At 37.4% G+C, this 144179-nt stretch overlaps 1 protein-coding gene across 1 annotated transcript; it reads left to right on the top strand.

The window, feature by feature from the left end:
• The first annotated feature begins 11208 nt into the window (after positions 1–11208).
• LOC147608373 (histone H2A.1-like) lies at positions 11209–67581 on the top strand. The gene is made up of 2 exons (XM_086789432.1): positions 11209–11218; positions 67226–67581. The coding sequence occupies exons 1-2, from the start codon at positions 11209–11211 to the stop codon at positions 67579–67581; spliced, it is 366 nt and encodes a 121-aa protein (XP_086645558.1).
• Positions 67582–144179: the final 76598 nt, after the last annotated feature.

Raw genomic sequence — 144179 nt, forward strand, 5'->3', positions numbered from 1 at the left:
CAAAATGGTTAAGTGAATATGATGATTTATTCCTAGCAGAGTTAACAGAGATGCCTCCGATTTGGGAAGTAGATCATGTGATTGAATTGACCCCGGAGCTCAACCAGTAGCCCAGTGCACGTATAGAATGCTAGTCCCTGAAGCCACTGAACTCAAGGAATAGCTTAGGCAGCTATTAGAACAAGGGTTTGTAAGACCCAATGTTTCACCTTGGGGAGCGTGAGTTTCACCTTGGGGAGCGCGAGTTCTCTTTCAAAAAAAGAAGGGTTTGTAAGACCCAATGTTTCACCTTGGGGAGCGCAAGTTCTCGTTCAAAAAAAGAAAGATGGAATGCTAAGACTCTGTGTGGACTACAGAGGTCTCAATCAGCTAATAGGTTAAGAATAAGTATCCTATCCCCAGAATTGATGAGCTTCTGGAAAGGCTAAATGGAGCCCAGATCTTCACAAAGATATATCTCAAATCAGGGTATTATCAAATCAGGATTAATGAGCAAGATATCCCAAAGACAGCCATCAATGCTCGGTATGGGCACTATAAATTTATAGTCATGCCATTTGGTTTGACGAATGGCCCAGCTACATTCAATCGCCTAATGCAGGACATTCTCAGAGAATACTTGGATAATTTTGTTCTTGTTTTCTTTGATGATATTTTGATTTACTCAAAGAATGTAGCTGACCATGAAGCTCACGTCCGAAAAGTTCTTGAGATTCTAAGGAAGCACCAAGTCTTTGCAAAAAAGAGCAAATGTACTTTCTCTGCCGACCATGTTGAATACTTGGGCTTCCTAGTATCCAAAGATGGGATTTTTCCAGATTTTTCTAAAGTCCAGGCAGTCATAGATTGGCCTGAACCTAAGACAGTGAAAGAAGTCAGAGGATTCTTGGGACTAACTGGTTGGTATAGAATTTTTATACCTAAGTATGCTCTCATAGCTTCCCCCCACTGACTAATCTTCTCAAGAAGAATATATCTTTTCAATGGTTTGCTAGGTGTGTCATAGTGCTTTTGATAAGCTCAAGACCGCCTTGGTAATAACCAATCCAAATGTAGGGAGGAGATAAATTCAAGAAATAAAGAACAACCCCCCAAAAATGAGTAAATACTCACCTAAGATGAAGAGTGGACTAAAGACCAAAGGAAATACTAAAAAAATAAAATTTTGACACCTCAGAGTGGGGATTTCTCCTCATGAAGGAGGTGCCTATTTCACATGTGTGGTGGACTTTTAAACTCTCAAATAATGAGATATTTCATCTCTCCTCTCTCCTAATTCAAGTCTAGTTCGAAAAAGTAAGCTGAACTGACCTAAAAATGGTCAAAAATTAACCAAACTAATCTGGAAAATTCTAGAATCAGTTTGCTTGGTTAGAGGCTCACTTTTTCCTTTAAATAGAAGCCTTCCCCTTTGTAAAAGCTTAATAGTGTTTATGCACTGTTACTCTACTCCTCCCCAGAAAAGCCAAAAACATTGAATTCATTTGATAATTTACTTGTTTTTTTACTAATTCCTCTACAAAGAATTGGTGGCCACTGTTGATCCAAACAAGAGTAGAACCCTCAATCCCTCAAGCCAAAGGAAAGCTCACAAAACTCCATGTAAGTTAGAAATTCTACTTTTTTTTTATTTCTAATCTATGGTTTTTTTGAATTCTTGCTTTTTAATGTGATTTTGGATGTTAGGCTTTAATGAAAAGGCTTCCCCCTTCTCTTCATTAAGAATTTTAGCCTTTCTTTATCCTAAAATGAGTAACAAATAAATTAACTTAATCTTTCTTATTATTTACTCACTTGAAAGTGAGAATTGAGTAGATTAAAGTGTTTTATTTCAACTTGGATTTGAATTAAAGTGATATTTATAATGTAAAAATTGAGAAATGGTCAGCCATACAAAGAAGGTTATGGTAAAATTTTCTTAAATTTTGTGGAAATAAGTTTTATCTTTATGTTATTCAAAAAGTATAATCCCCACCGTTTGTGCATTCTAAAAGGAATTCTTTTAAAGTTAAAAGTGTTATTCCTATTAAATTGAATCTTTTGCATAAATAGATGTATAAAAGGATTTTCTTTTATATAAAAGTGTTATTTTCATTAGATTCAACTTCTATGCATAGAAAGATGCATATTGGATTTTTTTTAAATAAAAGTGTTATTTTCATTAGATTCAATTTCTATGCATAGAAAGATACATATTGGATATTTTTTTTTAATTATAAAAGTGTTATTTTCATTAGATTCAATTTCTATGCATAGAAAGATGCATATTGGATATTTTTTTATTATAAAAATGTTATTTTCATTAGATTCAATTTCTATGCATAGAAAGATGCATATTGGATATTTTTTTATTATAAAAGTGTTATTTTCATTAGATTTAAATTCTATGCATAGAAAGATGCATATTGGATTTTTTTAAGTGTTATTTTCATTAGATTCAATTTCTATGCATAGAAAGATACATATTGGATATTTTTTTATTATAAAAGTGTTTTTTTCATTAGATTCAATTTCTATGCATAGAAAGATGCATATTGGATATTTTGTTATTATTAAAGTGTTTTTTATATTAGATTCAATTTCTATGCATAGAAAGATGCATATTGGATATTTTTAATTATTAAAGTGTTATTTTTATTAGATTCAATTTATATGCATAGAAAGATGCATATTTGTTGAAAATACAAGTGAATAGGGTGTGTGCGGGAACAAGCCCTTGGTTAGAGGTTGTAAAAGAGAATGTGTAAATGTGAAAGAACCTGTGAAAAGGTAAGAAGAATCTACTGGGAGAGAATAAAGGGTAGCATGAGAAGATTTAGGAAGTGTGGAGATATTCTAGGAAGTGTGGAGATATTCTGGGAAAAGTGAAGAGGTGGAGAGAATCAGGGAAAAGAGGTGGAGTGAATCATGGAGAAATCAGTGGGATTAGATGCTTGATGTAAACTCTATAAATTGAGGCATAACCCTAATGATAATTTGTTGCTGGTTTTTGAGTATCCATGCCTACATTAATCTATTTACTAATTACCCACTAATTACATCTTAATTATTTGCTAATCACTTTGTTAATGATGTTGATTCTAGTGTACGATCCACCATAGCTCATCACAATGCTCAAATTTCAACAATATTGAATATTTTTATTATTATAAAAGTGTTATTTTCATTAGATTCAATTTCTATGCATTGAAAGATGCATATTGGATATTTTTTATTATAAAAGTGTTATTAGTATTAAATTGATTTTATGCATAAATAGATGCATAAAAGGATTTTCTTTTATGTAAAAGTGTTATTTTCATTGAAGTTGGATTTTATGCATAAAGAAATATTTATATCAAAATTAGAGTTCTCTTTGATTCTATGTTTAATTTCCATGAATAATCGATAAATGAATAAGTAAATACACTGTGAGAGATGGTAATGAGAATGTATCGTTTCATATTCACTCGGATGGTAATGAGAAAATTGTATCGTTTCATATTCACTCGGATGGTAATGAGAAAATTTAAAAAATCTATCGAAGTCAGAAATTTAGATAAATTGATTAATTTATTCCTCATAGGAATTCGTGATTAGTTTAGAAAATCAGTTAAGTTAATATTTAATAAATGAAATTCAATAAAATAGTAATTGAAATATCACCCCCCTTTTCGAGAAAGGTAGTTCAAGAAAAACCTTACTAGACTTGAACCCAAAATCAGACTTTGACCAAGACCAAACTCTTCGTCAGTTTCAAGGAAAGACGATGTGACCAATTTAGGAAAATACACTCAAATCACCCACCAAATCTGAAACTAAGTTGAGATCCTTTAAATTTATCTAAGGATCAAGGGTACAAAATTTGAGTATTTTTGTTTGGAGTTCAGACCTACGATCAAGAAGTCTTGGGATAACGATTTAAGATATACTCATTATATTCAAAGAAAATCAAAACTGAAAACTTGCTTAGAAACCCTATTTTCTTATAGGACTGTCTTATACCAAAATGCTGGAGGGAGCATTTGGTATATGTGTTTTTCTAAGGAAAGTTCGATTGCAACAGTTGGCGAGGAGTGTTCAAAGGACAGCTCACGTGGCAAAGCCTGCCCAGGTCTTTGACCAGCCTCGGTATGGTTAAAATGGTGTGCTTCTGGTACGATGGACGAGGGCTGACGAAGCGGTCCCTAAGTGAAAGTGCCAGGACACATAAGGAGGATTCTGGGGGGTTGACCAAGCGATGCACAGGCTCGTGATGCCGAGGACACCCATGCGTATGTCGTGGAAGATATTGTATGATGGACCAATGTTTATTGTAATCTATTACTAGATCTCTTACTGACTAGCTGGTCTCAACGGAGAGTCGAGAGTGATACTGTTTTGGTTAAGAAATAAAGACTGGAAGGAAATTTTGAGTTATGACATCTGTAACCAGTTATTTGTCAATGGATTGTTTTATAAGTTAAAGTTTTAAAGAGGAGTGTGTGCATATCTATATTCTAAAGTGACTTAATCTTTCTTATTGTTTACTCACTTGAAAGTGAGAATTGAGTAGTTAAAGTGTTTTACTTCAACTTGGATTTGAAATAAAGTGATATTTATAATGTAAAAGTGAGAAATGGTCAACCATACAAAGGAGGTTATGGTAAAATTTTCTTAAATTTGGTGAAAATAAGTTTTATCTTTATGTTATTCAAAAAGAATAATCCCCACCGTTTGTGCATTCTAAAAGGAATTCTTTTTAATTTAAAAGTGTTATTCCTATTAAATTGATTTTTTTGCATAAAAGGATTTTCTTTTATATAAAAGTGTTATTTTTATTAGATTCAACTTCTATGCATAGAAAGATGCATATTGGATATTGTTTTTATTATAAAAGTGTTATTTTCATTAGATTCAATTTCTATGCATAGAAAGATGCATATTGGATATTTTTTTAATTATAAAAGTGTTATTTTCATTAGATTCAATTTTTATGCATAAAAAGATGCCTATTGGATAGTTTTTTTTATTATAAAGTGTTATTTTTATTAGATTTAAATTCTATGCATAGAAAGATGCATATTGGATTTTTTCCTTATATAAAAGTGTTATTTTCATTAGATTCAATTTCTATGCATAGAAAGATGCATATTGGATATTTTTTATTATAAAATTAATATTTTCATTAGATTCAATTTCTCTGCATAGAAAGATGCATATTGGATATTTTGTTATTATAAAAGTGTTATTTTCATTAGATTCAATTTCTATGCATAAAAAGATGCATATTGGATTTTTTTAAATTATAAAAGTGTTATTTTCATTAGATTCAATTTCTATGCATAGAAAGATGTATATTGGATATTTTTTATTATAAAAGTGTTACTTTCATTAGATTCAATTTCTATGCATAGAAAGATGCATATTGGATATTTTTTATTATAAAAGTCTTATTTTAATTAGATTTAAATTCTATGCATAGAAAGATGCATATTGGATTTTTTTTAAGTGTTATATTCATTATATTCAATTTCTATGTGTCATGAACCATAGAGCTTGATTTCCACATGTACATAGGGTCCCATGGGCAAAAGGAGAAAGTGACTATAAATAGGGCTTGGGGTACATTGGTAGGATCTTTTGACATCTTTTAACACTTTTACTAATTTTGGTCATCTTGTACCTTCGGGCTCCATCAATGGAGGTTTGGCCTTCCATGGTCAAGTTCATGGCTAGCTTGAAAGCCTTACTCTTGGTGAGAGGTCAAACACACTTAGGCTATTTGTGCATCTTCTCTTGCTACATGCACTTATAGATTTCCTCTCTCTTGTGTATTCATGTGATGAGCCATTTGATAACTAATCTCATGATTAATGGATGCTAGATTCATGTGATGAGCCATTTGTTAACTAATCTCATGATTAATGGATGCTAGATTCTTGCTTTGATGTGTTTGATTCAATATTTTACTCTAGATCCATTTAATTTGGTATCAGAGCCTTGATTTGATCCATTATCAAGGTTTTGGGCATGAGAATAGTCATTTTCTTGATAATTTTTTGAATTTTCTCTTGATTTCTTGGAGTTTTGGCTTAATCTTGCTTAATTTCTACTTAATCTTTGGAGATTAGTGGAGGGGAGGCATCATTTCATGTGATTTCATGTGATTTCATGGGGATTTAGCTCAATTGGATCTAATTTGGGTACCTTGGATCAATTATTTGGGGCGGGGTATAAAAATTAAAAAAAAAATAAATTAATCACCTGTTAATCTCTCTGTTAATCACGTTTATCTTTTGTGCTTCTTTTCCAAGCTTTCCATAGCCATTACTTCTCATTTTTTCCCCGTTTTGCTCCCATTTGCTAGGGCTTTTGTTGATCTTGAGGAGAGGAACACATAGAGTACCAATTTACATGCATTTTTCTGAAAATTTCTTTCCCTTTGCTCCAGACCCTAGTATCTCTCACAGCTCTCACCATTGTCCATCTCCACTCACTCTAAATGGCTACAGGTGTATTCTATGGCTAATGAGGGCTAGACTTGGAGTTGATTTTGCTTTCGTTTGACCATGAAGCTAGGCGTGGAGCGCCATTTTTCCCAAGCCGCCTCACGGCCATAATCACAAGAAGGAGATTCCATTTCATCTCATTTCTTCCATTTGGTTGTTAGCCATGATGTTTGGTATCTTTTTGGTGGATTTCGGGGAGTTTTTCATTGCTATTGGAGAGGGAGAAGAGGAGGTTTGAGCAGCCCTCAAAAATTACAAAAATCTTCAAGATTTGGTTCCATTGGAGGCTCTATCAAGCAACAATCCAACCATTGAAGCTTTCGGAATACCATTGGTGAGTTGCTATGGCCATTTTCTCAAGCATTGGTGATTAATCCTCATGCTATGGACAAATTGCAGTTATTCATGAATGAAAACCCTAATTTATAGAATTTTACCATTCTTACATAACTCATGATCCATTGGAAAGTGATTACATGCTCTTATTGCTCACATCTTTCTTTAATCACACCCATTTGGATGTCATGTGGCCATTTGGGAGACAAATGCAAGATTCTTTGATGAATCCATGCATAAATGGATGAAGGAATGCATATGCTTGGATGCATTGATTGAGCCACATGTTGGGTAATAATGAGAAGGTTTTTGCTATGGACATGATGCTTTTATGCATTGGAATGATGCTATTGAGCATTGGAAGAGCTTGATGTGTGATTGGAATCAATTGATAATGCTACATTCAAATGCAAGTTGATGCCCTTGAATGCCATTTGATGCCAATTACTCATAAGCAATGCTTTTGGGAGTGATGCCAATTGGATATTGATGTCATTGGTATATGGCATTACCTCATTTGTGCTTATTGATTGATGTTGGATCTTTGGATAAATGGTGGACATTTGGAGCTATGTGGATAAGCATGAGTTCATGCATAATGGTTTATGAGTATATTGTAATGGGCATGAGTCATGCCACATCCTTGTAAGTGATCAGCCTCATTTTCATATTCAAGCTATATGCACCTCACAATTGTTTGCACTCACTTCAATTTCTAGAAACTAGATATGTTGGTGAGGGTACCTCAGGTGTTGGCGAAGAGGCCCAGGGGAGGAGCATGGCTTGAATCCACCATGTCGTGAGTGTCGTGGTAAAGCGATACGATGGAGGATTAGGTGTGGAGGTGAAGACTTGGCCTCAACCCGTACCTTGCTTCGGACTACGGGGGTGAGAACACGCTACACCGACGATCTTCTTCGCACAATCATCCGAGAATCATCCTCTTGGTTTATGTACATGTCAGTGGCGCCTTAATATAGACATCTCATGGGAATTGATCTTGCATTATGCCATGGGAAACGTATGGTGAATGCTTGGAATTGCAAGGAATTTGTATACCTTTTGGTGATGCAAGTTGAGGCACATACTATGTAATGGATGGGAATTGATAAGAGGATTATGGATTTTTGCATTGTTACTTGAGAAAATTTGAGATTTAGCTCCTAAAACAAAGAAGTCTGTCAAAATTTTCTCAAATTTTTGGTCATACATGGACAATTGAAGCTTGTGGAGCATAATTTGCAGACCTTGGGATGCCAATGAGATGTGGAAGGTGTTGACATTGGTTTGGGAGCAAACAAAGATCAATTAGGCACAAAAAGGGTCATTTTGGCAAGAATCTGTAGATTCACAAAAACCCTAATTCAATCCCAACCCTTTTGGACTGAATTAAAAGGGACTATATGAGCTCTTAGTGCTTTCTTAGAGCTACCCAACGAGCCCTTAACCTCCGCATTTTAATATCTCTTTAGGGTAGAATTCAGGGTTTTGCAAAAAAAGTAAACCCTAATTCAGTCAGGGGTTTGAAGGTCTTCTAGATCCAATTGCATAGGCTTGTAGTACTCATTGAAGGCTTCCATTTGAGCTAAAAAGTTTTGCATTTGGGTATTTCTAGCTCAAGTTGTACCCAAAATACCGTTTCAGCCTAGAGAATAGTAGCACACCACATCTCTTATTATGGGTCTTTGCATAGTGGTCTAGTACACTTCATTAGCTTTCCAACAAGCTTTAGATCACTTCAATCGGACATCCCTACCTCAATTTACAGCCAAATTTCTGAAACCGAAGGTTTCCATGGGGCCGAAGCCAAAAGGGCGACCGAGGCGCAACACTTTGGCTTCCGACGAGGTAGAGGGTGAAGAGGCAATGATGGAACAAGGAATTTTGGATGCTCCGAAGGATATTCTTGGGCACACTTCAAGAGAAGGGGATACTTTTGGGCATACTTCAAGAGAAGGGAATGAGGAGTTGAATGTCAGAAGAGCCCATAAGCACACCCCACAATCTTCGCATACCATCCCCATCGATTCGATCATGCAAATGCTGATGGAAATGAATGCTAAGATGAACACGATGGCTACAAGGGTGGAAGTCAATGGTAGGCTTGACACTATGGCTACAAGGATGGAAGTTTTGGAAGAGAGGGTCGCTCGGCCAATGAGCCAACCTTCCTATGATAGTGGTCATAGTGCTTTACATAAAGGCAAGCAATTTGGGACAGCTTTTGAAGGCCATAGGGAAGGCAAGGTACCCATGGTACAAGAGGTTTCTCCCAAGGTAACACATGAGCATTCCACCAAGAATGTCACTTTCGGATTCATGGCGGATGCTAGAAAGCCTTCTATGCAGGAGATGAAGCCTACTACATTCCAAGCGGGTTCTTCTCGATTGGATGGAAAGCAACATGCACCTACATTCAGACATGAGGAGTCAAATCTTGGGGATCCGAAGAGAGTACCTTTGCATCCCAAAGCAAATCAGTTCTCCATGCTTGAAGAGGAGGTGTATGATATGGATGATGTGGTTGAGCTTGATTGGGAACATATGTCATTCATTGAGAGACAAAGAGAAGCTCATGATAGGTGGATGGAAATGCCAAATTTCCTCAAGAGGGAGTACAAGGATTTTGCACAATTCCTTGGATCTTTTGTGCAAATGCAAAAGCACAAGCCCTCGCACCATCATAAGAATGCATCGTCAACCATGTCAAAGGATGTAAAGGACAAGATTTCACTCTCTAAGTTCAAGGGTGATGGTGCAGCCCCACATGAGTTGGAAGAATGGATGAATAAGTTGGATACATACTTTTAGCTCTATCCAAAGAATGAAAGGGACAAAGTGCATTTTGCATCCTTGCATTTGGAAGACTATGCACATCAATGGTGGAGACATATGCTCAAGGAAGGAGTTATGCCACATACTTGGGAAGAACTCAATGTCATGAACCATAGAGCTTGATTTCCACATGTACATAGGGGCCCATGGGCAAAAGGAGATAGTGACTATAAATAGGGCTTGGGATACTTTGGTATGACCTTTTGACACTTTTACTAATTTTGGTCATCTTGTACCTTTGGGCTCCATCTATGGAGATATGGCCTTCCATGGTCATCCTCTTGGTGAGAGGTTAAACACACTTAGGCTATTTGTGCATCTTCTCTTGCTACATGCACTTATAGATTTTCTCTCTCTTTTGCATATTCATGTGATGAGCCATTTGATCACTAATCTCATGATTAATGGATGCTAGATTCTTGCTTTGATGTGTTTGATTCCATATTTTACTCTAGATCCATTTCATTTGGTATCAGAGCCTTGATTTTGATCTATTATCAAGGTTTTGGTTGGGCATGAGATTAGTCATTTTCTTGATAATTTTCTAAATTTTCTCTTGATTTCTTGGAGTTTTGGCTTAATCTTACTTAATTTTTGCTAATCTTTGGAGATTAGTGGAGGGGAGATATCATTTCATGTGATTTTATGGAGATTTAGCTCATTTAGACCTAATTTGGACACTCGACCAAATTTTTGGGACGGGGTACAAAAATTGGGAAAATTTTAAATTAATCATCTTTTAATCTCTCTGTTAATCACGTTTATCTTTTGTGCTTCTTTTCCAAGCTTTCCATAGCCATTACTTCTCCTCTTTGCCCCGTTTTGCTTACATTTGCTAGGGCTTTTGTTGAGCTTGAGGAGAGGAACACATAGAGTACCAATTTACATGCATATTTTTGAAAATTTCTGCACATTTCTTTTCTTCTTCCTCATTTTCATGAAAACCCTAGGCAGGCCAACCATTAGACCTTTCTTGAAGCATTCTTGAAGCATTCTTCTTCTCTAGTCTGTGATTCTCCATGATTGCTTCCTGTCTCTCCTTGGTCGTTTTTACTAGGGTTTGGTTTGGGGAAAGAGACATGGCTATGGCAGCGATTCGAATCAATAGTCCAAACACGTCTAGCAGCGATTCAGATCAGCTATGGCAGCGATTTGAATCGACAGGCCAAGCACATCTAGCAGCGATTCAGATCGGCTATGGCAGCGATTCGAATCGACAGCCCAAGCACGCCTAGCAGCGATCCGAATCGACCATTTTGCAAGCTCGTAGGGTATAGGTTGTCGTTTCTGAAGAGATTTGTGTGCCGTTCAACACGACTACAACGACAACGTTTCGTGAATCGATGACCTTGGCCATGTAGACGAGGGACTCCCACTCTTTCTCGATAGTCATGGCGATGGCGGTGTGAGCTTCGCTGCTGCTGCTGATAGGAAAAATTTTAGTACAATGCTCAACGCAGCGCCTTGGTCAGCATATAAAGGATTCTCAAGATGACGTCGTCTGCACAGCACTAGTATAAGCTATGGTGGCTGGTAGCAGGTATAGCTATAATGCAATAATGCTATAATGGCGGATGGTCTGCAGTTATAGCTATAATCCAAGCATCATTTGTAGATGCATAATGTGTGGCGAAAGACTACATTGAGTAGCGCTGATGGCAGACATATGCGTACAAGGAATTGTGGCGGAAGCTGAGCTTGAGTAGCAACAAAAGAGACTGAGTAGGACTGCTAGCTAGCGATGGAGCAGAGACTATGTGGCTAGTGACGAAAGAGACTGCAGCTGGTGGCTAGCGACAGAAGAGTAGGGCTGCTGGCTATAGCGATGGCATTTTTGGTAGCATAGTCCATTATGCGCAGAATACACGGCCCTTGAGAGGCTTTGAAGACGGCCATTGATCTTCCTTTTGCTACCATTTGAAGCTATTGCTTCAAAGCCATAGAATTTGGTATTATTTTGGTGATTTCTCGGATCTTTTTAGTGATGAGGGATTCTAATTGGAGATTTTGGATGGCTTGGATTCTATCTACATCAAGCTTCATGTCAAGGGAATGCTTCATCAACTAGCTTTATGTGCATCAAGTGGTAAGAGGCCTTCCAAGTTTTCAAGCAATTTCATTGAAGAATCAAGGATTGTCATCCCTTTTAAAACCCTAATAATCATGCACATGATGGTGAGCTTCTTGCATAGGGAAGCTTATCCATTATTCATTGTAATTCCATGGTTGAAATGATGACATCTTTATGAACTATTGAAGGGATATTGAAGCATTTAGACACATTACATCCCATTGATGATGTCTATGCTTCTATTGGCATATCCTATGGTGTTGGTCTTATTCATGCTATGGGACATGCATATGAGATGGTGTAGAGATTGATTCACATACTCTTGATGGTTATGATGGATGTGATTCTATGCATGGGAAGAGCTTGATGTGTGATTGGAATCAATTGGTAATGCTACATTCAAATGCAAGTTGATGCCCTTGAATGCCATTTGATGCCAATTACTCATAAGCAATGCTTATGGAAGTGATACAAATTGGATGTTGATATCATTGGTATATGGTATTACCTCACTTGTTGATTGATGTTGGATCTTTGGACGAATGGTGGACATTTGGAGCTATGTGGATAAGCATGAGTTCATGCATAATGGTTTATGAGTATATTGTAATGGGCATGAGTCATGCCACATCCTTGTAAGTGATCCACCTCATTTTTAGATTCAAGCTATATGCACCTCACAATTGTTTCCACTCACTTCAATTTCTAGAAACTAGTATGTTGTGAGGTACCTCGGGCATTGGAGAAGAGGCCCGGGGAAGATCATGGCTTGAATCCACCGTGTCGTGAGTGCCTTGGTAAAGCGGTACAGTGGAGGATTAGGTTTGGAGGTGAAGACTTGGCCTCAACCCGTGCCTTGGTTCGAACTAGGTACGGGGGTGAGAAGAGCTTGGCCGGGAGATCGGCAAGCTTCAATGCGCTACACCGACGATCCTCTTGGTTTATGTACATGGCAATGGCACCTTAACATGGACATCTCATGGAAATTGATAAGAGGATCATGGATTTTTGCATTGTTATTTGAGAAAATTTGAGATTTAGCTCCTAAAACAAAGGAGACTATGTCAAAATTTTCTCAAATTTTGCTTGTGGAGCATAATTTGCAGACCTTGGGATGCCAATGAGGTGCGGAAGGTGTTGACATTGGTTTGGGAGCAAACAAGGATCAATTGGGCACAAAAAGGGGTCACTTTGGCAAGAATCTGCAGGTTCCCAAAAACCCTAATTCAGTCCTAACCCTTTTGGACTTACTTAAAAGGACCATATGAGCTCTTAGTGCTTCCTTAGAGCTACCCAACGAGCCCTTAACCTCCGCATTTCGATATCTCTTTAGGGTAGAATTTAGGATTTTTGCAGAAAGAGTAAACCCTAATTCAGTCAAAGGGGTTTAAAAATATTCTATATCCAATTACATAGGCTTGTAGTACTCATTAAGGGCTTTGATTTGAGCTAGAAAGTTTTGCATTTGGATATCTCTAGCTCAAGTTATACCCAAAATACTGTTTCAGTCTATAACCCTATAAACCCTAAAACAAAGAATAGTAGCAGACCTCATCTCTTATAAGTCTTTGCATAGTGGTCTAGTACACTTCATTAGCTCTCCAACAAGCTTTAGATCACTTCAATCGGACATTCCTACCTCAATTTAGAGCCAAATTTTTGAAACTGAAGGTTTCCATGGGGCCGAAGCCAAAAGGGCGACCGAGGCGCAACACTTTGGCTTCCGAAGAGGTAGAAGATGAAGAGGCAATGATGGAACAAGGAATTTTGGATGCTCCGGAGGATACTCTTGGGCACACTTCAAGAGAAGGGGATACTTCTGGGCATACTTCAAGAGAAGGGAATGAGGAGTTGAATGTCGGAAGTGCCCATAAGCACACCCCACAATCTTCGCATGCTATCCCTATCGATTCGATCATGCAAATGCTGATGGAAATGAATGCTAAGATGGACACGATGGCTACAAGGGTGGAATCGATCATGCAAATGCTGATGGAAATGAATGCTAAGATGGACACGATGGCTACAAGGGTGGAAGTCAATGGTAGGCTTGACACTATGGCTACAAGGATGGAAGGTTTGGAAGAAAGGGTCGCTCGGCCAATGAGCCAACCTTCCTATGATAGTGGTCATGGTGCTTTACATAAAGGCAAGCAATTTGGGACAGCTTTTGAAGGCCATAGGGAAGGCAAGCTACCCATGGTACAAGAGGTTTCTCCCAAGGTAACACATGAACATTCAACCAAGAATGTCACTTGTGGATTCATGGCGGATGCTAGGAAGCCTTCTATGCGGGAGATGAAGCCTACTACATTCCAAGCGAGTTCTTCTCGATGATTGGATGGAAAGCAACATGCACCTACATTGAGACATGAGGAGTCAAATTTTGGGGATCCGAGAAGAGTACCTTTGCATCCCAAAGCAAATCAGTCCTCCATGCTTGAAGAGGAGGTGTATGATATGGATGATGTGGTTGAGCTTGATTGGGAACATATGTCATTCATTGAGAGACAAAGAGAAGCTCATGATAGGTGGATGGAAATGCCAAATTTCCTCAAGAGGGGATACAAGGACTTTGCACAATTCCTTGGATCTTTTGTGCAAATACAAAAGCACAAGCCCTCGCACCATCATGAGAATGCATCGTCAACCATGTCAAAGGATGTAAAGGATGATGGTTCAGCCCCACATGAGTTGGAAGAATGGATGAATAAGTTGGATACATACTTTCAACTCTATCCGAAGACTGAAAGAGACAAAGTGCATTTTGCATCCTTGCATTTGGAAGACTATGCACATCAATGGTGGAGACATATGCTCAAGGAAGGAGTTATGCCACATACTTGGGAAAAACTCAAGCATAAAATGAATATGACATTTGTGTCGCCTTTGGTTCTTGACCGATACCATGAAGAATGGTATGAACTCACACAAAAGGGTATGTCGGTTAGAGAGTACATCAAGAGGTTCATGAAGCTCTCTATGTTCGTGGATGGACTCAATGAAGGCATGCGATTGAAGAAGTTTGTGCATGGTCTAGATTCATACATCAAAGCGGATGTCTCAGCACCACAAAGACCAAGCACTATCAAAGAGGCTATGAGGTTGGTGGAGCTATATGAGCCAAAGTATAAGAGGGTTCAGCCCAATGTACCTTTTCATAAGCCATTTCACACTTCTTAAAATGTGGGAAAAAGTCTACCTTCTTCTACATCCACTTACACTTCCGAATTCCATACATCTTTTGGAAGTGGACAATCCACAAGTGGAGCTCATAAATGATGCTAAGAAGAGCAATGGGTTTGTGAAGGAGCCTCCTCAACCATTCAAGAAGACTCAATGGATGGATGATCCTAAGATTGAGGAATTGAGGAGCAAAGGCCTATATTTTAAATGCAAAGAGAAGTGGTCACCCGGGCACATTTGCAAATCAAAGAAAGTGGTGGCTCCTATGATCATTATGGATAAGGATGATGATTCCAAGTCATCTCATGATGTGGAAGAGTTTGAAGATTGCAGCGAGGAGACACATGAAGAAGACTTGGAGGGTCATTCTTTTGTCAAAGAAGAGGATGAGTTTCCTTTCAACCCCGGTGGAAGGGATCATGCATGCATTTTGAGGGACAATATGCTAAAATAGAGTGCTGCCCATATTTACAAAAAATTACAGCAAGGAAATGGTGAAGAATTTTCTCATTATAAGCTTCGGAATGGTCTACTATGGCACAAGGATAAGGTGTATTTGGTTCCAACCTCATCCTACATATTCCAAGTTGGCACATAGATACTATGGACCATATTTGGTAGTCGAGAAAGTGGGTGACTTGGCTTATAAGCTTGACCTACCTCCTTCTACAAGGATTCATAATATGTTTCATGTATCCAATCTTAAGAGGTTTGTGGGATCTCTTCCTCAAGAGATTGAAGAGTTACCACCGAGATGGATGAAGAGGGAGAGATTATCTATGAGCCGGAGAGGATTGTGGACAAGAGGACAAGGGTTTTGAGGAACCGGAACATTGACGAATTCCTTGTGAAATGGAAGCGCTTGCCCATAGATGAGGCTACTTGGCAATCAATGGAGTATGTTCAACAACATGGTTTACTTGATGGAAGTATTCCTTGATCAAGTGGCATGATTATTATATGAAGAATGGGCACATCATGAGGTTTCATATGTGCTACTGTAATTTCTGGACAGCTTTGGTTGGATCTATTGTTGGGGTTACCAATCTACTCCAACACACTTGGAAGATCATTTGATTCGATGATAAATATGTGGGACCCTTTTGGGTATGGCTACGCATCAATTGCAGCTCATTTTTATGGAGGTTTCATGAAGAATTTCAAGGGAAGCTTCATCGACAACATGACTGCCATAACAGTCCTACATGCTATTTTTGGAGGAGTTTGCCGGCTTCACTACATTTGGTTTCCCTATTCCAAATGTATTCGAGGGACATTTTTGAAGACCTCTCTACTTCAAAGTGGTGTCTCCCCACTAGTTAGAAATAAATAAACATGTTCCTTAATTAAGGCCCTTTTCACAAGGTTCGTTAAAACAGCCTTTTTCCATAGTACAATAATGCCAAGGACTTGCAAGATTTATAAAAAAAAGTTTATACATGAATCAATTCCATACAAGCTAAACTGGCTCTCTTATTCTTTTCCTTTATACTACCGATAGTCTAGAATTTGGCCTTCCAGTATTTACATGCTGGGCAAAACTCTATGGGACCATACACCTCATCGTCGGCTGCGCTGGCAAGGACTCAAGCCCGCCTGTCGCCCTCTCAGGCTCCGTCACACTCAATCCTCCTGCCACTCAGAGGGATGTCTACACACTACAGTGGGCTTATTCATCCATCTTTGGAGCTAATCAGAGAAGTTTTAGCAAGATTTTGGTGGTATTCTTCCAAGGTCTTCCCTTCTTGGGTTAGCTCCAAAAATTCATTCATCTTATACTCTCAAAATCCTGGAGGACAAAACCTTTCACGAAGGTGTACTTTCATGGCATCCCATAAGGTTTGAGTGGTTAGATTGACAATAGTGCTTCCAACTAATTTGGCATTTCTTATGATTTTGACATGCAACCATCAACTTTCTTCTTTCATTGTATCCATGAAAAGTTCAAAACTATCATACTTATCATAGCACCACATCTGAGGGCACTCTGGATTAATACGTCGGAGATCTTCATTTTTTTAAAAGAATTACACATCTAATGCCTTGGGATTGACACATCCAAAGATTATCAGGATTACCACATCTGAGATGATTAGTATTTTAAAAATGACACATCTAGTATCTTGGGATTAACACGTCTAATAGCATGATCCTCTGGGAATTACACATCCCAAGTTAGACCCGTGTTTGTCTAAGATGGGCTCAAGATCTTGGACGATCGTCCTAGTGTAAAGCATCCAACGGATGGCAATCATACGTCAACTATCCAAACCTTAATGGAGTTATAATCTTAATAATTTATAATATGCGAGTTAATGAGATATATCCTCACAATTTCTCTAAACAAAGTTTTGGTCTATCCTTCTAGTTATTCAGTCTCCACTAGTTTCTTAATTTGATCACCCTATGTTTTTTATCCGTAAAAGGTTTCCTCCCCAATCCTATTATTCAAATTTATTGTACAAATATCTTGCCTGTGCACGCCCAAGATACAAGCACAATTTCATAGGATGATTGTCTCAACATGTGAGGATATTCAAACCATTTCTATGGCCAGTAGAGATGATTGATTCATCCTCATATGACAAACAATCACTTGTTTTAATCCCTTGATAGTCAGCCTTTGCTCTGTTACTAATTGTAAGGTTCTCCCCTTCCAAAATAGGGCAAACACTTAAGATAGTCTACTAAGTCTTAGCTTGGAGAAAATTTCCTACTCGTCGCACCTTGAGCATGTAAAGATTCAAGAATACGATTTGTAGGTAAGACCTAGTCCTATCCCGCAAGGGGAGCGTAGTCTTCTAAAAGTCAAATTGCACATAGGGTAATTGATCATAATTTGGGCAACTACTAATCTTGATTTCTAGAGACAACGCTTTCTTCCTCATCCATGCAAGGCACAGCCGTCTGCTAGTCTCCTAGAATAGTGTTGCCCACCCAAATCCTATTTATCTAACATAGGGCTTTCACTTAATCTGTTGGAAAGCTACCTGACTAATCGGCTCCACCCGTTCAGATGGTGCCATCTTGAGGTTTTCCATCCTCCCACTTTCCACCCTACTCATGTGTCAATTTATTTTCTAATTATTCCTACCAATAAACTGTTTGACATAAATAAATATAATCCTTAATTAAGACCCTTTTGACAAGGTTTGTTTAAAACAGCCTTTTTTCACAGTACAATAATGCCAAAGACAAGCTTTATAAAAAAACTTTATACATGAATCAATTCCATACAAGCCAAACCGGCTCTCTTATTCTTTTCCTTTATACTACCGATGATCTAGAATCCGGCCTTCTAGCCTCTACATTTTGGGCAAAACCCTACGGGACATACACCTCATCGTCAGGGCCACGCTCGCTACCCACCACGAGGATGCAAGCTGGCCTATTGCCCTCTCAGGCTCCGTCGCTTGATCCTCCTACCCCCTCAAAGGGATGTCTACACACTAGGGTGGGCTTATTCACTGCACTAGCCTGGGCCCTCAAAACTAGATAGCATCACAATCACTCGCCTCAATCGGAGAACCTCATTCTCCCAATGGTATGAGGGATACCATGGGCCGACTCCGGGCCTTACTAACGTCTCTGCCATCTGGCTACACAAGCACAAGAACTATTCTTGTCTTCCTATTTCTTTTAGAATTTTTGGAGCTACTATTTTTACTCTATCACTTTCCTAATGTTTCTAGCCTTATTGCCTCACTCTTCTCTAAGTGCACTCTCTTTCCTTCTTGAAATCTATATTAAAAGAGACACATACATGACTCGGGAGGGACCTTACAGTCTCCCCCACTTAAAAGATTCGAAATGTCCTCATCTCGCAAGCTGGGATAGTATCTAAGTAAATCCTCCTCTCTCTTCCAAAGTGGTGTCCCCCCATTAGGTAAATAGCGGAAACACTTAAGATAGTGTACGAAGTCTTATCTTGGAGAAAATTTCCTACTCGTCACACCTTGACCATGTAAAGATTCAAGGATACGATTTGTAGGTAAGACCTAGTCTTATCCCACAGGGAGAGCGTGGTTCTTTAAAAGTCAAATTACCCATAGCGTAATTGATCATGATTTGGGCAACTACTAATCTTGATTCCTGGAGACATCGCTTTTTTCCTCATCCATGCAAGGCACAGCTGCCCATTGCCCTAGTCTCCTAGAACAATGTTGCCCCACGAACCTATTTATCTAGCGTAGGGTTTTCACTTAATCTGTTGGAAAGCTACCCGACTAATCGGGTCCACCCCTCCTCCGTAGGATGGTGCCGTCGGGGCATTCCATCCTCCCACTTTCCACGTTACTCAACACGACAATTTGTTTTCTAATTAATCCTACCACACTATTTGACATAAATAAACGTGTTCCTTAATTAAGACCCTTTTCACAAGGTTCGTTAAAACAGCCTTTTTCCATAGTACAATAATGCCAAGGACTTGATTAAAAAAAATTTATACATGAATCAATTCCATACAAGCTAAACCGGCTCTCTTATTCTTTTCCTTTATACTGTCGATGACCTTAAATTCGGCCTTCCAGCCTCTACATGCTGGGCAAAACCTATGGGACCATGCAGCTCATCCTCCGCCATGCGTGCCTGTTTCCCTTTAAGGCTCCGTCGCTCAATCCTCCTATCCCTCAGAGGGATGTCTTATTCATCCATCTGATTATGGTTCGAGTGGTTAGATTGACAATAGTGCCTACAACTAATTCGGCATTTCTCATGATTTTGACGTGCAACAGTCAACTTTCTTCTTTCATTGTATCCATGAAAGGTTCAAAACTATCAAATACTTATCATAGCACACATCTGAGGGCACTCAAGATTAATACATCTGAGATCTTCATTTTTTTAAAAGAATTACACATCTAGTGCCTTGGGATTGACACATCCAAAGATTATCAAGATTAACACATCTAAGATGATTAGTCTAGTAGGAATTACACTTTTAGAATAAATGAATTTCTCTTATGCAACTAATTTATGCATAAACTCCATTTATGATGAAAATTACACTTTTAATATAAAAAAATATTTTATGCATATAAATGATTTATGATGAAAATCACTCTTTTAATATAAAAGAATTTCTTTTATGCATCCATTTATGCATAAAAATCATTTATGATGAAAATCACACTTTTAAAATAAAAATATCTTTTATGCATATTGTTAGGCATACAAATCATTTATGATGAAAATCACTCTTTTAATATAAAAATTTTCTTTTATGCATCCATTTATGCATAAAAATCATTTATGATGAAAATCATACTTTTAATATTAAAAATATCTTTTATGCATATGTTTTTGCATACAAATCATTTATGATAAAAATCACTCTTTTAAAATAAAAGAATCTCTTTTATGCATCCATTTATGCATAAAAATCATTTATGATAAAAATAACACTTTTAATATAAAAAATATCTTTTATGCATATAAATCATTTATGATGCAAATCACTCTTTTAATATAAAAGAATTTCTTTTATGCATCCATTTATGCATAAAAATCATTTATGATAAAAATAACACTTTTAATATAAAAAATATCTTTTATGCATATGTTTATGCATACAAATCATTTAGATGAAAATCACTCTTTTAATATAAAAGAATTTCTTTTATGCATCCATTTATGCATAAAAATCATTTATGATGAAAATCACACTTTTAAAATAAAAATATATTTTATGCATATGTTTATGCATACAAATCATTTATGATGAAAATCATGCTTTCAATATAAAAGAATTTCTTTTATGCATCCATTTATGCTCTTGAACCCATCTAAACAAAGATGGGACTAACTTGGGATGTGTAATTCCCAGAGGATCATGCTATTAGATGTGTAATTCCCAGAGGATCATGCTCTTAGATGTGTTAATCCCAAGATACTAGATGTGTAATTTTTAAAAAACTAATCATCTCAGATGTGTTAATCCTGATAATCTTTGGATGTGTCAATCCCAAGGCACTAGATGTGTAATTCTTTTAAAAAAAATGAAGATCTCAGATGTATTAATCCAAAGTGCCTTCAAATGTGGTGCTATGATAAGTATTGATAGTTTTGAACTTTTCATGGATAGAATGAAAGAAGAAAGTTGACTGTTTCATGTCAAAATCATAAGAAATGATGAATTAGTTGGAAGCATTGTTGTCAATCTAACCACTTGAACCAGAATCAGTTATGGGATGCCATGAAAGTACACCTTCATGAAAGGTTTTGTCCTCCAGGATTTCAAGAAGATAAAATGAATGAATTTTTGGAGCTAACCCAAGAAGGGAAGACCCTGGAAGAATACCACCAAAATCTTGCTAAAACTTCTCCGATTAGCTCTAGAGATGGATGAATAAGCCCACCGTAGTGTGTAGACGTCCCTCTCTGAGGGGCAGGAGGATTGAGCGATAAACCCTGAGATGGATGAATAAGCCCACCGTAGTGTGTAGACGTCCCTCTCTGAGGGACAGGCTGGCTTGAGTCCTCTTTGCCAGTGCGGCCGATGATGAGGTGTATGGTCCCATAGGGTTTTGACTAGCATGTAGAGGTTGCTGGAAGGCCGAATTCTAGAGCATCGGTAATATAAAGAAAGAGAATAAGAGAGCCGGTTTGGCTTGTATGAAAATGATTCATGTATATTATTTTTTTTATAAATCTTGCAAGTCTTTGGCATTATTGTACTGTGAAAAAAGGTTGTTTTAACGAACCTTGTGAAAAGGGCCTTAATTAAGGAACATGTTTATTTATGTCAATGATCAATTACCCTATGGGTAATTTGACTTTTAGAAGACCACGCTCCCCCTGACGGGATACAAATCGTATCCTTGAACCTTTACATGGTCAAGGTGCGACGAGTAGGAAAATTTCTCCAAGCTAAGACTTAGTAGACTATCTTAAGTGTTTCTGCTATTTTGGAAGGGGAGGAGCATTACAATTTGTATCAGAGCAGCAAAGGCTAACTAAAGGGATTTAAACAAGTGATTGTTTGTCATATGAGGATGAATCAATCATCTCTATTGGCCATAGAAATGGTTTGAACATCCTCACATGTCGTCTAAAAATCATAAGAAATGCAAAATTAGTTGGAAGCATTGTTGTCAATCTAACCACTCGAACATCAAGCTTTATTAAGATTAAAACAAGTGATTGTTTGTCATATGAGGATGAATCAATCATCTCTACTAGCCATAGAAATGGTTTGAATATCCTCACATGTTGAGACAATCATCCTATGAAATTGTGCTTGTATCTTCGGGGTGCACGGGCAAGATATTTGTAAAATAAATTTAAAAATTAAGATTGGGGAGGAAACCTTTAGAGGATTAAAAACATAGGGTGATCAAATTAAGAAACTGGTGGAGGCTGAATGACTAGAAGGATAGACTGAAACTTTGTTTAGAGAAATTTTTAGGATATATCTCATTAATTTGCATATTATAAATTATTAAGATTATAACTCCATTAAGGTTTGAATAGTTGACGTATGAATGCCATCCACCATTGGATGCTTTACACTAGGATGATCGTCCAAGATCCTTAACCCATCTAGACAAAGATGGATCTAACTTGGGATGTGTGATTCCCAGAGGATCATGCTATTAGATGTGCTAATCCCAAGATACTATATGTGTAATTTTTAAAAAACTAATCATCTCAGATGTGTTAATCCTGATAATCTTTGGATGTGTCAATCCCAAGGCACTAGATGTGTAATTCTTTTAAAAAAAATGAAGATCTCAGATGTATTAATCCAAAGTCCCTTCAAATGTGGTGCTATGATAAGTATTGATAGTTTTGAACTTTTCATAGATAGAATGAAAGAAGAAAGTTGACTGTTGCACGTCAAAATCATAAGAAATGATGAATTAGTTGGAAGCATTGTTGTCAATCTAACCACTTGAACCAGAATCAGTTATGGGATGCCATGAAAGTACACCTTCATGAAAGGTTTTGTCCTCCAGGATTTCAAGAAGATAAAATGAATGAATTTTTGGAGCTAACCCAAGAAGGGAAGACCCTGGAAGAATACCACCAAAATCTTGCTAAAACTTCTCCGATTAGCTCTAGAGATGGATGAATAAGCCCACCGTAGTGTGTAGACGTCCCTCTCTGAGGGGCAGGAGGATTGAGCGATAAACCCTGAGATGGATGAATAAGCCCACCGTAGTGTGTAGACGTCCCTCTCTGAGGGACAGGCTGGCTTGAGTCCTCTTTGCCAGTGCGGCCGACGATGAGGTGTATGGTCCCATAGGGTTTTGACTAGTATGTAGAGGTTGCTGGAAGGCCGAATTCTAGAGCATCGGTAATATAAAGAAAGAGAATAAGAGAGCCGGTTTGGCTTGTATGAAAATGATTCATGTATATTATTTTTTTTATAAATCTTGCAAGTCTTTGGCATTATTGTACTGTGAAAAAAGGTTGTTTTAACGAACCTTGTGAAAAGGGCCTTAATTAAGGAACATGTTTATTTATGTCAATGATCAATTACCCTATGGGTAATTTGACTTTTAGAAGACCACGCTCCCCCTGACGGGATACAAATCGTATCCTTGAACCTTTACATGGTCAAGGTGCGACGAGTAGGAAAATTTCTCCAAGCTAAGACTTAGTAGACTATCTTAAGTGTTTCTGCTATTTTGGAAGGGGAGGAGCATTACAATTTGTATCAGAGCAGCAAAGGCTAACTAAAGGGATTTAAACAAGTGATTGTTTGTCATATGAGGATGAATCAATCATCTCTATTGGCCATAGAAATGGTTTGAACATCCTCACATGTCGTCTAAAAATCATAAGAAATGCAAAATTAGTTGGAAGCATTGTTGTCAATCTAACCACTCGAACATCAAGCTTTATTAAGATTAAAACAAGTGATTGTTTGTCATATGAGGATGAATCAATCATCTCTACTAGCCATAGAAATGGTTTGAATATCCTCACATGTTGAGACAATCATCCTATGAAATTGTGCTTGTATCTTCGGGGTGCACGGGCAAGATATTTGTAAAATAAATTTAAAAATTAAGATTGGGGAGGAAACCTTTAGAGGATTAAAAACATAGGGTGATCAAATTAAGAAACTGGTGGAGGCTGAATGACTAGAAGGATAGACTGAAACTTTGTTTAGAGAAATTTTTAGGATATATCTCATTAATTTGCATATTATAAATTATTAAGATTATAACTCCATTAAGGTTTGAATAGTTGACGTATGAATGCCATCCACCATTGGATGCTTTACACTAGGATGATCGTCCAAGATCCTTAACCCATCTAGACAAAGATGGATCTAACTTGGGATGTGTGATTCCCAGAGGATCATGCTATTAGATGTGCTAATCCCAAGATACTATATGTGTAATTTTTAAAAAACTAATTATCTCAGATGTGTTAATCCTGATAATCTTTGGATGTGTCAATCCCAAGGCACTAGATGTGTAATTCTTTTAAAAAAAATGATCTCAGATGTATATAATCCAGAGTGCCTTCAGATGTGGTGCTATGATAAGTATTTGATAGTTTTGAACTTTTCATGGTGGATACAATGAAAGAAGAAAGTTGATTGTTGCACGTCAAAATCATATAAGAAATGTCAAATTAGTTGGAAGCACTTTTGTCAATCTAACCACTCGAACCAGAATCAGTTATGGGATGCCATGAAAGTAAAGGTTTTGTCCTCCAAGATTTTGAGAGGATAAAATGAATGAAATTTTGGAGCTAACCCAAGAAGGGAAGACTCTGGAAGAATACCACAAAAATCTTGCTAAAACTTCTCTGATTAGCTCCAGAGATGGACGAATAAGCCCACCGGAGTGTATAGACATCCCTCTGAGGGGCAGAAGGATTGAGCGACGGAGCCTGAGAGGGCGACAGGCCGGCTTGAGTCCTCTTTTGCCAGTGCGACCGACAATGAGGTGTATGGTCCCATAGGGTTTTGACCAGCATGTAGAGGCTAGAAGGTCAAATTCTAGATCATCGGCAATACATAAAGAAAAAGAATAAGAGAGCCGGTTTGGATTGGATGGAAATGATTCATGTATAACATTTTCTTTATAAATCTTGCAAGTCTTTGGCATTATTGTTCTGTGAAAAATAACTGTTTTAACGAACCTTGTGAAAAGGGCCTTAATTAAGGAACATGTTTATTTATGTCAAACAGTGTGGTAGGATTACTTCGAAAAACAAATTGACGCATGAGTAGACTATCTTAAGTGTTTTTGCTATTTTGGAAGGGGGGAGCCTTACAATTGGTATCAGAGCAAAGGCTAACTATCAAGGGATTAGAATAAGTGATTGTTTGTCATATGAGGATGAATCAATCATCTCTGCTGGCCATAGAAATGGTTTGAATATCCTCACATGTTGTCGTTTGAAATTTATAAGAAATGCAAAATTGGTTGGAAGCATTGCTGCTGTCAATCTAACCACTCGAACCAGAATGAGTTATGGGATGCCATGAAAGTACACCTTCGTGAAAGGTTTTTTCCTCCACGATTTCAAGAGGATAAAATGAATGAATTTTTGGAGATAACCCAAGAAGGGAAGACCCTGGAAGAATACCACCAAAATCTTGCTAAAACTTCTCCTATTAGCTCCAGAGATGGATGAGGTAACTCTTCTCCACCAACGATTCATTTGGAAGCTTAATCTACCTTTGAATAACCTCGTCAAGAATGCAAAACCATCCTCTATTTCAAAAGCCATAATTATAGCCAAAGACTATGATAAAGTCTCTTTATGTAGAGGGTGTCGAGAAGGACATGAGTTCTTCCATGTTAATCAAGAAGAGGTCCCCTAATTTTCAAGAGGAACGTCAAGCCTACCCTTGGCTACTACAAGGAATCATGAGCTAGAGTAAAATTAGGTCAAGAAATAGGGGTAACGAGGTTAAAGATAATCGAATTCAACAAGTATTTCTATGAGTAAATAGAAGAGGATTGGTGCAAGATTCATGTGAAGTAATGTACATGATGAATAGAGGTATTCTAGAAGAGGATACTAAGATTATGCAATTGCTATCGTAGGTTAGATTTTGTAAAGGATTATTCTCTCACGTTTTTCCATGACAAATTATTAAGTACCATATTACATGGGGATATAGAATAAGGAATTCGTAAAGAAGGATTATGATTTTTTTAATAAAAAGGTTCATATTGTATGAAAGGTATAATGGATGCATGAACTTAGGATAATAAGGCCAATTAACTTTAGACTAATAAAGACCGTTTGGGGCAAAAAGAGCCAAACACATGAAATAAGGAACTTTTTAGGAACAATTTTTAGATAAAAGAAGATTTCTAACTAGTGGGGGGACACCACTTTGGAAGAGAGAGGAGGATTTACTTAAATACTATCCCAGCTCGCGAGATGAGGACATCTCGAATCTTTTAAGTGGGGGAGATTGTAGGTCCCTCCCAAGTCATGTATGTATCTCTTTTAATATAAATTTCAAGAAGGAAAGAGAGTGCACTTAGAGAAGAGTGAGGCAATAAGGCTAGAAACATTAGGAAAGTAATAGAGTAAAAATAATAGCTCCAAAAATCCTAAAAGAAATAAGAAGACAAGAATAGTTCTTGTGCTTGTGTAGCCGGACGGCAGACGCTAGTAAGGCCTGGAGTCGGCCCATGGTATCTGTCATACCATTGGGAGAATGAGGGTCTCCGATTGAGGCGAGTGATTGTGATGCTGTCTAGTTTTGAGGGCCCAGGCTAGTGCAGTGGAATAAGCCCACCCTAGTGTGTAGAGACATCCCTCTGAGGGGCGGGAGGATCGAGTGACGGAGCCTGAGAGGGTGACATGCCGGCTTGCATTCTCGTGGGTGGCGAGCACGGCCCCGACGATGAGGTGTATGTCCCGTAAGGTTTTGCCTAGAATGTAGAGACTGGAAGGCCGGATTCTAGATCATCAGCAGTATAAAGGAAAAGAATCAGAGAGCCGGTTTGGCTTGTATGAAATTGATTCATGTATAAACTCAAGATGGCACCATCCTATGGATGGGTGGACCCGATTAGTCACGTAGCTTTCCAACAGATTAAGAGAAAGCCCTATGTTAGATAAATAATCTTGATTCCTAGAGACAACGCTTTCTTCCTCATCCATGCAAGCCACAGTCCTCCCGCTGGCCTAGTCTTGATTCCTATAAATAATCTTGATTCCTAGAGACAACGCTTTCTTCCTCATCCATGCAAGCCACAGTCCTCCGCTGGCCTAGTCTCCTAAAATAGTGTACATGAGTTCTTCCATGTTAATCAAGAAGAGGTCCCCTAATTTTCAAGAGGAACGTCAAGCCCACCCTTGGCTACTACAAGGAATCATGAGCTAGAGTAAAATTAGGTCAAGAAATAGGGATAACGAGGTTAAAGATAATCGAATTCAACAAGTATTTCTATGAGTAAATAGAAAAGGATTGGTGCAAGATTCATGTGAAGTAATGTACATGATGAATAGAGGTATTCTAGAAGACGATACTAAGATTATGCAATTGCTATCGTAGGTTAGATTTCGTAAAGGATTATTCCCTCACGTTTTTCCATGACAAATTATTAAGTACCATATTACATGGGGATATAGAATAAGGAATTCGTAAGGAAGGATTATGATTTTTTTAATAAAAAGGTTCATATTGTATGACATGTATAATGGATGCATGAACTCAGGATAATAAGGCCAATTAACTTTAGACTAATAAAGACCGTTTGAGGGCACAACAAAACGAGTCAAACACATGAAATAAGGGACTTTTTAGGAACAATTTTTAGATAAAAGAAGATTTCTAACTAGTGGGGGGACACCACTTTGGAAGAGAGAGGAGGATTTACTTAGATACTGTCCCAGCTCGCGAGATGAGGACATCTCGAATAGGGAGATTGTAAGGTCCCTCTGGAGTCATGTATGTGTCTCTTTTAATATAGATTTCAAGAAGGAAAGAGAGTGCACTTAGAGAACAGTGAGGCAATAAGGCTAGAAACATTAGGAAAGTAATAGAGTAAAAATAGTAGCTCCAAAAATCCTAAAAGAAATAAGAAGACAAGAATAGTTCTTGTGCTTGTGTAGCCGGACGGCAGAGACGTTAGTAAGACCCGGAGTCGGCCCATGGTATGTATCCCTCATACCATTGGGAGAATGAGGTTCTCCGATTGAGGCGAGTGATTGTGATGCTATCTAGTTTTGTGGGCCCCGGCTAGTGCGGTGAATAAGCCCACCCTAGTGTGTAGACATCCCTCTAAGGGGCGGGAGGATCGAGCGACGGAGCCTCGCGAGGCGACAGGCCGGCTTACGTCCTCGTGGTGGCAAGCGCGGCCTCGACGATGAGGTGCATGTCCCGTAGTAGGGAGGCAGAGGCTTGAAGGTTGGATTCTAAATCATTGGCAGTATAAAGGAAAAGAATAAGAGAGCCGATTTGGCTTGTATGGAATTGATTCATGTATAAACTTTTTTTAAAAAGCTTGTACAACTTTGGCATTATTGTACTATGAAAAAAGGCTGTTTTAATGAACCTTGTGAAAAGGGAGAAATTAGATGAAGCCTCTATGCAACCGAATCTCAGAGATCCGAAGAAAATTGGACATAAGTTTACACAAGAAACCCTAAAAGAGCTGAAGATTGGTGAAAAGGATTTTCTGTTGCCAGTTGAAAGGGAATGTTTTGAGGAGATGCTTGTAAAATATGGGAAGGCCTTTGCTTTTCAGCCAAATGAGATAGGCTGTGTTGATCCAAGCATAATAGCACCAATGGTGATCTTCACTGTTCCACATGTGCCCTGGAACCTGCGGCCAATTCCAGTACCAAAGGCTCTCTTGCCAAAGCTGATAGAATTACTAAAAGAAAAGATCAGGATAGGAATTTTGGAGCCATCATGCGCTCCATACTCCAACAGATGGTTTACCGTGCCAAAGAAAAATGGAACATTGTGCTTCATTTAAGACATGCAACCTGTAAACAAGGTCACAATCAGGAATGTGGGAGCAGGTCCAATTGTGGACGAGTTTGCAGAAGCATTTGCAAGGAAAGCTATATACTCTATGGGTGATCTGTATTCGGGATATGATTAGTTTCAGCTGGATATACAAAGCAGGGACTTGACCACAATGAAAAGTCCTTTGGGATTGGTAAGAATGTGTATCTTACCATAGGAAGCCACCAACTCAGTGGCACATATGATGAATGGAATGAATAAAGTCTTGCGAGACTTCATACCACAAATAACTATGCCTTTTCTGGATGATGTGCCAATAAAGGGCTGTGATGAGAAAAATAAAGATGAGGATTTGGATTCGAGGGGGTGCCGCAAGTTTGTGGCAAATCATATAAAAGATTGTGATATGATTCTATCCAGGCTTGAAGAGGTGAATCTTACTTTGTCTGGATCGAAATCAGTGTTTGGGGTTAGTGAAGTGCTAATAGTGGGGCATCTTTTTAGTACTAATGGACGCCGACCTTGTCCAGCCAAGATAGATGCAATACAAAGAATGAAAGAGATATGCATTAATGTTACAGAGCTGAGGAGATTTCTTGGTGCATGTGTCTTTTATGTTATTTGGATCCCACATTATGCACATGTAGCAGATCCTCTTTATCAACTTTTGAGGAAAAATCAAAAATTTTTGTGGAGTGCAGTACATATTAAAGCTATGCGGAAGCTGAAATGTTTGCTCCAATCATCACCTACTCTAAGGAAGGCAGATTATGAGTGTGGCAGGCCTATGATTGTTACAGTTGATACTAGTTCTACTGGGATAGGTTGGGCAGTAGGACAAGATGATGAGGATGATCACAGGTATGTAATCAGATTTGGAGCAAAGGTATTAAGCATTCGTCAGCAAAAATATCCGCAGATCAAGAGGGAGTTATGGGGAATAGTCACTGCTCTAAAATGTAAAAAAGAATATCTTATTGGGGCATCTGTATTTGTGGAAACTGATTGCTTGCCACTCCTTGGGATGATTGCAAGCTGCACCACTCCAGATATCGCTATGCTTAGGTGGATTGCCTATATCAAGTCACTAAATCCTGAGTTTGAGCATATTGCAGGAAAAGATAACCCAGTTGCAGATATGCTATCAAGAGCCAGGTATGAAGATGAAGAAGGGATGATTAGTGACATTGATGATGTAGGTACAAGATTCTATACTACTGCATATGCAAAAGGGGACCATACTTGCTTATCAAATGCACTTGAGTCTTTTAGTGAGGAAATGTATGAAGGAGATTGGTTGCTTATTGGTCAATACTTGAGTACTTTGACAAGACAGGAAAATTGGTCTGACTCAGAATTTAAGAGGATCCGCAGAAAAGCATATGGTTATTTTCTAAAGGATGGGTACCTCTGGAAGCATCCTAAGCAGAGGAATGCTATGCCACAGAGAGTCATATGTGATAAAGAGACTCAAGGGAAGCTCATGAAAAAATTCCATGAGAGTCTCTGGGCTAGACATCGAAGTGTGTGGGCCACCTTATCCAAAATAAAGGAAAGATATTGGTGGAAAGGAATGTACAAGGATATTTCCCAATATGTGGAAACATGCATGGTATGTCAAATGTACTCAAATGTGCGACATCGTGATGGCTTGCAACCGACCTACCCACCTGCCATGCACTACAAATGGATAGTGGATCTAGTTACAATGCCCTTGGGAATTCGGCAGATGCGGTACATAGCACTTGCAAGAGAAGATTTGACAAATCAGGTTGAGGGGCGTGCTCTTAGAACAAAGAGTACGGAAGTAGTATGCAAATTTCTCTTGGAAGATGTGATTTGCCGGTATGGTTGTGTTGGGAAAATAACAGCTGATAGGGGTAAGCTAGATGTTGAAGAAGCAAAGGAATTCTTCTCTAGAATTGGCATCAAACTATCCCTAACATGTGCTTACAACCCTGAGGGCAATGGTAAAAGTGAATGAGGACATCCTCCAATCATTAAAGCTTTGGCTAAGGCATGCAGAGAAAGAATGCGAGAGTGGCCAAGGCTGCTACCATATGCTTTGTGGGCTGACCATACAACTCATAGCTCAGTGAGACAGGATACATGCCTGTAGAATTAATGTATGGTCAGAAGCCAGTAATGCCAGTTGAAGAAGTAGTTCCAACTTGGAATGTATTACCCTGGGTGGAAGGATTGAACAGGGAAGACCTCCTTGCATTGCGAATAAGCAAGCTGGAGAGGAGGCCTGAAGATGTAGAGCTTGCTAAAGCTCGTTTGAAAGATGCAAGGTTGAAAAATAAAGAAAGATTTGATAAAAGACACAGACTCCGGCCAAAACCTATTGAAGAAGGTGATTGGGTCCTAATGTATGATAGTAGTCTTGACAACCAGTTCACTGTGCAAAGGAAGTTTGCAAAAAGATGGTTTGGCCCTTACATTGTCAAGCATGTGCATGGAAATGCCACGTATACCCTGTGTGAGCTTGATGGAATAGAGATAAAGAATCTTGTAGCAGGCAAAAGGATCAAGATGTTTAAAAGAAGACATGACAGTGATCCTTTTGATTCACAGGAGACTCAAGATGAGAGGCTTGATAGTGATAGCATGGATATGGCTGAAGAGGAAGAGGATGATTTCCCTGATAATGTAGAAGATGAAGACGACATCCAGATATATGTGGATCTTGATGATGATTTGGCACATACCAGAGGATGTGCAGGTTTAGAGGGGGTGGATGTCGTGCCATGGCACGTCTATGGTGTGAAACCATGCATATGAGGCCATTAAATGCAAATCCAGATGCATGGGATTAAGTGCCATGACTTGAGTCATTATATGATGCCTAAGTACATATGTTCATATTGTAAATTAGGTTCAATAAGACGAGCTGAGGCTGAGTCAGGTCTCGAAGCTTCTGTACATGAGTGTGGTGTGAATTATGGAGCTTTATGCTTATGGTAGACCTTATAGTAGGGAACACCCTTCTCAACATGTATGGAAATGTGAGAGCATGTATGATATAAGGATTGGTTTTGAAGAATGCCCTTTTGAGATATTGTGTCTTGGAATGCCATGATTTCAGTTCTTACTCAGAATGAGCAAAACAAGGAGGACTTCAATAAGATGCTGCACACATTCAAAGTCTTTGTGTATCCTCATAGGCAGAATGATCCCTTCAACAATATCTTCATGCCCATGGATGGTGAACCTAGTGGCAACTATGCTAGTGAGAGCTATTTCAAGATGGCCCTTGTGAGTAGGGAGGTAGTGGGGGTGGTTCTGCTGTTACTCAGACCTCATGGGTAAGTTGGAAACACTCAATTATGTACATGGTCTGCGTGGCTATGTGCATGATGGTATGGGTGGCTCGTCAAAGGGTTATGTAAATGATGTAAATGGCTACCCATGTGCATGATGTGTAGTAGCTTCTCTATGGTATTGATGGGTCGAGTCAGTGATTACCTCTTATGGTAGTGCATGCATGATGCATGCTTTAGTAGATTTATGATATGTGCATGATGTTTGATGCTGCTTTGGTCCATGCATATGCATACAAGGAGTAGATATATCAGATGTATAGGAGGTATATGAAGGCGGCAGCTTGCGTGGCAATAACAAAAAAGGAGATATCCGAATTTAAAGCTAAAAAAAAGGAGGCGCAAGTGTATTTGAATTTTGGGAAATACGAAATATTAGCTGCAAAAGGGAAGTGCACCCGAATCCCTTGCGGGAAAGAGAGAAAAACCAAAAAAATGGCGCATATCAGTGGGGTGTGTGCAGAAAATGAGAACCAGAGCTACATGTAACCAGAGATTTTAAAAATGAGAAGGCGGCTACTGTATGGAGCTTCTTGGGGTTAGAACTAAAAGGTGAATGAAGCGCTATCAAAGGTGATGATCTACAAAAAAATCACACATTATATGACGTGTTTTGATCCTGGTGCAAATGGCAGTGCATGGGAAATAGCGAAATCAAAAGAAAAATTCGCTTTTTTTTACTCAGGTAAGTGAAATTTTTGTTTAATGTTACTTACAATTTGAAAAATCGTATAGAAGTTTTTTTTAAAAAAACAAGAAGGCTTTGAAAGTATATATGGTTTTGAAGAACCATGGAATAGAAAGGCACTTGATTTTGGATTGTTAGACATGGTGATTTTTTTTAAAAGACAGATGAATATGTTGTACATGCGCCATGTGCCATCTTTTGCCTTGTGAGTTGTTGGAATCTGAAAGCAGGTTTTCAGGTGATCAAGAGACATTTTAAAATGATGGAATTGGCATTATATGGTACATGTGATGTGAATGGTCACATGTATATGGAAATCATTTGTAGAATGTGTTATGCCTACATGTGATTGGTTTGAGGCATTTGGAAAAAGGAGTCAGGAAATCTATGCTTGGAACTGGACATGCTCTTGATACACAATTTATGTGCAATCATCAGGCTGAATTTGGGGATGTATTGAAGTGAATTGGCACATGTATATGTCATCAAAAATGGAGATGTCTTATGCTCCTTGAAGAGTTATGTGTGTGTGTTTCCTTGCTGGGGATTAGAAGCTACTCTCACAGCTAGAAGTCTCGCACTTTCCCAGTGACACCGTCCACGTCACGACATCGTCTTCTAGAATACCTCTATTCATCATGTACATTACTTCACATGAATCTTGCACCAATCCTCTTCTATTTACTCATAGAAATACTTGTTGAATTCGATTATCTTTAACCTCGTTATCCTATTTCTTGACCTAATTTTACTTTAGCTCATGATTCCTTGTAGCCAAGGGTGGGCTTGATGTTCCTCTTGAAAATTAGGGGATCTCTTCTTGATTAACATGGAATAACTCATGTCCTTCTCGTCGACACCCTCTACATAAAAAAACTTTATCATTGTTTTTGGCTATAATTATGGCTTCTGAAATAGAGGATGGTTTTGCATTCTTGACTAGGTTATTTAAAGGTAGATTAAGCTTCCAAATGAATCGTTGGTGGAGAAGAGTTACCTCATCCATCGCTGGAGCTAATCGAAGAAGTTTTAGAAAGATTTTGGTGGTATTCTTCCAGGGTCTTCCCTTCTTGGATTATCTCCAAAATTTCATTCATTTTATCCTCTCAAAATCGTGGAGGAAAAAACCTTTCACAAAGATGTACTTTCATGGCATCCCATAACTCATTCTGGTTTGAGTGGTTAGATTGACAACAATGCTTCCAACTAATTTTGCATTTCTTATTATGATTTTTAGACGACAACATGTGAGGATATTAAAACCATTTCTATGGCTAGTAGAGATGATTGAGTCATCCTCATATGACAAAATTCCTTGATAGTTAGCCTTTCCTTTGCTACCAATTGTAAGGCTCCCCCCTTCCAAAATAGCGGAAACACTTAAGATAGTCTATTAAGTCTTAGCTTGGAGAAATTTTCCTACTCGTTACACCTTGACCATGTAAAGATTCAAGGATACGATTTGTAGGTAAGACCTAGTCAAATTACCCATAGGGTAATTGATCATGATTTGGGCAACTACTAATCTTGATTCCTAGAGATCGGTTTTTTCCTCATCAATGCAAGGCACAACCACCCACTGGCCTAGTCTCCTAGAATAGTGTTGCCCGAGAACCTATTTATCTAGCGTAGGGCTTTCCCTTAATCTATTGGAAAGCTACCCGACTGATCGGGTCCACCTATCCGTAAGATGGTGCCATCGGGGCATTCTAACCTCCCACTTTCCACCCTACTCACGTGTCAATTTCTTTTCGAACTAATCCTACCACACTGTTTGACATAAATAAACATGTTCCTTAATTAAGGCCCTTTTCATAAGGTTTGTTAAAACAACCTTTTTTTATAGTATAATAATGCCAAAGACTTGCAAGATTTATAAAAAAAAATGTTATACATGAATCATTTCCATACGAAGCCAAATCGGCTCTCTTATTCTTTACCTTTATACTTCCGATGATCTAGAATTTGGCCTTCCAGCCTCTACATGCTGGTCAAAACACTATGGGACCATACACCTCATCGTCGACTGCACTGGCGAGGACTCAAGCCGGCCTGTCGCCCTCTCAGGCTCCGTCGCTCAATCCTCCTACCCCTCCTAGAGGGATGTCTACACACTACGATGGGCTTATTCATCCATATCTGGAGCTAATCGCAAGATTTTCATGGTATTCTTCTAGGGTCTTCCCTTCTTAGGTTAGCTCCAAAAATTCATTCATTTTATCCTCTCAAAATCCTGGAGGACAAAACCTTTCACGAAGATGTACTTTCACGGCATCCCGTATAACTGATTTTGTTTTGAGTGGTTAGATTGACAATAGTGCTTCCAACTAATTCGGCATTTCTTATGATTTTGACGTGCAACAGTCAACTTTCTTTTTTCATTATATCCATGAAAAGTTCAAAACAAATACTTATCATAGCACCACATCTGAAGGCCCTTGATAGTTAGCCTTTGCTTTGATACTAATTGTAAGGTTCCCCCCTTCCAAAATAGGGCAAACACTTAAGATAGTCTACAAAGTCTTAGTTTGGAGAAAATTTCCTACTCATCGACACCTTGACCATGTAAAGATTCAAGGATACGATTTGTAGGTATGACCTAGTCCTATCCCACAGGGGGAGCGTGGTCTTCTAAAAGTCAAATTACCCATAGGATAATTGATCATAATTTGGGCAACTACTAATCTTGATTCCTAGAGACAACACTTTTTTCCTCGTCTCCATGCAAGGCACAGCAACCCGTTGGCCTAGTCTCCTAGAATAGAGTTTCCCAGAACCTATTTATCTAGCATAGGGCTTTCACTTAATCTGTATTGAAAAGATACCTAACTAATCGGGTCCATCGATCTATAGGAGGATGGTGCCGTCTCAAGGCTTTCCATCCTCCCACTTTCCACCCTACTCACGCGTCAATTGATTTTCTAATTAATCCTACCAAACTATTTGACATAAATAAACATATTCCTTAATTAAGGCCCTTTTCACAAGGTTCTATCCATGAAAGGGTGAACTTATGATTTTTAGACGAGCAAGGGTGAACTTTCTTCTTTAAGTGTATCCATGAAAAGTTCAAAACTATCAAATACTTATCATAGCACCACATCTGAAGGCACTCGAGATTAATACATCTGAGATCTTCATTTTTTTTAAGAGTTACACATCCTGGGGCCTTAGGATCGACACATCCAAAGATTATCAGGATCAACACATATGAGACAATTAGCTTTTTAAAAATTATGCATTTTGCATCTTGGGATTAACACATCTAGTAGCAAGATCCTCTAGGAATTACCCAACCCAAGTTAGACCCATGTTTATCTGATATGGGTTCAAGATCTTGGACGATGATCCTAGTGTAAAGCATCCAATGGATGGCATTCATATGTCAACTATTTAAATCTTAATGGAGTTATAATCTTAATAATTTATAATATGCAAATTAATAAGATATATCCTAAAAATTTCTCTAAACAAAGTTTCAGTCTATCCTTCTAGTTATTCAGTCTCTCACTAGTTTCTTAATTTGATCACCCTATGTTTTTTTTCCTCAAAAGGTTTCCTCCCCAATCTTATTTTTTAAATTTATTTTACAAATATCTTGCGCGTTGTCGTGCCATGGCACGTCTATGGTGTGAAACCATGCATGTGAGGCCATCAAATGCAATCCAGATGCATGGGGTTAAGTGCCATGACGAGTCATTATATGATGCCTGAGTACATATGTTCATATTGTAAATGAGGTTCAATAAGACAAGCTGAGGCTGAGCCAGGTCTCAAAGCCTCTGTACATGAGTGTGGTGTGAATTATGGAGTTTTATGCATTTGGAAGACCTTGTAGTAGGGAACACCCTTCTTAACGTGTATGGAAATGCAAAAGTATGTATGATGTGAGGATTGGTTTTGAAACAATGCCTTTTGAGATATTGTGTCTTGGAATGCCATGATTTCTGTGCTTGCTCAGAATCGATATAATCAGAATACTTTGGAATTTTTTTCAACTGATGCTACTGGAAGGTTTGATGCCAGAAGACTTTAAACTTGGAGAGAGTGAAAATGTTTTTCATATGCTTGGCAGAATGATCCGGGAAGGTATCAAGCCAAATTTGGTTACATTTGGTAGTGTTCTAAATGCATGCAGTCATGCACGTCTAATGGAAAAAGATCAGTTGTGCCTTGATGCCATTAGCAATGACTATGGTCTCATCCCAACTCTTGAGCATTACACTTGCATTGTTGATCTCCTTGGTCGGGCAGGCCATGTAGACAAGGCGGTAGCTTTAATTAAGGAGATGCCATTTCATCCTAGTAATGTGAATTGGCATACAATCTTGGCAGCCTCACAAACCTTTAATAAGAGGTATTATAAGGAGAGCTTGCGTGGCAGCAACGAAGAAGGCATATCTGAGATTTATTTAAAAAAAAAGGGGCGCACTTGTTTTTTAAAACAGGGAAATACGAATAAATAGCTGCAAAAGGTGGTGGGCGCCGAACTCCTTGCGGGAAGAGAAAATAAGAAAAAACCAGATAAGCATTGGGGGGGGAGCGCATATCAGAGAGCCGTCTGCAGAAAAAAAAATGAAGACCAGAGGCGCCTTTGACCAGAGAGTTTAATTCCAGGCTGGCGGCGACTGTCCATGGCATGTAGGAGTTACAATTGAAGAGCAAAACGAGTACTACCAAGTGATATGCTTCATCATAAACTTGTATTCTGCTATGCGCCGTCTGCAGCAAAGCGACCATGTGGGAATTAGCAAAAATCCAAGAGAAATTCACCTTAATACTTTCAGTTAAGTTGTGGGTTTTTTATTATTATTTTATTTGACTATCCTACTTACGATTTGGAAAATCGTAAAGCTTTAAAAACCTTTAAAGGTTTTGTAAATCAAAAGAAACTTGGATATGAAGTGTTGTGATATCGAAGCATCAAAAATACGCGGATTCAAGACATCAAAAATGCAGTAAGGATTCTAGAAATTTGATTTTGTTTTCTGCCCAAATGGATTCGGAATGCAAGTCATGGGATTTCTTAGAATCATGTGAATATGTAATAGTTATGCCATATATCGTCTTTTGTTTGTGAGATGTTAGAATTTAAGAACAGGTTTTCAGGTGATAAAGAACATCATGAGATGATGAATTTGATGACACTGGATGTATGGAATGTAAATGGTCACATGTATGTTGGAAATATTTGAAGGTTATGTTATGCCTACATGTGATTGGTTTTGAGGGATTTGGAAAGAGGAGCCAGTGAATCTATGCTTGGAAAAGGATAAGCACTTGGAACACAATTTTTGTGCAATCATCAGGTTGAATTCAAGGATGTATTGAGGTGAACCGACACATGTATATGTCATTAAAAATGGATATGTCCTATGCTCCTTGGAGAATTTTGTGTGTAAGTTTCCTTGTGGAATTTGGTACCTACTCTCACAGCTAGAAGTCCTGTATTTTCCCAGCAACACCGTCCACGTCACGACAGCTCTGGTGAACCCGACGTGAAACTGCTGGGGTGAGAGTGTGGTGAAATATACAGGGAAGCTATGGCTGAGAATTCTGAGGGTCAGGGGGTTCATTTTGATCCCGGAGTTATGCAAATGTTTCAGATGTTTACTATGTACATGCAACAGCAGCAAGCTGCTGAGAGGGGACAAATTTCCACGACCAAAGCACTACAATCAATTGTGAAAAAGGTGGATCAATTTGATGGAAAGGATATCACAAAGTACCTGCGCAATTACATAAAGGAAATGGAGCTAAACAGGGTGACTGAGAAGGATATGGTTCGAAGTTTTGAGCTGGTATGTGTTCCTGAAATAAGAGAGCGCATAAGAGGATTGCAGACAGCACATGGTGGCAGAAATTGGGAGGAGTTCAAGCTTGCTTTAAAGGACGAATATTTCATGGAGGATTCTGAGCGAGTGACCAAACGAACTTTCTTGGAATGGGTTACAAAACCTAAAATGGGAATTTCTGCCATAGAGCTGCTAAGAGAGTTTGAGAAGCGCTATGCCCAGCTGTCAAGGATAGAGCGCACAACTTTGGACAGAGAAAAAACAAAGCTCTTCTTACAAGCAGCTGGGAAAGATCTCCAAGAAAAACTGGAAATTCTCCTTGAGGACAAGGATACAGAGCAGGGACTAAAGAGTGATTGGAATGATGTTGAGGATGCGGTCACTATGCTAGCAAAGCGGCAACGAAGGAGGGATAAAATGGTGATGAGCTCGGGAACTCCTATAACTGCTGTTACCCCTGAGAATCTACCAAAACCAGCTGCTGCAATCCCAAAGGTAGAAGGGCCGATGGAAGAACTTATCAAGGGCATGCGGGACTTAAAATTGAAGATGTCCAGGATTGAAGAAAAAGGGCTACCATTAGGGCAGGCTTCTATGCAAAGGCCTCAAAGTAAAGAAGGGTTTACATACAGATGCATATGGTGTGATGACCCAGAACATGCAAAGAAAGATTGTGCTAGCTATAAAGAAGCCCTTAAAAATCAACTTGTGTTTTTCAAAGATGGGAAAATCCACCTTACAGAGACTGGACTTCCATTGAGTACAAACTTTGGGAAGGGAGGGATGAAAAAGCTGGTTGAGGATATGGCTGCTAGTCATACCATCTCTATGGTTGAGGCAGCAACCTATGGATTAAAGGCTGGTCAATCAAAGCAGGGATCTGAGAATGATGAAGATTATGAGAATGAAGACTTTTGGCCATCAACAATGGAATTAATTGCATCAAAGAAGGTGTCTAAGCAAGCTTTGCATGAGGCAGGTGACTGTATACGTCTTGAGACTGGCTGGGAGGAGCCTGTGGATTCTTTATATGTTCATGCCTACATTGCTAAATGCCAAAATAATGAGGCACAGGCAGAGGAGAAGCGTAAAAGGGAAAATGAGGAAGGAGGGCCATCAAAAAGAGTTACACGTGGAAGTGAAAAGAAGGATCCTGGGCCATCACATATGCCTCCACCGCATAGCAGACCTCCACAGGAAGTATCAATGGAAGAAGTGCCAGCAAAAATGAAGCATGAGAAGGAGAAGGGTAAAGGGAAAAGTCCACTCTACAAGCTTCAATCTGATATTGAAGCCACAACAGATCTCAAAAAGGTGCTTGAAGAGAGGATTCTAAACAGCAGGGTGGAATTTACACTAGGGAAAGTCTTGGGAATTGCAAAGAAAGAATTCCATGATGAGATAATTGATATTATACGAAGGAAAAGGCAATCCATAATTGAAAATATTCCATCACAAGGGGAGGCAAGCACTTCCAAGACTCATGGAGTACAGGTACAGCAAAAGGAAGAGAGGGAAAATGTGGTGGAATGTAATCACTCTGCTGATGGGGCACGACAAGTGCGCTTTGAGGAAGAGGATGGTGAAAAAGAAGTTCTTACAAAGAGTCATTACTCCAGGAGCCATTGGGCAAGAGCAACCACTGAAACCCTTGTGAAAATAGGAGATTTGGAAGAGCCATACGTTGCTCTAATTGATCATGGGTCTGAAATAAATCTTATGGCTAAAAATCTCTACAACAAATGTAAGTGGCCAATGGATGTAGATCATGGGTGGATGATTAAAGCAGCTAATAACTCATCTGGAGAGCTCTATGCAGCATGTCCAAATGTAAGGGTAACAATAGGAGATGTGAAAGATGATCAGAACTTCTTTGTTCAGGAGATGTCATCGTATCCCCTCATCCTTGGGCAACCCTACATTACAGCTGTAAGGATGGAAACAAAGGTTTTGGATGATGGCTCGGCATATGCGAGAATAAGGAGTAAAGATGGCAAAAAAGCTGTTCAGTTTTTGACAGTTTGCATTAACCATGAAAGGAATCGTGAGTCTCTTCGAGCACAGTCACTTCCAAAGATAAATAGAGAATTCATGAATTACAGGCAGATGAGGGATTTTGGCCAGGTGCCATTGTAAAGCGGGATTCCAATGGTACAAGGGGAAATGAGTTCTCGCAGGACTCAATCAACGTAAATAACTTTTCAGCAAATTTTCAGGGATTCTCTAGCTTATGGGTCACTGGTCTTTGTAGAAAGCAAGGATTTGAAGCGTGGCATGCGTAGACATGTACAAAATGAACAAAAAAATTTTGAGCAGTGTGGTCTTTTGGAGAAGAATGAGTTTATTTTAGTGGTGCTTGATGAGGTGTCATTTGTAGATACTATGGATGTGCTTTTTGATATGGGAAGAGCATGCTTACAGGGTGGAAATGAGATGATAGAGGTGTCATCTGTGGAGATGTATGATATAATCCGGGAATTTGAGGGGGTGGAATGCAAAAACATGAATTGCGAGATGGATGCTCATGTTGATACAAAGTACAAAACAGTTGCAAAGAAGGTGAAACCAATTGCCTTGCCTTTGCCACCAGGAAGCAAGGAGAAAATAGATGAAGCTTCTATGCAACCAAATCTTAGAGATCCGAAGAAAATTGGGCATAAGTTTACACAGGAAACTCTAAAAGAGCTGAAGATTGGTGAGGAGGATTTTCTGTTGCCAGTTGAAAAGAAATGCTTTGAGGGAATGCTTGTGAAACATGGGAAAGCCTTTGCTTTTCAGCCGCATGAGATAGGCTGCGTTGATCCAAGTGTAACAGCACCAATGGTGATCTTTACTGTTCCACATGTGCCCTGGAACCTGCGGCCAATTCCAGTACCAAAGGCTCTCTTGCCAAAGCTGATGGAATTACTAAAAGAAAAGATCAGGATGGGAATTTTGGAGCCATCATGCACTCCATATTCCAACAGATGGTTTACTGTGCCAAAGAAAAATGGGACATTGCGCTTTATTTAAGACATGCAACCTGTAAACAAAGTCACAATCAGGAATGTGGGAGCAGGTCCGATTGTGGATGAGTTTGCAGAAGCATTTGCAGGAAAAGCTATATACTCTATGGGTGATCTGTATTCGGGATATGATCAGTTCCAGCTGGATATACAAAGCAGGGACTTGACCACAATGAGAACTCCTTTGGGATTAGTAAGGATGTGTACCTTACCACAGGGAGCCACCAACTCGGTGGCACATATGATGAATGGAATGAATAAAGTCTTACAAGACTTCATACCACAAATAACTATGCCATTTCTGGATGATGTGCCAGTAAAAGGCTGTGATGAGAAAGACAAAGATGAGGATTTGGATTCAAAGGGGTGCCGCAAGTTTGTGGCAAATCATATAAAGGATTGTGATATGATTCTATCCAGGCTTGAAGAAGTGAATCTTACTTTGTCTGGACTGAAATCAGTATTTGGGGTTGGTGAAGTGCTAATAGTGGGACATCTTTGTAGTACTAGTGGACGCCGACCTTGTCCAGCCAAGATAGATGCAATACAAAGAATGAAAGAGACATACATTAATGTTACAGAGCTGAGGAGATTTCTTGGAGCATGTGTCTTTTATGTTATTTGGATCCCACATTATGCACATGTAGCAGATCCTCTTTATCAACTTTTGAGGAAAAATCAAAAATTTCTGTGGAGTGCAGTACATATTAAAGCTATGCGAAAGCTGAAATGTTTGCTCCAATCATCACCTACTCTGAGGAATGCAGATTATGAGTGTGGCAGGCCTGTGATTGTTACAGTTGATACTAGTCCTACTGGGATAGGATGGGCAGTAGGGCAAGATGATGAGGATGATCACAGGTATGTAATCAGATTTGGAGCAAAAGTATTAAGCATCCGACAAAGAAAATATCCGCAGATCGAGAGAGAGTTATGGGGAATAGTCACTGCTCTAAAATGTGAAAAAGAATATCTTATTGGGGCATCTGTACTTGTGGAAACTGATTGCTTAGCAATATCCACTCCAGATATTGCTATGCTTAGGTGGATTGCTTATATCAAGTCACTAAATCCTGAGTTTGAGCATATTGCGGGAAAAGATAATCCAGTTGCAGATATGCTATCAAGAGCTAGGTATAAAGATGAAAAAGAGATGATTAGTGACATTGATGATGTGGGTACAAAGTTCTACACTACTGCATATGCAAAAGGGGACCATATTTGCCTATCAAATACACTTGAGTCTTTTACTGAGGAAATGTATGAAGGAGATTGGTTGCTTATTGGTCAATACTTGAGTACTCTGACAAGACAGGGAAGTTGGTCTGACTCAGAATTTAAGAGGATCCGCAGAAAAGCATATGGTTATTTTCTAAAGGATGGGTACCTCTGGAAGCATCCTAAGCAGAGGAATGCTATGCCACAGAGAGTCATATGTGATAAAGAGACTCAAGGGAAGCTTGTGAAAGAATTCCATGAGAGTCTCTGGGCTGGATATCGAAGTGTGTGGGCCACCTTTACCAAAATAAAGGTGGTAGTGGATCTAGTTACAATGCCTTTGGGAATTTGGCAGATGCGGTACATAGCAAGAGAAGATTTGACAAATCAGGTAGAGGGGCGTGCTCTTAGAACAAAGAGTACGGAAACAGTATGCAAATTTCTCTTGGAAGATGTGATTTGTCGGTATGGTTGTGTTGGGAAAATAACAGCTGATAGGGGTGAGCTAGATGTTGAAGAAGCAAGGGAATTCTTCTCTAGAATTGGCATCAAACTGTCCCTAACATGTGCTTACAATCCTGAGGGCAATGGTAAAAGTGAACGAGGACATCCTCCAATCATTAAAGCTTTGGCTAAGGCATGCAGAGAAAGAATGCGAGAGTGGCCAAGGCTGCTACCATATGCTTTGTGGGCTGACCGTACAACTCATAGCTCAGTGAGACAGGATACATGCCTGCAGAATTAATGTATGGTCAGAAGCCAGTAATGCCAGTTGAAGAAGTAGTTCCAACTTGGAATGTATTGCCCTGGATGGAAGGATTGAGCAGGGAAGACCTCCTTGCATTGCGAATAAGGCAGTTGGAGAGGAGGCCTGAAGATGTAGAGCTTGCTAAAGCTCGCTTGAAAGATGCAAGGTTGAAAAATAAAGAAAGATTTGATAGAAGACACAGACTCCAGCCAAAACCTATTGAAGAAGGTGATTGGGTCCTGATGTATGATAGTAGTCTTGACAACCAGTTCACTGTTCAAAGGAAGTTTGCAAAAAGATGGTTTGGCCCTTACATTGTCAAGCATGTGCATGGAAACGCCACGTATACTCTGTGTGAGCTTGATGGAACAGAGATAAAGAATCTTGTAGCAGGCAAAAGGATCAAGATGTTTAAAAGAAGGCTTGACAATGATCCTTTTGATTCACAAGGAACTCAGGATGAGAGGTTTGATAATGATAATATGGATATGGCTGGATGATTTTCCTAATAATGTTCAAGATGAGAACGACATCCAGATATATGTGGATCTTGATGATGATTTGGCACATACCAGAGGATGTGCAGGTTTAGAGGGGGTGGATGTCGTGCCATGGCATGTCTATGGTGTGAAACCATGCATGTGAGGCCATCAAATGCATGCATGGGGTTAAGTGCCATGACGAGTCATTATATGATGCATGAGTACATATGTTCATATTGTAAATGAGGTTCAATAAGACAAGCTGAGGCTGAGCCAGGTCTCAAAGCCTCTGTACATGAGTGTGGTGTGAATTATGGAGTTTTATGCATTTGGAAGACCTTGTAGTAGGGAACACCCTTCTTAACGTGTATGGAAATGCAAAAGTATGTATGATGTGAGGATTGGTTTTGAAAGAATGCCTTTTGATATATTGTGTCTTGGAATGCCATGATTTCTGTGCTTGCTCAGAATCGATATAATCAGAATACTTTGGAATTTTTTTCAACTGATGCTACTGGAAGGTTTGATGCCAGAAGACTTTAAACTTGGACAAAGTGAAAATGTTTTTCATATGCTCGGCAGAATGATCCGGGAAGGTATCAAGCCAAATCTGGTTACATTTGGTAGTGTTCTAAATGCATGCAATCATGCACGTCTAATGGAAAAAGATCAGTTGTGCCTTGATGCCATTAGCAATGACTATGGTCTCATCCCAACCCTTGAGCATTACACTTGCATTGTTGATCTCCTTGGCCAGGCAGGCCATGTAGACAAGGCGGTAGCTTTAATTAAGGAGATGCCATTTCATCCTAGTAATGTGAATTGGCATACAATCTTGGCAGCCTCACAAACCTTTAATAAGAGGTATTATAAGGAGAGCTTGCGTGGCAGCAACGAAGAAGGCATATCCGAGATTTATTAAAAAAAAAGGGGGCGCACTTGTTTTTTAAAACAGGGAAATACGAATAAATAGCTGCAAAAGGTGGTGGGGCGCCGAACTCCTTGCGGGAAGAGAAAATAAGAAAAAACCAGATAAGCATTGGGGGGGAGCGCATATCAGAGAGCCGTCTGCAGAAAAAAAAATGAAGACCAGAGGCGCCTTTGACCAGAGAGTTTAATTCCAGGCTGGTGGCGACTGTCCATGGCGTGTAGGAGTTACAATTGAAGAGCAAAACGAGTACTACCAAGTGATATGCTTCATCATAAACTTGTATTCTGCTATGCGCCGTCTGCAGCAAAGCGACCGTGTGGGAATTAGCAAAAATCCAAGAGAAATTCGCCTTAATACTTTCAGATAAGTTGTGGGTTTTTTATTATTATTTTATTTGACTATCCTACTTACGATTTGGAAAATCGTAAAGCTTTAAAAACCTTTAAAGGTTTTGTAAATCAAAAGAAACTTGGATATGAAGTGTTGTGATATCGAAGCATCAAAATACGCGGATTCAAGACATCAAAAATGCAGTAAGGATTCTAGAAATTTGATTTTGTTTTCTGCCCAAATGGATTCGGAATGCAAGTCATGGGATTTCTTAGAATCATGTGAATATGTAATAGTTATGCCATATATCGTCGTTTGTTTGTGAGATGTTAGAATTTAAGAACAGGTTTTCAGGTGATAAAGAACATCATGAGATGATGAATTTGATGACACTGGATGTATGGAATGTAAATGGTCACATGTATGTTGGAAATATTTGAAGGTTATGTTATGCCTACATGTGATTGGTTTTGAGGGATTTGGAAAGAGGAGCCAGTGAATCTATGCTTGGAAAAGGATAAGCACTTGGAACACAATTTTTGTGCAATCATCAGGTTGAATTCAAGGATGTATTGAGGTGAACCGACACATGTATATGTCATTAAAAATGGATATGTCCTATGCTCCTTGGAGAATTTTGTGTGTAAGTTTCCTTGTGGAATTTGGTACCTACTCTCACAGCTAGAAGTCCTGTACTTTCCCAACAACACCGTCCACGTGTCACGACAGCGTGCACCCCCAAGATACAAGCACAATTTCATAGGATGATTGTCTCGACATGTGAGAATATTCAAACCATTTCTATGGCCACAAGATATGATTGATTCATCCTCATATGACAAACAATCACTTGTTTTAGTCCCTTGATAGTTAGCCTTTGCTCTGATACCAATTGTAAGGCTCCCCCTTCCCAAATAGCGGAAACACTTTAGATAGTCTACGAAGTCTTATCTTGGAAAAAATTTCCTACTCGTCGCACCTTGACCATGTAAAGATTCAAGGATACGATTTGTAGGTAAGACCTAGTCTTATCTCGCAGAGGGGGAGCGTGGTTCTTTAAAAGTCAAATTACCCATAGTGTAATTGATCATGATTTGGACAACTACTAATCTTGATTCCTGGAGACATCGCTTTTTTCCTCATCCATGCAAGGCACAGCCGCCCGTTGGCCAAGTCTCCTAGAATAGTTTGCCCGAGAACCTATTTATCTAGCGTAGGGCTCTCACTTAATCTATTGGAAAGATACCCGACTAATTGGGTCCACCCGTCCGTAGGATGGTGTCGTCGCGGCATTCCATCCTCCCACTTTTCACCCTACTCACGTGTCAATTTTTTTTCTAATTAATCCTAGCACGCTGTTTGACATAAATAAACATGTTCCTTAATTAAGGCCCTTTTCACAAGGTTCGTTAAAACAGCCTTTTTCCACAGTACAATAATGCCAAGGACTTGCAAGATTTATAAAAAAATATTTATACATGAATCAATTCCATACAAGCCAAACTGGCTCTCTTATTCTTTTCCTTTATACTGCCAATGATCTAGAATTCGGTCTTCTAGACTCTACATGCTGGGCAAAACCCTATGGGACCATACACCTCATTATCGGCCGTGCTGGCAAGGATTTAAGCTGGCTTGTTGCCCTCTCAGGCTCCGTTACTCAATCCTCCTGCCCCCCTCAAAGGGATGTCTACACACTATAGTGGGCTTATTCATCCATCTCTATAGCTAATCAAAGAAGTTCAGCAAGATTTTGGTGGTATTCTTCTAGGGTCTTCCCTCCTTGGGTTAGCTCCAAAAATTCATTCATTTTATCCTCTTAAAATCCTACAGAACAAAACCTTTCACGAAGGTGTACTTTCATGGCATCCCATAACTGATTCTCGTTTGAGTGGTTAGATTGACAACAGTGCTTCTAACTAATTTGGCATTTCTTATGATTTTTAGATGAGCAACGATCATCTTTCTTCTTTCATTGTATCCATAAAAAGTTCAAAACTATCAAATACTTATCATAGCACCACATCTGAAGGCACTCAAGATTAATACATTTGAGATCTTCATTTCTTTTAAAGACTTACACATCTGGTGCCTTGGGATTGACACATCCAAAGATTATCAGGATTAACACGTTTGAGATAATTAGTTTTTTAAAAATTACACATCTAGTATCTTGGGATTAACATATCTAATAGCATGATCCTCTGGGAGTTACACATCCTAAGTTAGACCCATGTTTGGTTCAAGATCTTGGACGATCGTCCTAGTGTAAAGCATCCAATGGATGGCATTCATAAGTCAACTATTCAAACCTTAATGGAGTTATAATCTTAATAATTTATAATATACAAATTAATGAGATATATTCTAAAAATTTCTCTAAACAAAGTTTCGGTCTATCTTTCTAGTCATTCAGTCTCTCACTAGTTTCTTAATTTAATCACCCTATGTTTTTTTTCCTCAAAAGGTTTCCTCCCCAATCTTATTTCTCAAATTTATTGTACAAATATCTTTCCCGTGCACCCCCAAGATACAAGCACAATTTCATAGGATGATTATCTTAACATGTGAGGATATTCAAACCATTTTTATGGCTAGTAGTAGAGATGATTAATTCATCCTCATATGACAAACAATCACTTGTTTTCATCCCTTGATAGTTAGCCTTTGCTCTGATACCAATTGTAAGGCTCCCCCCTTCCAAATAAGCGGAAACACTAAAGATAGTCTTCTAAGTCTTAGCTTGGAGAAAATTTCCTACTCGTCGCATCTTGAGCATGTAAAGATTCAAGGATACAATTTGTAGGAACCTATTTTTCTAGCGTAGGGCTTTCACTTAATCTGTTGGAAAGCTACTCGACTAATCCGGTCCACGCGTCCGTAGGATGGTGCTGTCGGGACATTCCATCCTCCCACTTTCTACCCTACTCATGCATCAATTTGATTTCTAATTAATCCTACCACACTGTTTGACATAAATAAACATGTTCCTTAATTAAGTTCCTTTTTCATAGTACAGTAATGGCAAAGACTTGCAAGATTTATAAAAAAAAGTTTATACATGAATCAATTCCATACAAGCCAAACCGGCTCTCTTATTCTTTTTCTTTATACTACCGATGATCTAGAATTCGGCCTTCCAGCCTCTACATGCTGGGCAAAACCATATGGGACCATACACCTCATCATCAGCCGCGCTGGCAAGGACTCAAGCCGGCTTGTCGCCCTCTCAGGCTTCATGGCTCAATCCGCCTACCCCTGAGAGGAATGTCTACACACTACGGTGGGCTTATTCATCCATATTTGGAGCTAATCGGAGACGTTTTAGCAAGATTTTTGTGGTATTCTTCCAAGGTCTTCCCTTCTTCGGTTAGCTCCAAAATTTTATTCATTTTATCCTCTCAAAATCTTGGAGGACAAAAGGTGTACTTTCATGGCATCCCATAACTGATTTTGGTTCAAGTGGTTAGATTGACAACAGTGCTTCCAACTAATTCGGCATTTCTTATGATTTTGACATGCAACACTCAACTTTCTTCTTTCATTGTATCCATGAAAAGTTCAAAACTATCAAAATACTTATCATAGAACCACATATGAAGGCACTCTAGATTAATACATCTGAGATCTTCATTTTTTTTAAAAGAAATACACATCTCGTGCCTTGGGGATGACACATCCAAAGATTATCAGGATTAACACATTTGAGATGATTAGTTTTTTAAAAATGACACATTTGTTTGAGGTGGGTTCAAGATCTTGGACAATTGTCCTAGTGTAAAGCATCCAATGGATGGCATTCATATGTTACCTATTCTAACCTTACTGGAGTTATAATCTTAATAATTTATAAATATGCGAATTAATGAGATATATCCTGAAAATTTCTCTAAACAAAGTTTCGATCTATCCTTCTAGTCATTCAGTCTCCATTAGTTTCTTAATTTGCTCACCCTATGTTTTTTATTCTCTAAAGGTTTCCTCCCCAATATTATTTCTCAAATTTTTTATACAAATATCTTGCCCATGCATCCCCAAGATACAAGCACAATTTCATAGGATGATTGTCTCAACATGTGAGGATATTCAAACCATTTCTATGGCCACTAGAGATGATTGATTCATCCTCATATGACAAACAATGACTTGTTTTAATCCCTTGATAGTCAGCCTTTGCTCTGTGTTCTAATTGTAAGGTTCTCCCCTTCCAAAATAGGGCAAACACTTAAGATAGTCTACTAAGTCTTAGCTTGGAGAAAATTTCCTACTCGTCGCACCTTGAGCATATAAAGATTCAAGGATACGATTTGTAGGTAAGACCTAGTCCTATCCCGCAGGGGGAGTGTGGTCTTCTAAAAGTCAAATTGCCCATAGGGTAATTAATCATAATTTGGGCAACTATTAATCTTGATTCCTAGAGACAACGCTTTCTTCCTCATCCATGCAAGGCACAGCCACCCGCTGGCTTACTAGTCTCGTAGAATAGAGTTGCCCTAGAACCTATTTATCTAGCATAGGGCTTTCACTTGGAAAGCTACCTACTAATCGGGTCCACCCGTTCGAGGCTTTCCATCCTCCCACTTTCCACCCTACTTACGTGTCAATTTGTTTTCTAATTAATCCTACCAAACTATTTGACATAAATAAACATATTCCTTAATTAAGGCCCTTTTCACAAGGTTTGTTAAAACAGTCTTTTTTCATGGTACAATAATGCCAAAGACAAGATTTATAAAAAAAGTTTATACATGAATCAATTCCATACAAGCCAAATGGGCTCTCTTATTCTTTTCCTTTATATTATCGATGATCTAAAATTCGGCCTTCCAGCATGCTGAGCAAAACCCTACGTGCGACGAGGACTCAAGCCGGCCTAGCACCCTCTCAAGCTCCGTCGCTCAATCCTCTTGCCCTCAGAGGGATGTCTACACACTAGGGTGGGCGGGGGAGTGTGGGTCTTTAAAAGTCAAATTATCCATAGGGTAATTGATCATGATTTGGGAAACTACTAATCTTGATTCCTAGAGACAAGGATTTTTTCCTCATCTATGCAAGGCACAAATGCCCGCTGGCCTAGTCTCCTAGAATAGTATTGCACGAGAACCTATTTATCTAGCATAGGGCTTTCACTTAATTTGTTGGAAAGCTACCCGACTAATTGGGTCCACCCGTCGCGGTAGGATCGTGCCATCGGGGCATTCCATCCTCCCACTTTCCATTCTACTCATACATCAATTTGTTTTCTAATTAATCCTATCACATTGTTTGACATAAATAAACATGTTCCTTAATTAAGGTCCTTTTAAATCACAAGGTTTGTTAAAACAGCCTTTTTCCACAGTACAATAATGCCAAAGACTTGCAAGATTTATAAAAAAAAGTTTATACATGAATCAATTCCATACAAGCCAAACCGGCTCTCTTATTCTTTTCCTTTATACTATCGATGATTTGGAATTCCGCCTTCCAGTCTCTACATGGTGGGGTAAAACCCTATGGGACCATACACCTTATTGTTGGCTGCATTGGCGAGGACTCAAGCCGGCCTATTGCCCTCTCAGGCACTCCGTCGCTCAATCCTCCTCTTGTCCCTCAGAGGGATGTCTACACACTATGATAGGCTTATTCATCCATCCTTCTAGGGTCTTCCCTTCTTGGGTTAGCTCCAAAAATTCATTCATTTTATCCTCTCAAAATCCTGGAGGAAAAAACCTTTCACGAAGGTGTACTTTCATGGCATCCCATAACTGATTCTAGTTCGAGTGGTTAGATTAACAACAGTGCTTCCAACTAATTCGGCATTTCTTATGATTTTGACATGCAACACTCAACTTTCTTCTTTCATTGTAACCATGAAAAGTTCAAAACTATCAAATACTTATCATAGCACCACATCTGAAGGCACTCTGGATTAATACATGTGAGATCTTTATTTTTTTTTAAAAGAATTACACATCTAGTGCCTTGGGATTGACACATCCAAAGATAATAAGGATTAACACATCTGAGATATTAGTTTTTTAAAAATTACACATCTAGTATCTTGGGATTAACACATCTAATAGGATGATCCTCTAGGAATTACACATCCCAAGTTAGACCCATCTTTGTCTGAGATGGGTTCAAGATCTTGGACGATCGTCCTAGTGTAAAGCATCCAATGGATGGCATTCATACGTCAACTATTCAAACCTTAATGGAGTTATAATCTTAATAATTTATAAATATACGAATTAATGAGATATATCTTAAAAATTTCTCTAAACAAAGTTTCGATCTATTCTTCTAGTCATTCAGTCTCCACTAGTTTCTTAATTTGATCACCCTATGTTTTTTATCCTCTAAAGGTTTCCTTCCCAATCTTATTTCGCAAATTTATTGTACAAATATCTCGCCCGTGCACCCGCAAGATACAAGCACAATTTCATAGGATGATTGTCTCAACATGTGAGGGTATTCAAACCATTTCTATGGCCAGTAGAGATGATTGATTTATCCTCATACGACAAACAATCACTTGTTTGAATCCCTTGATAGTTAGCCTTTGTTCTGATACTAATTGTAAGGTTTCCCCCTTCCAAAATAGGAAAAACACTTAAGATAGTCTACTAAGTCTTAGCTTGGAGAAACTTTCCTACTCGTTGACACCTTGACCATGTAAAGATTCAAGGATATAATTTGTAGGTAAGACCTAGTCCTATCCCACAGGGGGAGCGTGGTCTTCTAAAAGTCAAATTACCCATAGGGTAATTGATCATAATTTGGGCAACTACTAATCTTGATTCCTAGAGACAACACTTGTGTACAGGTGTAAGAACCTCCCCTTCTGATCTTATAATTATTCCCCTCTTTGAAATAAAAGAAAGATTCTGTTGTATCCTATTTTGACCTAGAGAGAGAAAATATCTAGAGAGAGGTAATCCAAAATTGAGATATTTTTGGATACAAAAATATGCCTAGTGTCTAAAATGGTTTCCCCTGAAATAGAAATTCAAAAAGAACTTTTCAATGTGCGTTTGGAATTAATTGAAAAAAAGTATAAAGAACCTTAGCCTAAGCGTCCAGATTTTTAGAAATTTTTAAATTATGCTCCAATTAAGGTTCCTATGGGACCAATAGGATCAATCCAAGTGTGGGGAGGAGATAAATTCAATTTATAAAAGAAAAACCCCCTAAAATGAGTAAATGCTCACATAAGATGAAGAGTTGTCAACTAAGGACAAGGTTTATTTAGTACAAAACTATGAGTATTACTAAAACAAATGAGATAATGATTCAATTTTGACACCTTGGTAAGGAGAAGGGGACTCTTCAAGGAGGTGCCTATTTCACATGTGTGGTGGAGTTTTAAACTCAAAAATATTGTGATATTTTTATCTCTCCTCTATCCTAGATCAAACCAAATCAAAAGGGAGCCACAAATCTTGTCCAAATTCAGCCAAATTGAACCTGGAAAATTCTAGAAACTAGTTGGACTTGGTTAGAGGCCTCCCTCACCTATAAATAGATCCTTAGACCTTTGTAAAAAAAATATGAGAACTATACCATGCTAGTATTATACTAAAATTTTGATATTTTCTATTATCCTCTACAAATTGAAGAGATTGGAGCTTCTCTCTCTCTTCAATCTTCCTTGGAGACTTCATCAACATACCAAACCAATTGATTGGTTGGGGGCCTCTACTTTGATCAAAGAATCAAGCAATCTAGGAGGTAAAATGTGGTTTATGGTTTTTTTTCTTTAATCTCCAAATGTTTCTCTCTTCTCAATCCCTCTCAAGCTTGAAAAGCATTCAATTGAATGGCTTTTTAATACAATTGAAGTTCTTTAATGAATTGTGGTGATAAAACACATAAATTTTCATTTATGCTTAAATTAAATGTTTTTTTAATCATGTCTCTCTCTCCCCCCCAAAGAATGGTCATTCCTATGACCTATTCTATATTCAAATGAAGCTTCTCATGAAACAATTCTCTAATCTAAAAGTAATTTCTATGCTTGTCAAATTAGAGGCCAAATAAGTGGCTTTTTAATGCTTTTATGCTATTTAATTTATGGAAAAATTAAGAATCAAGTCCATAATTGGATATTTATCCAATTAATGGTTATTCTAATCATATAGGGATATTACTAAACTTTATGCTTTCAAATTATTGAGAATTATCAGTAATAGCAGTGGAGCTATGGTAAAATTTTTTAAAAATTAACACATAAATCATTTTCATTAAGAATATGAAAAGAGGACTTCCTACCATATTCTAGGATTAATCATCCTAGATTAATTGAATGATTCTCATTATAATCATGGAAAATTTAATTTTTATGTTTATGCATAAATAGTTAATTAGAAAAAAGAGAAATTTCTAGTAATCCATTTTTATGTTAAAAGAGTAATCCCCATGACAATGGAAATCCATTTATTCCAATGAAGTAAGAGAAAAATTAGGATGCTAAAATAATGTATATTTTACTTAAAAATTAAAGAAGGATTTTAGTTAAATTTATCTTTTTGCACAGATAAATTTAAATGATGAAAGAGGAATTCCCACCATATTGGAATTCAACTATTTAGATGGAAAAAGAGAAATTCATAGCATATTGGAATTAATGAGTATTTTAATTAAATTCAAAGATAAAATTTAGATAAATTTATTTTATCTATGAGAAATATTTAAATGTTAAAATAGAATTTCTGATGACATTTGAAATTCAATCATTTAGATGGGAAAAGAGAAATTTCTAGCATATTGGAATTAATGAGTATTTTAATCAAATTCAAAGATAAATTTTAGATAAATTTATTTTATCTGAGAAATATTTAAATGTTAAAAGAGGAATTCCTATGAAATTTGGAATTCCATCATTTAGATGGAAAAAGAGAAATTCCTAGCATATTGGAAGTAATGAGTATTTTAATTAAATTCAAAGATGAATTTTAGAAAAATTTATTTTATCCATGAGAAATATTTAAATGTTAAAAGAGGAATTCCTATGACATTTGGAATTCCATCATTTAGATGGGAAAAGAGAAATTCCTAGCATATTGAATTAATGGGTATTTTATTTTAGATGAAATTACTTTACGAGAAATATTTGATGATAAAAGAGGGATACCCATGACATTGGAATGCAATTAATTAAATGCAAAAAGAGGAGTTCCCATGGTATTTGAGATCCAAGAAATTAAATGAGAAGAAGAAGAATTTTTAGTATAATTCAATTTATAATTAATTAATCAAAAGTGAAAATATGGGTAGAATTGATTTTTGTAAATCCCATGAATTTTTTTATTCAAAAGAGGAATATTGAATATAATCCATTTGATAAATTGAGAATGAATATGGAAATAGTCGTCGAGAAAAAGAACCTTTATTTAGACCAAGCAATTGGCAGAAATTTAGAAAAAGTCCCATTATCGAGATCAACCTAGAAAAAGCTATTAAATGGGAATAGTATGTGAATGGATTAGATAAGGTGAAAATAGGATGCGATAAGATGTATATGGGATGTGATAGGATGTGATAAGATGTAAACGGGATGCGATAGGATGAGAATGAATGTGGATGTGTTTGTGGAAGAATGGATGTGTATGTGTATGTGGAAGAATGAATGTGGATGTGTATGTGTATGTGCAAGAATGGATGTGGATGTGTATGTGGAAGAGTGAATGAGGATTTGTATGTGGAAGAATGGATGTGGTTGTGTATGTGGAAGAATGGATGTGGTTGTGTATGTGGAAGAATGGATATGGATGTGTATGTGAAAGGATGTGATATCGATGCGAGTGAATGAATGAGATGTGATGTGATGTGAATCGAGATGTGAATGAATGAGATGTGATGTCATGCGAATCGGATGTAAATGCATGATATGTGGAAGAATGGATGTGGATGTGTATGTGAAAGGATGTGATATCAATGTGAGTGAATGAATGAGATGGATGTGATGTGAATCGGGATGTGAATGGATAAGATGTGAATCGGGATAAGAATGAATACGATGAGATGTGATGTAAATTGAGATAGATGTGAAATGAATGAGGTGTGATGGGATGTGAATATGGGTTGATGCGAGTGGATGAGATGTGATGAAAATAAATGAGGAAAGATGTGATGACATGGAAAATGATGTGATTGGATGAGAATGGGTATACATATGAATTGGATATGGATTAAGTAATGTGGACGGATGTGGAACAATATAAAAGACGAGAGTTCATTATAGGAACTGTATTTATGACCTATTTTAAAATGACTGTTTTATGTCAAAAATGCTGGGGAAGCATTTTTGACCGTCTTGTGAAGGAATGAGGTCATGGTGACCTAAGTGGATTAAGTAATGTGGACGGATATGGAACAATATGAAAGAAAAGATTTCATTATAGGAACTGTATTTATGACTTGTTTTTAAATGACTGTTTTATGTCAAAAATACTGGGGAAGCATTTTTGACCGTCTTGTGAAGGAATGAGGTCGTGGTGACCTAACTAATAAAGTTGCAACAGCTAACGACGAGTCAATGGAGGGACGTCTCGCGTAGCAAGGTCGGCTGAGGTCTTGACCGCTTGAGCTTCCAGTAATACGGTGGATGAGGGACCAAGGAAGCAACCTATGAGTGAAGCGCTTGGTCACCTGCGAAGGATCCTAGAGGGTGTTGACCATACGGTGCTCGGGCTCTGGGTCACCGAAGATACCCACACGTGCATCAGGAAAGATATTGGAACAAGGAGTAAGAGTTGTTTTCTGAAATCGGGCATGGATCTGGTTGATTGGCCTTGCTGGTCCCCAATGGATGAGTCCATGGCTCTTTTATATGGATCTATTGGTTGATCTTGCTGATCTTCAACGGAGATTCCATCTTGATTTTTATAAGTGAATATATTGTCGGGTACTATGAGCTAGGAACTATCAAAAAGGCCCCCTGAGGGACAGGTGGTGAGCGTTCTGGTTGCCAATGATGCCATAGGTACACTGATGAAGGAATGATTAGAAATTAGGATTCAACTGGATATTTTGGAAGATTATGATCAGTGACACTATGGTTTTATTATTTGCTTGGCTAGGAGCTCACTTTTTCCTATAAATAGAAGCCTCCCCCTTTGTTGAAAAATAATAGTGTTCATGCACTGTTACTCTACTCCTCCCAAGAGCCAAGAACTGTGAATTTCTTAATAATTCACTAGTTTTTTGACCTTTCCCTCTTCTAAATATTGGTGGCCACTCTTGTTACAAACAAGACTAGAACCCTCAAACTATCAAGCTAAAGGAAAGCTCCCAAGAATTTATGTAAGTTAGAAATCTTATATTTTTCTTTATTCTTTTTATGCTTTCTAATTTTTGTGTTGTTTGAAGTGATAAATGGATGCTATGACTTGTGGAAAGGCTTTCCCCCTCTCTCATTCTTAAAATCAACCCTTCTTTGTCCTAGTTAAGTGAACTAATAGTTGAAATTAAACTTTCATATTATTTCTCATTTAAAAGTGAAAATTGTTTAGTTTAGAATGCTTAAAACCAATTGAGGTTAATTGTTAAGTAAAAATAAGTAGGAAAATTTAAAAAAGGTCAGCCATACAAAGGAGGTTATCAAATTTTTTTTAAAAAAAATTAAAAATAAGTATTATCTTTTATTATTCTAAAAGAGTAATCCCTATCGTTTTTATATTCGTTTCTATATCCTAAAAGTGTCATTTTCATGCATAGAAGATGCATATTGATTTTTTTTAAATGCATAAAAGAATATTTTTTTAATTATGAAAGTGTTACTTTCATCAAAATGGATCTTTATGCATAAAAGAATAATTTTTTATTATGAAAGTGTTACTTTCATCAAAAGGGATTTTTATGTATAAAAGAATAATTTTTTTATTAATATGAAAGTGTTACTTTCATCAAAATGAATTTTTATGCATAAAAGAATAATTTTTTATTATGAAAGTGTTACTTTCATCAAAATGGATTTTTATGCATAAAAGAATAATATTTTATTATGAAAGTGTTACTTTCATCAAAATGGATTTTTATGCATAAAAGAATAATTTTTTTATTATGAAAGTGTTACTTTCATCAAAATGGATTTTTATGTATAAAAGAATAAATTTTTTTATTATGAAAGTGTTACTTTCATCAAAATGGATTTTTATGCATAAAAGATTATTTTTTTATTATGAAAGTGTTATTTTCATCAAAATGGATTTTTTTGTATAAAAGCATTTTTTTTAAAATTATATAAGCATTACCTTCATCATTATTGATTTTTATGCATAAAGGGATGCATAAAAGATTTTTTTATTATAAAAGTGTTACTTTTATCATTATTGATTTTTATGCATAAAAGTATGCATGAAAGATTTTTTTTAATTATAAAAGTATTACTTTCATCATTATTGATTTTTATGCATAAAGGGATGCATAAAAGATTTTTTTAAATTATAAAATTATTACTTTTATCATTATTGATTTTTTTGCATAAAAGTATGCATGAAAGAATAATTTTTTTAATTATAAAAGTGTTACTTTCATCATTATTGTTTTTTATGCATAAAGGGATGCATAAAAGAATTTTTTATTATTATAAAAGTGTTACTTTTATCATTATTGATTTTTATGCATAAAAGTATGCATGAAAGAATATTTTTTTATTGTAAAAGTGTTACTTTCACTAATATCGATTTTTATGCATAAAAGGATGCATAAAAGAATTTTATTTTTATATCAAAATAAGAGTTCTCTTTAATCCTATGCCTAATTCCCTTGAAAATTGGTAAATGATTAAGTAAATACTCTGTGAAAGACAATCCTACCGTTTCATATTCTCTAAGATAAAATGAGAAAATTCAGTGAAACTATCGAAATCGAAATTTTAGATAAATGATTCCTCATAGGAATTCGTGATTAGTTTTAAATTCAATAAAGTAGTAGTTGAAATATTTTCCTTTGATAAAGATAGTTCAAGAAGAACCTTTCCAGACTCAAAACCTGAATCAGACTATGACTAAGACATAACTCCTTCGAGAAATGATGCTGTGACCAGTCCCATAATCTACACTCAAATCACCCACCGATTCTGAAACTAAGTTGAGACCTTTGATTTTGATTTGAGGATTAAGAATTTAGAATTCGAGAAATTCTGCTTGGAAATCTAGACTGTGATCTAGAAGTCTTGGGATACGAAATTAAGATATACTCATTGTATTCAAAAGATAATCAAAACTGAAAACTTGCATAGAAACCCTGTTTTCTTAAAGGATTGTCTTACGCTAGAATGTTGGGAGGGAGCATTTGGTATATGTGTTTTCTAAGGGAAGTTTGGTTACAACAGCTAGTGGCGGGGAGTGTTCAAAGGACAGCTCACGCGGCAAAGCCTTGACCAGCCTCGGTATAGTTAAAATGGTGTGCTTCCGGTACGATGGACGAGGGCCGACGAAGCGGATCCTAAGTGAAGTTCCAGGACACCTAAGGAGGATCCTGGAGGGTTCTGACCAGGTGATGCATGGGCTCCTAGTGCCGAGGACACCCATGCGTATGTCAAGGAAGATATTGTATGATGGACCAATGTTTATTGTAATCTATTACTAGATCTCATTGTTGATCCACTGGTTTCAACGGAGAGTCCAGAGTGATACTGTTTTGTGAGAAGCAAAGAATCAATCGAAATTTCGAGTTATGACATGTGTAACCGGTAATTGTTTGTCAATGGATTGTTTTATAAGTTAAAGTTTAAAGAGGAGTGTGTGCGTATCTGTATTCTAAAGTAAAAGTTAAGAAAGGCATTCAATTATGGGGGTGAGTACTTGTGTGGTTCTACTATTCCAGTGGTTGGGCGATGGCTAACCCATGGGCCGGATGGGGTTAGGCTGGAATCAATAGAGTTTTAAAATAATAGAATTGATTAAAAGGAATACGCTTAGAATTGATTAAAAGGAATACGCTTAGAATTGGAGTAGTAAATTAGAATCTTGAAGACTTCTCTAAAGAATAAATCAACAGATGTGCCTGATTTAATCAGGAAAAAAGCGTTGATTCCTTCAAGTTAAGTCTGTAATAGTTTCCCTTCTATCTGGTTTATTCAGATGAAGGCTAGTTCCGTATCTTGATCTCGTTAGAAAAATCTGTTAAGAAAATAAAAATGGTGGAATCGTCCCCGCTTTTCGAGCATGGAAAATTTTCCCGGTTTCAGTTTTTGGAAGGACCACCAGCTTAGTCTCGTACCCAGACATTCGAGGACGAGGCCCCGAGTGAGAAACCCTACCCCGCGCAAGAGAAAGGTACTTTCGTTGCTACCATCCAGAAACCCGGTGCGCCGAGGGGGCAATGGGATCTCACAATTGGTATCAGAGCGCTGTTGTAAAATTTACGTAACAGCAACAGAAATTGCTTAAAATTTTTAAAGTAAGTCTCGGAAATAATGTTTTTACTTGTTAATATTATGTTAAATAAACTTCAAAAAAATTAAAAACTTATATATTGAATTAGAAATTATAGATGGAAGTTCCATACTTATCTAGTATTCTCGACCTCACCCAGTCTCAAGATATGATTGTGTTCGCCTTTGAGCATCTCATCTCTTTCGCTTTGACTCGAACAAGCCGAGCAAGACTCGCAAGCCATTTCGAGGATTTATATTTTCCTGATGACAACCCAGCAGAGAGACGACAACATAAGTGGTTTGGAGGGTAGTCTGTCCATGCCTCTTGTGACCGACGTGCAATGTTAAGATAGAACCTCTCATTGGCAATGATTCTGTTAAAGCTGAAAATGGTACATGATGTCATTCTATATCATTCAATGCCTCAGAATTTCAGACTTTCATGCCAAGTCTACAGACTCCTTAGTTGCTTTATTCCTAAGGAGAAGATAATAGCTCCCTTGTCAGCAGTAAGTGAAAGTTTGTATCAAGGCATGGCTATGGCCCAGTACCGTCGTCTTATGCGTCTCCCGAGGAGATTTTGAATTCTGGAGCTGAGCTGCTCTTTGTACATATTGCAACTTTTATATAAATAAAGAAATATTTTTTGGAGAAAAATTCCCTGTTGTATAAGTGATTGTTTATGGATGATCTGAGAAAGAAAAATCTGTTATCGGACATATGTCATAGATCTCCAATAAGATCATTGTCTTGTTTAAGAAATTGATTTTTGAACCTCTTAAGTCTTAGGATCTCGTGGATGATATCTAAATAAAAAATTTAATAATATATAATTTTTGGCAGAATCATGAGACAAGGAAACCGTGGCCGTTAGCCAGACCCTCTCTCTGAAGATGACGAGCTTGACCCTTCAAAGGAGAAGGGAGAACCTGGGCGCGAGGTTGTGGAGAAATGGTTGGAAGCCATGGAAGAGTATTTTGACATCACAGGCTACAATGAGCAGAGCAAAATGGCTCTTGCCAGGCTGAAAATAGTGGAACAGCCAGAGTAGCATGGAGGAACCATTGTGACACCAACCGTCTGGACAGAAATACGCAATCCTGGAACGACCTAAAAACCTATTTGAGAAAGAGATTTTGTCTCCTAGATTTTTGGAAATAAAAATGAACAAATTCTTAGAACTAAAGCAGGGGAGCAAAACCATCGAGGAATATCACCAGTCCTTTGCTCTTCTACTCAAATATTCACACCACCTCTAGATGAAGAGAAACTCATGGCTAGGTTCATTCGGGGAATGAACACTGGTCAAAAATGCCAAGCCAATGTCCATGGCAGAAGCTGTCAAAATGGCAAAGGACCTTGCCAAAACCTTCATCGTAAAAGTCCTACCAAAGCCAACTCCTTCATACTTCAAGAGATTTCCAACACCAGAAAGTTCTTCCAACTTTCCACCTCCACAAGAGATTTCCAAAGCCAACTCCCTCATCCTTCAAGAGATTTCCAACACCAGAAAGTTCTTCCAACTTTCCACCTCCAAAGAGACACCAAGGCTCTAACCAGAATGTGGAGACGGGAAGCTTCAAAAATGAAGGAAGATCTTTCCCCCAAAGTACATTCTTCAAAACTCTGGCTCTCTCCAGAATGCAAAGGGAAGACCTTCGAAGCAAGAACAGATGCTTTGGATGTCAAGGACTTGGGCACCAGCTCAAGGATTTTCCCTCTCCTTCTGTGGGCCAAGAAAACCAGGGTCCCAGAGCCCTGAGAGACAGACTCCTTCTTAGTAGTCCGAGAGGGTCCCCCCCGCACCAAAATCAGGGAAATCCCAGGAGAACTCAAGCTCAGCCATCTGCCTCTGTCCAGAGCAGCCTCAGAACTCCTTCCCAGAACTGGGACAACCAAGAGAAAGAGTTCCGCCTCAGACTGCAACAGCCAGAGCAGTCACAATTGAAGAAGTAGTGGAAGAGGAAAGAGGACAGATTTATGCTGCAATTGAAAACCAAGGGCCAAAACATCAATTCTTTATCATCAATCCAGCTGAGTATCAGGGTAAGCCTTTTAAGCTTTTGATTGATTCAGGCAGTACTCATTCTTTCATTTTCCCTGGATGCTTACGTAAGAGCTAGTCTTAAATCAGAAATCACGGAGACCTATGCAAGTTGAATTGGTAAGTGGGAAGATTCTTTTCACTCACCTTGAGACAGATCATATTCAGTTCAATCTAGATGGGAATTTAACTGACTGTCAGTTTAGAGTTATACCTTTGGGAGTTTTTGACGGGATCCTTGGAACAGATTGGCTCCACAAAAATCAAGCTGACATTTACTGTCATAATGGAACCATTTGCTTCCGTGACCTTCACGGAAACAAAGTTCAAGGAACCGAAATTTCAGGATCCCCAAGGCTTCTAAGTTGCTAAAAGGACTTAGAAAGAAGCAGTGCATTTATCTTGTCAAAATGAATCCGGTAGACTCAAAGTTAAAAGCTAAAGAACCTGAATGGTTAAGTGAATATGATGATTTATTCCCAGCAGAATTAACAGAGATGCCTCCCATACCAAGGCTGGTCAAGACCTGGGTAGGTTTTGCCGCGTGTGCTGTCCTTTGAACACTCCCCGCAGCTGTTGCAACCAAACTTTCCTTAGAAAAACACATATACCAAATGCTCCCTCCAGCATTCTGGCGTAAGTTAAGAAAATAGGGTTTCTATGTAAGTTTTCAGTTTCTATGCAAGTTTTCAGTTTTGATTTTCTTTGAATATAATGAGTATATAATGATTTTCTTTGATTTTCTTTGAATATAATGAGTATGTCTTAAATCCATATCCCAAGACTTCTTGATCGTAGGTCTGAATTCCAAATAGAATTCCTCGAATTTTGTAACCTTGATTCTTAGATAAATTTAAAGGATCTCAACTTAGTTTCAGATTTGGTGGGTGATTTGAGTGTATTTTCCTGAACTGGTCACATCGTCTTTCCTTGAAATTGACGAAGAGTTTGGTCTTGGTCAAAGTCTGATTTTGGGTTGTTCGAGTCTGGTAAGGTTCTTCCTGATGAACTACCTTTCTTGAAAAGGGGGGTGATATTTCAATTATTATTTTACTGAATTTCATTTATTGAATATTCACTTAACTCATTTTCTAAACTAATCACGAATTCCTATGAGGAATAAATTAATCAATTTATCTAAATTTCCGACTTCGATAGATTTTTTGAATTTTCTCATTACTATCCGAGTGAATATGAAATGATACAATTTTCTCTCACAGTGTATTCACTTATTCATTTATTAATTATTCATGGAAATTAAACATAGAATCAAAGAGAATTGTAAATTTGATATAAATATTTCTTTATGCATCTATTTATGCATAAAATCCAACTTCAATAGAAATAACACTTTTACATAAAAGAAAATCCTTTTATGCATCTATTTATGCATAAAATCAATTTAATAGAAATAACACTTTTATAATTAAAAAAATCCAATATGCATCTTTCTATGCATAGAAATTGAATCTAATAAAAATAACACTTTTATAATTTAAAAAAAATCCAATATGCATCTTTCTATGCATAGAAGTTGAATCTAATGAAAATAACACTTTCATAATAAAAAAATATCCAATATGCATCTTTCTATGCATAGAAATTGAATCTAATGAAAATAACACTTTTATAATAAAAAAATATCCAATATGCATCTTTCTATGCATAGTGAAATGGATCTAGAGTAAAATATTGAATCAAACACATGAAGAAAATAAATTGACGCGTGAGTAGGGTGGAAAGTGGGAGGATGGAATGCCCCGACGGCACCATCCTACAAAGGACGGGTGGACCTGATTAGTCGGGTAACTTTCCAACAGATTAAGTGAAAGCACTAGATGTATACTTTTCATGGATACAATGAAAGAAGAAAGTTGACTGTTGTACGTCAAAATCATAAGAAATGCCAAATTAGTTGGAAGCACTGTTGTCAATCTAACCACTTAAACCAGAATCAGTTATTGGATGCCATGAAAGTACACCTTCGTGAAAGGTTTTGTCCTCCAAGATTTTGAGAGGATAAAAGGAATGAATTTTTGGAGCTAACCCAAGAAGGGAAGACCTTGGAAGAATACCACAAAAATCAGGAGGATTGAGCGACGGAGCCTTAGAGGGCAACAGGCCAGCTTGAGTCCTCTTCGCCCGCCAGTGCGGCTGACGATGAGGTATATGGTCCCATAGGGTTTTGAACAGCATGTAGAGGTTGGAAGGCCAAATTCTAGATTATCGACAGTATAAAGGAAAAGAATAAGAGAGCCGGTTTGGCTTGTATGGAAATGATTCATGTATAACATTTTTTTTATAAATCTTACAAGTCCTTGGCATTATTATACTATGAAAAAAGGTTGTTAAGGGCCTTAATTAAGGAACATGTTTATTTATGTCAGTGTAGTATTATTATTTAAAAAACAAATTGACACGTGAGTAGGGTGGAAAGTGCGAGGATTGAATGCCCTGACGGCACCATCCTACGGACGCATGGACCCGATCAGTTGGGTAGCTTTCCAATAGATTAAGGGAAAGCCCTACGCTAAATAAATAGGTTCTCGGGCAACACTATTCTAGCAGACTATGCCAGCGGCGGGTGGCTATGCCTTGCATGGATGAGGAAAAAAGCGATGTCTCTAGGAATCAAGATTATCAATTACCCTATGGGTAATTTGACTTTTAGAAGACCATGCTCCCCCTACAGTGGGATAGGACTAGCTCTTACCTACAAATCGTATCCTTGAATCTTTACATGGTCAAGGTGCGATGAGTAGGAAAATTTCTCCAAGCTAAGACTTAGTAGACTATCTTAAGTGTTTCAGATATTTTGGTAGGGGGAGCCTTACAATTTGGTAGGGGGAGCCTTATAATTTGGTATCAGATCAAAGGCTAACTATCAAGGGATTAGAACATGTGATTGTTTGTTATATGAGGATGAATCAATCATCTCTACTGGCCATAGAAATGGTTTGAATATCCTCACATGTTGTCGTCTAAAAATCATAAGAAATGCAAAATTGGTTGGAAGCATTATTGTCAATCTAACCACTGGAACTAGAATGAGTTATGGGATGCCATGAAAGTACACCTTCGTGAAAGGTTTTTTCCTCCATGATTTTGAGAGGATAAAATGAATGAATTTTTGGAGATAACCCAAGAAGGGAAGACCCTGAAAGAATACCACCAAAATCTTACTGAAACTTCTCCGATTAGCTCCAGAGATGGATGAGGTAACTCTTCTCCACCAAGGATTCATTTGGAAGCTTAATCTACCTTTGAATAACCTCGTCAAGAATGCAAAACCATCCTCTATTTCAGAAGCCATGATTATAGCCAGAGACTATGATAAAGTTTTTTTATGTAGAGGGTGTCGAGAAGGACATGAGTTCTTCCGTGTTAATCAAGAAGAGGTCCCCTAATTTTCAAGAGGAACGTCAAGCCCACCCTTGGCTACTACAAGGAATCGTGAGCTAGAGTAAAATTTGGTCAAGAAATAGGGATAACGAGGTTAAAGATAATCAAATTCAACAAGTATTTCTATGAGTAAATAAAAGAGGATCGGTGCAAGATTCATGTGAAGTAATGTACATGATGAATAGAGGTATTCTAGAAGATGACACTAAGATTATTCAATTTCTATCGTAGATTAGATTTCGTAAAAGATTATTTCCTTACGTTTTTCCATGACAAATTATTAAGTACCATATTACATGGGGATATAGAATAAGGAATTCGTAAGGAAAGATTATGAACTTTTTAATAAAAAGGTTCATATTCTATGAGAGATATAATGGATGCATGAACTTAGGATAATAAGGCCAATTAACTTTAGACTAATAAAGACCATTTGGGGGCACAACAAAACGAGCCAAACACATGAAAAAAAGTACTTTTTAGGAACAATTTTGAGATAAAAGAAGATTTCTAACTAGTGGGGGGACACCACTTTGGAAGAGAGAGGAGGATTCACTTAGATACTATCCCAGCTCGCGAGATGAGGACATCTTGAATCTTTTAAGTGGGGGAGATTGTAAGGTCCCTCCCGAGTCATGTATGTGTCTCTTTTAATATAGATTTCAAGAAGGAAAGAAAGTAATAGAGTAAAAATAGTAGTTCCAAAAATCCTAAAAGAAATAAGAAGACAAGAATAGTTCTTGTTCTTGTGTAGCCAGACGGAAGAGATGTTAGCAAGGCCCAAAGTCAACCCATGGTATCCCTCATACCATTGGGAGAATAAGGTTCTTCGATTGAGGCGAGTGATTATGATGCTATCTAGTTTTGAGGGCCCAGGCTAGTGCAGTGAATAAGCCCACTCTAGTGTGTAGACATCCCTATGAGGGGCGGGAGGATCGAGCGACGGAGCCTGAGGGGGTGACAGGCCGGCTTGCATCCTCATGGGTGGCGAGCGCAGCCCCGACGATGAGGTGTATGTCACGTAGGGTTTTGCCCAGAATGTAGAGGTTGGAAGGCCGGATTCTAGATCATTGGCAGTATAAAGGAAAAGAATAAGAGAGCCGGTTCGGTGTCATGAACCATAGAGCTTGATTTCCACATGTACATAGGGGCCCATGGACAAAAGGAGAAAGTGACTATAAATAGGGCTTGGGGTACATTTGGTAGGATCTTTTGACATCTTTTGACACTTTTACTAATTTTGGTCATCTTGTACCTCTGGGCTCCATCAATGGAGATTTGGCCTTCCATGGTCAACTTCATGGCTAACTTGAAAGCCATCCTCTTGGTGAGAGGTTAAACACACTTAGGCTATTTGTGCATCTTCTCTTGCTACATGCACTTATAGATTTTCTCTCTCTTGTATATTCATGTGATGAGCCATTTGATAACTAATCTCATGATTAATGGATATTAGATTCTTGCTTTGATGTGTTTGATCCAATATTTTGCTCTAGATCCATTTCATTTGGTATCAAAGTCTTGATTTTGATCCATTATCAAGGTTTTGGGCATGAGATTAGTCATTTTCTTGATAATTTTCTGAATTTTCTCATGATTTCTTGGAGTTTTGGCTTAATTTTGCTTAATTTCTACTAAATCTTTGGAGATTAGTGGAAAGGAGGCATCATTTCATGTGATTTCATGTGGATTTAGCTCAATTGGACCTAATTTGGGCACCTTGGACTAGTTTTTTGGGGCGGGGTATAAAAATTAGAGAAAATTTGAATTAATCACCTATTAATCTCACTGTTAATCATATTTATCTTTTCATGCTTCTTCTCCAAGCTTTCCATAGCCATTACTTCTCATCTTTCCCCCGTTTTGCTTCCATTTGCTAGGGCTTTTGTTGATCTTGAGGAGAGGAACACATAGAGTATCAATTTACATGCATTTTTCTGGAAATTTGTTTCCCTTTTCTTTCCCTTTGCTCCAAACCCTAATCTCTCTCACATAGCTCACCATTGTCCATTTTCACTTACTCTAATGGCTGCAAGTGTTATCCCATTCCACTCACTCATACTGCTTGTGGCTGTGTCGATTCATAGATGCCAAAGGTGGGAGCAAGGGAGGTCGCGGCAAGCCCAAGAAGAAGGCCGTGTCCAAGACTCTGAAAGGAGGGCTACAATTTCCTATGGGTTGCTTGGCTTGCTATCTCAAGAAGGGCCGCTATGCTCAGAGAATTGGCTCCAGCGCTCCCATATACCTTGCAGCGGTCCTCGAATACTTGGCAGCCGAGGTGCTTGAGCTGGCTGGTAATGCTGCCCATGACAACAAGAAGAAGATCCATTACACCATAGAGAGATTCGTGTGCTGCTGCTCACAAAAAAAAGGCCGTCTCCTCTTCAGCACTACCGGCTGTGCTGATACTCGAACTGCTGCTGGTGCAAATTGTGGCCATTAAGCTTTGTTTTGTTACCATATGAAGCTATTGCTTCAAAGCCATAGAAGGCTAGCACAAGATCTATTACATTTGGCACAAGATCTATTCCATTTGGCACTAGATCCATGTGGTTTATTAGCTATGATGTTTGGCATCTTTTTGGTGGATTTTGGGGAGTTCTTCATTGCTATTGGAGAGGGAGAAGAGGAGGTTTGAGTAGCTCTCAAAAATTGCAAAAATCTTCAGAAATTGGATCCATTGGAGACTTTATGAAGCAACAATCCAACCATTGAAGCTTTCGGAATACCATTGGTGAGTTGCTATGGCCATTTTCTCAAGCAGTGGTGTGATTAATCCTCATGCTATGGACAAATTGGGGCTATTCATGAAAGGAAACCCTAATTTATAGAATTTTAACATTCCTACATAAGTCATGATCCATTGGAAAGTGATTACATGCTCTTATTGCTCACATCTTTCTTTAATCACACCCATTTGGATGTCATGTGGCCATTTGGGAGACAAATGCAAGATTCTTTAATGAATCCATGCATAAATGGATGAAGGAATGCATATGCTTGGATGCATTGATTGAGCCACATGCATGGAGTGGATGTTGGGTAATAATGAGAAGGTTTTTGCTATGGACATGATGCTTTTATGCATTGAAATGATGCTATTGAGCATTGGAAGAGCTTGATGTGTGATTGGAATCAATTGGTAATGCTACATTCAAATGCAAGTTGATGCCCTTGAATGCCATTTGATGCCAATTACTCATAAGCAATGCTTATAGGAGTGATACCAATTGGATATTGATGTCATTGGTATATGGTATTACCTCACTTGTGCTTATTGATTGATGTTGGATCTTTGGATGAATGGTGGACATTTGGAGCTATGTGGATAAGCATGAGTTCATGCATAATGGTTTATGAGTATATTGTAATGGGCATGAGTCATGCCACATCCTTGTAAGTGATCAGCCTCATTTTCATATTCAAGCTATATGCATCTCACAATTGTTTGCACTCACTTCAATTTCTAGAAACTAGATATGTTGGTGAGGGTACCCCGGGTGTTGGCGGAGAGGCCCGGGGGAGGAGCATGGCTTGAATCCACTGTGTCGTGAGTGTCGTGGTAAAGCGGTATGGTGGAGGATTAGGTGTGGAGGTGAAGACTTGGCCTCAACCCGTGCCTTGGTTTGGACTAGGTACGGGGGTGAGAAGAGCTTGGCCGGGAGATCGGCAAGCTTCAACGCGCTACACCGATGATCTTCTTTGCACAATCATCCTCTTGGTTTATGTACATGGCAATGGCGCCTTAATATGGACATCTCATGGGAATTGATCTTGCATTATGCCATGGGAAACGTATGGTGAATGCTTGGAATTGCAAGGAATTTGTATGCCTTTTGGTGATGCAAGTTGAGGCACATGCTATGTAATGGATGGGAATTGATAAGAGGATTATGGATTTTTGCATTGTTACTTGAGAAAAATTGAGATTTAGCTCCTAAAACAAAGGAGACTATGTCAAAATTTTCTCAAATTTCTGGTCATACATGGACAATTGAAGCTTGTGGAGCATAATTTGCAGACCTTGGAATGCCAATGAGGTGCGAGAGGTGTTGACATTGGTTTGGGAGCAAACAAAGATCAATTGGGCACAAAAAGGGTCATTTTGGCAAGAATCTGCAGATTCACAAAAACCCTAATTCAGTCCCAACCCTTTTGGACTGAATTAAAAGGGACCATATGAGCTCTTAGTGCTTACTTAGAGCTACCCAATGAGCCCTTAACCTCCGCAGGATAATATGAAGAAGACACAAGAAGTCATGAAGGCAATTGCGGATGAGCATAGATGCAAAATGGAGTTCAAGGAAGGTGATTATGTGTTGCTCAAGCTTCCTAAGAGCCGTCACAATATTCTCAAAGGGTCTTGCAATTCCAAGTTAGCACATAGATACTATGGACCATATTTGGTGGTCAAGAAAGTGGGTGATTTGGCTTATAAGCTTGACCTATCTCCTTCTACAAGGATTCATAATGTGTTTCATGTATCCAACCTTAAGAGGTGTGTGGGCTCTCTTCCTCAAGAGATTGAAGAGTTACCACTGATGGATGAAGAAGGAGAGATTATCTATGAGCCGAAGAGGATTGTGGACAAGAGGACAAGGGTTTTGAGGAATCGAAACATTGATGAATTCCTTGTGAAATGGAAGCGCTTGCCCATAGATGAGGCTACTTGTTGGCAATCAATGGAGTATGTTCAACAACAAGGTTTACTTGATGGAAGTATTCCTTGATCAAGTGGCATGATTATTATGGGTAGAATAGGCTTAACATGAGGTTTTATATGTGCTATAATTTTTGGATAGCTTTGGTTGGATCTATTGTTGGGGTTACCAATCTACTCCAACACACTTGGAAGATCATTTGGTTTGATGAGACAAATATGTGGGACCCTTTTGGGTGCGGCTATGCATCATTTGTAGCTCCATTTTATGGAGTTTTCATGAAGAATTTCAAGGAAAGCTTCATCGACAACATGGCTACCATAACAGTCCTACATGCTATTTTTGGAGAAGGGGTTTGCCGGCTTCACTACATTTGGTTTACCTATTCCAAATGTATTCGAGGAGCATTTTTGAAGACCTCTCTACTTCCCATGGGTTTACATTGAGTTTGCGACTCAATTGTAAATATCTTGTATGATTTTGAGGACAAAATCTTTGGGAAGGGATGGTTTGTCATGAACCATAGAGCTTGATCTCGACATGTACATAGGGGTCCATGGGCAAAAGGAGAAAGTGACTATAAATAGGGCTTGGGGGACATTGGTAGGATCTTTTGACATCTTTTGACACTTTTATTGGTCAAGTTCATGGCTAACTTGAAAGCCATCCTCTTGGTGAGAGGTTAAACACACTTAGGCTATTTGTGCATCTTCTCTTGCTACATGCACTTATAGATTTTCATGATTAATGGATACTAGATTCTTGCTTTGATGTGTTTGATCCAATATTTTGTTCTAAATCCATTTCATTTGGCTTGTATGAAATTGATTCATGTATAAACTTTTTTTTACAAAGCTTATCTTTGGCATTATTGTACTGTGAAAAAAAGCTGTTTTAACGAACATTGTGAAAAGGGCCTTAATTAGGCAATATGTTTATTTATGTCAAATAGTTTGGTAGGATTAAATAGAAAACAAATTGACGCGTGAGTAGGGTGGAAAAAGGGAGAATGGAAAGCCTCGAGATGGCACCATCCTATGGACGGGTGGACACAATTATTCAGGTAGCTTTCCAATAGATTAAGTGAAAGCCCTATGTTATATAAATAGGTTCTAGATCAACACTATTCTAGGAGACTAAGCCAGCGGCGGCGGACGGCTGTGCCTTGCATGGATGAGGAAGAAAGCATAGTCTCTAGGAATCATGATTAGTAGTTGCCCAAATTATGATCAATTACCCGTGCAGGATAGGACTAGGTCTTACCTACAAATCGTATCCTTGAATCTTTACATGGTCAAGGTGTCGATGTGACGAGTAGGAAATTTTCTCCAAGCTAAGACTTAGTAGACTATCTTAAGTATTTCTCCTATTTTAGAAGGGAGGAACCTTACAATTAGTATCAAAGCAAAGGCTAACTATCAAGGGATTAAAACAAGTGATTGTTTGTCATATGAGGATGAATCAATCATCTCTACTGGCCATAGAAATGGTTTGAATATCCTCAAATATTCAGATAATCATCCTATGAAATTGTGATTGTATCTTGGGGGTGCACAGGCAAGATATTTGTACAATAAATTTGAATAATAGGATTGGGGAGGAAACCTTTTGAGGATAAAAAACATAGGGTGATCAATTTAAGAAACTAGTGGAGACTGAATAACTAGAAGGATAGACCGAAACTTTGTTTAGAGAAATTTTCAGGATATATCTCATTAACTCCATTAAGGTTTGAATAGTTGACGTATGAATGCCATCCATTGGATGATTTACACTAGGATGATCGTCCAAGATCTTGAGCCCATCTCAAACTTGGGATGTGTAATTCCTAGAGGATCATGCTATTAGATGTGTTAATCCCAGAGGATCATGCTATTAGATGTGTTAATCCCAATATACTAGATGTGTCATTTTAAAAATACTAATCATGCTATTAGATGTGTTAATCCCAATATACTAGATGTGTCATTTTAAAAATACTAATCATCTCAAATGTGTTAATCCTGATCATCTTTGGATGTGTCATTCCCAAGGTGCTAGATGTGTAATTCTTTAAAAAAAATGAAGATCTCAGATGTATTAATCTAGAGTGCCCTCAGATGTGGTGCTATGATAAGTATTTGATAGTTTTGAACTTTTCATGGATACAATAAAAGAAGAAAGTTGACCGTTGCACGTCAAAATCATAAGAAATGCTGAATTAGTTGGAAGCACTATTGTCAATCTAAACACTCGAACCATAATCAGTTATGGGATGCCATAAAAGTACACCTTCGTGAAAGGTTTTGTCATTCAGGATTTTGAGAGGATAAAATAAATGAATTTTTGGAGCTAACCCAAGAAGGGAAGACCTTGGAAGAATACCACCAAAATCTTGCTAAACTTCTCTGATTAGCTTCAGAGATGGATGAATAAGCCCACCGTAGTGTGTAGACATCCCTCTGAGGGGTAGGAGGATTGAGCGACGAAGCCTGAAAGGGAGACAAGCAGGCTTGAGTCCTTGCCAGCACGGCCGATGACAAGGTATATGGTCCCATAGGGTTTTGTCCAGCATGTAGAGACTGGAAGGCCGAATTCTAGATCATCGGGAGTATAAAGGAAAAGAAAAAGAGAGCCGGTTTAGCTTGTATAGAATTGATTCATGTATAAACTTTTTTTTATAAATCTTGCAAGTCCTTGGCAATATTGTACTCTAGAAAAAGGCTATTTAAACTAACCTTGTGAAAAGGGCCTTAATTAAAGAACATGTTTATTTATGTCAAACAGTGTGGTAGGATTAATTAGAAAACAAATTAATGCGTGAGTAGGGTGGAAAGTGGGAGGATGGAATGTCCCCACGGCACCATCCTACAGAGGACGGGTGGACCCGATTAGTCGGGTAGCTTTTCAACAGATTAAGTGAAAGCCCTATGCTAGATAAATAGGTTCTTGGGCAACGGCCAACGAGTAGTTGTGCCTTGCATGGATGAGGAAAAAAGCGATGTCTCCAGGAATCAAGATTAGTAGTTACCCAAATCATGATCAATTATGCTATGGGTAATTTGACTTTTAAAGAACCACGCTCCCCCTGCGGGATAGGACTAGGTCATACCTACAAATCGTATCCTTGAATCTTTACATGGTCAAGGTGCGACGAGTAGGAAATTTTCTCCAAGATAAGACTTCGTAGACTATCTTAAGTGTTTCCGCTATTTTGGAAGGGGGAGCCTTACAATCGGTATTAGAGTAAAGACTAACTATCAAGGGATTAAAACAAGTGATTGTTTGTCATATGAGGATGAATCATTCATATCTTGTGGCCATAGAAATGGTTTGAATATTCTCACATGTTGAGACAATCATCCTATGAAATTGTGCTTGTATCTTGGGGGTGCACGCGCAAGATATTTGTACAATAAATTTGAGAAATAAGATTGAGAAGGAAACCTTTTGAGGAAAAAAAACATAGGGTGATCAAATTAAGAAACTAGTGAGAGACTGAATGACTAGAAGGATAGACTGAATGACTAGAAGGATAGCTGAAACTTTGTTTAGAGAAATTTTTAGGATATATCTCATTAATTTGCATATTATAAATTATTAAGATTATAAATCCATTAAGGTTTGAATAGTTGACATATGAATGCCATCCGTTGGATGCTTTACACTAGGATGATCGTCCAAGATCTTGAACCCATCTTAGACAAACATGGGTCTAACTTGGGATGTGTAATTCCTAGAGGATCATGCTATTAGATGTGTTAATCCCAAGATACTAGTTGTGTAATTTTTAAAAAACTAATCATCTCAGACGTGTTAATCTTGATAATCTTTGGATGTGTCAATCCCAAGGCCCCAGATGTGTAATTCTTAAAAAATAAAGATCTCAGATGTATTAATGCCCAGTGCCTTCAGATGTGGTGCTATGATAAGTATTTGATAGTTTTGAACTTTTTATGGATACACTGAAAGAAGAAAGTTTACCCTTGCTCGTCTAAAAATCATAAGTTCACCCTTTCATGTGGATATAACCTTGTGAAAAGGGCCTTAATTAAGGAATATGTTTATTTATGTCAAACAATTTGGTAGGATTAATTAGAAAATAAATTGACGCGTGAGTAGGTTGGAAAGTGGGAGGATGGAAAGCCTTGAGACGGCACCATCCTCCTACGGACGTGTGGACTCGATTAGTCAAGTAGCTTTCCAATACATTAAGTGAAAGTCCTATGCTAGATAAATAGGTGTTGGGGCAACTCTACTCTTGGAGACTAGGCCAACGAGGGGCTGTGCCTTACATAGATGAGGAAGAAAGCGTTGTCTCTAGAATCAAGATTAGTAGTTGCCCAAATTAAGATCAATTAACCTATGGGATGGGACTAGGTCTTACCTACAAATCGTATCCTTGAATCTTTACATGGTCAAGGTGTCGACGAGTAGGAAATTTTCTCCAGAAGCTGACTTAGTAGACTATCTAAAGTGTTTGCCCTATTTTGGAAGGGGGGAACCTTACAATTAGTATCAGAGCAAAGGCTAACTATCAAGGGATTAAAACATGTGATTGTTTATCATATAAGGATGAATCAATCATCTCTACTGGCCATAGAAATGGTTTGAATATCCTCACATGTTGAGACAATCATCCTATGAAATTGTGCTTGTATCTTGGGGGTGCACGGGCAAGATATTTGTACAATAAATTTAAAAAATAAGATTAGGGAGGAAACATTTATAGGATAAAAAACATAGGGTGATCGAATTAAGAAACAAGTGGAGACTCAATGACTAGAAGGAAAGATTGAAACTTTGTTTAGAGAAATTTTTAAGATATATCTCATTAATTCACATATTATAAATTATTAACATTATAACTCCATTAAGGTTTCAATAGTTGACGTATGAATGCCATCCACCATTGGATGCTTTTTTACACTAGGACGATCGTCCAAGATCTTTAACCCATCTAGACAAAGATGGATCTAACTTGGAATATGTAATTCCCAAAGGATCATGCTATTAGATGTGTTAATCCCAAGATACTAGATGTGTAATTTTTAAAAAACTAATCATCTCAAATGTGTTAATCCTGATAATCTTTGGATGTGTCAATCCCAAGGCACTAGATGTGTAATTCTTTTAAAAAAATGAAGATCTCAGATGTATATAATCTAGAGTGCCTTCAGATGTGGTGCTATGATAAGTATTTGTTGATAGTTTTGAACTTTTCATGGATACAATGAAAGAAGAAAGTTGACTGTTGCACGTCAAAATCATAAGAAATGCCAAATTAGTTGGAAGCAGTGTTGTCAATCTAACCACTTGAACCAGAATCAGTTATGGGATGCCATGAAAGTACACCTTTGTGAAAGGTTTTGTCCTCCAGGATTTTGAGAGGATAAAATGATTGATATTTTGGAGCTAACCCAAGAAGGGAAGACCCCAGAAGAATACCATGAAAATCTTGCTAAAACTTCTCCGATTACCTCCAAAGATGGATGAATAAGCCCACCGTAGTGTGTAGACGTCCCTGTGAGGGGGGCAGGAGGATTGAGCGACGTAGCCTGAGAGGGTGACAGGCCGGCTTGAGTACTCTTTTCGCCAGTGCGGTTGATGATGAGGTGTATAGTCCCATAGGGTTTTGACCAGCATGTAGAGGCTAGAAGGCCAAATTCTAGATCATCGGCAGTATAAAGGAAAAGACTAAACGAGTCGGTTTGGCTTGTATGGAAATGATTCATGTATAACATTTTTTTTTATAAATCTTACAAGTCTTTGGCATTATTATACTGTGAAAAAAGGCTGTTTTAATGAACCTTGTGAAAAGGGCCTTAATTAAAGAACATGTTTATTTATGTCAAACAGTGTGGTAGGATTACTTTGAAAAACAAATTGACGCGTGAGTAGGGTGAAAAGTGGGAGGATGGAATGCCCCGATGGCACCATCCTACGGACGGGTGGACCCGATCAGTCGGGTAGCTTTCCAATAGATTAAGGGAAAGCCTTATGCTAGATAAATAGGTTCTCGAGCAACACTAGTCTAGGAGACTAGGCTAGCGGGTGGCTCTGCCTTGCATGGATGAGGAAAAAAGTGATGTCTCTAGGAATCAAGATTAGTAGTTGCCCAAATCATGATCCATTACCCTATGGGTAATTTGACTTTTAGAAGACCAGCTCCCCCTGCGAGCGGCGGGATAGGACTAGGTCTTACCTACAAATTGCATCCTTGAATCTTTACATGGTCAAGGTGCGACGAGTCAAAAAATTTCTCCAAGCTAAGACTTAGTAGACTATCTTAAGTGTTTCTACTATTTTGGAAGGGGGGAGCCTTACAATTGTATCAGAGCAAAGGCTAACTATCAAGGGATTAGAACAAGTGATTGTTTGTCATATGAGGATGAATCAATCATCTCTACTGGCCATAGAAATGGTTTGAATATCCTCACATGTCGTCTAAAAATCAAAAGAAATGCAAAATTGGTTGAAAGCATTGTTGTCAATCTAACCACTCGAACCAGAATGAGTTATGGGATGCCATGAAAGTACACATTAGTGAAAGGTTTTTTCCTCCACGATTTTGAGAGGATAAAATGAATGAATTTTTGGAGATAACCCAAGAATGGAAGACCCTGCAAGAATACCACCAAAATCTTGCTTAAACTTCTCTGATTAGCTCTAGAGATGGATGAGGTAACTCTTCTCCACCAATGATTCATTTGGAAGCTTAATCTACCTTTGAATAACCTCATCAAGAATGCAAAACCATCCTCTATTTTAGAAGCCATAATTATAGCCAAAGCCTATGACAAAGTTTTTTTATGTAGAGGGGGTCGAAAAGGACATGAGTTCTTCCATGTTAATCAAGAAGAGGTCCCCTAATTTTCAAGAGGAACGTCTACTATACAAGGAATCAAGAGCTAGAGTAAAATTAGGTCAAGAAATAGGGATAACAAGGTTAAAGATAATCGAATTCAACAAGTATTTCTATGAGTAAATAGAAGAGGATTGGTGCAAGATTCATGTGAAGTAATGTACATGATGAATAGACGTATTCTAGAAGACGATACTAAGATTATGCAATTGCTATCGTAGGTTAGATTTCGTAACGGATTATTCCCTTACATTTTTCCAAGAAAAATTATTAAGTACCATATTACATGGAGATATAGAATAAGGAATTCGTAAGGATTTTGATTTTTTCAATAAAAAGGTTCATATTGTATGAGAGGTATAATGGATGTATGAACTTAGGATAATAAGGCCAATTAACTTTAGACTAATAAAGACCGTTTGGGGGCACAACAAAACGAGCCAAACACATGAAATAAGGGAACTTTTAGGAACAATTTTTAGATAAAAGAAGATTTCTAACTAGTGGGGGGACATCACTTTGGAAGAGAGAGGAGGATTTACTTAGATACTATCCCAGCTCTCGTGAGATAGAGACATCTCGAATCTTTTAAGTGGGAGAGATTGTAAGGTCCCTCTCGAGTCATGTATGTGTCTCTTTTAATATAGATTTCAAGAAGGAAAGAGAGTGCACTTAGAGAAGAGTGAGGCAACAAGGCTAGAAACATTAGGAAAGTAATAGAGTAAAAATAGTAGCTCCAAAAATCTTAAAAGAAATAAGAAGACAAGAATAGTTCTTATGCTTGTGTAGCCGAATGGCAAAGACATTAGTAAGGCCCAGAGTGGATCCATGGTATCCCTCATACCATTGGGAGAATGAGGTTCTCCGATTGAGGCGAGTGATTGTGATGCTGTCTAGTTTTGAGGGGCCAGGATAGTGCGATTATTAAGCCCACACTACTATGTAGACATCCCTCTAAGGGGTGAGAGGATCAAGTGACGGAGCCTGAGAGGGCGACAAGCCGGCTTGTGTCCTCATGGGTGGGAGCACGGCTCCGACGATGAGGTGTATATCCCGTAGGGTTTTGCCTAGAATGTAGAGGCTAGAAGGCCGGATTCTAGATCATCGGTAGTATAAAGGAAAAGAATAAGAGAGCCTGTTTGGCTTGTATGGAATTGATTCATGTATAAACTTTTTTTATAAAGCTTGTCTTTGGCATTATTATATTGTGAAAAAAGGTTGTTTTAATGAACCTTGTGAAAAGGGCCTTAATTAAGGAATATGTTTATTTATGTCAAATGGTTTTTAGGATTAATTAGAAAATAAATTTACACGTGAGTAGGGTGGAAAGTGGGAGGATGGAAAGCCTCGAGATGGCACCATCCTACGGACGGGTAGACCCAATTAGTCAGGTAGCTTTCCAACAGATTAAGTGAAAGCCCTATGTTAGATAAATAGGTTCTTGGGAAACACTATTTTAGGAGACTAGGCCAGCGCGGCGGCGGCGGATGGCTGTGCCTTACATGGATGAGGAAGAAAGCGTTGTCTCTAAGAATCTTGAGCCCATCTCAAACAAACATGGGTCTAACTTGGGATATGTAAGTCCCAGAGGATCATGCTATTAGATGTGTTAATCCCAAGATACTAGATGTGTCATTTTTAAAATACTAATCATCTCAAATGTATTAATCGTGATAATCTCTGGATGTGTCAATCCCAAGGCACTAGATGTGTAATTCTTTTTTTTTTAAAAGATCTCAGATGTATTAATCCAGAGTGCTGGTGTTATGATGATAAGTATTTGATAGTTTTGAACTTTTCATGGAAACAATGAAAGAAGAAAGTTGACCGTTGCACGTCAAAATCATAAGAAATGCCGAATTAGTTGGAAGCACTATTGTCAATATAACCACTTGAACCATAATCCGTTATGGGATGCCATGAAAGTACACCTTCCTGAAAGGTTTTGTCCTCCAGGATTTTGAGAGGATAAAATGAATGGATTTTTGGAGCTAACCCAAGAAGGGAAGACCCTAGAAGAATACCACCAATGAATGAATTTTTGGAGCTAACCCAAGAAGGGAAGACCCTGGAAGAATACCACCAAAATCTTGCAAAAACTTCTCCGATTAGCTCTTGCTGATCTTCAACGAGAGTCCATCTTGATAAGTGATTATATTGCCGAGTATTATGGGCTAGGAACTATTGAAACGGCCCCTGAGTGGACAAGTGGTGAGCGTTCTAGTTGCCAATGATGCCATAGATACTCTGATGAAGGAATGATGGGAAATTAAGAATCAATCGGGCGGATAAATTGGAAGATGGTGATCAATGATACTAAAAGCGTTGGACTCTATGATCCAAATCCAAGTCTCTTCCTTGATCTGACCATGAGACTTACGGGCTCGGTCGGATTAGTTGGTTAGTGAAGACCTTGATTACGTTAGAATAAAATATCTTGGAGGAATAGCCTACGTCTACTGGGTGAGGGAAGTTTTTTCAGGTTCGGTTTTGGAAGAACCGAGGGATTAGTCTCTTATCCGGATATCCGTGGGCAAGGCCCCAAGTGAGAGGCTCTGCTCGGCATAAGAAATGCTACTTCCATTGCTAGCATCCCCGAGTGAGAGGCTCTGCCCGGCATAAGAAGGATTATTTTAAAACTGGTTGAATCTGTGAAAAGGCAATTTCATATTGGGTGTGTAAGTGGTGTGACTAGTTTTATTTTTGCATGAACTTCCAGCTAGGGGGCTTTGGAACTCTTTTCCTTGGTACCCGAGACAAAACCTAACCAAATTCGTAATTGGATCCCATCACTACAGTGGTTGGGTGGTTGGCTAACCCATGGGACTGGGTGGTGTTAGGCTGGACTGATGGATCCATAAATCGAGACTCAACTTTTGTTATTACGATAGATAAAGTAAATCCCGGACTGTAATTGTTCTATGGATAGGAATCAATGGCTGTGCCTCTTGAATGGGGAGAAAAGTGTTGATCTCAATGATCCAAGTGCAAGTTTCTTCCTTGATCTGATCAAGTATCTTGAAGATGCAATTGGATCAGCTTGCTCAGAAATGTTCTTGACTACGTTAGAGTAAAAAGTTTTCCTGGTGGAATCGCCCGTGCTTTCCGGTAAAGGAAGTATTTCTGGGTTCAATTTTGGAACAACCGACGGATTAGTCTCTTATCCGGATATCCGTGGGTGAGGCCCCGAATGTGGGACCCCTGTCCCACGCGAGAAGTGCTACTTCCACTGCTAGTATCCTGAATCCGTTGCTCGGTGGGAACAGGGATCTTACAGTAGATCCATGCCCGATTTCAGAAAACAACTCTTACTCCTTGTTCCAATATCTTCCTCGACGCACGCGTGGGTATCCTGGGTGACCCAGAGCCCGAGCACCGTATGGTCCGCACCCTCTAGGATCCTTCGCAGGTGACCTAGCGCTTCACTCTCATAGGCCGCTTCCTTGGCCCCTCATCCACCGTACCGGAAGCTCACCATTTTAATCGCACCGAGGCTGGTCAAGACCTCGGCCGAGGCCTTGCTACGCGAGACGTTCTCCATTGACTCTCCATCAGCAGAGTTGCAACTTTATCGGTTAGGTCTCCACGACCTTAATCACAAGATGGTCAAAATGCTTTCCCAGCATTCTTGACATAAAACAGTCATTTACAAACAGTCACAAAATACAGTTTCTATATCGAATTCCGTCTTTCCACATTATCTCTCCTCAATCCACATTACTTATTCCACATTCCCTTCATATGTACTCATTCTCATCCATTCATATCAATGACACATTATTTCCCATACACATTCACCTTCATTATTCTTCATACACATCCATGCATACATCCATTTTCACATCCTTATTTATACATCCACATCCACATACATACATCCATACATACACATCCACATGCATACATTCACATCTACATGCATACATCCATACATACATACATCCATTTCCTCATTCCCATTCATATAACCCCATACACCTTCTCATCTATTCTTTTTCATCACATCCATTCTCACCCTATCACAACCCATATTCATCTTATCTCATCTCATACACTTCTTATCTCATCCCATACACTTCTTATCTCATCCCATACACATCTTATCACATCTTAACTCTTCTTATCACATCCTAACTTATCTCATATGCATCTTATCACATCTTATCACATCTCATACACCCCTTATCACATCCTAACTCATCTTATCACATCCTAACTCATCTCATATACATCTTATCACATCCTAACTCATCTTAACACATCCTAACTCATCTCATATACATCTTATTCCATCACATACACTTCTTACCTCATCTCATACACATCTTAACTCATCTTTTATGCATACCTCTATGCAAGAATTTCAATTGTGATAAAAGTAACACTTCTATAATAAAATAATTATTTTTTGGTAATATTTTTATAATAAAATAATAATTTATTTATTTTTTTCATTTCTATGTACGAAATTTAATATGATAAAAATAATATTTTTATAATAAAATAATCAATTTTTTTTCTTTACAGTTTTATAATAAAATAATAAAATATTCATCTTTTATGCATACCTCTATGCATGAATTTCAATTATGCTAAAAGTAACACTTTTATAATAAAATATTTATCTTTTATGCATACTTCTATGCATGAAATTCAATTATGCTAAAAGTAATACTTTTATAATAAAATATTTATCCTTTATGCATGCCTCTATGTATAAAATTCAATTATGCTAAAAGTAACACTTTTATAATAAAATATTCATCTTTTAAGTATACCTCTTATGCATAAAATTTAATTATGCTAAAAGTAACACTTTTATAATAAAATATTCATCTTTTATGCATACCTCTATGCATAAAATTCAATTATGTTAAAAGTAACACTTTTATAATAAAATATTTATCTTTTATGCATAATATAAAAATTTAAATTTTCCATGATTACTATAAAATTCTTTCAATTAATCTAGGATGATAATTCCTAGAATATGGTAAGAAATCCTCTGTTCATGCTTTGATGAATGAAATTATTTTATGTGTAAATTTTTATAAAATTTTGCCATAGCTCCGCTACTATAATCGATAAATCTTAATTATTTAAAAAGATAAGGCTTATCTTTAAGAGAATGATTAGAATGATCCCTAATTGGATCATTAATCCTTAATAGATTAAATAAAAAATAATCATAAACTAAAAGCATAGATTAAAAAAAACTATTAATTTGTTCTCAAGCATAGATTAATCTTGGATTAAGGAAAAGCTTTATGAAAAGCTTCATTTGGATTGAGAATGGGTCATGAGTATAACCATTTCTTAAGTGAGAGAGGGAAAAAAACCATTAGAATTAAACATAAATGAAAATTTATGAAATTCTTTACTATCATTAATCAATTAACTTCAATAGCATTCAAAAACCATACCAATTAAGCTTCTCAAGCTTGAGAGGGGTTGAGAAGAGAGAAACATTGAGAAATTATAGGAAAATTTAAAATTCGCCATACTTACCTTACAATTTGCTTGATTCTTTATTCACGGTAGAGGCCCCCAACCTATCAATTGGGTTAGTATGTTGATGGAGCCACCAATGGGGATTAAAGAAAGAGGGAAGTGTCAAAAACTAGTGAATTATTAAAGAATTCACAGTTCTTGGCTTAGGTGGAGTAGAGTAACAATGCATAAGACACTATGTTTTTTTCAACAAGGGGAAGCTTCTATTTATAGGAAAAATTGAGCTCCTAACCAAACAAACTGATTCTAGAATTTTCCAAGTCAATTTGGTTGAATTTGGACTAGATTTGGACCTAGTTTGGTTACTTTTTGATCCAGTTTGGTTCCATTTTGATTTGGTTTGGTTCAAGAGAGAGGAGAGATAAAACTCATTCCAAAAATATTCAAAATTTGAATATTCTCTCTCTAGAATATTTTCTCTCTCTAGGTTAAAACAGTTAGAAACAAGGTCTTTATATTTCTGAAGAGGGATTGATTACAAGGGAAGATACTAGACATCAAAAAGGGGGTTGGGGGAGGAATCTTACAGGGAGGATGGAAAGCCTCGAGACGGCACCATCCTCCTACGGATGGGTGGACCCGATTAGTCAGCTAGCTTTCCAATAGATTAAATGAAAGCCCTATGCTAGATAAATAGGTTCTCGGGCAACTCTATTCTAGGAGACTAGGCCAACGGGCGGCTCTGCCTTGCATGGATGAGGAAGAAAGCATTGTCTCTAGGAATCAAGATTAGTAGTTACCCAAATTATGATCAATTACCCTATGGGTAATTTGACTTTTAGAAGACCACGCTCCCCGTGTGTAGGATAGGACTAGGTCATACCTACAAATCATATCCTTGAATCTTTACATGGTCAAGGTGTCGACGACAAGTAGCAAATTTTCTCCAACAGCTAAGACTTAGAAGACTATCTTAAGTGTTTGCCCTATTTTGGAAGGGGGGAACCTTACAGTTAGTATCAGAGAAAAGGCTAACTATCAAGGGATTAAAACAACTAATTGTTTGTCATATGAGGATGAATCAATCATCTCTACTGGCCATAGAAATGGTTTGAATATCCTCACATGTTTTGAGACAATCATCCTATGAAATTGTGCTTGTATCTTGGGGGTGCACGCGCAAGATATTTGTACAATAAATTTAAAAAATAAGATTGGGTAGACTAAAACTTTGTTTAGAGAAAGTTTTAAGATATATCTCATTAATTCGCATATTATAAATTATTAAGATGAAAACTCCATTAAGGTTGAATAGTTGACGAGGGAATGCCATCCTATGGATGCTTTACACTAGGACGATCGTTCAAGATCTTTAACCCATCTAGACAAAGATGGGTCTAACTTGAGATGTGTAATTCTCGAAGGATCATGCTATTAGATGTGTTAATCCTAAGATACTAGATGTGTAATTTTTAAAAAACCAATCACCTCATATGTGTTAATCCTGATAATCTTTGGATGTGTCAATCCCAAGGCATGTAATTCTTTTTGTAAAAATGAAGATCTCAGATGTATATAATCCAAAGTGCCTTCAGATGTGGTGCTATGATAAGTATTTGATAGTTTTGTACTTTTAATGGACACAATAAAAGAAGAAAGTTGACTGTTGCACGTCAAAATCATAAGAAATGCCGAATTAGTTGGAAGCACTGTTGTCAATCTAACCACTCGAACCGAAATCAGTTATGGGATGCCATGAAAGTACACCTTCATGAAAGGTTTTGTCCTCCACGATTTCAAGAGGATAAAATGAATGAATTTTTGGAGCTAACCCAAGAAGGGAAGACCCTGGAAGAATACCACAAAAATTCTTGCTAAAACTTCTCTGATTAGCTCCAAAGATGGATGAATAAGCCCATCGTAGTGTGTAGATGTCCCTTTGAGGGGAAGGAGGATTGAGCAACGGAGCCTGAGAGGGCGATAGGCCCACTTGAGTCCTCTTTGCCAATGTGGATGACGATGAGGTGTATGGTCCCGTAGGGTTTTGACCAGCATGTAGAGGTTAGAAGGCCAAATTCTAGATCACCTTGGCAGTATAAAGGAAAAGAATAAGAGAGCCAGTTTGGCTTGTATGAAAATGATTCATGTATAACATTTTTTTTATAATTCTTGCAAGTCTTTGGCATTATTGTACTATGAAAAAAGGCTGTTTGAAAAGGGCCTTAATTAAGGAACATGTTTATTTATGTCAAACAGTGTGGTAGGATTACTTCGAAAACAAATTCACGCATGAGTAGGGTGGAAAGTGGGAGGATGGAATGCACCGATGGCACCATCCTACGGACGGGTGGACCCGATCAGTCGGGTAGCTTTCCAATAGATTAAGGGAAAGCCCTATGCTAGATAAATAAGTTCTCGGGCAACACTATTCTAGGAGACTAGGCCAGCGGGCCGCTGTGCCTTGCATGGATGAGGAAAAAAGCGATGTCTCCGGGAATCAAGATTAGTAGTTGCCCAAATCATGATCAATTACCCTATGGGTAATTTGACTTTTAGAAGACCTTGCTCCCCAGCGGGGCAGGATAGGACTAGGTCTTACTTACAAATCGTATCCTTGAATCTTTACATGGTCAAGGTACGACGAGAGGAGTAGGAAAATTTCTCCAAGCTGACTTAGTAGACTATCTTAAGTGTTTCTCCTATTTTGGAAGGGGGGAGCCTTACAATTGGTATTAGAGAGCAAAGCCTAACTATCAAGGGATTAGAACAAGTGATTGTTTGTCATATGAGGATGAATCAATCATCTCTATTGGCCATAGAAATGGTTTGAATATCCTCACATGTTGTCATCCAAAAATCATAAGAAATGCAAAATAAGTTAGAAGCATTGTTGTCAATCTAACCACTCGAACCCAGAATAAGTCATGGGATGCCATGAAAGTACACCTTCGTGAAAGTTTTTTTCCTCCACGATTTTGAGAGGATAAAATGAATGAATTTTTGGAGATAACCTAAGAAGGGAAGACACCACAAAAATCTTGCTACCGATTAGCTTGAGAGATGGATTGACGTAGCTCTTCTCCACCAACGACTCATTTGGAAGCTTAATCTACCTTTCAATAACCTCGTCAAGAATGCAAAACCATCCTCTATTTCAGTAGCCATAATTATAGCCAGAGACTATGATAAAGTTTTTTTATGTAGAGGGTGTCGAGAAGGACATGAGTTCTTTCATCTTAATCAAGAAGAGGTCCCCTAATTTTCAAGAGGAACATCAAGCCCACCCTTGGCTACAAGGAATCATGAGCTAGAGTAAAATTAGGTCAAGAAATAGGGATAACGAGGTTAAAGATAATCGAATTCAACAAGTACTTCTATGAGTAAATAGAAGAGGATTGGTGCAAGATTCATGTGAAGCAATGTACATGATGAATAGAGGTATTCTAGAAGACGATACTAAGATTATGCAATTGTTATCTCAGGTTAGATTGGGTAAAGGATTAATCCCTTACATTTTTCCATGACAAATTATTAAGTGCCATATTACATGGGGATATAGAATAAGGAATTTGTAAAGGAAGGATTATGATTTTTTAAATAAAAAGGTTCATATTGTATAAGAGGTATATGGATGCATGAACTTAGGACAATGAGGCCAATTAACCTTAGACTAATAAAGACCGTTTGGGGGCACAACAAAACGAGCCAAACATATGAAATAAGGGACTCTTTAGGAACAATTTTTAGATAAAAGAAGATTTTTACCTAGTGGGGGGACACCACTTTGGAAGAGAGAGGAGGATTTACTTAGATACTATCCCAGTTTGCGAGATGAGGACATCTCGAATCTTTTAAGTGGGAGAGATTGTAAGGTCCCTCCCGAGTCATGTATGTGTCTATTTTAATATAGATTTCAAGAAGGAAAGAGAGTGCACTTAGAGAAGAGTGAGGCAATAAGGCTAGAAACATTAGGAAAGTAATAGAGTAAAAATAGTAGCTCCAAAAATCCTAAAAGAAATAAGAAGACAAGAATAATTCTTGTGCTTGTGTAGCCAGATGGCAGAGACATTAGTAAGGCCGAGAGTCGGCCCCATGGTATCCCTCATACTATTGGGAGAATGAGGTTCTCCGATTGAGGCGAGTGATTGTGATGCTGTCTAGTTAAATAAGTTCTCGGGCAACACTATTCTAGGAGACTAGGTCAGCGGGCCGCTGTGCCTTGCATGGATGAGAAAAAAAGCGATGTCTCCGGGAATCAAGATTAGTAGTTGCCCAAATCATGATCAATTACCCTATGGGTAATTTGACTTTTAGAAGACCTTGCTCCCCAGCGGGGCAGGATAGGACTAGGTCTTACTTACAAATCGTATCCTTGAATCTTTACATGGTCAAGGTACGACGAGAGGAGTAGGAAAATTTTTCCAAGCTGACTTAGTAGACTATCTTAAGTGTTTCTCCTATTTTGGAAGGGGAGAGCCTTACAATTGGTATTAGAGAGCAAAGCCTAACTATCAAGGGATTAGAACAAGTGATTGTTTGTCATATGAGGATGAATCAATCATCTCTATTGGCCATAGAAATGGTTTGAATATCCTCACATGTTGTCATCCAAAAATCATAAGAAATGCAAAATAAGTTAGAAGCATTGTTGTCAATCTAACCACTCGAACCCAGAATAAGTCATGGGATGCCATGAAAGTACACCTTCGTGAAAGTTTTTTTCCTCCACGATTTTGAGAGGATAAAATGAATGAATTTTTGGAGATAACCTAAGAAGGGAAGACCCTGAAGGAATACCACAAAAATCTTGCTACCGATTAGCTTGAGAGATGGATTGACGTAGCTCTTCTCCACCAACGACTCATTTGGAAGCTTAATCTACCTTTCAATAACCTCGTCAAGAATGCAAAACCATCCTCTATTTCAGTAGCCATAATTATAGCCAGAGACTATGATAAAGTTTTTTTATGTAGAGGGTGTCGAGAAGGACATGAGTTCTTTCATCTTAATCAAGAAGAGGTCCCCTAATTTTCAAGAGGAACATCAAGCCCACCCTTGGCTACAAGGAATCATGAGCTAGAGTAAAATTAGGTCAAGAAATAGGGATAACGAGGTTAAAGATAATCGAATTCAACAAGTACTTCTATGAGTAAATAGAAGAGGATTGGTGCAAGATTCATGTGAAGCAATGTACATGATGAATAGAGGTATTCTAGAAGACGATACTAAGATTATGCAATTGTTATCTCAGGTTAGATTGGGTAAAGGATTAATCCCTTACATTTTTCCATGACAAATTATTAAGTGCCATATTACATGGGGATATAGAATAAGGAATTTGTAAAGGAAGGATTATGATTTTTTAAATAAAAAGGTTCATATTGTATAAGAGGTATATGGATGCATGAACTTAGGACAATGAGGCCAATTAACCTTAGACTAATAAAGACCGTTTGGGGGCACAACAAAACGAGCCAAACATATGAAATAAGGGACTCTTTAGGAACAATTTTTAGATAAAAGAAGATTTTTACCTAGTGGGGGGACACCACTTTGGAAGAGAGAGGAGGATTTACTTAGATACTATCCCAGTTTGCGAGATGAGGACATCTCGAATCTTTTAAGTGGGAGAGATTGTAAGGTCCCTCCCGAGTCATGTATGTGTCTATTTTAATATAGATTTCAAGAAGGAAAGAGAGTGCACTTAGAGAAGAGTGAGGCAATAAGGCTAGAAACATTAGGAAAGTAATAGAGTAAAAATAGTAGCTCCAAAAATCCTAAAAGAAATAAGAAGACAAGAATAATTCTTGTGCTTGTGTAGCCAGATGGCAGAGACATTAGTAAGGCCGAGAGTCGGCCCCATGGTATCCCTCATACTATTGGGAGAATGAGGTTCTCCGATTGAGGCGAGTGATTGTGATGCTGTCTAGTTTTGAGGGCCCAAGCTAGTGTGGTGAATAAGCCCACCCTAGTGTGTAGACATTCCTCTGAGGGGCGGGAGGATCGAGCGACGAAGCTTGAGAGGGCGACAGGCCAGCTTGCATCCTCCTGGGCTGCAAGCGCCGCAGCCCCGTGGATGAGGTGTGGGTTTTGAACAGAATGTAGAGGCTGGAAGGCCGGATTCTAGATCATTGACAGTATAAAGGAAAAAAATAAGAGAGCCATTTTGGCTTGTATGGAATTGATTCATGTATAAACTTTTTTTATAAAGCTTGTCTTTGGCATTATTGTACTGTGAAAAAAGGCTGTTTCAACGAACCTTGTGAAAAGGGTCTTAATTAAGGAATATGTTTATTTATGTCAAACAGTTTGTTGGTAGGATTAATTAGAAAATAAATTGACACGTGAGTAGGGTGGAAAGTGGGAGGATGGAAAGTTTCAAGATGGAACCATCCTACGGACGGGTGGATCCGATTAGTCAGGTAGCTTTCCAACACATTGAGTGAAAGCCCTATGTTAGATAAATAGGTTCTGGGGCAACACTACTCTAGGAGACTAGGCCAATGGATGGCTATGCCTTGCATGGATGAGGAAGAAAGCATTGTCTCTAGGAATCAAGATTAGTAGTTGCCCAAATTATGATCAATTACCCTATGGGTAATTTAAGTTTTAGAAGACCACGCTCCCCGTGCAGGATAGGACTAGGTCTTACCTACAAATCGTATCCTTGAATCTTTACATGGTCAAGGTGTCGATGAGTAGGAAATTTTCTCCAAGCTAAGACTTAGTAGACTATCTTAAGTGTTTCCCCTATTTTGGAAGGGAGGAACCTTACAATTAGTATCAAAGCAAAGGCTAACTATCAAGGGATCAAAACAAGTGATTGTTTGTCATATGAGGATGAATCAATCATCTCTACTGGCCATAGAAATGGTTTGAATATCCTCACATGTTGAGACAATCATCCTACAAAATTGTGCTTGTATCTTGGGGGTGCACAGGCAAGATATTTGTACAATAAAATTGAATAATAGGATTGGGGAGGAAACCTTTTGAGGATAAAAAACATAGGGTGATCAAATTAAGAAACTAGTGTGGAGACTGAATAACTAGAAGGATAGACCGAAACTTTGTTTAGAGAAATTTTCAGGATATATCTCATTAACTCGCATATTATAAATTATTAAGATTATAACTCCATTAAGGTCTGAATAGTTGACATATGAATGCCATCCGTTGGATGCTTTACACTAGGACGATCGTCCAAGACCAGAGGATCATGCTATTAGATGTGTTAATCCCAAGATACTAGATGTGTCATTTTTAAAATATTAATCATCTTAGATGTGTTAATCCTGATAATCTTTGGATGTATCAATCCCAAGGCACTAGATGTATAATTCTTGTAAAAAAATGAAGTTCTCAGATGTATTAATCCAGAGTGCTCTCAGATGTGGTGCTATGATAAGTATTTGAGAGGATAAAATGAATGAATTTTTGGAGCTAACCCAAGGAGGGAAGACCCTGGAAGATTACCACCAAAATGTTGCTAAAACTTCTCTAATTAGCTCCAGAGATGGATGAATAAGCCCACCGTAGTGTGTAGACATCCCTCTGAGGGGCAGGAGAATTGAGCGACGGAGCCTGAGAGGGCGACAGGCGGGCTTGAGTCCTTGCCAGTGCGGTCGACAAACGAGGTGTATGGTCCTGTAGGGCTTTGCTCCCAGCATGTAGAGGCTGGAAGGTCAAATTCTAGATCATCGGCAGTATAAAGGAAAAGAATAAGAGAGCCAGTTTAGCTTGTATGGAATTGATTCATGTATAAATTTTTTTTTATAAATCTTGCAAGTCCTTGGCATTATTGTACTGTGGAAAAAGGTTGTTTTAAAAGGGCCTTAATTAAGGAACATGCTTATTTATGTCAAACAGTGTGGTAGGATTAATTAGAAAATAAATTGACGCGTGAGTAGGGTGGAAAGTGGAAGGATGGAATACCCCGACGGCACCATCCTATGGAGGACGGGTGGACCCGATTAGTCGGGTAGCTTTCTAATAGATTAAGTGAAAGCCCTATGCTAGATAAATAGGTTCTCGGGCAACACTATTCTAGGAGACTAGGCCAACGGGTAGCTGTGCTTTGCATGGATGACAAAAAAACTGATGTCTCAAGGAATCAAGATTAGTAGTTGTCCAAATAATGATCAATTACGCTATGAATAATTTGACTTTTAAAGAACCACGCTTCCCAAGCGGGATAGGACTAGGTCTTACCTACAAATTGTATCCTTGAATCTTTACATGGTCAAGGTGCGACGAGTAGGAAATTTTCTCCAAGATAAGACTTCGTAGGCTATTTTGGAAGGGGGAGCATTACAATCGGTATTAGAGCAAAGGCTAACTCTCTCAAGGGATCAAAACAAGTGATTGTTTGTCATATGAGGATGAATCAATCATATCATCTGGCCATAGAAATGGTTTGAATATTCTCACATGTTGAGACAATCATCTTATAGAATTGTGCTTGTATCTTGGGGGTGCACGCGCAAGATATTTGTACAATAAATTTGAGAAATAAGATTAGGGAGGGAACCTTGTGAGGAAAAAAACATAGGGTGATCAAATTAAGAAACCAGTGAGAGATTGAATGACTAGAAGGATAGACTGAAACTTTGTTTCGAGAAATTTTTAGGATATATCTCAGTAATTTGCATATTATAAATTATTAAGATTAGAACTCCATTAAGGTTTGAATAGTTGACGTATGAATGCCATCCATTGGATGCTTTACACTAGGATGATCGTCCAAGATCTTGAACCCATCTCAGACAAACATGGGTCTAACTCGGGATGTGTAATTCCTAGAGGATCATGCTATTAGATGTGTAATTTTTAAAAAACTAATCGTCTCAGACGTGTTAATCCCGATAATCTTTGGATCTGTCAATCCCAAGGTCCCAGATGTGTAATTCTTAAAAAAAAAAAGATCTCTGATGTATTAATCTCGAGTGCCTTCAAATGTGGTGCTATGATAAGTATTTGATAGTTTTGTGGATACACTGAAAGAAGAAAGTTCACCCTTCCTCGTCTAAAAATCATAAGTTCACCCTTTCATGAATACAACCTTGTGAAAACAGCCTTCAAACAGTTTGGTAGGATTAATTAGAAAATTAATTGACGCGTGAGTAGGGTGAAAAGTGGGAGGATGGAAAGCCTCGAGACGCCACCATCATCCTCAGGTAGCTTTCTACTAACAGATTAAGTGAAAGTCCTATGCTAGATAAAATCTTGCAAGTCTTTGGCATTATTGTACTGTGAAAAAAGGTTGTTTAGACATCTCCCCCAGATGAAGTGGGAATGCATCAGTATGGATTTTATTTTACTGGACTACCTTCAGTGCAATCAGGTTACAACTCCATCTTCGTTGTAGTTGATAGACTAACCAAAGTTTCCCATCCGATTCTAGTAAAAGAAACCTACACTACAGTGGACATGGCCAGAGTGTTCCTCAAGGAAATCTTCAGATTGCATGGCCTACCCCAGGAGAATAGTAAGTGATCGAGATCCCAAGTTCACGTCAAGATTCTGGACTGCATTTTTCAAAGCAGTAGGAACTTTCTTGGATCTCAGCACAGCTTATAACCTTGAGACCGATGGTCAAACTGAAAGGGTGAACCGACTAATCGAAGATATACTTCGGTCATGCTATGGTAGGGAACCCAAGAAGTGGCTAAGCTATCTACACCTAGTCGAGTTCGCCTAAAATGCCTCTTATCACCGAAGCATCGGGATGAGCCCTTTCAAAGCTCTGTATGGACAAGATTGCCTAACACCATTAACTTGGTCCGACCCATTGATTAGGGTCAAGATATCCAAACAGATGATTGACAACATGGAGCAGTAGATGCAGACAATCTGCAAAGATTTAAGAGCTGCCTAAGATAGACAAAAGTAGTATGTAGATAAGAAGAGGTCAGATAGACAGTTGAAGAAGCAGATATGGTCTTCATTCGTGTACACCCCAAAAGAAGTTCTCTATCTCTTGGAAAGTACAAGAAGTTATCCCCCATATACTATGGGCCATATCTGATTACAAAGAAAGTAGGTGACTTAGCCTATGAACTTCTTCTGTCTCCTCATCTCAAAGTACATAATGTATTTCATGTTAGATTACTTAAAAAGTATGTACCGAGCTCGAATCATGTGCTTAATAATGAACTCTTAACTTCTTCAACCCCAAGGGCTGATGGAACTCCAACCTGAAGAAATCCTTGATGTTTGAGAGAAGGTTCTCAGAAATAGAATTCTGAGAGAATTCTTAGTCAAATAAAAGTTCTATCCTTTTGAAGACGCCATCTGGGAGAAAGAATCCGAAATATTACGGGATTACTCCCAGTTTGCAAGATGAGGCCATCTCGCGTTTTTCAGAAATAGAATTCTTAGTCAAATGAAAGTTCTATCCTTTTGAAGACGCCACCTAGGAGAAAGAATCCGAACTATTACGGGATTACTCCCAGTTTGTGAGATGAGGACATCTCGCGTTTTTCAAGTGGGAGAGAATGTAAGATTCCTTCCTAGCCCCTCAAGATGTCCAGTATCTTCCCCAGTAATCAATCCCCTTTTTAGAATAATAAAAGATCTTATTTCTACCTGCTTTGGCCTAGAGGGAGAAAATATTCTACAGAGAGATAACTCAGTTTTTAGATATCTTTAGATGGAAAAATATCCTTTCTTATTAAAATAAATTTCCCTGAAACAGAAGTTTAAAAAGAATTTCCTAAGGTGCATTAGAAATAAATTATAATCTGCTAAAAAAACCTTAGCCTAAGGGTCCAGATTTTCTAAAGATTTTAGATTAAGGTTCTGCAGAGACAATCAAATTAATCCAAATGTAGGGAGAGATAAATTGAAGAAATAAAGAACAAGCCCCCAAAAATGAGTAAATACTCACATAAGATGAAGAGTGGACTAAGAACCAAAGGAAATACTAAAAAAATAAAATTTTGACACCTTAGAGTGGGGATTCCCCTTCATGAAGGAGGCACCTATTTCACATGTGTGGTGGAGTTTTAAACTCTCAAATAATGAGATATTTCATCTCTCCTCTCTCCTAACTCAAGTTTAGTTCCAAAAAGTAAGCTGAACTAACCCAAAAATGGTCAAAAATTGACCAAACTGATCTGGAAAATTCTAGAATCAGTTTTCTTGGTTAGAGGCTCACTTTCTCCTATAAATAGAAGCCTTCCCCTTTTTAAAAGCTTAATAGTGTTTATGCACTGTTTACTCCTCCCCAGAGCCAAAAACATTGAATTCATTTGATAATTCACTTGTTTTTTGACTAATTCCTCTACAAAGAATTGGTGGCCACTCTTAATCCAAACAAGAGAAGAACCCTCAATCCCTCAAGCCAAAGGAAATCTCACAAAACTCCATGTAAGTTAGAAATTTCACCTTTTTTTTAAATTCTAATCTATGGTTTTTATGAATTCTTGCTTTTTAATGTGATTTTGGATGTTAAGCCTTAATGAAAAGGCTTCCCCCTTCTCTTCATTATCCTAAAATGAGTAACAAATAAATTGATTTAATCTTTCTTATTGTTTACTCACTTGAAAGTGAGAATTGAGTAGATTAGAGTGTTTTACTTCAACTTGGATTTAAATTAAAGTGATATTTATAATGTAACAATTGAGAAATGGTCACCCATACAAAGAAGGTTATGGCAAAATTTTCTTAAATTTATTGAAAATAAGTTTTATCTTTATGTTATTAAAAAAGAATAATCCCCACCGTTTGTGCATTCTGAAAGGAAATCTTTTTAATTTAAAAGTGTTATTCTTATTAAATTGATTTTTTTTGCATAAATAGATGTATAAAAGGATTTTCTTTTATATAAAAGTGTTATTTTAATTAGATTCAATTTCTATGCAGCATAGAAAGATGCATATTGGATATTTTTTAATTATAAAAGTGTTATTTTCATTAGATTCAATTTCTATGCATAGAAAGATGCATATTGGATATTTTTTTTAATAAAAGTATTGTTTTCATTAGATTCAATTTCTATGCATAGAAAGATGCATATTTGATATTTTTTATTATAAAAGTGTTATTTTCATTAGATTTGAATTCTATGCATAGAAAGATGCATATTGGATGTTTTTTTAATTATAAAAGTGTTAATTGCATTAGATTCAATTTCTATGCATAGAAAGATGCATATTGGATATTTTTTATTATAAAAGTGTTATTTTCATTAGATTCAATTTCTATGCATAGAAAGATGCATATTGGATATTTTTTTATTATAAAAGTGTTATTTTCATTAGATTCAAATTCTATGCATAGAAAGATGTATATTAGATATTTTTTTTATTATAAAAGTGTTGTTTTCATTAGATTCAAATTCTATGCATAGAAAGATGCATATTGGATATTTTTTTATTATAAAAGTGTTATTTTCATTAGATTCAATTTCTATGCATAGAAAGATGCATATTGGATATTTTTTATATTATAAAAGTGTTATTTTCATTAGATTTAAACTCTATGCATAAAAAAATACATATTGGATATTTTTTTATTATAAAAGTGTTATTTTCATTAGATTCAATTTCTATGTATGGAAAGATGCATATTGGATATTTTTTTATTATAAAAGTGTTATTTTCATCAGATTCAATTTCTATGCATAAAAAGATGCATATTGGATATTTTTTATTATAAAATTATTATTTTCATTAGATTCAATTTCTATGCATAGAAAGATTCATATCGGATATTTTTATTATTATAAAGTGTTATTCCTATTAAATTGATTTTAGGCATAAATAGATGCATAAAAGGAGTGTTATTTTCATTGAAGTTGGATTTTATGCATAAAATAGATGCATAAAGAAAATTTTATATCAAAATTAGATTTCTCTTTGATTCTATGTTTAATTTCCACGAATAATCAATAAATGAATAAGTAAATACACTGTGAGAGAAAATTGTATCGTTTCATATTCACTCGGATGGTAATGAGAAAATTCAAAAAATCTATTGAAGTCGAAAATTTAGATAAATTGATTAATTTATTCCTCATAGGAATTCGTGATTAGTTTAGAAATCAATTAAGTGAATATTCAATAAATAAAATTCAATAAAATAGTAATTGAAATATCACCCCCCTTTCGAGAAAGGTAGTTCAGGAAGGAAGAACCTTACCAGACTCGAACCCAGAATCACACTTTAACCAAGACCAATAAAATAGTAAAATTCAATAAAATAGTAATTGAAATATCACCCCCCTTTCGAGAAAGGTAGTTCAGGAAGGAAGAACCTTACCAGACTCGAACCCAGAATCACACTTTAACCAAGACCAAACTCTTCGTTAGTTTTAAGGAAAGACGATGTGACCAGTTCAGGAAAATACACTCAAATCACCCACCAAATCTGAAACTAAGTTGAGATCCTTTAAATTGATCTGAGGATCAAGGTTACAGAATTCAAGGAATTCTGTTTGGAATTCAAACCTACGATCAAGAAGTCTTGGGATACGGATTTAAGATATACTCATTATATTCAAAGAAAATCAAAACTAAAAACTTGCATAGAAACCCTGTTTTCTTAAAGGACTATCTTATGCCAGAATGCTGGTGGAGGGAGCATTTGGTATATGTGTTTTTCTAAGGGAAGTTCGGTTGCAACAGCTGGTGGTGGGGAGTGTTCAAAGGACGGCTCACGCCCAGGTCTTGACCAGCCTTGGTATAGGGTTAAAATGGTGCGCTTCTGGTACGATGGACGAGGGCCGATGAAGTGGTCCCTGAGTGAAGTGCCAAGACACCTAAGGAGGATCCTGGAGGGTTCTGACCAGGCGATGCATAGGCTCGCTGTGCCGAAGATATTGTATGATGGACCAATGTTTATTGTAATCTATTACTGGATCTCATTTGCTGACTAGCTAGTCTTAATAACGGGGAGTCCAGAGAGTGATACTGTTTTTGTTGAGAAACAAAGAGTGGAAGAAAATTTTGAGTTATAACATCTGTATAACTAATAATTATTTGTCAATGGATTGTTTTATAAGTCAAAGTTTTAAAGAGGAGTGTGTGCGTATCTGTATTCTAAAGCAAAAGTTAAGAAAAGCATTCAATTATGGGTGGGTGAGTACTTGTCTGGTTCTACCAATTCCAGTGGTTGGGCGATGGCTAACCCATGGGCTAGATGAGGCTTGAATCAGTAGAGTTTTAAGAATAAAATTGATTAATAAGAATACGCTTAGAATTCGAGTAGTTAAATAAAAGCTTGAAGACTTCTCAAATGAATAGATCAACGGTTGTGCCTAATTCAATTAGGAAAAAAGCGTTGATTTCTTCAAGATAAGTCTGTAATAATTTTCCTTCTATCGGTTTTAATTAGATGAAGGTTAATTTGCTCTCTTGATCCCGTTTTTTTTTAAAATTCGTTAGGAAATTTAAAAAGATGGATTGTCCCCGTTTTTCAGGCAAGAGAAATTTTCTCGATTTCAGTTTTGGAATGATCACCAGATTAGATTCATGCCCAGACATTTGAGGGCCTACCTTGAGTGAGAAACCCTACCCCGCGCAAGAGGAAGCTACTTTCGCTCCTACCAATCGGAATCCGTGCATAGAGGGGGAAGTGGGGTCTCACAATCATCCTATGAAATTGTACTTATATCTTGGGGGTGCACGGCCAAGATATTTGTATATTAAATTTGAGAAATAAGATTGGGAAGGAAACCTTTTGAGGATAAAAAACATAGAGTGATCAAATTAAGAAACTAGTGGAGACTGAATGACTAGAAGGATAGACCAAAACTTTGTTTAAAGAAAATTTCAAGATATATCTCATTAATTCACATATTATAAATTATAAAGATTATATCACCATTAAGGTTTGAATAGTTGACGTATGAATGCCATCCATTGGATGCTTTATACTAGGACGATCGTCTAAGATCTTGAACCCATCTCAAACAAACATGGGTCTAACTTGGGATGTGTAATTCCCAGAGGATCATGCTATTAGATGTGTTAATCCCAAGATACTAGATGTGTAATTTTTTAAAAACTAATCATCTCAGATGTGTTAATCCTAATAATCTTTGGATGTGTCAATCCCAAGGCATGAGATGTGTAATTCTTTAAAAAAAATGAAGATCTCAAATAATGTATTAATCCAGAGTGCCTTTAGATGTGGTGCTATGATAAGTATTTAATAGTTTTGAACCTTTCATGGATACAATGAAATAAGAAAGTTAACCATTTCACGTCAAAATCATAAGAAATGCGGAATTAGTTGGAAGCACTATTGTCAGTCTAACCACTCAAACTAGAATCAGTTATGCGATGCCATGAAAATACACCTTCGTGAAAGGTTTTGTCCTTCAAGATTTTGAGAGGATAAAATAAATGAATTTTTGGAGCTAACCCAAGACCCTGGAAGAATACCACCAAAATCTTGCTATGATTAGCACCAAAGATGGATGAATAAGCCCATCGTAGTGTGTAGACATCCCTCTGAGGGGCAGGAGGATTGGGCAACGGAGCCTGAGGGGGCGACAGGCCGGTTGGAGTCCTCGCCACCAGCACAGTCGACGATGAGGTGTATGGTCCCAGTTTTGCCCAGCATGTAGAGGCTGGAAGGCCGAATTCTAGATCATCGACAGTATAAAGGAAAAGAATAAGAGAGCTAGTTTGGCTTGTCTAGAATTGATTCATGTATAAACTTTTTTTTAAAATCTTGCAAGTCTTTGCCATTAATGTACTGTGGAAAAAGGCTGTTTTAATGAACCTTGTGAAAAGGCTATTTTAATGAACCTTGTGATGAACCTTGTGAAAAGGCTGTTTTAATGAACCTTGTGAAAAGGGCTTAATTAAGCAACATGTTTATTTATGTCAAACAGTGTGGTAGGACTAATTAGAAAACAAATTGATGCGTGAGTAGGGTGAAAAGTGGGAGGATGGAATGCCCCGACAGCACCATCCTATGGATGGGTGGACCCGATTAGTCGGGTAGCTTTCCAATAGATTAAAGTAAAAGCCCTATGCTAGAAAAATAGGTTCTCGGGCAATACTATTCTAGGAGACTAGCCAGCGGGTAGCTGTGCCTTGCATGGATGAGGAAAAAAGCGTTGTTTGTAGGAATCAAGATTAGTTGCCCAAATCATGATTAATTACCCTATGGGTAATTTGACTTTTAGAAGACCACGCTCCCCTTGCGGGATAGGACTACGTCTTACCTACAAGTCTTATCTACAAATCGTATCCAGCGACGAGTAGGTCTTCTCCAAGCTAAGACTTAGTAGACTATCTTAAGTGTTTCCGCTATTTTGGAAGGGGGGAGCTTTACAATTGGTATCAGAGCAAAGGCTAATTATCAAGGGATTAAAACAAGTGATTGTTTGTCATATGAGGATGAATCAATCATCTCTACTGGCCATAGAAATGGTTTGAATATCCTCACATGTTGAGACAATCATCCTATGAAATTGTGCTTGTATCTTGGGGGTGCACGGGCAAGATATTTGTACAATAAATTTAAGAAATAAGATTGGGGAGGAAACCTTTTGAGGATAAAAAACATAGGGTGATCAAATTAAGAAAATAGTATGGAGACTGAATGACTAGAATGTTAGAATTTCGTGGTGCTCATGCTAGATCATTATGTGGAGGAGAGAGACTCACAAAATACAAGAAAATATCTTGTTTATTAAGTTGCTCAAAATACAACTAGGATTCTTGCTCCATACAAAAATGCCTTCTAGCTCCACCTTTAAATAGGTGAGCTAGTGGAACATAAGTCCATTCACACACACACACCCTTCTCCTCCCCTTTTACATAGCCTTAGTCTCTTAATACCCCCCCTCAATATCAACTATGAAAGAAAATTGAAATAGGTGGTATTGGACATAGGTTGCCTTTATAACATTAGGCGTACAAGGTTAGGAATATAGGTGTGGTTACATTGAGATTTAAAACAATTTCTCAGTGGAGTTAGAGGTTGATACAAAGTTAGCCTCTGACTCTTTGTTAGGACATTTAGAAGTGATATGTCCCATTTGTTTACACTTTTTACATTTCATTTTGTTGGGATATTTGATCCAACAATTATTTGCCAAATGACCCACCTTTTTGCAATGGACACATCTTACTTTGATCACTTGATGTGACAAAGCTTGTTCGATATTCGATGAAGTTGTTACATTTGAAGATTCAGCTCCTCCCTTTGGCCTCTTTTCTTCATCAAGACAAGATTGAATGACTCCTTCAAGGGTGGGATTAGGTATGTTCTTTAGGGTGGTGACTAAGGTGGGGTACACCTTCTTGACTGCTTTTAGCAAAACAGCCACTGCATCATCTTCATCCATTCTTGCATTCACTGATGCAAGTTGAGCCATAAGGCCCTTCAAGTGAGAGATGAAGGCTCCAATGCCGTCTCCCTCTTTGAGTTCCAAGCTGAAAAATTCAATTTTAAGTGAGATCTTGGAATTCTTACCACCACGAGCTCCATAGAGCTTATCAAGCTCATCCCATTTCTCCTTTGCAGTCGGAAGCTAGTCCACATGGTGAATGAGAGCTTTATCAAGATGAAGCATGATGATGGCTTGTGCCATGTCATTATCTTCAATATCATCAGCCTTACTTCGATCAATAACCTTAGTGCTGGAGATGAATGGCCAAAAACCTTTGGACATCATCTTGTACTTGACAAGGACTTGCCATGTGTGGAAGCTCTCTCCTGAGAACTTCTTAATTTGGGTGTTGTCCTTTGACATTGGGTATTGAAGGAGATTACTAGAGAGTAATGGGATGATTTATGAAGAACAGAATACCAGAAATTTGTGATGTTTTGGCTTAAGTAGAAAGAGAAAGGCTTATGAGAGTGCAACAACCCTTAATCAAGCCAAGGATGTTGCATAAAAAAAGGAGATTAAGATGGTGAAGCTTATGGTTTAGTACTTAGGGTTTGTTCCCAACCACTAATTCTGATGGAGAGAGCTTCATTAGTGTCAAAGAACACTTTGTTTGGTGATTAAGACCACCATTAGTGTTTAGAAACACGATTAGTGCTTAAGAGCACATTTCTAGCATCTAATGACACTTGCATTGGTGATTAGATTCACCATTAGTGTTTAAGAACACTCTTAGTGTTTAGAAACACTTTGGAATGACTCCCCTTTGCTAGATTAGAAGCCTCATTAGTGTTAATCAACACTATTAGTGCTTATAAGCACACTTTGAAAAAGCTTTGTGCACTTGAAGATGTTGTTGATAAAGCTTGATGAGAATGAGGCTCATGAATACCTTATGGTGTATGCCCACCACTTCAAACTCAAAATAGGATTAGCAAACAAGCCGTCACAAGAGAACTTAAGTGATTAGAGCAAAGAAGAGGAGATTAGTGAAAAAGAACACTATTATGAAGCTTTTATGCAAGCTTCCATGGCTTCCTCACAGGGGCAGCCTGGTTTTTCTCTTATTGCGAGCGCATCAGGCTGCCATTAGGGCTCAGGTCTTGACTGTAGACTCTTGAGGTTATGGGCTTCAAAAGCCCTATGTCCATGTAGCTTGCAATTGCCTACACACGGCGAATGCGTGTACGACATCGATGGCGGCAGAGTCAAAAAACTACGCCGGCCTGCTCAGACGGCGATGCCACGACAGAGGAAGAAGAACTCGCCTAATTTCTTGTATGACCCTAAGCACTCAGAGGTCCTCTTCAAGTTCTTATTTGAAAGCTCCCCGAGTTGTTGCCTCCACGAGTTGCTGGAGCTGCTCCACTGGCAGGAGGTTCAGCTCTACAAAGAAAAAGATAATAAAGTTGACCTATTCTACACAACAAAAGTGACCTAATCTTGCCAAGCTCTGATACCATGTTAGAATTTCATGGTGCTCATGCTAGATCATTATGTGGAGGAGAGAGAATCATAAAATACAAGAAAATATCTTGTCTATTAAGTTACTCAAAATACAACAAGTCTTCTTGCACCATACAAAAATGCCTTCTAGCTCCACCTTTAAATAGGTGAGCTAGTGGACCATAAGTCCATTCACACACATACCTTTCTCTTCCCCTTTTACATAGCCTTAGTCTCTTAATATAGAAGGATAAACCGAAACTTTGTTTAGAGAAATTTTCAGGATATATCTCATTAATTTGCATATTATAAATTATTAAGATTATAACTCCATTAAGGTTTGAATAGTTGACGTATGAATGTCATCCATTGGATGCTTTACACTAGGATGCGTCCAAGATCTTGAACCCAACTCAGACAAACATGGGTCTAACTTGGGATGTGTAATCCCCAGCAGAGGATCATGCTATTTGATGTGATAATCCCAAGATACTAGATGTGTAATTTTTAAAAAACTAATCATCTCAGATGTGTTAATGCTGATAATCTTTGGATGTGTCAATCCCAAGGCACCAAATGTGTAATTCTTTAAAAAAAATGAAGATCTCAGATTTATTAATCCAAGTGCCTTCAGATGTGGTGCTATGATAAGTATTTGATAGTTTTGAACTTTTCATGGTGGATACAATGAAAGAAGAAAGTTGACCGTTGCTTGTCTAAAAATCATAAGAAATGCCAAATTAGTTGGAAGCACTGTTGTCAATCTAACCACTCGAACCAAGATCAGTTATGGGATGCCATGAAAGTACACCTTCGTGAAAATTTTTGTCCTTCAGGATTTGGAGAGGATAAAATGAATGAATTTTTGAAGCTAACCCAAGAAGGGAAGACCTTGGAAGAATACCACCAAAATCTTGCTAAAACTTCTTCGATTAGCTCCAGAGATGGATGAATAAGCCTACCGTAGTGTGTAGACATCCCTCTGAGGGGTAGGAGGATTTAGCAACGGAGCTTGAGAGGACGATAGGCTGGCTTGAGTCCTCGCCAGCGCGGCTGGACAATGAGGTGTATGGTCCCATAGGGTTTTGCACAGCATTTAGAGGCTAGAAGGCCAAATTCTAGATCATCGACAGTATAAAGGAAAAGAATAAGAGAGCCGGTTTGGCTTGTATGGAATTGATTCATGTATAAACTTTTTTTTATAAATCTTGCAACAACAAGTCTTTGATTGTACTGTGGAAAAAGGCTATTTTAACGAACCTTGTGAAAAGGCTATTTTAACGAACCTTGTGAAAAGGGCCTTAATTAAGGAACATGTTTATTTATGTCAAACAGTGTGGTAGGATTAATTAGAAAACAAATTGATGCGTTAGTAGGGTGGAAAGTGGGAGGATGGAATGCCCTGATGGCAGCATCCTATGGATGGGTGGACCCAATTAGTCGGGTAGCTTTCCACTGAAAGCCCTACATTAGATAAATAGGTTCTCACGCAAAATCATGATCAATTACCCTTTGGGTAATTTTACTTTTAGAAGACCACGCTCCCCCTGTGGGATAGGACTAGGTCTTACCTACAAATCGTATCCTTGAATCTTTACATGCTCAAGGTGCGAGGAGTAGGAAATTTTCTCCAAGCTAAGACTTAGTAGACTATCTTAAGTGTTTCTACTATTTTGGAAGGGGGGAGCCTTACAATTGGTATCAAAGCAAAGGCTAATTATCAAGGGATTAAAACAAGTGATTTTTTGTCATATGAGGATGAATCAATCATGTCTACTGGCCATAGAAATGGTTTGAATATCCTCACATAGTGAGACAATCATCCTATGAAATTGTGCTTGTATCTTGGGGGTCCACGTGAAAGATATTTGTACAATAAATTTGAGAAAAAAGATTGGGGAGGAAACCTTTTGAGGAAAAAAACATAGGGTGATCAAATTAAGAAACTAGTGAGAGACTGAATGACTAAAAGGATAGACCGAAACTTTGTGTAGAGAAATTTTGAGGATAATTTGCATATTATAAATTATTAACATTATAACTCCATTAAGGTTTGAATAGTTGACGTATGAATGCCATCTATTGGATACTTTACACTAGGACGATCATCCAAGATTTTGAACCCATCTCAGACAAACATGGGTTTAACTTGGGATGTGTAATTCCCAGAGAATCATGCTATTAGATGTGCTAATCTCAAGATACTAGATGTGTAATTTTTAAAAAACTAATCATCTCAAATGTGTTAATCTTGATGTGTAATTCCAAGGCTCCAGATGTGTTAATCCCAGACGTGTTAATCCCAGGATACTAGATGTGTTAATCCCAAGATACTAGATTTGTAATTTTTAAAAAACTAATCATCTCAGATATGTTAATTCTGATAATCTTTGGATGTGTTAATTCCAAGGCCCCAGATGTGTTAATTCCAAGGTCCCAGATGTGTAATTCTTAAAAAAATGAAGATCTCAGATGTATTAATATCCTGAGTGCCTTTAGATGTGGTGCTATGATAAGTATTTGATAGTTTTGAACTTTTCATGGGAAAGAAGAAAGTTCACCCCCTTGCTCGTCTAAAAATCATAGGAAATGCCAAATTAGTATAAAGAACTATTGTTAATCTAACCACTTGAACTAGAATGAGCTATGGGATGCCATGAAAGTACACCTTCATGAAAGGTTTTGTCCTTCGAGATTTTGAGAGGATAATTTGAATGAATTCTTGGAGCTAACCCAAGAAGGGAAGACCCTGGAAGAATACCAAAAAAGTCTTGCTAAAACTTCTCCGATAAACTCCACAGATGGATGAGGTAGCTCTTTTCCACCATCGATTCATTTGGAAGCTTAATCTACCTTTGAATAACCTCGTCAAAAATGCAAAACCATCCTCTATTTTAGAAGTAATAATTATAGCCAAAGACCATGACAAAGTTTTTCTATGTAGAAAGTGTCGAGAAGGACATGAGTCCTTCCATGTTAATCAAGAAGAGATATCCCTTAATTCAAGAGGATTGTCAAGCCCACCCTTGGCTACAAGGAATCATGAGCTAGAGTAAAATTACGTCAAGAAATATGGATAGCGAGGTTAAAGATAATCGAATTCAACAAGTATTTCTATGAGTAAATAGAAGAGGATTGGTGCAAGATTTATGTGAAGTAATGTACATGATGAATAGAGGTATTCTAGAAGACGATACTAAGATTATGCAATTGCTATCGTAGGTTAGATTGCATAAAGGATTATTCCCTTAAGTTTTTCCATGACAAATTATTAAGTACCATATTACATGGGGATATAGAATAAGGAATTTGTAAGGAAGGATTATGATTTTTTTAATAAGAAGATTCATATTGAATGAGAGGTATATGGATGCATGAACTTAGGATAATAAGGCCAATTAACTTTAAACTAATAAAGACCATTTGGGGGCACAACAAAACGAGCCAAACACATGAAATAAGGGACTCTTTAGGAACAATTTTTAAATAAAAGAAGATTTCTACCTAGTGGGGACACCACTTTGGAAGAGAGAGGAGGATTTACTTAGATACTACCCAGATCATGAGATGAGGACATCTCGAATCTTTTAAGTGGGGGAGATTGTAAGGTCCCTCCCAAGTCATGCATATGTCTCTTTTAATATAGATTTCAAGAAGGAAAGAGAGTGCACTTATAGAAGAGTGAGGCAATAAGGCTAGAAACATTAGGAAAGTAATAGAGTCAAAATAGTAGCCCCCAAAGTCCTAAAAGAAATAAGAAGACAAGAATAGTTCTATTCAGAGATAAGTATCTCCAAAAATAGAATTTTGAACTTAGGTGAGAGGAGGTCATATTTAGAGTCCATGCACACTAAAAATGTGAAAAAGCAATGCATTTCTAAAGATGGCATGTTTGCGGCTATATACAGACCTTTTCGCCTATTCTACCCAAACTAGCTTGTAGACCACATGCCTTTTGGTTCTTTTGAGTAGTTACATGACCATATTCTGAGTTTTTATGAGAGAGTTATGACCAAAACAATTCGCTGATTCTGTCAAGGTCTCTACATAGGGAAATTGTAAGAATGCAACTAGTAGCCACAAGGTGATTCTAGACCTTGAGATACATATATCCATTCATTATTATTTAATCTCTTGGAAAAGAAAGCTAGCTTGCTATGACCATTATGAGGATGATAATACTACTCCATAGCTTTTCTTTTAAAGAAAGAATAGTATGCCGTAGCCTTGCAAGAGAAGGCTACTTTGCCATAGACATTCGAAAGAGAGAAACGTCAGAGTATGAGTAAGAGGAGATAAAGCTTGGGGATGATTGAATAATTTCAATTGTAAAAAAGAGAAGGTATTAGAAGACTCTCTATTCTCATATATCAAGTTCTAAAACTCTTATTAGCAACAAGCAAAGACAACGATAAATGATAAATTTTTATAAAGTATATATATATATTATTTTTCAATTATATATCATTATTAGGGGTTGAGGTATGGCCTCGGCTTCTCTATTAATTGTTAATAGTGATCCATTTGAATAATTTACTAGTTAAAGTTTTTATTCTTTTAAACAACAGCATATGTCTTAATAAAGAATGTCTTATCATCGCAATCTCAAGTTGAAATGCTAAAATCTTCGTTAAAGGGTTGTTTTCTTAAAAAGGTAATGAGGATTCTTAGTCATGTGGTTTAGTTGAGTAAATGGATTGTTATCTTGGTGAAATTAAGGTATAGATACAACTTATCCCTGCCTTGACGCTGCCCCATTCTTGTGCTTGTGTAGCGAGACGGCGGGGACGTTAGTAAGGCCTGGAGTCGGCCCATGGTATCCCTAATACCATTGGAAAAATGAGGTTCTCCGATTGAGGCGAGTGATTGTGATGCTGTCTAGTTCCTGAGGGCCCAGGCTAGTGTGGTGAATAAGCCCACCCTAGTGTGTAGACATCCCTCTCAGGGACGGGAGGATCGAGTGACGGAGCCTGAGAGGGCAAAAGGCCGGCTTGAGTCCTCGTGGTGGTGAGCGTGGCCTCGACGATGAGGTGTATGTCCCGTAGGGTTTTGCCCAGTGTGTAGAGGCTGGAAGGCCGGATTCTAGATCATCGGGAGTACAAAGGAAAAGAATAAGAGAGTCTTTTTGGCTTATATGGAATTGATTCATGTATAAACTTTTTTTATAAATCTTGTCTTTGGCATTATTATACGGTGAAAAAAGGCTTTTTTAACGAATGTTGTAAAAAGGGCCTTAATTAAGGAACATATTTATTTGGTAGGATTAATTAGAAAACAAGCTCACAACCAGTGCCTTAAGTCCCTAAACTCATAGTCCTTGACACTCTCTCTCTCTATGTGTCCAAGGCTTACTATAGTTGCCCGTGATCTTGATTAAAGTGCTCACACATACATCTATCTACCACGTAGCCTACATCATCTCGGTGGCTCAGAGGTGGTTTTACTTTGTTGGGGCAGGTTACATTGGGTTGTGGGGTCTCTCTCTTTCCCTCTCAGAGATTTTCACATGGCTCCTCACTCTTTGGAGCCTCACATCTTCTCTTTTCTTCAGTCTTCTTGTCGTGGCAGTTTCTCTCCACGCGTCCATCTCTTCTTTCAGTCTTCTCTTTTCTTCAGTCTTCTTGTCGTGGCAGCTTCTCTCCACGCGTCCGTCTCTTCTTTCAGTCTTCTTGTGGCGACTTCTCTTCTTGTGGTAGCTTCTCTTATTGTCTCCATGTCTTCCTTAAATTCTTCCTCTAGATCTTCTTGGTGTGGATCTTCTTCTTGGAAGGAGATGTTCTTCTTCTTTCATGGTTGGGGCCATGAGCTTGTCCGTGAGTGAGGTCTTCTTGCTCCTTTTGTGAGTAACATGTTTAAATGTTTTGCTGACAGTTCTTTTGGGCTTTTTATATTTATGTTGTATCATTATGCAATGCAAACCCAAATTTATGTGGGAGGTCTTACCTCTTGCCTTATTCTGGACAAGGGCAGTGTCTGATCCCATTTTTACACTGATGTAATGTGCCCAATACATAATGCGTATAGCATTCATTCTTATGAACACTCCCAAATGCAACTCTGGCTGTGAATAATCTTGAATTTGAATGAGATTTACAGGCATTAACGAAGGGTTAAATGCAAAATGATGATTATCATAATTTTATCAGCATAATTTTACCAGAAATTACATTAAATCAAGGGTAACCAATTTGTACGGAATGGGTGGAGTATCAAACCAACTTTGAATTGTAATCTAAAGTTATAGGGCTCTATATCAAATACCTAATGGTTAATTTGAATCCTCAATTGCACCAAGAAATAGTGATTAGTACTAATTAATCACTGATTAGTAAATTAATCCACTATTTTGTGTACAGAAAATAGAGTATGCGGGGAGTCCAGATCTGGTGCCTTAGACTTCAAATGAGCTCAAATTCTTTCAAAGACATCAATAGCAATGAGTGTAGTAGAGGATTAAGCCAAGAAACACAAGATTTAACCAAATATTAAATGCTTAATCTCTGTTTTACCAAAGTCACCGGATCTCACTGTAGACTTGATCAAATTGAATTCTGACTTCACCAGCTTGTAGAGCATGCTTGAAAACCCCAGGGCTAAGAGGAATTAGGCTGATTTGATTTGATGAATTGAAGATCTCAAATTTTCTCCCAAAAATAGGCGCCTGGTAAATTCGCGATTTCTCTTGAACCCGTCGCGTCGGCGGTTTGCTGTGCTGATTTGATGAGCTTGAAGAGCAATGAGTTGGCTAGCTAGGGTTAGAAGCAATAGGCCTAATTTTGAGTGTGCAAGGAGCTAGAGCTCCTCCACTGGCTGGGGCTGCAGAGGTGAGTTGAAAAATAACTAAAAATTTGATTAATTTCTAATTATCTACTAATCCTAATTAATTAGATAATGGGCTCATAAACCTAATGGATTCTAGGCATGGCTCTGATACCATGTTGAAATTACAGCAATGTGATGAGCTATGGTAGATCAAATACTAGAATCAACATCATTAACAAAGTGATTAGCAAATAATTAAGATATAATTAGTGAGTAATTAGAAAATAATTAAGATATAATTAGTGAGTAATTAGAAAATAATTAAGATATAATTAGTGAGTAATTAGCAAATAGCTTAATGTAGGCATGGATAATAAAAAACTAGCAAATTCTCATTAGGCCAATGCCTCAATTTATAGAGTTTACATCCAAGCATCAAATCCCACTGATTTTTCCTTGATTCACTCCACCTCTCCCAGAATATCTCCACCTCTTTTGCTTGATTCTCTCCACCTCTTCACTTTTCCCAAAATATCTCCACACTTCCTAAATCTTCTCATGCTACCCTTTATTCTCTCCCAGTAGATTCTTCTCACCTTTTCATCACAGGTTCTTTCATATTTACACATCCTCTTTTACAGCCTCGAACCAAGGGCTTTTTCCCGCACACACCCTATTCACTTGTATATTTCAACAGCTAGCGGGCGGCTGTGCCTTGCATGGATGAGGAAGAAAGCATTGTCTCTAGGAATCAAGTTGTCCAAATTATGATCAATTACCTTACGGGTAATTCAACTTTTAGAAGACCATGCTCCCCCTCTTGTTGCAGGATAGGACTAGGTCTTACCTACAAATCGTATCCTTGAATCTTAACATGGTCAAGGTGTTCGACGAGTAGAAAATTTTCTCCAAGCTAAGACTTGGTAGACTATCTTAAGTGTTTCCCCTATTTTGGAAGGGGGGAACCTTATAATTAGTATCAAAGCAAAGGCTTACTATCAAGGGATTAAAACAAGTGATTGTTTGTCATATGAGGATGAATCAATCATCTATACTGTCCATAGAAATGGTTTGAATATCCTCACATGTTGAGACAATCATCCTATGAAACTGTGCTTGTAACTTGGGGGTGCACGGGCAAGATATTTATTCAAAAAATTTGAGAAATAATATTGGGAAGGAAACCTTTTGAGGATAAAAAACATAGGGTGATCAAATTAAGAAACTAGTGGAGACTGAATGACTAGAAGGATAAACTGAAACTTTGTTTAGAGAAATTTTCAGGATATATCTCATCAATTCGCATATTATAAATTATTAATATTATAACTCCATTAAGGTTTGAATAGTTGACGTATGAATGTCATCCATTGGATGCTTTACACTAGGACGCATCCAAGATCTTGAACCCATTTCAGACAAACATGGGTCTAACTTGGGATGTGTAATTCTCAGAGGATCATGCTATTAGATGTGTTAATCCCAAGATACTAGATGTGTAATTTTTAAAAAAACTAATTATCTCAGATGTGTTAATCCTCATAATCTTTGGATGTGTCAATCCCAAGTCACTAGATGTGTAATTCTTTTAAAAATATGCAGATGTATTAATCAAGAGTGCCTTCAGATGTGGTGCTATGATAAGTATTTGATAGTTTTAAACTTTTCATGGTGGATGCAATGAAAGAAGAAAGTTGCTTGTTGCACGCGCGTTCTGGGCGCGAGTTCCCGCTCGGGACTAGAAAATCTAGAACAAAAGTGAAAACAGAGAGCACTTGCTGAATGCTGCACCTCAAGACCTATAGCTCGTCTCGAAGAGGACGACGAGCCGGTCATTTTGAGTACTAGAACTCCGAAAACGGAGTTCGTATGAGAGAGTTATGACCAAAAACGTGCAACTGGCAATGGAAAACGGTGTCACTCAAAAGCGGGCTTCCAACCCAAAACTTATATTGATAAAATGCCGACAAGCGACGAGATTACAACGGGATCACAAGAGTGATGAGAGAAAATAACTTGCGGGTATCCGAGGCATGAGATCCCTTGCCCACAAGCCATCTTGTATCTAATCGTAGGTAGGAGAGTTCGGGCTAGGCCACATTACTCCACCTCAAGGTACTCCCATATAGATGCAAAGAATTCGGGGTGTCCAAGCATTCCTCGAGAGCACCATGTGAGGTTGGATAGAAATCCGAATTAGTTTGAAGCACTGTTGTCAATCTAACCACTCGAACCAGAATCAGTTATGGGATGCCATGAAAGTACACCTTCGTGAAAGGTTTTGTCATCCAGGATTTCGAGAGGATAAAGGGTTGTTGGCAAGATCAGAGGGTATCCAGTTTTGTCCAGTTTATGCTGGACTGGGACAATGCTTGGAGAGAAAATTTGGGGAGGCAGGGTACTTCAAATGAGATCAAGAAACTAATAGAAAATACACATGCACTAAAATTGACCCAATAAAACTTAAATTAATATAAATTAGTTTTATTAATGAAAATTTATCAAAAATATGTTGAAATGATAAAAATTTGATCTTTTCATACTTAGAGTGATCCAATTTTTTTCCATAGATGCACCATTACAAGTACGCTAGTCCCTTTAGGTTTTAGATTATTTACTTTAGAAATGTAATTTTACTAATTAGATTATTAATATTTGCAGGCCTTTTGATAACCTAAAAGAATTTTAGAAAAGATATCATTAAAAATCCAACCATTGGATTTGAAATTTTGACTAACCACCACATTCTACTCATGTCTCTTTATCTAACACTCTTTTGATCTACACGATTGAGCATTTTAAGTGGTAGATATTGTGGGTACAAAAAGTGCCATATATTATAACACTTTAAAGACCTTGAAATATTTAAAGAAAATAGACAAATAGCTTAATTTTTTTTAAAAAATCAAGTTAAGCTCTATATTATGTGAAGATCTAATGTCCAAAGTGGAAATCTCAAATGAGTTTATATGTCAAAGATATTAGTATTTTATGGAATCCGTCCAAATTTAGGACAAGGTGTATACATTGACATTGTACCTAAGGAAATGAGGACTTTTGGCTATTTAATGCTTAATCAGATTATGCAACTATATTGCAAATTTTTCATGCGATGTTCCAACATAAGAACTTGAAAGGAAATTCCTGGTGGCTAACCCATGGGCCGGATGGGGTAGGCTAGAATAAGTAGAATTTTAATAATAAAATTGATTAATAGAAATATGCTTAGAATTCGAGTAGTTAAAATAAAATTGATTAATAGGAATACGCTTAGAATTTGAGTAGTTAAATAAAAGCCTGAAGACTTCTCAAATGAATAGATCAACGACGGTTGTGCCTGATTCCATTAGGAAAAAAGCGTTGACTTCTTCAAGATAAGTATATAATAGTTTTCCTTCTATCTGGTTTAATCAGATGAAGGTTAGTTAAGTCTCTTAACCCCGTTTTTAAAAAAAATCGTTAAGAAATTCAAAAAGGTAGAATCGTCCCCGTTTTTCGGGCAAGAAAAATTTTACCAGTTTCGGTTTCGGAATGATCACCAAATCAGTCTCGTGCATGCCCGAACATTTGAGGGCGAGGCCCCGAGTGGGAAACCCTACCCCGCAAGAGGAAGCTACTTCCGCTGCTACCAACCAGGAGTCCGGTGCGCAGATGGGGTAGTGGGATCTCATCACAGCTGGTATCCGAGCGCTGTTGTAAACTTTTGAAACAGCAGCATAAATTGCTTAAATTCTTTTTAAGTAAATCTGGAAAAAAAATGTTTTCACTTGCTAAGATTATGTTTGAAATGAATTCATAAATTGAATTGGATTTTTAGATGAATACCTAAAATCTGTCTAGCATTCTTGGGACTTTTCCAGAGTGAGGACATGATCGCCTTTGTATTTGAACATCTCATCAACTCTGCTACAACCCAAATAAGTAGAGTGAGACTTGCCCATCACTTTGAGGATCTATACTTTCCTGATCCAGTAGAGCATCGATATATGTGGTTCTTTGGTGGAGGAAGATGTATTAACATCAATACCAAGCAACGTCAGAGACTTAGGCAGGATATCTCGCTAGCCATGATTTTGATAAGGCTAGGAGTTGTTCATTATGTACAACTCTTTGATCATTCACCCCGGAATTTTAGAATTTCTTGCTGTATTTTTAGACTTCTTAGCCGCTTTATTCCTAGGAGTAGAATTATAGCACCTCTATCAGTGTTGATGAATCATATATATCATGGCATGTCTCCATCGCAGTTTCGCTTTTTTTATGCATACACGATTGAGGCAGTGACTTTTGGAGCCGAGATGCTCTATGTATATATCAAAAACTTTTGATAATAAATGACGTTTTGCAAAAGATTCTAAATTGTTTTCGTGGTTGTGAATTTTGGTTTAGTAAAATTATTAGAGTGAATCTTGTTCTTAGAATTATGATGGAATAATTATTGTTTAAGAAATAAATCTCAAAAATTAAATAATCATAATTTTGATTCCAAAGTTAGTTGACAAAAATCTCGTTTTGTCAAAAATCATGAGGGGCACGGCCCGTGCTGCTAGGCAACCGGATCCTCTTACGAATGATGAGTGAAGAGTTAGATCCGGACGTTCGTAAAGCCCTACACTAATCCCAACCTGGTCCATTTAAGGGTGAAGGGGAACAGTTAGGAGAAACTGTGGAAAAATGGATTGAGGCCACGGCAGAGTACTTTGATGTAATTGGTTACAATGAGAGGAGCAAGATGGCTCTCGCCATCTTAAAGATTATGGAAACGGCCAAGGTCATATGGAGGAACCATTGCGAGAAAAACCGTTTGATAGAAATACCCAGACCTGGTCAAATCTTAAAGCATACCTTAGGAAAAGGTTCTCTCCTTCGGGCTTCCTGGAAACCAAAATGAATGAATTCTTGGAATTAAAACAGGATAGCCAGACAATTGAAGAGTACCATCAGGCATTTGCCCTTCTCCTCAAATATTCTCCACTTTTGGATCAAGAGTAGCTGATGGTCAGATTCATTCGAGGAATGAACAAGCCATTGGATACTTTAGTGAAAAATGCCAAACCAGTCTCAATGACGGAAGTTGTCCGAATGGCAAAGGGCTTTCCCAAGGCATTTGTTGTCAAGGTCCCACCAAGGACTACACCCTCAAGCTTTAAAAGGTTCCAAACACCTGCAAGTGCTTCAAACTTTCCACCCCCAAAGAGGCAACAAGGCCCAATTCAGAATCAAGATGCTGGCAGATTCAGAAGTGAAGGGGGACCCTTTCCTCTCAGAACACTTTCTCAGGAGTCCACCTTTTTCAAGGATTCAAAGAGATGAGCTTAGAAGTGAGAACCGGTGTTTTGGATGTCAGGGTTTTGGTCACCAGCTGAAAGACTGCCCGACTCCTGCCATGTCAAGAGAATACGGAAGTCAAGGACCCAGAATGCAGAGACCAGTCCCTTCCCATCAGTCAACCATCTCATCAAAATAAGGGCAATCCCAGGAGGAATCTAGCTCAGTCATCTGCCTACAGAGTACTCTCAGAACGCCCTCCCACAGAATTGGGGTAACCAAAGAGAAAGAGTTCTGCCCTAGTCTGCAGTAGCCAGGGCGATTACAATAGCAGAAGTAGTGGAAGAGGAAAGAGGCCAGATTTATGCCGCAATTGAAAACCAAGGGCAAAACTGTCAATTCTTAGTCATCCATAATGGAACTAAGTATAACGATAAGTCATTCAAACTTTTGATTGATTCAGGGACAGTAGTACTCATTCATTTATTTTCCCTGGATGCTTGCATAAGCTAGTCTTGGATCAGAAAACAAGGAGACCTATGCAAGTTAAATTGGCCACCAATGGGAAGATCCTTTTCACTCACCACCATGAGAGACAGATCGTATTTAGTTCAATCTAGATGGGAATATAACTGACTGTCAGTTCGAAGTCTACCTTTGGGAGTTTTCAAGGGATCCTTGGAATGGATTGGCTCCACAAAAATCAAGCTGACATTCACTGTCACAATGGAACCATTTTCTTCCGTGACCTTCACGGAAACAAAGTTCAAGGAACCGAAAATTCAGGATCCCCAAGTCTACAATTAGTAAAAGCTTCTAAGTTACTGAAAGGACTTAGAAAGAAGCAGCTCATTTATGTTGTCAAAATGAATCCAGTAGACACAAAGTTAAAAGCTAAAGATCCAGATGGTTAAGTGAATATGATGATTTATTCCCAACAGAGTTAACAGAGATGCCTCCGATTCAGGAAGTAGATCATGTGATTAAATTGACCCCAGGAGCTCAGCCAGTAGCCCAGCACACGTATAGGGTTTGTAAGACCCAGTGTTTCACCCTTATTCTAACAGCTTAGGTAGCTGTTAGAATAAGGGTTTGTAAGACCCAGTGTTTCACCTTGGGAAGCACCAGTTCTCTTTCAGAAAAAGAAAGATGGAACGCTTAGACTCTGTGTGGACTACACAGGTCAATGTGACAGTTAAGAATAAGTATCCTATCCCCAGAATTGATGAGCTTCTGGACAGGCTAAGTGGAGCCCAGATCTTCACAAAGATATATCTCAAATCAGGGTATTATCAAATCAAGATTAATGAGCAAGATATCCCGAAGATAGCCATTAATGCTCGGTATGGGCACTATGAATTTACAGTCATGCCGTTTGGTTTGACAAATGCCCCAGCTACATTCAATCCCCTAATGCACGACATTCTCAGAGAATACTTGGATGATTTTGTTCTTGTTTTCTTTGATGATATTCTGATTTACTCAAAGAATGCAGCTAACCATGAAGCTCACATTCAAAAAGTTCTTGAGATTCTAAGGAAGCACCAACTCTTTGCAAAAAAGAGCAAATGCACTTTCTCTGTCCATGTTGAATATTTGGGCTTCCTAGTATCCAAAGACGGGATTTCCCTAGATTCCTCTAAAGTCCAAGCAATCATAAATTCGCCTAAACCTAAGACAGTGAAAGAAGTCACAGGATTCTTGGGACTAATTGGTTGGTATAGAAATTTTATACCGAAGTATGCTCTCATAGCTTCCCCCTGACTAATCTTCTCAAGAAGAATATACCGTTTCAATGGTTTGCTAGGTGTCAAAGTGCTTTTGATAAGCCAAAGGCTGCCTTGGTAACCAATCTCCATTGCAGTTTTATTTTTATATGCATACGCAATTGAGACATTGACTTTTGGAGCCGAGATGCTCTATTTATATATCAAAAACTCTTGATAATAAATGACGTTTTGCAAAAGATTCTAAATTGATTTTGTGGTTGTGAATTTTGGTTAGTAAAGTTATTAGAGTGAATCTTGTTCTTAAGAATTATGATGGAATAATTATTGTTTAAGAAATAAATCTCAAAAATTAAATAATCATAATTTTGATTCCAAAGTTAGTTGACAAAAATCTCCTTTTGTCAGATATCATGAGGGGCATGGCCCGTGCTAGGCAACCGGATCCTCTTACGAATGATGAAGAGTTAGATCCGGACGTTCATAAAAAAATACCTAGACCTGGTCAGATCTTAAAGCATACCTTAGGAAAATGTTCTATCCTCTGGGCTTCCTGGAAACCAAAATGAATGAATTCTTGGAATTAAAACATGATAGCCAAACAATTGAAGAGTACCATCAGGCATTTGCCCTTCTCCTCAAATATTCTCCGCTTTTGGATCAAGAGCAGCTGATGGTGAGATTCATTCGAGGAATGAACAAGCCATTGGATACTTTAGTGAAAAATGCCAAACTAGTCTCAATGGGACGGAAGTAGTCCGAATGGCAAAGGAATTTCCCAAGGCATTTGTTGTCAAGGTCCCACCAAGGACTACACCCTCAAGCTTTAAAAGGTTCCAAACGCCTGCAAGTGCTTCAAACTTTCCACCCCCAAAGAGGCAACAAGGCCCAATTTAGAATCAAGATGCTGGCAGATTCAAAAGTGAAGAGGGACCCCTTCCTCTTAGAACACTTTCTCAGGAGCCCACCTTTTTCTCAAGGATTCAAAGGGATGAGCTTAGAAGTGAGAGCCGGTGTTTTGGATGTTAGGGTTTTAGTCACCAGCAGAGCTGAAAGACTACCCGACTCCTGCCATGTCAAGAGGATAGGGAAGTCAAGGACCCAGAATGTAGAGATCAACCCCTTCCCATCAGTCAACCGTCTCGTCAAAATAAGGGCAATCCCAGGAGGAATCTAGCTCAGTCATCTCCGCCCCAGTCTGCAGGCAGCCAGGCCGGTTACAATAGCAGAAGTAGTGGAAGAGGAAAGAGGCTAGATTTATGCCGCAATTGAAAACCAAGGGCAAAATTGTCAATTCTCAGTCATCCATACTACAACTGAGTATAAGGGTAAGTCATTCAAACTTTTGATTGATTCAGGCACAGCAGTACTCATTCATTTATTTCCCTTGGATGCTTGCGTAAGCTAGTCTTGGATCAAAAAACAAGGAGACCTATGCAAGTTGAATTGGCCAGTGGGAAGATCCTTTTCACTCACCACCATGAGAGACAGATTGTATTTAGTTCAATCTAGATGGGAATATAACTGACTGTCAGTTCAAAGCCTACCTTTGAAACGGGATCCTTGGAATGGATTGGCTCCACAAAAATCAAGCTGACATTCACTATCACAATGGAACCATTTCCTTCCGTGACCTTCACGGAAACAAAGTTCAAGGAACCGAAAATTCAGGATCCCCAAGTCTACAATTAGTAAAAGCTTCTAAGTTACTGAAAGGACTTAGAAAGAAGCAGCTCATTTACGTTGTCAAAATGAATCTAGTAGACACAAAGTTAAAAGCTAAAGAACCAGAATGGTTAAGTGAATATGATGATTTATTCCCAACAGAGTTAACAGAGATGCCTCCGATTTGGGAAGTAGATCATGTGATTAAATTGACCCCCAGAGCTTAGCCAGTAGCCCAGCGCACGTATAGAATGCTAGTCCTTGAAGCCATTGAACTCAAGGAATAGCTTAGGTAGCTGTTAGAATAAGGGTTTGTAAGACCCAGTGTTTCACCTTGGGGAGCGCCAGTTCTCTTTCAGAAAAAGAAAGATGGAACGCTTAGACTCTATGTGGACTACACAGGTCTCAATCAGCTGACAGTTAAGAATAAGTATCCTATCCCCAGAATTGATGAGCTTCTGGGCAGGCTAAGTGGAGCCTAGATCTTCACAAAGATATATCTCAAATCAGGGTATTATCAAATCAGGATTAATGAGCAAGATATCTCGAGAAGCATTAATTTGAATGTCTTTTGAATACTATTGAAGTTCATTAATGTATTGTAATAAAGAAACACATAAATTTCCATTTATGCTTAATTTATAATGGTTTTTAAGCATTTCTGTCTCTCCCCCAAAGAATGGTCATTCCTATGACCTATTCTCAATTCAAATGAGGCTGAAGCATTTCTCTAATCTAAAAGTAATTTCTATGCTTGTCTAATTGGATGCCAAAATAATGGATTTTTAATACTTTTATGCTATTAAATTTATGGTAAAATTAAGAATCAATCCATAATTGGATAATGATCCAATTAGTGGTTATTCTAATCATATGAATAATACAAAACTTTATTCTTTCAAATATACTGTTTCAATGGTCTGCCAGGTGTGAGAGTGCTTTTGATAAGCTCAAGACTACCTTGGTAACCAATCCAAATGTAGGGAGGAGATAAATTGAAGAAATAACTAACAACCCCCCAAAAATGAGTAAATACTCACATAAGATAAAGAGTGGACTAAGGACCAAAGGAGATACTAAAAAATTAAATTTTTGACACCTCTCAGAGTGGGGATTCCCCCTCATGAAGGAGGCACCTATTTCACATGTGTGGTGGACTTTTAAACTCTCAAATAATAAGATATTTCATCTCTCCTCTCTCCTACTTCAAGTCTAGTTCCAAAAAGTAAGCTAAATTGACTCAAAAATGGTCAAAAATTGACCAAACTGATCTGGAAAATTCTAGAATCAGTTTGCTTGGTTAGAGGCTCACTTTTTCCTACAAATAGAAGCCTTTTCCTTTGTAAAAGCTTAATAGTGTTTATGCACTGTTACTCTACTCCTCCCCAGAGCCAAAAGATTGAATTCATTTGATAATTCACTTGTTTTTGACTAATTCCTCTACAAAGAATTGGTGGCCACTCTTGATCCAAACAAGAGTAGAATCCTCAATCCCTCAAGCTAAAGGAAAGCTCACAAAACTCCATGTAAGTTAGAAATTCTACTTTTTTTTAATTCTAATCTATGGTTTTTCTAGATTCTTGCTTTTTTTTATTGTGATTTTGGATGTTAAGCCTTAATGAAAAGGCTTCCCCCTTCTCTTCATTAAGAATTTCAGCCTTTCTTTATCCTAAAATGAGTAACAAATAAATTGACTTAATCTTTCTTATTGTTTACTCACTTGAAAGTGAGAATTGAGTAGAATAGAGTGTTTTACTTCAACTTGGACTTAAATTAAAGTGATATTTATAATGTTAAAATTGAGAAATGGTCAGCCATACAAAGGAGGTTATGGTAAAATTTTCTTAAAGTGGAAATAAGTTTTATCTCTATGTTATTCAAAAAGAATAATCCCCATCGTTTGTGCATTTTAAAAGGAATTCTTTTTAATTTAAACGTGTTATTCCTAATAAATTAATTTTTTACATAAATAGATGTATAAAAGAATTTTCTTTTCTATAAAAGTGTTATTTTCATTAGATTCAACTTCTATGCATAAAAAGATGCATATTGGATATTTTGTATTATTATAAAAGTGTTATTTTCATTAGATTCAATTTCTATGCATAGAAAGATGCATATTGGAGATTTTTTTTAAATTATAAGTGTTATTTTCATTAGATTCAATTTCTATGCATAGAAAGATGCATATTGGATATTTTTTTATTATAAAAGTGGTATTTTCATTAGATTCAATTTCTATGCATACAGAGATGCATATTGGATAATTTTTTATTATAAAAGCGTTTTTTTCATTATATTTAAATTCTATGCATAGAAAGATGCATATTGGATTTTTTTAAAAGTGTTATTTTCATTAGATTCAATTTCTATGCAAAGAAAGATGCATATTGGATATTTTTTTATTATAAAAGTGTTATTTTCATTATATTCAATTTCTAGGCATCGAAAGATGCATATTGGATATTTTGTTATTATAAAAGTGTTATTTTCATTAGATTCAATTTCTATGCATATAAAGATGCATATTGGATTTTTTTTATTATAAAAGTGTTATTGTCATAAGATTCAATTTCTATGCATAGAAAGATGCATATTGGATTTTTTTAATTATAAAAGTGTTATTTTCATTACATTTAAATTCTATGAATAGAAAGATGCATATTGGATTTTTTTAAAATAAAAGTGTTATTTTCATTAGATTCAATTTCTATGCATAGAAAGATGCATATTGGATATTTTTTTATTATAAAAGTGTTATTTTCATTAGATTCAATTTCTATGCATAGAAAGATGCATATTGGATATTTTGTTATTATAAAAGTGTTATTTTTATTAGATTCAATTTCTATGCATAGAAAGATGCATATTGGATTTTTTTAATTATAAAAGTGTTATTTTCATTAGATTCAATTTCTATGCATAGAAAGATGAATATTGGATATTTTTTATTATAAAAGTGTTATACCTATTAAATTGATTTTATACATAAATAGATGCATAAAAGGATTTTTTTAATGTAAAAGTGTTATTTTCATTGAAGTTGGATTTTATGCATAAATAGATGCATAAATAAATATTTATATCAAATTTAGAGTTCTTTTTGATTCTATGTTTAATTTTCCATGAATAATCGATAAATGAATAAGTAAATACACTGTGAGAGAAAATTGTATCGTTTCATATTCACACGGATGGTAATGAGAAAATTCAGAAAATCTATCGAAGTCTAAAATTTAGGTAAATTGATTAATTTTTTTTTCTCATAGGAATTCATGATTAGTTTAGAAAATCAGTTAAGTGAATATTCAATAAATGAAATTCAGTAAAATAGTAATTGCAATATCACCCCTCTTTTCGAGAAGAAAGGTAGTTCAGGAATAACCTTACCAGACTCGAACCCAGAATCATACTTTGACCAAGACCAAACTCTTCGTCAGTTTCAAGGAGACGATGTGACCAGTTCAAGAAAATACACTCAAATCACCCACCAAATCTGAAACTAAGTTGAGATCCTTTAAATTTATCCGAGGAATTGTGTTTGGAATCTAGACCTACGATCAAGAAGTCTTGGGATACGGATTTAAGATGTACTCATAATATTCAAAGAAAATCAAAACTGAAAACTTGCATAGAAACCCTGTTTTCTTAAAGGACTATCTTACGCCAGAATGCTGGAGGGAGCATTCGGTATATGTGTTTTTCTAAGGGAAGTGTTCAAAGGATAGCTCACACACCAAAGCCTGCCCAGGTCTTTGACCAGCCTTGGTATGGTTAAAATGGTGTGATTCCAGTACGATGGACGAGGGCCAACGAAGCAGTCCCTGAGTGAAGTGCTAGGACACCTAAGGAGGATCCTAGAGGGTTCTGACCAGGCAATACAAGGGCTCACGAGGTCGAGGACACCCATGCATATGTCGTGGTGGAAGATATTGTATGATGGACCAATGTTTATTGTAATCTATTACTGGATCTAATTTTGCTGACTAGCTAGTCTCAACAAAGGAGAGGAGAGTCCAGAGTGATACTGGTTTTGTTGAGAAACAAAGACTGGAAGGAAATTTTGAGTTATGACATCTGTAACCAATAATTGTTTATCAATGGATTGTTTTATAAGATAAAGTTTTAAAGAGGAGTGTGTGTGTATCTGTATTCTATAGCAAAAGTTAAGAAAGGCATTCAATTATGGGTGGGTGTGTTCTACCAATTCCAGTGGTTGGGCGATGGCTAATCCATGGGCCGGATGGGGTTAGGTTGGAATCAGTAGAGTTTTAATAATAAAATTGATAAATAGGAATACGCTTAGAATTAGAGTAGTTAAATAAAAGCCTGAAGACTTCTCAAATGAATAGATCAACAATTGTGCTTGATTCAGTTTTGTAATAGTTTTCCTTCTATCTGGTTTAATCAAATGAAGGTTTGTTTAGTTTCTTGACCCCATTTAAAAAAAAATCGTTAAGAAATTCAAAACGGTGGAATTATCCCCGTTTTTCGGGCAAGGGAAATTTCCCCGGTTTTGGTTTTGGAATAATCACCAGATTAGTCTCGTGCGCGGACATTCGAGGACGAGGCCCCGAGTGGGAAACCCTACCCCGCGCAAGAGGAAGCTACTTCCGCTCTGCTGCTACCAACCAGTGTGCAGAGGAGGCAGTGGGATCTCACAGTTGGTATCAGAGCCCTGTTGTAAACTTTTGAAACAGCAACAGAAATTGCTTAAATTTTTTTTAGTAAATCTGGGAAAAAATATTTTCACTTGCTAAGATTATGTTTGAAATGAATTCATAAATTGAATTGGATTTTTAGATGGATACCTGAAATCTATCTAGCATTCGTGGACTTTCCTAGAGTTAGGACATGATCGCCTTTGCATTCGAACATCTCATCAACTCCGCTACAACCCGAATAAGCAGAGTGACACTTGCCCGCCCGTCACTTTGAAGATCTATACTTTCCTGATCGTGTAGAGCGACGTCGGTATATGTGGTTCTCTAGAGAAAGATGTATTAACGTCAATACCAATCAACGTCAGAGCTTAAGGTAGAAAATCTCACTAGCCATGATTTTGATAAGGCTAGGAGTTGTTCATTATGTACAACTCTTTAGTCATTCACCTCGGAATTTTAGAATTTCTTGCCGTATTTTTAGACTTCTTAGCCGCTTTATTCCTATAGGAGTAGAATTATAGCACCTCTATCAGTGATGAATCGTATATATCATGGCATGTCTCCATTGTAGTTTTTCTTTTTTATGCGTACACGATTGAGGCAGTGACTTTTGGAGCCGAGATGCTCTATGTATATATCAAAAATGTTTGATAATAAATGACGTTTTGCAAAACATTCCAAATTGTTTTTGTGGTTGTGAATTTTGGTTAGTAAAATTATCAGAGTGAATCTTGTTTTTAAGAATTATGATGGAATAATTATTGTTTAAGAAATAAATCTTAAAAACTAAATAATCATAATTCTCATGCCAAAGTTAGTTGACAAAAATCTCGTTTTGTCAGAAATCATGAGGCGCGCGGCCCGTGCTTATGCAATCGGATCCTCTTACCGATGATGAAGAGTTAGATCCGGACATTCGTAAAGCCCTGCACCGATCCCAACCTGGTCCATTTAAGGGTGAAGGGGAATAGTTAGGAGAAACAGTGGGAAAATGGATTGAGGCCATGGAAGAGTACTTTGATGTAATCGGTTCCAATAAGAGGAGCAAGATGGCTCTCATTAGATTAAAGATTGTGGAAACGGCCAGGGTCGCATGGAGGAACCATTGCAAGACAAACCATCTTGATAGAAATACCCAAACCTGGTCAGATCTTAAAGCATGCCTTGGGAAAAGGTTCTATCCTCTGGGCTTCCTAGAAACCAAAATGAATGAATTCTTGGAATTAAAACAAGATAGCCGGACAACTGAAGAGTACCATCAGGCATTTGCCCTTCTCCTCAAATATTCTCCACTTTTGGATGAAGAGAAGCTCATGGCCAGATTCATTTGAGGAATGAACGAGCCATTGGATACTTTAGTGAAAAATGCCAAACTAGTCTCAATGGCGGAAGCTGTTAGAATGGCAATGGACTTTGCCAAGGCATTTGTTGTCAAGGTCCCACCAAGGCCTGTACCCTCAAGCTTTAAAAGGTTCCAAACCCAGGGAAGTGCTTCAAACTTTCCACCCCCAAAGAGGCAGCAAGGCCCAAGTCAGAATCAAGATGCTCGCAAATTCAAAAGTGAAGGGAGACCCTTGCCTCTCAGAATACTTTCTCAGGAGCCCCACCTTTTTCAAGAATTCAGAGGGATGAGCTCAGAAGTGAGAACCGGTGTTTTGGATGTCAGGGTTTTGGTCAAGAAGATAGGGAAGTCAAGGACCCAGAATGCAGAGACCAACCCCTTCCCATCAGTCAGTCTCATCAAAATAAGAGCAATCCCAGGAGGAATCTAGCTCGGTCATCTGCCTCTATACAGAGTAATCTCAGAACTCCCTCCCACAGAACTGGGGCAACCAAAGAGAAAGAGTTCTGTCCAAGTCTGCAGCAGGAGACAGGGCGGTTAGAATAGCAGAAGTAGTGGAAGAGGAAAGAGGCCACATTTATGTTGCAATTGAAAACCAAGGGCCAAACTGTCAATTCTCAGTCATCCATACTCCAACTGAGTATAAGGGTAAGTCATTCAAACTTTTGATTGATTCAGGCAGTACTAAGGTGTCAATAATGCATCCTCATCCATCGTACTAGAAGCACACCATTTAAACCATACCGAGGCTGGTCTCAAAGACGTGGGCAGGCTTTGTTGCATGAGCTGTTCTTTGAACACCTCCCGCCAGCTGTTACAACCGAGCTTCCCTTAGAAAAACACATATACCAAATTCTCCCTCTAGCATTCTGGCGTAAGACAGTCCTTTAAGAAAACAGGGTTTCTATGCAAGTTTTCAGTTTTGATTTTCTTTGAATATAATGAGTATATCTTAAATCCGTATCCCAAGACTTCTTGATCGTAGGTCTAAATTCCAAACAGAATTCCTCAAATTCTGTAACCTTGATCCTCATATAAATTTCAAGGATCTCACCTTAGTTTCAAATTTGGTGGGTGATTTGAGTGTATTTTCCTGAACTGGTCACATCGTCTTTCCTTGAAATTGACGAGAAGAGTTTGGTCTTGGTCAAAGTCTGATTCTAGGTTTGAGTCTGGTAAGGTTCTTTCTAAACTACCTTTCTCAAAAAGGGGGGTGACATTTCAATTACTATTTTATTGAATTTCATTTATTGAATATTCACTTAACCGATTTTCTAAACTAATCACACGAATTTCTATGAGGAATAAAATAAATTAATTTATCTAAATTTCTGAATTTGATAGATTTTCTAAATTTTCTCATTACCATCCAAGTGAATAAGAAACGATACAATTTTCTCTCATAGTGTATTTACTTATTCATTTATCGATTATTCTTGGAAATTAAACATAGAATCAAAGAGAACTCTAATTTTGATAAAAATATTTCTTTATGCATCTATTTATGCATAAAATCCAACTTCAATGGAAATAACACTTTTACATAAAAGAAAATCCTTTTATGCATCTATTTATGCATAAAATCAATTTAATAGGAATAACACTTTTATAATAAAAAATGTCCAATATGCATCTTTCTATGCATAAAAATTGAGTCTAATGAAAATAACACTTTTATAATAAAAAAATATCCAATATGCATCTTTCTATGCATAGAAATTGAATCTAATAAAAATAAAACTTTTATAATAAAAAATATCCAATATGCATCTTTCTATGCATAGAAATTAAATCTAATGAAAAAAACACCTAAAAAATCCAATATGCATCTTTCTATGCATAGAAATCGAATCTAATAAAAATAACACTTTTATAATAAATAATATCCAATTGCATCTTTCTATGCATAGAAATTGAATCTAATGAAAATAACACTTTTATAATTAAGAAAATATCCAATATACATCTTTCTATGCATAGAAATTGAATCTAATGGAAATAACACTTTTATAATAAAAAAATATCCAATATGCATCTTTCTATGCAAAGAAGTTGAATCTAATGAAAATAACACTTTTATATAAAAGAAAATCCTTTTATACATCTATTTATGCAAAAAAAATATCAATTTAATAGAAATAACACTTTGAATTTAAAAAGAATTCCTTTTAGAATGCACAAACGGTGGGGATTATTCTTTTTGAATAACATAAAGATAAAACTTACTTCCACAAAATTTAAGAAAATTTTACCATAACCTCCTTTGTATAGCTGACCAATTCTCAATTTTTACATTATAAATATCACTTTAATTTAAATCCAGGTTGAAGTAAAACACTCTAATCTACTCAATTCTCACTTTCAAGTGAGTAAACAATAAGAAAGATTAAGTCAATTTATTTGTTACTCATTTTAGGATAAAGAAAGGATGAAATTCTTAATGAAGAGAAGGGGGAAGCCTTTTCATTAAGGCTTAGCATCCAAAATCACATTAAAAAGCAAGAATTCAGAAAAACCGTAGATTAGAATTAAAAAAAAGTAGAATTTCTAACTTACATGAAGTTTTGTGAGCTTTCCAACTATTAAGCTTTTACAAAGGGGAAGGCTTCTATTTATAGGAAAAAGTGAGCCTCTTACCAAGCAAATTGATTCTAGAATTTTTCAGATCAGTTTGGTCAACTTTTTACCATTTTTGGGTTAGTTCAACTTACTTTTTGGAACTAGACTTGAATTAGGAGAGAGGAGAGATAAAATATCTCATTATGAGAGTTGAAAAGTCCACCACACATGTGAAATAGGCGCCTCCTTCATGAGGAGTAATCCCCACTTTGAGGTGTCAAAAACTCATTTTTTAAGTATTTCCTTTGGTCCTTAGTCCACTCTTCATCTTATGTGAGTATTTACTCATTTTTTGGGGGGTTATTCTTTATTTCTTCAATTTATCTCCTCCCTACATTTGGATTGGTTACCAAGGCAATCTTGAGCTTATCAAAAGCACTCTCACACACCTGGCAGACTATTGAAACGGTATATTCTTCTTGGGAATATTAGTCAGGGGGGGGGGAAGCTATGAGAGCATACTTAGGTATAAAAATTCTATACCAACCAGTTAGTCCCAAGAATCCTCTGACTTCTTTCACTATCTTAGGTTCAGGCCAATCCATGACTGCTTGGACTTTAGCGAAATCTCGAGAAATCACGTCTTTGGATACTAGGAAGCCCAAGTATTTAACATGGTCAGCAGAGAAAGTGAATTTTTTCTTTTTTGCAAAGATTTGGTTCTTCCTTAGAATCTCAAGAACTTTTCAGACGTGAGCTTCATGGGGTCAACTGCATTCTTTGAGTAAATCAGAATATCATCACAGAAAACAAGAACAAAATCATCCAAGTATTCTGTGAGAATATCCTGCATTAGGCAATTGAATGTAGCTGGGGCATTTGTCAAACCAAATGGCATGACTGTAAATTCATAGTGCCCATACCGAGCATTAATGGCTGTCTTTGGGATATCTTGCTCATTATTCCTGATCTGATAATACCATGATTTGAGACCTATCTTTGTGAAGATTTGGGCTCCACTTAGCCTATCAAGAAGCTCATCAATTCTAAGGATAGGATACTTATTCTTAATTGTGCTGATTGAGACCTCTATAGTCCACACAGAGTCTTAGCATTACATCTTTCTTTTTCTGAAAGAGAACTGGCGCTTTCCAAGGTTAAACACTGGGTCTTACAAACCCTTGTTCTAACACTAGCTGCCTAAGTTGTTCCTTGAGTTCAATGGCTTCAGGGACTGGCATTTTGTACGTGCGTTGGGTGGCTGAGCTCCAGGGGTCAATTCTATCACATGATCTACTTCCCAAATTGGAGGCATCTCTGTTAACTCTGGTGGGAATAAATCATCATATTCACTTAACCATTCTAGTTCTTTAGCTTTTAACTTTGTGTCTACTGGATTAATTTTGACAACGTAAATGAGCTGCTTCTTTCTAAGTCCTTTCAGTAACTTAGAAGCTTTTACTAATTGCAGACTTGGGGATCCTGAATTTTTGATTCTTTGAACTTTGTTTCCGTGAAGGTCATGGAAGGAAATGGCTCCATTGTGGACAATGAATGTCAGCTTGATTTTTGTGGAGCCAATTTATTCCAAGGATCCTGTCGAAAACTCCCAAAGGTAGGACTTTGAACTGACAGTCAGATATATTCCCATCTAGATTGAACTCAATACAATCTATCTCATGGTGAGTGAAAAGGATCTTCCCACTAGCCAATTCAACTTGCATAGGTCTCTCTATTTTCTGATCTAAGACTAGCTTACGCAAGCATCCAGGCAAAATAAATGAATGAGTACTGCCTGAATCAATCAAAAGTTTGAATGACTTACCCTTATACTCAAATGGAGTATGGAAGACTGAGATTGATGGTTTGGCCCTTGGATTTCAATTGCGGCATAAGTCTCACCTCTTTTCTCTTCCACTACTTTTGCTATTATAACCGCTTTGGTAGCTATGTAGACTAGGGCAGAACTCTTTCTCTTTGGTTACCCCAGTTCTGGGAGGGAGTTCTGAGATTACTCTGTACGCGGCAAATGGATGAGCTAGATTCCTCCTGGGATTGCCCTTATTTTGACAAGACGGTTGACTGACGAGAAGGGACTGGTCTCTGTATTCTGGGTCCTTGACTTCCCTATCCTCTTGACATGGCAGGAGGAGAGACTTAGGTAGAATATCTCGCTAGCCATGACTTTGATAAGGCTAGGAGTTGTTCATTATGTACAACTCTTTAATCATTCACCCTGGAATTTTAGAGTTTCCTATCGTATTTTTAGACTTCTTAGCTGCTTTATTCCTGGGAGTAGAATTACAGCACCTCTATCAGTGAATGAATTGTATATATCATGGCATGTCTCCATCGTAGTTTTGCTTTTTTATGCATATGCGATTGAAGCAGTGACTTTTGGAGCTGTGATGCTCTATGTATATATTAAAAACTTTTGATAATAAATAACGTTTTGCAAAAGATTCCAAATTGTTTTCGTGGTTGTGAATTTTGGTTAGTAAAATTATCATAGTGAATCTTGTTTTTAAGAATTATGATGGAATAATTATTATTTAAGAAATAAATCACAAAAATTAAATAATCATAATTCTGCTGCCAAAGTTAGTTGACAAAAATCTCGTTTTGTTAAAAATCATGAGGCGCTCGGCCCGTGCTAGGCAACCGGATCCTCTTACTGATGATGAAGAGTTAGATCCAGACATTGGTAAAGCCCTGCACCGATCTCAACCTGGTCCATTTAAGGGTGAAGGGGAACAGTTAGGAGAAACAGTGGAAAAATGGATTGAGGCCATGGAATAGTACTTTGATGTAACCGATTTACAATGAGAGGAGCCAGATGGCTCTCGCTAGATTAAAGATTGTGGAAACGGCCAGGGTCGCATGGAGGAACCATTGCGAGACAAACCGTCTCGACTGAAATACCCAGACCTGGTCAGATCTTAAAGCATACCTTAGGAAAAGGTTCTGTCCTCCAGGCATCCTGGAAACCAAAATGAATGAATTCTTGGAATTAAAATAGGATAGCCGGACAATTGAAGCATGTAATCAGGCATTTGCCCTTCTCCTTGAATATTCTCCACTTTTGGATGAAGAGAAGCTGATGGCCAGATTTATTCGAGGAATGAACGAGCCATTGGATACTTTAGTGAAAAATGCCAAACTAGTCTCAATGGCGGAAGCTGTCGGAATGGCAAAGGACTTTGCCAAGGCATTTGTTGTCAAGATCCCACCAAGGCCTCCACCCTCAAGCTTTAAAAGGTTCCAAACCCCGGGAAGTGCTTCAAACTTTCCACCCCCAAGGGGCCCAAGTCAGAATCAAGATGCTGGCAGATTTAGAAGTGAAGGGAGACCCTTCCCTCTCAGAACACTTTCTCAGGAGCCCCACCTTTTTCAAGGATTCAGAGGGATGAGCTCAGAAGTGAGAACCCATGTTTTGGATATCAGGGTTTTGGTCACCAATTGAAAGACTGCCTGACTCTTGCCATGTCAAGAGGATAGGGAAGTCAAGGACCCAGAATGCATAGACCAGCCCTTTCCCATCAGTCAAATCAGGGTCCATCTTGTCAAAATAAGGGCAATCCCAGGAGAAATCTAGCTTAGCCATCTGCCTCTATACAGAGTAATCTCAGAACTCCCACCCACAGAACTGGGGTAACCAAAGAGAAAGAGTTCCACCCCAGTCTTCTACACCAGCAACCAGAGCGGTTATAATAGCAAAAGTAGTGGAAGAGGAAAGAGGCCAGATTTATGCCACAATTGAAAACCAAGGGCCAAACTATCAATTCTCAGTCATCCATACTCCAACTGTGTATAAGGGTAAGGCATTCAAACTTTTGATTGATTCAGACAGTACTCATTCATTTATTTCCTCTAGATGCTTGCGTAAGCTAGTCTTAGATCAGAAAATAGGGAGACCTATGCAAGTTGAATTGGCCGGTGGGAAGATCCTTTTCACTCACCATGAGATAGATCGTATTCAAATCAATCTAAATGGTAATATAATTGACTGTCAGTTATAATTGATCGTATTCACCATGAGACAGATTGTATTCACCATGAGACAGATTGTATTCACCATGAGACAGATTGTATTTAATTCAATCCAGATGGGAATATAATTGACTATCACTTCAGAGTCCTACCTTTGGGAGTTTTCGACGGGATCCTTGGAATGGATTGGCTCCACAAATATCAAGCTGACATTCACTGTCACAATGGAACCATTTCCTTCCGTGGCCTTCACGAAAACAAACTTCAAGGAACCGAAAATTCAGGATCCCCAAGTCTGCAATTAGTAAAAGCTTCTAAGTTACTGAAAGGACTTAGAAAGAAGCAGCTCATTTACATTGTCAAGATGGATCAAGTAGACCCAAAGTTAAAAGCTAAAGAACCAAAATGGTTAAGTGAATATAATGATTTATTCCCAGCACAGCTAACAGAGATGCCTCTGATTCGAGAAGTAGATCATGTGATAGAATTCACCCCAGAGTTTAGCCAAGAGCACACGTACAGAATGCCAATCCTTGAAGCCATTGAACTCAAGGAATAGCTTAGGTAGCTGTTAGAACAAGGGTTTGTAAGACCCATTGTTTCACCTTGGGGAGTGCCAGTTCTCTTTCAAAAAAAGAAAGATGGAACGCTAAGACCGTGTGTGGACTACAGAGGTCTCAATCAACTGATAGTTAATAATAAGTATCATATCCCCAGAATTGATGATCTTCTAGAAATACAGGGTAAAAGGAGCCTAGATCTTCACAAAGATAGATCTTAAATCAGGGTAATATCAGATCAGGATTAATGAGCAAGATATCCTAAAGATAGCCATCAATGCTCGGTATGGACACTATGAATTTACACTCATGCCGTTTGGTTTGACATATGCCCCAGCTACACTCAATCGCCTAATGCAGGACATTCTCAGAGAATACTTGGATGATTTTGTTCTTGTTTTCTTTGATGATGTTCTGATTTACTCAAAGAATGCAGCTGACCATGAAGCTCACATCCGAAAAGTTCTTGAGATTCTAAGGAAGCACCAATTCTTTGCAAAAAAGAGCAAATGCACTTTCTCTGCCGACCATGTTGAATACTTGGGCTTCCTAGTATCCAAAGATGGGATTTCCCCAGATTTTGCTAAAGTCCACGCAGTCATAGATTGGCCTGAAGCTAAGACAGTGAAAGAAGTCAGAGGATTCTTGGGACTAATTGGTTGGTATAGAATTTTTATACCTAAGTATGCTCTCATAGCTTCCCCCGTGACTAATCAAGAAGAATATATCGTTTCAATGGTCTGCCAGGTGTCAGAGTGCTTTTGATAAGCTCAAGACCACCTTGGTAACCAATCCAAATGTAGGGAGGAGATTAATTGAAGAAATAAAGAACAACCCCCCAAAATTGAGTAAATACTCACATAAGATGAACAGTGGACTAAGGACCAAAGGAAATACTAAAAAAATGAAATTTTTACACCTCACAATGGGAGGTGCCTATTTCACATGTGTGGTGGACTTTTAAAATCTCAAATAATGAGATATTTCATCTCTCCTCTCTCCTAATTCAAGTCTAGTTCCAATAAGTAGGCTGAATTGGCCCAAAAATGGTCCAAAATTGACCAAACTGATCTGGAAAATACTAGAATTAGTTTGCTTGGTTAGAGGCTCACTTTTTCCTATAAAAAGAAGCCTTCCCCTTTGTAAAAGCTCAAAAGTGTTTATGCACTGTTACTCTACTCCTCCCCAAAGCCGAAAACATTGAATTCATTTGATAATTCACTTGTTTTTTACTAATTCCTCTACAAAGAATTGGTGGCCACTCTTGATCAAAACAAGAGTAGAACCCTCAATCCCTCAAGCTAAAGGAAAGCTCACAAAACTCCATGTACGTTAGAAATTCATCTTTTTATAAATTCTAATCTATGGTTTTCATGTATTCTTGCTTTTTAATGTGATTTTTCGATGGTAAGCCTTAATGAAAAGACTTCCCCCTTCTCTTCATTAAGAATTTCAGCCTTTGTTTATCCTAAAATGAGTAACAAATAAATTGACTTAATCTTTCTTATTGTTTACTCACTTGAAAGTGAGAATTGAGTAGATTAGAGTGTTTTACTTCAACTTGGATTTAAATTAAAGTGATATTTATAATGTAAAAATTGAGAAATGGTCAGCCATACAAAGGAGGTTATGGCAAAATTTTCTTAAATTTTGTGAAAATAAGTTTTATCTTTATGTTGTTCAAAAAGAATAATCCCCACCGTTTGTGCATTCTAAAAGGAATTGTTTTTAATTTAAAAGAGGAATCCAGTGCGCTGAGGGGGCACTGGGATCTCACAGATATTAGAGTGCTGTTGTAAACTATTGGAACAGCAGCAGAAATTGCTTAATTTTTTTTTAGTAAATCTAGGAAAAAAATGTTTTCACTTGCTAAGATTATGTTTGAAATGAATTCATAAATTTAATTGGATTTCTAGATGGATACGTGAAATCTGTCTAGCATTCCTGGACTTTCCCGGAGTCAGGACATGATCGCCTTTGCATTCGAACATCTCATCAACTCTGCTACAACCTAAATAAGCAGAGTGAGACTTGCCTGCCGTCACTTTGAGGATCTATACTTGCGTGATCCAGTAGAGCGACGTCGGTATATGTGGTTCTCTGGAGAAAGATGTATTAACATCAATACTAATCAACGTCAGAGACTTAGGATCTATACTTGCGTGATCTATACTATACTTTGAGGATCTATACTTGCGTGATCCAGTAGAGCGACGTCGGTATATGTGGTTCTCTGGAGAAAGATGTATTAACGTCAATACTAACAACATCAGAGACTTAGGCAGAATATCTCGCTAGCCATGATTTTGATAAGGCTAGGAGTTATTCATTATGTACAACTCTTTAATTATTCACCCCAAAATTTAAGAATTTCCTGCCGTATTTTTAGACTTCTTAGCCACTTTATTCCTAGGAGTATAATTACAGCACCTCTATCAGTGATGAATCGTATATATCATGGCATGTGTCCATCGTAGTTTCACTTTTTTATGCGTACGCAATTGAGGCAGTGACTTTTGGAGCCGAGATGCTCTATGTATATATCAAAAACTTTTGATAATTAATAAATGACATTTTGCAAGAGATTCCAAATTATTTTCGTGGTTTTGAATTTTGGTTAGTAAAATTATCAGAGTGAATCTTGTTTTTAAGAATTATGATGAAATAATTATTGTTTAAGAAATAAATCTCAAAAATTAAATAATCATAATTCTGATGCCAAAGCTAGTTGACAAAAATCTCGTTTGGTCAAAAATCATGAGGCGTGCGGCCCGTGCTAGGCAACCGAATCCTCTTACTAATGATGAAGAGTTAGATCCGGACGTTTGCAAAGCCCTGCATCGATCCCAACCTAGTCCATTTAAGGGTGAAGGGGAACAGATTAGGAGAAACAATGGAAAAATGGATTGAGGCCATGGAAGAGTACTTTGATGTAACTAGCTATAATGAGAGGATCAAGATGGCTGTCGCCAGATTCAAGATTGTGGAAATAGTCAAGGTCGCATGGAGGAACCATTGTGAGACAAACCATCTCGGCAGAAATACCCAAGCCTGGTCAGATCTTAAAGCATACCTTAGGAAAAGGTTCTATCCTCCAGGTTTCCTGGAAACCAAAATGAATGAATTCTTGGATTTAAAACAGGATAGCCGGACAACTGAAGAGCACCATCAGGCATTTGCCTTTCTCCTCAAATGTCCTCCACTTTTGGATGAAGAGAAGTTGATGGTGGTCAGATTCATTTGAGGAATGAACGAGCTATTGGATACTTTAGTGAAAAATGCCAAACCAATCTCAATGGTAGAAGTTGTCCGAATGGCAAAGGACTTTGCCAAGGCATTTGTTGTCAAGGTCCCACCAAGGCGTGCGCACACCCTCAAGCTTTAAAAGGTTCCGAACCCCGAGAAGTGCTTCAAACTTTTCACCCCCACCAAAGAGGCAGCAAGGCCCAAGTCAGAATCAAGATGCCAGCGAATTCAGAAGTGAAGGGAAACCCTTCCCTCTCAAAATAATTTCTCAGGAGCCTCACCTTTTTCAAGGATTCAAAGGGATGAGCTCAGAAGTGAGAATCGGTGTTTTGGATGTTAGGGTTTTGGTCACCAGCTCTGAAAGACTGCCCAAATCCTGCCATGTCAAGAGGATAGGGAAGTCAATGACCCAGAATGCACAGACCAGCCCCTTACCATCAGTCAAATTAGGGTTCCTCTCGTCAAAATAAGGGCAATCCCAAGAGGAATCTAGCTCAGCCATCTGCCTACAGAGTAATCTCAGAACTCCCTCCCACAGAACTAGGGTAACCAAAGAGAAAGAGTTCCACCCTAGTTTGCAGAGCAGCCAAAGTGATTACAATAGCAGAAGTAGTGGAAGAGGAAAGAGGCTAGATTTATGCCGCAATTGAAAACCAAGGGCCAAATTGTCAATTCTCATTTATCCATACTCCAACTGAGTATAAGGGTAAGTCATTCAAACTTTTGATTGATTTAGGCAATACTCATTCATTTATTTCCCCTGGATGCTTGCGTAAGGTAGTCTTAGATTAGAAAACAGGGAGACCTATGTAAGTTGAATTGGCCACCAGTGGTGGGAAGATCCTTTTCACTCACCACATGAGACAGATCGTATTCAGTTCAATCTATATGGGAATATAACTGAGTGTCATTTCACAGTCCTACCTTTGGGAGTTTTTGACTGGATCCTTGGAATAAATTGGCTCCATAAAAATCAAGCTGACATTCACTGTCACAATGGAACCATTTCCTTCCGTGGCCTTTACGGAAACAAACTTCAAGGAACCGGAAATTCAAGATCCCCAAGTCTATAAGTAGTAAATGCTTCTAAGTTACTGAAAGGACTTAGAAAGAAGCAGCTCATTTACGTTGTCAAAATGAATCCAGTAGACCCAAAGTTAAAATCTAAAGAACCAGAATGGTTAAGTGAATATGATGATTTATTCCCAGCAGAGCTAACAGAGATGCCTCTCCGATTCGAGAAGTAGATCATGTGAAAGAATTCACCCCCCCAGAGTTTAGCTAGGAGCCCAGCGCACGTACAGAATGCCAGCCCTTGAAGCCATTGAACTCAAGGAATAGCTTAGGCAGCTGTTAGAACAAGGGTTTGTAAGACCCATTGTTTCACCTTGGGGAGTGCCAGTTCTCTTTCAGAAAAAGAAAGATGGAACGCTAAGACTCTGTGTGGACTACAGAGGTCTCAATCAGCCTGACAGTTAAGAATAAGTATCCTATCCCCAGAATTGATGAGCTTTTGGACAGGCTAAGTAGAGCCTAGATCTTCACACAAAGATAGATCTCAAATCAGGGTATTATCAGATCATGATTAATGAGCAAGATATCTTGAAGACAGCCATCAATGTAAGATCTCAAATCAGGGTATTATCAGATCAGGATTAATGAGCAAGATATCCTGAAGACAGCCATCAATGCTCGGTAAGGGCACTATTATGAATTTATGGTCATGCCGTTTGGTTTGACAAATGCCCCAGCTACATTCAATCGCCTAATGCAAGACATTCTCAAAGAATACTTGGATGATTTTGTTCTTGTTTTCTTTGATGATATTTTGATTTACTCAAAGAATGCAGTTGACCATGAAGCTCACATCCGAAAAGTTCTTGAGATTCTAAGGAAGCACCAACTCTTTGCAAAAAAGAGAAAATGCACTTTCTCTGCCGACCATGTTGATTACTTGGGCTTCCTAGTATCCAAAGACAGGATTTCCCCAGATTCCACTAAAGTCCAAGCAGTCATAGATTGGCCTAAACCTAAGACAGTGAAAGAAGTCAGAGGATTCTTGGGTATAGAATTTTTAAACCTAAGTATGCTCTCATAGCTTCACCCCTGACTAATCTTCTTAAAAAGAATATATCGTTTCAATGGTCTGCCAGGTGTCAAAGTGCTTTTGATAAACTCAAGACTGCCTTGGTAACCAATCCAAATGTAGGGAGAAGATTAATTAAAGAAATAAAGAACAACCCCCCAAAATGAGTAAATACTCACATAGGATGAAGAGTGGACTAGGGACCAAAGGAAATACTAAAAAAATGAAATTTTGACACCTTAGAGTAGGGATTCCCCCTCATGAAGGAGGCGCCTATTTCACATGTGTGGTGGACTTTTAAACTCTCAAATAATGAGATATTTCATATCTCCTCTCTCCTAATTCAAGTCTAGTTCCAAAAAGTAAGCTCAACTGACCCAAAAATGGTCAAAATTTGACCAAACTGATCTAGAAAATTCTAGAATCAGTTTGCTTGGTTAGAGGCTCACTTTTTCCTATAAATAGAAGCCTTCCCCTTTGTAAAAGCTTAATAGTGTTTATGCACTGTTACTCTACTCGTCCCTAGAGCCAAAAACATTGAATTCATTTGATAATTCACTTATTTTTGACTAATTCCTCGACAAAGAATTGGTGGCCACTCTTTATCCAAACAAGAGTAGAACCCTCAATCCCTCAAGCCAAAGGAAAGCTCACAAAACTCCATGGAAGTTAGAAATTCTACTTTTTTTAAACTCTAATGTATGGTTTTTCTGAATTCTTGCTTTTTAATGTGATTTTGGATGTTAAGCCTTAATGAAAAGGCTTCCCCTTCTCTTCATTAAGAATTTCATCCTTTCTTTATCCTAAAATGAGTAACAAATAAATTGACTTAATCTTTCTTATTGTTTACTCACTTGAAAGTGAGAATTGAGTAGATTAGAGTGTTTTACTTCAACTTGGATTTAGATTAAAGTGATATTTATAATGTAAAAATTGAGAAATGGTCAACCATACAAAGGAGGTTATGGTAAATTTTTTTAATTTTGTGAAAATAAGTTTTATCTTTATGTTATTCAAAAAGAATATTTTTCACCGTTTGTGCATTCTAAAAGGAATTGTTTTTAATTTAAAAGTGTTATTCCTATTAAATTGATTTTTTTTCATAAATAGATGTATAAAAGGATTTTCTTTTATATAAAAGTGTTATTTTCATTAGATTCAACTTCTATGCATAGAAAGATGCATATTGGATATTTTTTTCATTATAAACGTGTCATTTTCATTAGATTCAATTTCTATGCATAGAAAGATGCATATTGGATACTTTTTTTTAATATAAAAGTGTTATTTTCATTAGATTCAATTTCTATACATAGAAAGATGCATATGGGATATTTTTTTTATTATAAAAGTGTTATTTTCATTAGATTCAAATTCTATGCATAAAAAGATACATATTGGATGTTTTTTATTATAAAAGTGTTATTTTCAATAGATTTAAATTCTATGCATAGAAAGATGCATATTGGATTTTTTTAAAGTGTTATTTTTGTTAGATTCAATTTCTATATATAGAAAGATGCATATTGGATATTTTTTTATTATAAAAGTGTTATTTTCAATAGATTTAATTTCTATGCATAGAAAGATGCATATTGGATATTTTGTTATTATAAAAGTGTTATTTTCATTAGTTTTAATTTCTATGCATAGAAAGATACATATTTAATATTTTTTAATTATAAAAGTGTTATTTTCATTAGATTCAATTTCTATGCATAGAAAGATGCATATTGGATATTTTTTTATTATAAAAGTGTTATTTTCATTAGATTTAATTTCTATGCATAGAAAGATGCATATTAGATATTTTTTATTATAAAAGTGTTATTTTCATTAGATTCAATTTCTATGCATAGAAAGATGCATATTGGAAATTTTTTTTATAAAAGTGTTATTTTCATTAGATTTAGATTCTATGCATAGAAAGATGCATATTGGATATTTTTTTAAATCATAAAAGTGTTATTTTCATTAGATTCAATTTCTATGCATAGAAAGATGCATATTGGATATTGTTTTATTGTTTTATTTTCATTAGATTCAATTCCTATGCATAGAAAGATGCATATTGGATATTTTTTATTATAAAAGTTTTATTTTCATTAGATTCAATTTCTATGCATAGAAAGATGCATATTGGATATTTTTATTATTATAAAAGTGTTATTTTCATTAGATTCAATTTTTATGCATAGAAAGATGCATATTGGATATTTTTTTAATTATAAAAGTGTTATTCCTAATAAATTGATTTTATGCATAAATAGATGCATAAAAAGATTTTCTTTTATGTAAAAGTTTTATAATTTTTCATTGAAGTTGGATTTTATGCATAATTAGATGCATAAAGAAATATTTATATCAAAATTAGAGTTCTCTTTTATTCTATGTTTAATTTTTGTGAATAAGCGATAAATGAATAAGTAAATACACTGTGAGAGAAAATTGTATTGTTTCATATTCACTCTTAAAGATAGATCTCAAATCAGGGTATTATCAGATCAGGATTAATGAGCAAGATATCCCAAAGACAGCCATTAATGCTCGGTATGGGCACAATGAATTTACAGTCATGCCGTTTGGTTTGATAAATGCCCCAGCTACATTTAATCGCCTAATGCAGGAAGGACATTCTCAGAAAATACTTGGATGATTTTGTTCTTATTTTCTTTGATGATATTCTCATTTACTCAAAGAATGCAGCTGACCATGAAGCTCACATCCGAAAAGTTCTTGAGATTCTAAGGAAGCACCAACTCTTTGCAAAAAAGAGCAAATGCACTTTCTCTACTGTCGACCATGTTGAGTACTTGGGCTTCCTAGTATATCCAAAGATGCGATTTTCCCAGATTTTGCTAAAGTCCAAGTAGTCATAGATTGGCTTGAACCTAAGACAGTGAAAGAAGTCAGAGGATTCTTGGGACTAATCGGTTGGTATAGAATTTTTATACCTAAGTATGCTCTCATAGCTTCCCCCCTTACTAATCTTCTCAAGAGAAGAATATACCATTTCAATGGTCTGCCAGGTGTCAGAGTGCTTTTGATAAGCTCAAGACTGCCTTGGTAACCAATCCAAATGTAGGAAGGAGATAAATTGAAGAAATAAAGAACAACCCCCAAAAATGAGTAAATACTCACATAGGATAAGGAGTGGACTAAGGACCAAAGGAAATACTAAAAAAATAAATTTTTGACACCTCAAAGTGGGTATTCCCCCTCATAAGGGAGGCGCCTATTTCACATGTGTGGTGGACTTTTAAACTCTCAAATAATGAGATATTTTGTCTCTCTCTCTCTCTCTCCTAATTCAAGTCTAGTTCCAAAAAGTAAGCTAACCAAAAATGGTCAAAAATTGACTAAAGTGATCTGGAAAATTCTAGAATCAGTTTGCTTGGTTAGAGGCTCACTTTTTCCTATAAATAGAAGCCTTTCCCTTTGTAAAAACTTAATAGTGTTTATGCACTGTTACTCTACTCCTCCCCAGAGCCAAAAACATTGAATTCATTTGATAATTTACTTATTTTTGACTAATTCCTCTACAAAGAATTGGTGGTTGACCAGTCTTGATCCAAACAAGAGTAGAACCCTCAAGCCAAAGGAAAGCTCACAAAACTCCATGTAAGTTAGAAATTCTACTTTTTTTAAAATTCTAATCTATGGTTTTTCTGAATTCTCGCTTTTTAATGTGATTTTGGATGTTAAGCCTTAATGAAAGGGCTTCCCCCTTCTCTTCATTAAGAATTTCAACCTTTCTTTGTCCTAAAATGAGTAACAAAAAAATGACTTAATCTTTCTTATTGTTTACTCACTTGAAAGTGAGAATTGAGTAGATTAGAGCATTTTACTTCGACTTGGATTTAAATTAAAGTGATATTTATAATGTAAAAATTGAGAAATGGTCAGCCATACAAAGGAGGTTATGGCAAAATTTTCTTAAATTTTGTGGAAATAATTTTTATCTTTATGTATTCAAAAAGAATAATCCCCACCGTTTGTGCACTCTAAAAGGAATTCTTTTTAATTTAAAAGTGTTATTCCTATTAAATTGATTTTTTTGTATAATTAGATGTATAAAATGATTTTCTTTTATATAAAAGTGTTATTTTCATTAGATTCAACTTCTATGCATAGAAAGATGCATGTTGGATATTTTTTAAATTATAAAAGTGTTATTTTCATTAGATTCAATTTCTATGCATAGAAAGATGCATATTGGATTTTTTTTTCATTATAAAAGTGTTATTTTCATTAGATTCAATTTCTATGCATAGAAAGATGCATATTGGATATTTTGTTTTCATTATAAAAGTGTTATTTTCATTAGATTCGATTTCTATGCATAGAAAGATGCATATTGGATATTTTGTTATTATAAAAGTGTTATTTTTATTAGAATCAATTTCTATGCATAGAAAGATGCATATTGGATTTTTTTAAATTATAAAAGTATTATTTTCATTAGATTCAATTTCTATGCATAGAAAGATGCATATTGGATAATTTTTTATTATAAAAGTGTTATTTTCATTAGATTCAATTTCTATACATAGAAAAATGCATATTGGATATTTTTTTATTATAAAAGTGTTATTTTCATTAGATTCAATTTCTATGCATAGAAAGATGCATATTGGATATTTTTTTATTACAAAAGGGTTATTTTCATTAAATTTAAATTCTATGCATAGAAAGATGCATATTGGATATTGTTTTTTATTATAAAAGTGTTATTTTCATTAGATTCAATTTCTATGCATAGAAAGATGCATATTGGATATTTTTTTATTAAAAAAGTGTTAGTTTTAATAGATTCAATTTCTTTGCATAGAAAGATGCATATTGGATATTTTTTTAATTATAAAAGTGTTATTTTCATTAGATTCAATTTCTATGCATATAGAAAGATGCGTATTGGATATTTTTTTATTATAAAATTGTTATTCCTAATAAATTGATTTTATGCATAAAATAATTTTCTTTTATGTAAAAGTGTTATTTCCATTGAAGTTGGATTTTATGCATAAATAGATGCATAAAGAAATATTTATATCAAAATTAGAGTTCTCTTTGATTCTATGTTTTATTTTCATGAATAATCGATAAATGAATAAGTAAATACACTCTGAAAGAAAAAGGTATCGTTTCATAGTCACTCGGATGGTAATGAGAAAATTCAAAAAATCTATTGAAGTCAAAAATTTAGATAAATTGATTAATTTATTCCTCATAGGAATTCGTGATTAGTTTAGAAAATCAGTTAAGTGAATATCCAAAATCAGACTTTGACCAAGACCAAACTCTTCGTTAGTTTCAAGGAAAGAGGATAAGACTAGTTCAGGAAAATACACTCAAATCACCAACCAAATCTGAAACTAAGTTGAGACCCTTTTAAATTGATCTGAGGATCAAGGTTATAGAATTCGAGGAATTCTATTTGGAATTCAGATCTACGATCAAGAAGTCTTGGGATACGGATTTAAGATATACTCATTACATTCAAAGAAAATTAAAACTAAAAACTTGCATAGAAACCCTGTTTTCTTAAAGGATTGTCTTACGCGAGGGAGCATTTAGTATATGTGTATTTCTAAGGGAAGTTTGGTTGCAACAGCTGGCGGGGAGTGTTCAAAGGATAGCTCACGCGGCAAAGCCTGCCCAAGTCTTTACCAGCCTCGGTATGGTTAAAATGGTGCGCTTCCGGTATGATGGATGAGGGCCGATGAAGCGGTCCCTGAGTGAAGTGCCACGACACCTAAGGAGGATCCTGGAGGGTTCTGACCAGGCGATGCACGGGCTTGCGGTGCTACGGAGGACACCCATGCATATGTCATGGAAGATATTGTATGATGGACCAATGTTTATTGTAATCTATTATTGGATCTCATTGCTTGTGCTGACTAGCTAGTCTCAATGGAGAGTCCAGAGTGATACTGTTTTTGTTGACAGACAAAGATTGGAAGGAAATTTTGAGTTATGACATCTATAACCAATAATTGTTTGTCAACGGATTGTTTTATAAGTTAAAGTTCTAAAGAGGAGTGTGTGCATATGTGTATTCTAAAGCAAAATCTCATCAAAATCAATGCCCTTCTCTTGAGCATAACCCTTTGCAACAATTCTAGCCTTATAGCGATCAACACTGCCATTTGGCTTTGGTTTCAACTTAAAAACCCACTTACATCCAATGACCTTTTTACCAATAGGCAAATCACACAAAGACCATGTACCATTCTTCATTATAGCATCATATTCACTTTGCATTGTAGCCAACCAATTTTTTGATTTTTGCGCCTCATCAAATAAAAGAGATTCTTCACACATACTAGACACAGCCAAAGCATAACATTCTGATGCATAAGAGGCTAGTATGTGTGAAGAGATTCTTCCTCTTCACACATACTAGACACAGCCAAAGCATAACATTCTGATGCATAAGAGGCATTCTAAAAACCCAAACGAGGCATAACATTCTGATGCATAAGAGGCATGCTAAAAACCCGAACGAGTAGACATAGGTGCATCAATTTTACTATCATGCAAGGTTTGCACCAGCCATTTAGGCATACATCTAGCCTGCTCATTTTCAGCCCTATCCTCATAAATTACATCCTGTAAATCTGCATCAGAAATAGGCTGATCTATGATGTTGTTTGAAATCTGCATAGGCTGAATATTTGCCTCATTAGGACTTACATTTGAATTCCCACCTGTAAATAGAGGCAACAACATATCAAATACATCCCGTGAGCTCACACCTGTCTCCTCTTTGGTACATGATAACAAAGGCTGCACAACATCTTCCACAAAAACAACATCTCGACTAATCAAGATACGCTTTGACTGCGGATGATACAATCTGTAACCCTTGCTCTCAGCACTGTAACCAACAAAACTTCATTTGACAGCCTTATCATCCAATTTTCTGCATTGTTGCACAGGCACTAAAGCATAGGCCAAGCAACCAAAGACACGCAAGTGACCAATAGAAGGCTTCCTGCCATACCAAGCTTTGTATGCAGTAATAGACTATAAGGCCTTAGTGGGACACCTGTTGTCATGTGAATAGGGATGTGAATGAATAATATGGGATGTGAATCGCAATAGATGTGAATGAATGTGATGTGGTCTGAATGAGATGTGTTGTGAATGAATGTGATGTGGTCTAAATGAGATGTGATGGAGTGAATGTGATGTGGTCTGAATGAGATGTGATGTGGTGAGTGAATGTGATGTGGTGTGAATGGATGAGATGTGAATGAATGTGATGTGATGAGATGTGGATATGGGTAAATGTGACAGGATGAGATCTAATGAGGAGATTTGAGGGAAGAAGTGATGAGATGAAAAATAATGTGATTGGATGAGAATGGGAATTTATATGGAATGAATGTGGATTGAGTAATGTTGATTAATGTAGAAAGACGAGAGTTCGTTATAGAAACTGTATTTATGACCTGTTTTTAAATGATTGTTTTATGTCAAGAATGCTGGGGAAGCATTTTGACCGTCTTGTGATTGAGGTCGTGGAGACCTAGCTGATAAAGTTGCAACAGCTGACGGAGGACGTCTCGCGTAGCAAAGTCGGCCGAGGTCTTGACCAACCTCGGTTCAATTTAAAATGGTGAGCTTTCAGTACAGTGGATGAGGGACCAAGGAAGCGGCCTATGAGTGAAGCGCTAGGTGACCTGCAAAGGATCCTAGAGGGTGCTGACCATATGGTGCTCGGGCTTTGGGTCACCGAAGATACCCACAAGTACATTGGGGGAAGATATTGAATAAGGAGTGAGAGTTGTTTTCGAAATTTGGTCATGGATCTAGTTGATTGACCTTGCTGGTCCTCAACGGATGAGTCCATGGCTCTTTTATATGGATCCGTTGGTTGATCTTTCTGATCTTCAACGGAGATTCCATTTTGATATGTGAATATATTACCGGTTACTATGAGCTAGGAACTATCGAAAAGGCCCCTGAGTGGTCAAGTGGTGAGCATTCTGGTTACCAATGATGCCATAGATACACCAATGAAGGAATGATTGGAAATAAGGAATCAATCAGAGATTTTGAGGATTATGATCAGTGACACAATGGTTTCATTAAATGATTGTTTTTAAAGATAGATAATGCTGAGAAAAAGGTAATTTCATATTGGGTGTGTAAGCGGTGTGACTAGTTTAAGTTTGTATGAATATCCGGTTAGGGGGCCTGGGAACTCTTTTCCTTGGTACCCGAGACAAAACCTAACCAAATGTTTAATTGGATCCCATCACTACAGTGGTTGGGCGGTTGGCGGGCGGTTGGCTCACCCAAGGGACTAGATGGGGTTAGGCTATACTGGATGGGGTTAGGCTGGACTGATGGATCCCTAAAATGAGACTAAATTTCTGTTGGTACGATAGATGAGGTAAATCCTGGATAAAAATTGTTCTATGGAAAAGAATCAATGGTTGTGCCTCTCAATGACGAAAAAAGCATCTCCCTTTGATCTGACTATGGGACTTACGGGTTTGGTCACATCACATCCATTCACATCCCTTATCATTCATTCACATATCGATTCATATGCTATCACATTCATTCACATCCTATATCATTCATATGCTATCACATTCATTCATTCACATCCTATATCATTCATTCACATCCGGATTCACATACTAACACATTCATTCACATCCTATATCATTCATATCTATCCAATTTACATCTCATCTCATCGCCTCAATTCTCATTCATATCCATCACATTTACATCCACATGTATTCTCCCACATACATCCACATCCATACTTATCACACATACACATCCACATCTATCCTTTCACATACATCCACATCCATACTTATCACATACACATCCACATCTATCCGTTCACATACATCCACATCCATACTTATTACATACACATCCACATCTATCCGTTCACATACATCCACATCCATACTTATCACATACACATCCACATCTATCCGTTCACATACATCCACATCCATACTTATCACATACACATCCACATCCATTCTTTAACATACATCTACTTCTATTCTTCACATACATCCACATCCATTCTTTAACATACATCTACTTCTATTCTTCACATACATCCACATCCATCCCTCCATTCATTCCCATCTATCAGATTCACATTACTTCTCATCACATCTATTCACCTCACATTCTCGTCACTCCTATTCTCATCACATCCATCCATCCATTCATTCCCATCTATTTGACTCGCATCCCATCTCATCACATCTATTTACCTCTCATTCTCATCACATCTATCCATCCATTCATTCTCATCTAGCATCCCATCTCATCACATCTATTTACCTCTCATTCTCATCACATCTATCCATCCATTCATTCTCATCTATTTGATTCATATCACATACCATCACATCCATTCTTAGAAT

Source organism: Cibotium barometz, chromosome 53 (genome assembly GCF_041138505.1).
Source record: "Cibotium barometz isolate CiBa-2024 chromosome 53, ASM4113850v1, whole genome shotgun sequence".
Taxonomy (NCBI): Eukaryota; Viridiplantae; Streptophyta; class Polypodiopsida; order Cyatheales; family Cibotiaceae; genus Cibotium; species Cibotium barometz.